The 144,179-nt window shown below is 36.9% G+C and overlaps 1 protein-coding gene and 2 pseudogenes across 2 annotated transcripts; 1 reads left to right on the forward strand and 2 right to left on the reverse strand.

Moving 5' to 3' along the window:
• Positions 1-5,910: 5,910 nt before the first annotated feature.
• Positions 5,911-6,019, reverse strand: LOC144252868 (small nucleolar RNA U13; annotated as a pseudogene).
• Positions 6,020-23,794: 17,775 nt separating this feature from the next.
• LOC144252848 (semaphorin-4C-like) lies at positions 23,795-60,229 on the reverse strand (annotated as a pseudogene).
• A 15,296-nt stretch (positions 60,230-75,525) lies between these two features.
• On the forward strand, positions 75,526-99,927 carry LOC144252860 (leucine-rich repeat protein SHOC-2-like). Of its 2 annotated transcripts, XM_077794937.1 has the most exons (8): positions 75,526-76,228; positions 79,552-79,689; positions 87,165-87,295; positions 93,268-93,456; positions 96,402-96,524; positions 97,896-98,033; positions 98,344-98,461; positions 99,719-99,927. In XM_077794937.1, the coding sequence occupies exons 1-8, from the start codon at positions 75,526-75,528 to the stop codon at positions 99,925-99,927; spliced, it is 1,749 nt and encodes a 582-aa protein (XP_077651063.1). The 2 variants fall into 2 exon arrangements, with proteins under 2 accessions (XP_077651063.1, XP_077651064.1); XM_077794938.1 differs by lacking the exon at positions 79,552-79,689.
• The last annotated feature ends 44,252 nt before the right edge of the window (positions 99,928-144,179 follow it).

Raw genomic sequence — 144,179 nt, forward strand, 5'->3', positions numbered from 1 at the left:
ATCTCATTGTTAGAGACAAAATGAAAATATAAAAAAATTAAATTTGAATTAACATTCTAAGAATTCATCACTTTTCAAATGTATTTCCTTGTTTTGCCTAAAGAAAGGGCTTAGAAGCAATGTTGTCCTAAATTTTGAGATCCTAAATGCCAAGAAGCAAGAACACAGGTATTTGTAGTCATATTATATCTACTTTTCCAATTATTTAAACAATTTTATAACAAAAAATGTAAAAAAAGAACATTGGTGGGCTGGGGAGGTGGCTCAAGTGGTAGCGCTCTCCCCTGGCATGCACAGGGTGCTGGGTTCGATCCTCAGCACCACATTAAAAAAAAAAAAATAAAGATTTTATGTCCACCAAAATCTAAAAATAAATATTAAAAAATTCTCTCAATTATCTCTCTCTTTCTCTCTCTAAAAAAAAAGAACATTGGTCTTTCTCATTCTAGTAATGATATCTGCAGGTAACAATTGCAATCCCTGGAGCGGGGGTAATGGTCTGAAGTCACTGAAGTGGTGCTCAAAGCAGACAGGTCCTAAAAGACATTTGGTTCCTCAAAGAAGGAAACCTCAGGAAAATCCAGGTTTTCGTAGCTTTTCCCAAAGGACCTCCCACTGCCCCACTCCTTCTCTTAATGTTGGAGTGGTGGAAAGGCTCTTTTTTCTCTTTATCCCCATCTCCTGCTGGCTCACAATTGCCTCAGAGTCCATGAATAAGCTTTTCCTTTACTAGGATATTAGTTTCTGTCAGCCCACCTCCAACGTGTAATGAACATATAGCCCTATGTGATCCCCAGTCTTAAATAGGATCTTCTGAGTGAGACATTTCCTGACTTCCCAAACTTTATCGGGTTCTGTTAAGATAAAGAAAGCTTATTACAGAAATAAGGAAAACGATTGTAACACACGCTTCCCATACTACTGTTTACTTCCTCCTATTGTCTGGTGATAAAGGGATATACCAATTAATTTTAGGAGGGGAATATCTAACAAAATGGTCAATAAAATGTTTAATTAAACTTAGTTACATTAAGATAAGGGGGTATCATTATCCTATGATTTGAATTTTCCCACCTACTTTTGAGAAAATGGAATAGACTCTCTGCTATACAAGAGTATAGAATATATGGATTGCATTTGCCTTGAAATGTGGTTACTGCTTGCTACATTGAAGTGTGATGCTTAACATGATGTGTCAACTTGGCTTGAATAAGTCCTGAAATTTTGGTGAAATTCCCATACAGAGGTTGCTATGAAGATTTCTTTAGATTCAATTGATATTTAAATAGACTTTCAGTAAGACAAAATACCTGTCATAATTTGATCCAATCATCTGAAGGCTTTATGAGAAAAGACTGAGTTATTCTAAAGAAGCATGATTCTGCTGCTAGACTTCCTTTAGGCTGAAACTACATCATCATCTCTTCTCTAGCCCACAGGATTTCTCTGCAGACTTTAGAATTATCAGTTTCAGCAGATGCCTAAAACTAAACTAAAGCTGTATCCCCACTCCTCCCCCTCCCCTCCCCTTCCTCCTCCTCCTCCTGCTCCTCCTTTTATTTCTTCTCCTCCTCCTCCTCCTCCTCCTCCTCCTCTTCCTCCTCCTCCTCCTCCTCCTCCTCCTCCTCTTCTTCTTCTTCTTCTTCTTCTTCTTCTTCTTCTTCTTCTTCTTCTTCTTCTTTTCTCTCTCTCTCTCTCTCTCTCTCTCTCTCTCTCTCTCTCTCTCATACACACACACACACTCATATGCAAACAATCTATTGATTCTGTTTTTCTAATGAACCTTGACTAATACAGAGAGAATAGAGGGAAGTAAGAAAACTAATTTACCAAGTTCAAGAATCACTCTTTCTACTAGTTATTTTAATTGCCCAAGAAACCCTTGAAAGTAAGTTTAATTATTATTATAATTTAAGAGGAGAAAAACTGAGTCCCAGAGAAGATAAGAGGTACTTTCCTGTGTAATGGGAAGCCATGCAAAGAACCTAGCATGACAGTGTTCATGCCTTCTGCCATTTTAGATTACCTGTCCGTGAGAGGCACTGGCCAGGGAAACTTGTATTAGCCAGAGACAGCACTATGCTCCAAAAATGAGAGAGACTCTTTGGATTAGAGAAGGGCAAAAATAAACCTCAGAGTTTTTGTTAGTAAGCTGTGATTGTTGCTGTGGTTTTATTAAGCAATATTTTTTCTGACATTGTGCTTGTTTTCAGAGATTATGAGATAGCCCCCCATTTTAAAAACAAAACACTAAAAGTTATTTCTTCATTCCATTAGTGAACTAAGAATGGTTTTTATTTTCTTTCAATTTTTTTGCCCAATTTTCTTGATGCAGCCCACACATTTTTTAAAGAGAGAGAGAGAGAGAGAGAGAGAGAGAGAGAGAGTTTTTTTAATATTTATTTTTTTAGTTTTTTGGTGGACACAACATCTTTGTTTGTATGTGGTGCTGAGGATCTAACCCGGGCTGCATGCATGCCAGGCGAGCGCACTACCGCTTGAGCCACATCCCCAGCTTGCAGCCCCCACATTTGTAAGTTTCACTGAGGCTAGACTAGGACAAACCTTTGTCCTCCAAATGTAGCATGTGTTTCTATTTCAAAGTCTGTGGCCTACGTGTACCTTGGGTAAGAACAATGAATGGAAGAGTTGCCAAAATTATAGTATCCTAGGGGAAAAGCAATGTAGACTAATTGTACTCTCTAAATAGTAAAATAAGGAATAGCCTTCTTTTCTCAAAGCCAAAATTATTTCTACATATCTCTAGTATTTAAAAGTTCCCAAGAAAGCATCCCAAATTTATTCTTAGGACTATCGAATATGATGGCCTTAAGGCACCACACTAGAGATAGAAATGAGTTTGAGTGGATGACATCTTATTAAATAGAAAGAGTTTTCTGATGTTAATATAAATGTACACTTTGATTGATTTTTTTTGGAGACCTGTCAAAATATTTTAGATGAAAACATGAGTTAGTTAAAATATGATAATAAAATCAAATCTTTTGTACATATTTATGTTACTATATTTTTATTTTGGAACTGGTTTTAAGACTGAACTTACATTTTATAGCAATGAGTTATCAATTTATTAATTCTGCTGTTTTTTTCTCTTTTGTATTGATCACCAGCAAAACACAAGCTTGCAAGAGGAAGTGTCAATATTTCAGACTAAGCAGAATGGAGGCTACCCCTAACTTTTCTGACCTTAAATTCAGAGAAATATATTTGATAGGAGATATAGAAATCAAAAGAAAATTAGCACAACTGGGCTTAAAATCTGAAAGTAGTATTTAGAGATAAGAAATAAATTTGAGTGAAATGCATCTTAGAATAAAAGAGAAACCAAAATTCCAGTGAAGAAACCAAACCATATATGAAAGATGGAGAGAGTAAAACAATTCACTGGAAAAGCTAAAATTCTAGTAGAAATGAGATTAGAAAGAAAAAGAAGATGCAAAATGGATGGAAATGAAAAGAGAATGTCTGTGAGATCTGAATGCTGTGAGAGTTTCATTTGGCAGGGCAGAGGCTCCTCCATTGCCTTCAGGTTGGATGAGTCCCCAGGCCTTTCTAACGAAAGAGCAGGACATGACCATGTCGCCTATTGTGATTTCCTCATTTCTCTCTAATGATGACGCTTTCCAAAAGTTCTTCCTTAGCTCTGTTATTTGGAACTTTTTCCCAGTCACCAAAACTCAAAATAAGTATTAATTGGAGAAACTGTTTGGTTTTTTTTTTAATGAAAACAAATGCTGCTCTTTGATGATTTTCTCTATTCACATTAGTTTCAATGTTTTTACAACTTATTGCTATCTTTCTCCTTACTAAACATGACTATTTTGTTTTAATTAATTTTAGCATTTACATGAAAGAATACTTTGTATAGTTTTATTTATTCAGTGTTTTGACTTTAATAACACTCTCTGGGAATAAAGTTATTTTCCATTATTTTGTTATTGTTGTTGTTTTTCTAAATGAAATTATGCTCTTTTTTATGCATGGTATTATATTTGAAGAATGCTAATGCAATAATGAAGCCATAATAAAGCTAATTCATAGCCAAAAAATGTTGTTTAAGCACCCACCAATATTGTGACTCTCTTTTAAGCTACATTTTTATGCACTTATTTTTGTTTGCTTCTATTTATAGGGTCTTGAATTTCCAACTAGACTATAAAATCCTCCATGATAGGGAGAGTATTTTAATGCTTTTATGACCTCCATTGGTATTGGTATAGTGCTCAGTAAAATGTGCATTTGAATGAGTGTGTGTTGAATTGATACAGTTCTTAAACATGCACATAATTGAGGCATGTGACATCTCTGAGTTGCCAAGTTTTTGAGTTAAACGATACTTAAATTAAAGTGGCTAGCTTCCTTAAAAATGATAAGATTCTTCTAAAATATGATCATTCCTAATTCAATTTGTTAAAAAAGATACAGTATTTCAAAAGCCAACAATTTTAGAATATCACTTATTCAATTGCATTTTTGTTATTTTATTTTAGAAATCTTAAATAAATCTAATTTATTATAATCTTTTCTTTTTGGCAAAGAATATACATAAAGAGTAAGAATTACATACATTTTATTTTGGGCAAGAATTCTTACTATATTGGCAAGGTTCAGTTGTTTCTCTTAAGATATTTGTATTTCTTAAAAGCTTCACAACAAACAATAACAATATGTGAATTATGTGAAACTGAAGTTCATTCTGTATGTTGTGTATAGATTTATCTGCTCATATACTAAAATATTTGCTGTCCTCAGCACATTTGTACTGGCTCTGCTGCAATGTAAACCTTTGGTATCTCTCAGTTTTCCTAAACATTTTTAAGTGTTTTTTTTTTTTTTGTTCTAGCTCAGAATTCTCTTTTTGTGTGTCAAAGATCTTGACTTAGAATTTAAAAAATGTGTAAGAATTATAAAAACTTTCAGAACCATGTTGTTTTAGAGATTTATTGGTTAAAAAATTAACTTTTTAGTACTCAAAGCTACTCTTTTTTTAATATTTACTTTTTAGGTGTAGATTGACAGAACACAATAGTGCTGAGGATCAAACCCAGGTCCCACCCGCACTAGGCAAGCGAATCTCAGCCCTCAAAGCTACTTTTTATGTGAAGTTGCCTGTGTGCTTCTCTCCTTCTCTCCTTCCCTCACTGAATCTTGATTTCTATGTTATCTATTTGTCAAAGCCATCAGACTTTCATCTATTTAATAAAAATAGTGTAAATGAAATGTTAGTTTTGGTATAATTAGTTGGTACCTTAATAATTTTAAAGAATTTTTTTATCAATTTCTTTTGGTATTTATGCTTGTAAAAAATAACATTGACTTTCATACAAATACTATTAACATTGTGAAAATGATGAATCCACATAATGAAAAATTTTGTGTTCACTTTCATGTGCAAAATACAATAATTAAACATTTTAGGGTAGTTTGTCAGGTCTAGTCTGTAAATTTTCACCCAGGAGATGAGGCCTGAACATATTTTGAAGCAAATGTGTTCAGGGAAGTGAAAATATAATATACTGGAATTATGTGTAGAGTGTAAAGAGATCAAGAAAGTTCAGATCTGTCATTGTTTAGAGTTAGACTTTATCTTTTAGTTGGTATAGAATTGCAAAAAAAAATTAAAGGACAAAAAATTGAAAATTGAACAAGACAGTACAGTATGGAAATTGAAAATTGAACAGGACAGTATGTGATGCATATTGGAAGGTAATAAGAAAGATGATTCTTTTTGTTCTTTTTAGACAATTTCTAGGGTGGCTCATGGGCCCCAGGAGGAGAGATCAGAGTAAGGTGGAATTATATCATTTATTAAAAAGAAATAAGAACTCAAGAGAGAAAGAAGGAGTTTAAATTGACCTAGTAAAATACCTTCCTTAGCCTTTTTTTTGACAACAGATAAATAATGTGCAGATGTAGTGACAAGGTGTAGAGCAAGGCACATCTCCCACACCAGCCACATGAACACCCAATAATCATCACACTTATGAACCAAAAGGACCTTTATTCTATTTTTATAAGTTATAATAAAGATTGTTGTCATGATGAAATAAATGATTAAAATTTAATTCATTTTATATAGATCATAAAATCCATGCAGTCAATTATATCTTGGTTAGTATAACAGATTGAATCATATCATAACTTTATCATAATCATATCATAAATTCATGATATATAAAGAAATTTGATGTCAGGAAAATATCTAAAAGAATGGCCTGAATACTTCTTTTCTGGTATTTTTTTCCATTTTTCTGAACCTTTCATTCTGTTATAATTCAGTTATCAATTTCATTTATCAATGGACATGTATGCAGTTCTAACATATATTTCAAACTAAATGTATTTGAGAAGTTCACTTGAAGTATGCACTTTAGCGTAAAACAGGAAGTTGTATAAACTTATCTATGTCCTTCTCGATTCTGACCATCCTTATGGCTATTCTCCTTTCAGTACTCAGAATCAAACTAAATATCTCTGCTTAATCTTTGTCAGTGCCAGGTTTAGTATTTGTGCCATTTAGTATTTGTGCTCTATCAAGTTTCTTAACCTTTTTGAGGCCATAGATTCCTTCTGTGAATTTTGCTTAAAAATATTTACATCATAAAGTAGTTTTGAGACTTAGATAAAATAAAAAATTATTTAGAATATATAGTGCCTCAAAGAGATGCAAAGTCTATATGTCAATAATATCTTGGTGTATCTTTAATATTACTTTTTTGAATTTTAAATCCTATCAGAAATATGTTTTAAAATTTATTTTTATAAAAGAGAAAAAATCTAGCAGTGACAAAGATTGAGCATAGATGAATTTTAATACATTTGAAATTTTTAATAAAAAATTTATGTGTTATCATCATAGGTTGTTTTCTCTGTATGGTTTACCTTGTCAAATTAAACAGCTAAAATTGATATTCCTAAATATGAAATAATAGCCAACTGTGTCTCTACAGTGATCTTTAAAGAATGTTATAATGAATGATGTTCTTATTAAGATAGTATGTCCAGACATCTATGCTAATTTTCTATTTTGAAAGCCAAGATGAAGAGCATATGCATTAAATTTGACATTAGGATAGGATACTTTTTCCTCAGTTTGCCCTTGTTTTAAATAAACTATTCCCCTCCCACTGTGGCAAAAGATGTGTAGAATTTATTCATACTTTTCTCTTCAAAAAGTTCTTAAGAGTAAAGGAACTGACACTTAATATTTTATGACATATTAGTTGTGAACTATGTGAATTCTCCTTTAACATATAGATGAATTTTCCCTCTCCCTGCATCTCCTTAATATGTGGAAGAGCTAAATAAGGTGTGGAGCATTACAGAGTGTTTTATGGATTGCTGCAATTAAGTGCATATCTCCAAGCAACATAGAGCCATTATGCAAAACCATTGTGAACAGATGATACATTAAGAAGCACAGCTCTGCTGTGTAACTAGTTCTTAATACTAAGAAATACTGCAGTTGAGATGGAATATGCAAATAGAACACCCTTTGTTGGTTTCAAAATGAGAAATCCATTTCTACTGCACAGTCAAGTTAAAATAGAAAAAGAAATCAGTCAAAGAAAATTCAGATATTTCTCCTCCTTTTTGCTTCTTTGTAAAATAATTCCTTGATTTTTGCCATTAGAGATAAATAGGAGAATTATTTGCACTGTGTATTATTCCTCTGGAATGATTTTATACTTTTATTTCCTAACATTTTTCCTCTTGTATTTACTCTAATGAGAGAAAATGGTGATAAACCATTACTCAAGAAGTCATTTATGCTTTTCCACTCTCTGAGTTACCTTGACAACTTAAGTACAACAATAATAATAAACAAATAAATTTATATACTTTATTTTACTGACAGGATAAAATGGTTAATAAATGGTGAAATGATTTTATTTAGGTAAATAAATTTGTAGTTGTTTCTCTTTTGTGTTCATCTCAGGTGCACAGGGGTCATCTCATGATATTCTGCATTTTGTCTCACACTGTTCTCCTAACTCACCTTTTTCTTATTCTTCATCTCTAATCCCCACTTCTCTGTTTTTGCAGATTTCTAATGAGTTTTATGTATGTACTTGGATAAATACTTATGATATAAAGTATGTCTCACTAAATAAGTCATCTGTGCTTAATTCATATAGCTATAATTCAATTTTATACATTTGAAATTGTACAAATCCAGTATAATTATCTTAACATGTCTCCAACTTCTCCTGATTCTCTCTAATTCTGGCACTTCTGTGAACAATGCCAAAATAAAGCAATCATGTCTATGTTTTTTCCAAACTTTTTCAAGAATTGCTCTAAACTTAAATCTATGAGTGAAATAACTGGATCAAAGGATATATTACATTTCACTTCATTTATAGCCAGATTTAATTCAATGATCTAAATTTTCATTTAAGTATTAATGTTTGTATGCAAAAATTTAGAGTATTTATATATTTAAAGGTTTTATGAGCATGATGTAGATACTATTTATTTTATGTCTCCAGATATACAGATCTCTCTTTTTTCAATTTAAGAGAAAAATTGAGGGAAGTTACAGAGATTTTTTTATATACTCCTTGCCCCACATGAGCAGAGCTACCTCAAGTTAACATCCTGTGCCACTAATAATATATTACTATTTGTAATGAGTGTGTGTGTGTTATAGTCCTTGAAATTATACTGATATAATCAATACCCAAAATAGATAGTTTTTTTGAAAAGACAAAACTCTGAACATAGTAAAAAGATCAGAGATTACCATCTATCAGTGAGAAAGGAGTAAGCAAAGAAAAGAGGATTTGGTTGGGGGGGAGGGTGGGTATGGCGTATTGAACTCAGGGGCTCCCAATCTCTGAACCATATCCCCAGGCCTATTTTGTATTTTTTATTTAGAGACAGACTCTCACTGAGTTGCGTAGCACCTCAACGTTGTTGAGGCTGGCTTTGAAATTCTGGTCCTCTTGTTATAGCCTTCCAAGCTTCTGGGATTCCGGCATGCACCACAACATCTGGCTGAGAAACAAGGATTTTGGGGGAATTGTAACTATTCTGTATGATATTCCCATGGTGGAACAATAGATTAATTCAAATTATAGTATTAGCTTTAAAATAATAATGGCTAGACAGAGCTTTTAATAAATAAATATTTTACCAAAACTGATATTGGAATGGTAAGAAACATACAAAAACATGCTGTCATTTGGCATTAGGAAAGTAAAAATTGAAAGCACAAATCGATAATGCAGGAATGGCTATCATCAAATGACATATAATACTGATTGTTGTCCTGAATGTGAAGAAACTGTATCACTTACACATTGCTAGTGGAAGGCAAAGTACTTCCAAAGCTTGGGGAAACCTTGATTGACTACAGCAAAAGCTGTGCCCTCTAAACCTGGCTGCAGCCAAATAAAACTGTTTCCTGCTGTCTTCAGTGCCTTACCTCTTCTGTACCTACAACAGTCATAGTTTAAGATTCATATATTAGTCTGAAAACGATCAATAAATAATTAGAAAACTTGCATTTTCCACTTTATGCTAAAATGTACTGGGCATTTATTACATGCCAGACACTCTTCTAAGCCTTTAGCAACATTTTCTCATTTAATTTCCCTAAGTTATAAGTTTACCATTGAGAAAATTATGGCACATAAAGATTATAAATTTGCATCAGTTATAAGTGGTGGAAGCAGAGTTTGAATCCAGGCTATATGACTTCAGAGTTCAGGCATTTTTTTAAAAAAAATCCTTATTTTGCTTATTTATTTTTATGTAGTGCTGAGGATCAAACCCAGTGCTTCACATGTGTGAGGCATGTGCTCTGCCACTGAGCCACAACCCCAGCCCCAGAATTCATGCATTTAACTAATCTGCCTTACCTTTTGATAAGCCCAGGACATTTATGACCCATAAGACATTGTTTAATGGCCTTACAAATTACAGTGTCATAAATACCTGGGCTTCTTTAGTTCTCACATATGAAAATTGCTGAGACATTGTAAGTCATTTTTCATGTACACTCCCTAGCTTGTAAGGGATCAGCCTAACTCCCTGCAAGGTCTAATTGTAAGATTAAAATATTTTTGAAAAATGGTGCCCTCTTCACCAATTCTCCCTACTTGCCTGTCTTCCTTTCTGCCTTCCTCCCTCTTTCCCTTCCTTTATGCATTTATTTTTTGATGTGGATACCAGGGATTGAACTCAGGGATACTCAACCACTCAGCCACATTCCAGCTATATTTTGTATTTTATTTAGAGACATGCTCTCACTGAGCTGCTTAGTGCCCCGCCTTTGCTGAGGATGGCTTTGAACTTTCATCCTCCTGCGATGGCCTCCCTAAACAAACCACTGGGATGTCAGGCAAACACTACCACTCAGGCCATGTATTTATTTTTATTCTGACTTTTAATATCTCAAATGATAAGACTTCAATGCATATACAAGGCACGCATAACACCAATTGTAGGAGGGACATAACACAATGGTGCCAGTTAAATATTTCACAAAGCATAAACAATCTTAAGTTAGTGTGGACCTAATTAAACCTCTTCAAAATACAGATGTGAAAACCAGACAGAATTAAAATGAAAAATGGACAAATCAGTTATGGTACGCAGATGAGAACTTTCATTCAGGCCCCTGACAGTCATCAGTGTGGATGCGCTGGGTGGATGCGGGGGAAGGGGCTCTTGGGAACTGGGTTGGAGCCAGGAGGCGCCAGCCAGGCACAAGCACTCACAGACTGCAGTCGCCTTAGGACCCCAGCCCCCACAGCCCACCCGGAGACTCCAGCACTGAACGGCTTCGGGATCCAGATCCCACCAGTCTACAAGACCTGGAAATCAGGGAGAGTCGCGCCCTCCGCACATCCCGCAGGAAGGAAGCATCCTCCAGATTAAAGAGAGCAGAGTGGGAAAAGCGCTTAGTCTCCAGCTGGGAGGCAGGGATGCGAGCTGCTCTGTGTCCACCAAGCGGGGCATGATCTACCAGAACCCAGACCTCGGGTTTGACTTGCTGCAGACTTGCTTCTCTCCAGACGAAGATGAATTCTACTTCAGTGGCCCTGACTCGACCTCCCAGGGGAGGACATCTGGAAGAAGTTTGAGCTGCTGCCTAGCCTTCTCCTGTCGCCCAGGTGCGCATTCCAGGAGCGCGGTCCAGAGCTCTCCTACCAGGCCACTGACATGCTGCAGCCTGAGGCCGAACTGTGTGGCACCCGCGCCGAGGAGGACGAAGCCTTCGGCCTGTGGGCACTTGGCGGCTGACACCCACCCGCTCATCCTCCAGGACTGCAGGTGGGGCCGCTTCTCAGTTGGCGAGAAGCTGGTGCAGGCGTTGAACACGAAGCTGCAACCTGGCCGCGGTTCGCCAGCCGCGAGTCCTGCTGCCTTGGGCCCGGGCCCGCGAGCTGGAGCTGGCAGCCCTGGGAGCCCTGGGTGAGGCAGGACGGCCAGAGCCTGCCGCGCTGTAGCCGCCTTTCCTGCGGAGCTCCTGGACCCCGACCTGGCCTTCCCCTTCCTGGTGAACAAGCGGGATCCCGCACCTGTGTCCATCGCCCAAGCTGGTGCCCTGCCTTGGGTGGTGCTGTGGTTGCTGGAGCAGCCCCAGCTGGTGCGGTGGTGACCTCCCCTCTGCACTTAGGCGGCCTCCCTGCCAAAGGTGGTGACCACAGGACCCCCGGAGAGGATGTCTTGAGCGACTCGGGTAAAGCCTTTTGTGGTCTGTCTGCCTCCCTGGAGCCATGGAGCTGAGGGTCCCGGTCCCTTTGTTACCTTTGGTGTTTTGACTCTGGGGAGCAGGAGCTGTTGGTGGTGCTGCCAGCGTCCTCCTGGTTAAAGATAGGCCTCCCTGAAGTTGTTTCCACCTTCTTTGGGGACCTTAATCTGAGCTGTGTCTATCCTCACCCTGATCCCTCATCTTCATTTCAAGGGAAAAGTTGTGGCCAACCCGTGGGGGGGTTAAAAGGCTGCTGCGGGCTTTCCTGGGCAGAAACCTGTGAGTGCCAAAGTGGAAAGGGACTCAGGCCCTGGTTATAGGAAGTGAAAGACTCCCCCAAAAGACACAACATCTGTGCAAGATCCCACTCAGGGCACAAGAAGTTAGAAGGAAACTGTACAGATGGTGGCCACTGACTTTCTTCCTCACTAGAGGCAGTTTTTCCTCCTCGCCATAATACCTGGCTGACTTTGAGATCCCAGTTGTGTTTTGTAACCCAGTGCTCTTGAAGATGAGGGTGAGCACTTGGGACCCCTCCAGAAATGCCAACATCCTGGTAGGACTCAGAGATGATTTCTTTGTATTTGCATCTTAAATGGATGGGAAGGGTTAAAAAACAACAGCCAGCTTTTACCTGGAGCTCTGAGAGTTCAGAACTCCACCCAAATACTAGAATAGCCCTTGTCCTTGGAGCCTGAGGCTGGGCCTCCTTGGGACTTGAGAACCACTGTTTCCACATTGCACATGGATAAAAAGTGTGAGTTTCCTTCAGGGCTGGGAATCTATTCTTCTAAGACTCCTGGAAGGGAACGTGGTGCTAAGCCTGCAGTTTGAAAGGGTTCTATCCCTTGAATATCTGTGCTTGGGCAGGTTTCAGTGAGGAAGCATTTCCTTCCAACAGCTGTATTCTTGGAAGAAAATCAAAACCCAGGCTTAAGGGGACCCACAAGACTGGAACAGCCTCCCATTTCAGTTTTAGAACAAATCCCACAGATTTTCAGCTTTCCATTCCCATCAGATCAAGCCTAAGTTGTGTTTTGATTTTCATGCTTTCATTTTAAACAATAATTTTCTGTCCTAGTGTGGTAGTAAAAGAGGAGAGGAGGGGAAACCCACACAAGCTGCTACACGTTTTTTGTTGCTGTTCTTGTTGGTGACTTAGGAGCTGCTCCCACCAAGGAGTGTGTAGCTGCTGTGAGTGATGGCTCTGTACTTCAGATTGGACCTTTGCTTGGTGAAAAACTGCCTACTGTATGAAACTCATCTTTGTGAAACTAAAGTTATTTTTCTTCATCAGTTAATTAAAGTGTTCCTTGAATTTAAGTAGTGAAAATCAAACTCAGCAATGAGTTTCGATAAAGGAGACTCCTGAAATGCAAAGATGGAAAGGTCCATGAGTCCATGGGGGCAGATTGCCTGGAAATTATGCTAAAAGCTCCCATTACTGAATATCTGTCTCCTAAGCCCATCTCTGGGCTAAGTTTATATGATATATACTGGAATAGTTCTCTGTAACAATAATCTTTGTGTAAAAGCAAATAGTTTTTCAATAACAGTCTTTGGATTAATAGGAAGGCTAACTGAAGGTAAATGTGTGCACACCAAAACTGCATACTGAGAGTCAGAAACAATATTAAGAGGAACATTTGAAAAATCTAATAAAGCTAAGGTAATATCCCATAATTCAGCAGGCTGAACAGAGGAAAACTCATGAGGATATACTTTAGAAGCTATAGGAGTCTAATATCCTGCTGAAGTTTTGTTAGCATCAGTAAAAACAGTAATACTGGAAAGAGGAATCGAAGAAATAGGGTTTACTAATATCATAGAATGTTTTCTAAAAAATTCAAAGACTTTAGATTTAGGATACTGAATAGTTAGAGCTCCAGAATAACCAGCTAAAGCAATTTACCAATTATCATTTAATTGTAAATTGTAAGAAATTTGTTGCTGAGTTATTTGAGTAATAATTTGATTTGGCTCTCTACCACTCAATTGTAACAATCTAGATCTACCTTTAATTATTAAAAAGGCTAGTTTATCCATATATGTAGTTAATCGTTTATTATACTTATTAGGTAAAGAAAAATCCATTCTATTTTATGATCATTTTGAGTTAGTACTCCAGACGGGGAGTGAGGAGTATGGAAAAGAATTAGTTGTACAGATTTTTCTAAGTCTATATAAGACAAATATCCTTCATTTAGACGTTGTTCAACTAAAGTTAACTCTTGTAATGCTTGTTTAGTTAAAGTTCTAGGACTATGTAGTTCAGAATTACCTTCTAAAGTAGCAAATAAATGCTGCAGTTGATAAGTAGGGATTCCTATAGTTGAACAAATCCAATTGATATTTCCCAGTAATTTTTGAAAGTCATTAAGAGTCTTTAAATTATCTTTTCTTATTTGAACCTTTTGAGGCTTAAATTTTTGTTTATCCAAAACAAATCCTAAATATGAATAAGGAAAATCAATTTGCACCTTCTCTGGAGCTATTTGTAATCCAAATTTAGATAAAGCTTTTAGAACTGCTTTATAAAAACAGTCGAGTTCAATGTTAGTAGGGGCTGCTAATAAAAGATCATCCATATAATGATATAAAATATAATGAGGGAATAGTTGTCTAGCTGGTTCTAAGGCTCTGGCAACAAATTCCTGACATAATGTAGGACTATTAATCATGCCTTGAGGTAACACAGTCCATTGAAAATGTTTAGCAGGTTGATGATTATTATATTCAGGTACTGTAAAAGCAAATTTTTCCTTATCCTTAGGTTGGAGAGGGATTGTAAAAAAACAATCTTTTAAATCAATAACAGAAATTGACCATTTATTTGGAATCATAGCAGGAGAGGGAAGTCCTAATTGTAATCCTCCCATAGGTTTAATACATTTATTAATTTCCCTTAAATCTGTCAATAAATGCCATTTTCCAGACTTTTTGTTAACAACAAATACAGGGGAATTCCAAGGTGATGTGGAATATTCAATATGTCCCGCCTGTAATTGTTCAGTAACTAATTGTTTTAATGCCTCAAGCTTTTCTTTTTTTAAAGGCCATGGCTCAATCCATTTAGGAGTACTGGTTAGCCAGGTTAATGGCATAGCTCGAGGGGACTGAACAGTGGCTACAAGTTTTTTGAAGGAATATTAACGTGTGCTCCAAGCTGAGATAAAATATCACAGCCCCAAATATTAATTGGAACATTGATTATATAAAAGGCTGTTAAAAATCCAATATTCTCTAAGGTATGACATGATAAAGGGCCAGAACTGACCCACACATCCGTTATTGCCCCTAATCCATTTAATGTTGTTTGAGATTTTTGTTTAGGCCATTCTTGTGGCCATTGTCTTATAGAGATAACTGAGACATCAGCTCCAGTATCTATTAACCCTTCAAAACATTTTCCTTGTATAATTAGAGTTAAAGAGGGTCTCTTACCAGTAATTAAGGTTTCCCAAAATATATATTTTTTGTATTATTAAATCCTTCAGTCCTTGATTGAATTTTAGAAGGAAATTGAAAAAAAGGTAACAGCAAAATCTGTGCTATTTGTTCTCCACTGATCAAAGAAAGGGTTTGAGTAGAATATGCCATGATGAAAATTCCATCTGTAAAGTCAGGATCAACAATGCCAGGAATAACATGAATGCCTCTTAAGGCGGAACTAGTACGTCCAACAATTAATCCAAAACTCTTAGAGGGAAGAGGTCCAAAACCACCAGTCTTTATTTTGTAAATTCCACCTCCAGGAGATATCAAGACATTTCATTAGTTGGTAAATCAGCAGCAGCACTTTGTTCCTTTAAGGACTGGGAGTTTCCCATGTTAGTTCTGAAAGTCCCCCTAAAGTTTCTTTCAACCCGGGGCGATGCCTTTCGATATTTTGTTAGTTCTGAAAGACCCCCTTTCGTTTTCTTAACCCGGGGTGCTTACCCTTTCGGTGCTGGATCCTGCCGACTGCGCCAAATGTTGCAGTAATTCACTTGCAGGTCAGCATGGGAAAAGAAAGAAGAAGAAGCAGAGCAAGCGAAGCAGCAGCAGAAAAAAAGTCCTTTATTGTGTACAAGCAATCTTTTTATAGTATTGTGAACAAAGAAGGCAGCCTTCCAACAGCAATAAATCAGGTCTTTCAGCTAATTAAACATAGCACACAGAAGTTTACTTTCTAATCAGAAGTGACCCGCTTCTCATGGCTAATCTACTCTCGGCCTGGGGTATGCTGAACTCTGCTCTTTGTTTAGAACAGATAAAAAAAAAATTTCTCAGCGCCCTCCAAGCCCACTTGGCAGAACATCCCGTTTGCAGGTAAGTCCTCCCAAGGACAGCAGACACCTCGTTTTCAAGCATGTCCGCTGTTGCCTTTCTATATCTCCACAGAATATCCTGTTTGCAGGCAAACTCCATCAAGGACAGTAATAGTAACGCAGTCACATCTGATTCTCTACACACCTGGAGGCCTGTGGAGGGCATGACACCCATTGCCGAGCCCCTTGGCCAGAGGCATCTGCAGAGCCTAGATTGGGTAGGCAGAGTTAATATGTCCAAACGGCCACACTTCCAAAATCCATATACTGATTCAGTGTACTTCCCATAAAACCCCAATCAGTACATGAATTCATTTGGAAGAATAAGAGACCCAGATTAACCATGTAATCGTGAGCAAGAAAACCAATGCAGGAAGCATCACAATACTAGAGAACCAAAGAAGAAAGGAATAGAAATCTATTGATTTTTGATGAATATGATTCATTATTTCTCTGTGTATTGAGGTTTAGCATCTTTTAAAGATCTGAATTGAAGCTGCTGTCCTGTAGAACACTCAGAAAGATATGAAATACAGGGAATAGTATACAACATAGAAGGGCTCCATTCCCCCAGGAGGAGAACCAAGAAAACCAGAATGAATAAAGATAATATAAGTGGGACTTGGAACAGAAGCTACACTCAGAGGTAATAAAAGGAGATAGGAGAGAATACATATAATAACCAGTCAGAAAGGATGAAAATCAGGGAAGAGCAAGTTGTACCACACTTCCCAAAGCAAATTTTTAAAAAATGCCAGTAAATGAAATGGTCAGCAATGTCATATGGTGCTGGAAGGATTTGACTATTAAAAAGACATTTATACTTAGAGGGTAAATGTCTGAAAAAGTTACAAGGTGGGCTGGGGTTGTGGCTCAGTAGAAGAGCACTCCCCTAGTATGTGTAAGACCCTGGGTTTGATCCTCAGCACCACATAAAAATAAATAAAATAAAGATATTGTGTCCAACTACAAAAAATAAATATTTAAAAAGTTACAAGGTATTGGTAGAAACCACCAGAGTAAGTCATTGTTTGTAGAAGATAGGATATGGAGAGAAGATGAAGAACATACTATTCACTTTACAAAACAGAATATATATCACATGGGAGGTTCAAGCCTGAGCCCTCTAAGAAATACTGCATCCAAAAAGTCACTCCAACAGAGGAATGAACTCATAGAAACAAGTAAGATAGCCAACAAAGAAGTTGTCACAGGTGACATGGGTACAACAGGTGAGATTAGGAGGAGGCAGGACATAACAACAGTGGACCAAAAACTCTGTAACTTTCCACACCTCTGCTAGGCAGAATGGACCCACAAAGAGGCACACGGATCTAATCCCTGGACCCTGAAAGTGAGTTCCATTATATGGCAAACTGGACTCTGCAGTTGTAGTCAACATAATGAATCTTAAATTAGATAAATTATTGGGTTTATCTGTTGAATATAATCTAATAGGAATCATTTAAAGCAAAATACTTTCAACTGAGCTAGAAGACAGGCACATCAGAAGTCAGTGAACTCATAAGTATGAGACAGATTAAATGCATCTGAAATCCAGGTGATATCTAGAAACTAATAGCACTCCCAAGCTGTTAGTCATCAAGAAAATGGAAACATCAATCCTACAACTGCAAGGAACTGGATTCTGCCCCCAACCTGAATGTACTTTGTGAATAAAAACGTTTTACTTCTTTCTTCATGATAGATGTTGCTATTTATTTACTTGTCTGTCTTATCTGAAACTCTAGTAGAATGCTGAAAAAAATTTACAGAGAATATACTAGTCCCGTCAATAATCTCATAGGGAAAATATGCAAGCTTTCATAAATAAATTTATGAAGCTATGAGGAATTCTAGAAGTTCTTCATCTCACGAAATACTTTCTAGAGACATTTCTATGTGGATATAAGACAATAAGCCACAGATTCAAAAGCATCATAAATTCTAAAAAGGAGAAATTTTAAGAAAATTAGCATAATTTTTAAAAGTCAGTGAAAATAAAACATGTAAAAGAATATTTAAATAAAACATACAATCATGAAACTTTTTATGAAAGGAACCAAAGGATTTGAGGATCATTTTAAAGGGAAATAATGTAGTCAAATGAAACATATATATTTTATATGACATAAAATATATGAGTAGAGTTTTAATGGAAGACAAAATTAAGGTTCCTTAAAAAGTTTAAAAAATAAAATAGATCCCACCACATGATTCAGCTATGCCACCTCTAGGTATATGTCCAAAGAAATAAATTTAGCAAACAAAAGAGGTTATGACATACCGATGTTTATTACAGTACTAGTCACACTAGTCAAGATGGAATCAGGATAGGTCCCTGTCAGCAGTGACTGGAGATAAACACAAACACACATACACACACACACACACACAGGCATATATTCAGAAAAAAAACCCACAGTGAAATGTATTTTGGTCATAAAGAAAAATAAAATAATGCCATTTGAAGGAAAATGTTGGAATTGGACAACATGATGGGAGAAATAAGCAAGACACAAAAGAAATATCATACATCATCTTAATATATATATATATATATATATATATATATATATACACACACACACACACACACACACACACAATTGAAAAGTCTGAAAGTAAATGGACTATTAGGGAATGTGAAGAGAACTGGGGATATGGAAAGATGAGGGAAAGACAGGATCAAAGACATGATAAATACATTATATATGCATGTATGAACTGTCACAATGAAACCCACTGATTTGTACAATTGATATGTGTTAGTAGTAAAATAAGTAATTTGTGACAAATAATATTTTAATTTCAAAAAATCCATGCTAATTTAGTCTTGTATTCAGAAATTTTTTTGCTAGCCTTACATTTAGGCAGAAGTGTCATATGGAGATAATGTACTTCAGTATCTGCCTGTCTATTGTGCCCACAAGTCTAATGTGAAACTCTTAAAACACATTTTTTAAAATTCAGATGTTTATAAACTGATTATAATATAGTGCCCATAACCACTGAATCTGGTGGTGAATCCTTTATTAAATACTAATATTCTGAAGGAAATTGTATGAATATTGACAATAAATGGGTTATATAAGAACTGTAAATTGCTTCAGGTCAATTTGGTATCACCTGAGTTTTGACACAAAGTTATGGAGTATATCTTGTTTCCAATGTTTATTTAGTATAAGTGATTTTGGATCTGTATGTACTTTTTTTGGTAAATTATTATCTCTGTACTATAGTCTCTTTGGGGGAGCAATTCTTCTATAATAAAAGAGAAAAATTATTTTTAGAGAAATCTGAGTGTCAGATTCTAGTAAATAACCCAAGCTCACAGAGCAGGTAAGTGTCAGAGTTAGAACTGCTCCCGCATTGAGTGTCTCTGGATTTCTGGTATCTTCTCTTAATTTCCAAGGTGTACTCAAGGGTACTGGACTGGACAACTCTATTTTCTATTCCATGAGGAAAATTGCTTCAAAAACAACATTGCTTATTTGCCTTTCCTCATTATGTACCATTGTTTAGTACCAAGTGATTCTGGTTTTAGGTGGCTCTTAAAAAGATATTATATATTTGTAATGAATGGCAGAAAACTCACTGTTAATACTTACCAAGAATAATTGTTTTATTTTCAAAACAACTGGATGAAAATTGTACAACTAAAAAGAATGTAAAAATAAAAAGAGTGTACTTAGGACTACACATTTGGGCAATGATATTTTAGTTCTTCTCTAACATAAAATGCCCCCAAAACAATATTTTAAAAATGTATATAGTAATATAATTACAATATGGATGATTTCATGGATTACATATTTGAGATTTTGAAATGACCCTTATTGGAATCTTATATTATTGTTATTATTATTGTTATTATTATTATTGTTATAATTATAATTATTATTATTTAAAGTTTCTGCTAGGTTTTTTAAAAATATTTATTTATTTATTTATTAGTTGTAGCTGGACACAAATGTTTATTTTATTTATTTTTATGTGGTGCTGAGGATCGAACCCAGGGCCTTACACATGCTAGACGAGTGCTCTACCACTGAGCCACAGCCCCAGCCCCTCTTATATTATTTTTAATGTTCCTTATACTCTCACAGAATTAAAATGCATTTCATATCACATTGTCTCTACCTGCTTGGTTCTACAATGCTTATATTTCTTGATGATTCTTTAAATCACTAGCTATAAAACTTCCACAAGAATGTAACGATTGTGTTTCAAATTGCATATCAAATAAAGATATTATCTCGATATTTTAGAAATAAAAATTTACAAAGAATAGGTAACTATCCCCAAGGAGTTTATTGACTAAAAATATCAACTAGTTGGCTATTTTATCTGCACATAAATAGGGGAAGTTTTAGTTGTTTCATACTGATTGGACTGAAGTAAATTTGTATATATATTTGAGATAAATACTAACTCTGATAAATTTTAAGTTATTCACTTCATAAATTATATTTTTGAAAAAAAAACCCTCATGGTACTTTTAGTTGAGGAAAGTAAATGTCTTATCTGGAGCTTGGCCCCAAACAAAGAAAGGCACCTTGAGTTATTCACTGAGTGGGCTTTGCTAGGTTTCCTTTCCATTGGTAGTGTGTCCCATCACTAGGCACAGCTAAATTCTAGAATCATACATTTCAGGAACAAGGAAACCATAAGCAAATGTGGACATGTTTAGGTAGCTTGGAGCAAAAATCATGTCGTGTGATGTAGAAGAAACAAGTGACCATATCTTTTTTTCAGGTATAGTGATTAAAATATGTTCAAACTAACAGGACTTCTGTCCCTGTAATGATATCCTATCAGATGCTGAAGATTAACCAAAAGCATAGAAACATGTGATAGGGAGACTCTCTTGATGTTATTGACCCATGGTTATAGCCTACTGTGAATCAACCAATGTTCAGGCTTAAGTCATTTTATCAGAGGGAAGATTCAACTTTCACTAACCAAGATAGCATCCAAAAACATAGCTTTTTCCTCATATATAAGTAAAAGCATATTTCGGGCATAAGGTGGAAGAAATATATCAAAGTGATAAAAAGTCCAGTGTTGCTGACAACTCTAATGGGTCTGGATAAAAGTTTATGTTCACATCTTGTCAATGGTGTTACTTCTTTCCTTGGTTGTCCAAATTGACCTTGATCAAACTCCTTATTAGCCCATAAAAAAATCTCAGCAAGTAACATTTCTTCCCATACCTTTATTCATCCACTATATAGCTATTGTAAATCAGTGAAACTATTTTGCAATAAATTCAGAAGATACGTATATCCTTTTCTAACCAGTTCTCTATCTCAATTCCTTTAGGAATAACTAGCAGCACCTATGTTCCCAATGGAACCTGGAGGAAATTGACAATAATTTTGAGGAAATAGGTCCTTCATGTTATTAGATTGGTTTTATATCCATCAATCAATTATTCAATAAATGTTTTGAACACTCACCAGCATTGTGTTCCACAGATACATGGTGATGTATCTGTGGAAAACAGACAAACATTGTTTTTTTAAAAAATATTCTTGAATTTCTTTATAAAATTTGCATTGTTGTTAGGATAAATAAACCAAGTTAATGATTGCTTAGCATAGTTATATTCTTCAGCTATTATTTTCACTATACTTAGTATCCCAAAATAATGATAGTTAATCTCATTAAATAGTGGCTAATTAACAAGATTTCAAGTTGGTGCATTTCTGGGAAGCCCCTTGGAATATAAAACAATTAACAAACAGAGGTCCAATATTCCCATTTGACAAGACATAATTATTTGCCTTAATGAAATTAATATTTTCAAAATTATTATGGGGATAAGTTTGTTAAACTGGTGCTTCAAGGAATTTCAGGTTTCTTGTAGTGCTTGTAAAATCAATTCTTTTATATTATTCAGGGTATGGAAGCAAGTGCAAATTTAGAATTTTATTTTTGTCAGGGTAACCAAATTTTGAAAAGCTAAGCTTTGTTTCTTTCTTCTGACTTATAAACTCAGAGTCATGAATTATCATCCCAAATAAGTATAAAATACCAAATTTTTACCTCCAACTCGTAGATTTGGGCAAATAATAATTTGAAAAATTAAAGAAACTTGTTTAATGCAATGAACTCAGGGGTGTGCTTCTACTGAACTACACCCTCAGCCATTTTTGTTTTGTGAGACAGGGCCTCACTGAATTGCCCAAGTTGGCCTGGAGCATGCAATCTTCCTACCTGAGACTCTGCAGTCACTGAGATTACAGGCCAGCATGATACTAATGGAGCTTACATGGAGTTTATGGAAAGGTAAGAATAATGCATATGTGTGTATCTTATACATAAATATGCTTAGTCTGAAACATATCTGTGTGCATAAACTGAGTGTGTGTATGTGTATATTATGGTGGTGCTAGGTGCTCTGAAGTCAGTGAAGGCTATAATGCAGTGGGCAGGGATGGCCTCTCTGATAAGGTAACAAATGAACAAAGATAAAAGAAGTGAGAAAAGGGACCATTTGAATAGATTTACAAAGACAATAAAAGCAGCAGAAACTCCCTCAAAAAATTAGACACCCACTTGGAGTTATAGGACTGAAATCTACATTAAACCCAGGGAGAAAAAATCCCAAGTTAAGAATATTATATACAAGATTGAGCAAATTATGGGCATCACAGATGTGGCATAATGAATCCTATGATTATGTATATTTACAATATACCAATTTTAAAAAGTTATAATCTAAGTTGAGTGTGGTGGTGCATGACTATAATCCCAATGACTCAGAGTGAGGCAGGAAGATCTGGAGATCAAAGCCTTCTTCAGCAGCTTAGTAAGGCCCTAACCAACCTAGTGAGAACCTGACTCCATATAAAAAATAAAAATTCTGGAAATGTAGCTCAGGGTTAGAGTGTCCCTGGGTTCAATGCCCAGTACCCAAAACCAAAAATAAAATAATAATAATTAAAATATAAACAAAAAGAGAACATCTAAAAGAAACCCAAAAGAACATTATGCATCAAAGACCAATAATCAGATTAACAGAAGATTTAACAACTGCTGCAGACACAAGCAGATAAAAAAGATTTCCAAAGGACTGAACAACAACAACAACCTGTCATCCTAGAGATTTATGACTAGTTAAACTATAACTAGAGTAGGGGCAGGAAAGGACAGCTTTTTCCCTGAAAAAAACTATTAAGCAGTTATTAAACAATGTCCTTCTGGACACACATTTTGGTGCATACCAGTAATCCAAGCAGCTCTGGAGGCTGATAGCAGAGGATTGCAAGTTCAAGGACAGTCTCAGCAACTTAGTGAGGCTTTAAGGAATTCAGGGAGATGCTGTCTATAAGTAAAATATAAAAAAGGGCTTGGGATGTGGCACCCCTGGATTCAGTCCCCAGTACAAAAAATAATACATATGAATAAAGCAAAATGACCCAAGAGAAAAGGTATGATTTAAAGGAGGAATGATTCACACAACACAATTGAAAAAGATCTTTATCATTGTGGAATTAGAACATAAATAAATGAAGAAACAAAATGGAGTCAGGTGACAACAATGCTCTGAGAAGAGCAAGGTGACAGGTGTGTCAGAGCAACCTGGAGGGGAAGGGCCCTGCTTTGGACAGGGCAAGTTTTCTTTCTCAACATCAGAACAACTGAACTTCTGAGCCAGAACAGTCAGTCCTTAGGGTGGGAGCTGACCTGGGCATGAAAGGATGTAGACAACACCCGCCCTTTTAACAACCAGAAGTGTCTCTAAACAATATCACAGGCCCTTAGGCCCTCTTCTGAGGGCCCTAGAAAGAGGTGCCCAAGAAGGCAGGGGCTGGCCTGGGATGCCAGGAGGTGCAGATAGGGACCCACCTCCAAGCTTGCCCCAGCGTGTCCAGGCACAATCTTGAGGGGGCCATCCAATTACAAGTATCCAACAGGATCTCAAAGTTTCTCATCTGTTTCTGGGCTGGAAAGGGGACTGATGTGATTTTTGAGCAGCTCCAGGGGGTACACCAGGTCCCTCTCTGCTGCCTTGATACCTTTTTCCAGATTTTCCTGAAGCCGCTGACACAGCGACCAAACCAGAAGAACCAGTAACACCAGGCACAGAGCCCCCAGGGCAACCACATCAGCCACATCAGCCACAGGTATTCCATGGGGGCCTGAACCTCCAGGATCACTGAGGGGCCCACTATCACAGTCACCAGGTACCCTCAATAGCCAGCCATGTCCCCTGCTCCTCTGAAAAGCAGTGATAGGCCCCAGCATGGTGATATTGGGCAGCCATCACCACCAGGGCCTGGAGACGGGCATCATAGCAGACAGAGCCTGGCTGGTCTGCAGGTAGGTCCTGGCCCTCAAAGATCCAGCGGGCATAGGCCAACTTGGAGGAGAGGCAACAGGGCAGTTCCAAGTCTGTGCCCACTACCATTGTGATGTTTTTCAGCATTTGCCTGACTGTAGCAACAGATAGGGAAGGTAGCAGAGTCAGTGCAAGAGACCAAGGGCCAGGGAGGTGTGATGTAGAAAATCCACCTGAGGATCACAGACCATCTGGAGGGGAGGGGGCCACAAAAAAGCTCACATTTCTTAGTGCCATGAAGGTCACAAATGCCTATGGTGGCTGAGATCCCCATGTTCTGAACAAGCAGAGATCTTGCAGAGGAAAGGAGTATCAGAAGCTTGGCTCCAACCACTGTATCCACCCACCTTCCTGGTCCCAGCCCTTGCAGAACCCAGCTCACCCAGAGTGGCTGGCCACAGACAAACAGTGACTAGTGTTGATGCTCCAGGCACAGTAGGAGTCCTGCGCAAGGACATAGTCTGCACAGATGTGGTACTTCATAGAGTCTGCCAGGGGCAGCTGGACCAGCTGAGAGCAGGAGCCAGCAAAGAGCAGCATCTGTGGGAGAAGAGGAGTGAAAGGGTTGGTGGGGCCACATGCATCCCAGGGCTACTCAGACTCCAAGGAGCACAAGCAGGAGAGGTGCCCACATGAGGAAGAGGCAAAGGAAGCTGCAAGGTCTCAAGAAAACAAAGGTCTCAAAAAAGCAAATTGAGAGCACACTTACAGCATCTTCAGTAAGTCTGAAGTTTGTGTGCATCTGTTGGGCTGCAGTGATGAGATGAATCCTCTTTGTTAATACATGACTTGTAACTTGAAGCCTCCCCAGTCTCTGGATTATAAAGCAGGTTGCTCTGTGGGCAGCCTTTCAGCCAGAGAACATGTGGAACAGAGCAAGGGCTAATCCTGGGAATGCAAAGAGCACACTGGAATTTTTTTTTTCCTTTCCCTTTTACTTTAGGGAATGGCTGTGTCAAAACCTGATTGATTCCATAAAGCCTTGCAAGTAAGGGCTGCTAGAAATGAGAGCACACTGAAGTATGTCAGCAGAAGAGGAACAAGGAGCTGCTCTTGTAACACGCACTTTAGTACCTTGACCCCTCTCCTAAAAAAATATAGTTTCCAGTCAGGCGTGGTTGTGCACACCTGTAATTCTAGTGGCTCTAAAGGCTGAGGCAGGAGGATTGCAAGTTCAAAGACAGCCTCAGCAAAAGCAAGGTCCTAAGCAACTCAGTGAGACCCTGTTTCTAAATAAAATATGAAAAAGGTCTGGGGATGAGGGTCAGTGCTTAAGTGTCCCTGGGTTCAATTCCCTGTAAAGGGGAGATTTTTTATGTATGCTAATTATACAGAATAGTGGGTTTTGTTGTGGTATATTTGAAAGTGCATATATGATAACTGCAGCATAGACAAAGGGGTCAGAGGAAGAGATGAAAGGATGCAACGGGAGGGTACCCTGAATGAAACTTATCAATCAGATTATCATGAATCCTATAAAGAAAGAAACTTTCAAGCCTGCCACAGAACTAAGACTCCGTCTACCACCAACAGATGGAGCTAGGGGCGGGGCTTATGTCATGTCCTTTTGGCTTGGAAACAAATATTTCATAACACCTTTTCAGAACCTAACACATAAATTGAGACTGAAATAGAAGACAGGAACTTATTATACTTGATCATGACCTGTTGGCATATTACTTAAGATCTATTGATTCCCTTCTTCTATAATTCCACAGTCATAAAGAAAATTAGAATCATTTTGTTAAAAGCTTGAATGCTAGGTAGTGCTTGCCCTGGAGAAAATGTACCAGTAGTCTGTGCCTCAGAGGAGTGGAGTGGAGTTACAGCTACAAACCTGTTTTCTCTAATATCCATTTCTAGTAAATTGTTTTCACACTATCTGAGCATCTCTTAATTAATTGGTAAAATGAATTTCTGAGCATAATTGTACTGTGGTTTGATAAGCCAGAAAAATCCCCTCCTATTCACCCCTCACAAATACTCTGGTTAGCATTTTTACAAGGATTCTCCCCTCTCTAAAGTTGAAGAATGATTGTTGTTTTTTATTTTATCAATCCACATACTTTAAACAAGTTTTTTCTGTTTTGTTTTTTTTACCTGAAATTGAACCCAATTGCATTTAACCACTGAGCTATATCCCCAGCCCTTTTTCTATTTTATTTAGAGACAGGGTCTCACTAAGTTGCGGAGGCTGGCTTTGAACTTACAATCAACTTACCTCAGCCTTCAGAGCTGCTGGGATTACAGGTGTGCACCACTGCACCCAGCTAAACATAACTTTTAATTCCACTTCTACACATGAGTGTATAAAGTCAATGTGACGTCAACTGACGTAACCTGCAGATTAGCCACAGAATGGTAAAAACAAAGAGTGGTGTCTATCTAAGCAAATGGTTAGACAGGTCATCACTTTTCACAGTTTGTCCTTGATTAGCATATACAGTTTCAGCAAGAATTTTCAGTTTCTGATGTAAGTTCTTGCCATGAATTTTTATTGGGGGGGGGACAGGGATAGGAGCTGGGATTTTCACACTAAAGCCTGCTGTCTATTTTGTAGATAATCCCCAGTTTTTTTCTTTTGCATTTGACTGTGCAGATGACAAAAACATTTTGTGAATTGGAAAGTATGATCACATTCCCCCTCAGGTTACATTGAGGCACAGATTCCTAGTGAATCTAGTTTATGCCTGCACTTTTTGGGGGAGGTGAGGTATTTTTTCTCTGAAGAATGCTGCAGCCACTTTTCAAGTGGGAAAAAAAGTCATCTCTAATACATGTGAAATTTTTCACTACCTAAGAGGAAGGGGGTTGGAAAACAGCCTTTCTTTCTTTCTTCCTTCCTTCCTTCCTTTCTTCCTTCCTTCCTTCCTTCCTTCCTTCCTTCCTTCCTTCCTTCCTTCCTTCCTTCCTTCCTTCCTTCCTTCTCTCTCTCTCTCTCTCTCTCTCTCTCTCTCTCTCTCTCTCTCTCTCTCTCTCTCTCTCTTTCTTTGTACCTGGGATTGAACTCAGTGGCACTCAACTACTGAGCCACATCCCAGCCCCGTCTCTTTTGTATTTTATTTAGAGAAAGGTTTTCCCTGACTTTCTTAGGGCCTTGCTAAGTTGTTGAGGCTGGCTTTGAACTTGCTGACTTCCTGCCTCAGGTTCCTGAGCTGCTGGGATTACAGGCATGCCCAGCTAGGGAGCAGTTTTAAGTTACAGAGGCATTTGATCCACTTATTTGTGTGACTTAGGTTCTTACTAGAGACATTTGTAAAAATATTTTTTAAGTTGTAGATGAACTCAATATCATTATCTGGTTTATGTATTTTTATGTGGTGCTGAGGATTGAACCCCAGGGCCTCACTTGTGCTAGGCTATCACTCTACCACTGAGCCACAACTCCAGCCCACAAATTAATTTATTAAAGCTCAGCTTTTCCTCCTGTCAAGTGGAATATTACCAACATACTTCACAGGGTTGCAAAGAGGAGTTAGAAAAAGTGCTTAGAAGAATAGATTCTCTATAATCCTTAGACGTTGTGATAATGTATCATGCACAATTTCAAGTAGCTTACATCAGAAGACACAGCTAAAAAGGGTGAAATGAATATCCCCCAGTGGGAGAAAGTGGTAGTAAAAGCACTTTGACACATTCTGGAGTCCTGATACATTCTTACTCAGTTGAATATCGTGAATGGGGTTCTGTGTGCCCCTCCTAGGGTCCATGATGGTTTTGCTAGGTTTGTATCTAGTAGGAACACAGGTAGAGCAGCAGATGACACAGCCCCAGGGCCAGGCTGTATTTATCCACATTATCTGGGCAGAGACCTGAGGTTCCTGGGAGAGGAAACAAACACTAGCTGATAAAGTTTTGTGGTACTAAGCATGATTCCAGAGAAAGCAATGCTCCCCAGCTAGCTGGTGACAGATTCCTGCTTGTTCTTCCTTTAAGCTAAGAGATGAGCAGAGGTTGATGGGCAGGGAGTGGGGTGAGTTTGATTCTTCCTCATGGCTTTATCTTTGTAAAATAGGTTAGGGAGATTATTATTTGGACCTTCATGATATTTCTGTACCCCATAACGAGCGAGTCTGTGCTAGATAGATTGATGGCACTCCATAAATAGAGATGGCCCCCACCTTATGATGGGTTGACTTAAAATATTTCAACTTTACAGTGATGTGAGAGCAGATATTGGCAACCACTCTGTTTTTTTCACTTTGAGTTCAATATTCAGTGAATTCCATGAGCTTCATCACACTGTATTATAAATTGAGCTCTGTGCTGGGCACAGGGGCGCAGGCCTGCACCTGTAATCCCAGCATCTTGGGATGCTGAAGCAGGAAGATCACAAGTTCGAGTCCAGTTTTACCAACTTGGTGAGGCCCTAAGGAACTCAACACAACCCTGTCTCTAAATAAAATACAAAATAGGGATGGGATGTGGCTCAGTGGTTGAGCGCCCCTGAGTTCAATCCCCAGTACCCCCTCATGACAAAAAGAGGCATGGTGTCAGTGATTTTGCTCTGCAGTAGACTCACACCACTGGAGTTTGTTTAAGGCAAGCTTGGCTGAGATTTGATATTTGGTGGGTTAAGTGCATTGAATGCATTTTCAATACAATGTATTTAACTTCCTGTGGGCATCCCTTTATTGTAGGTTGAAGAGCACGAGTATTGGTTGGTGGGTTGAGGATTGGGGGACAACCTCTAAATGTTTATGTCACCTATAGAAAAGCAAAGAATTGAAATAAACCAGTCTGTGCTTTAGTTACATATTAAAAATTCTTGATGTGCCATATGCTGGTAAACGTATAACAAACTATTACTGTAATGACTGATAACACTCAGTTTGGACATGGGGAGACATGTTAGCATATGACTCTTAGGAGCCAGTATAAACTTATAAACTCACACAACTAATTAATACCACTTGTGTGCTGGGTACTGTGCTAAGTGGTTTAGGTATATTTGTTCATTTAAACATCACTGAAACTTTTTTTTGGTACCAGGGATTGAACCCTGGGGAACTTAACCACAGAGCCACATCCCCAGCTCTTTTTTCTTATAACCACAGAGCCACATCCCCTGCTCTTTTTTTTTATAACCACAGAGCCACATCCCTAGCTCCTTTTTTATATTTTATTTAAAGACAGGGCCTTGATCAGTAAGCAGCTTAAGGCCTCACTAAGTTGCTGAGCTGGCTTTGAACTTGCAATCTTCCTTCCTCAGCCTCCAGAGCTGCTAAGATTACTGGTGTGTGCCACCATGCCTGGCATAGAACCTCTTTTGAAAGGAGAAAACTGAAGTTCATAGAGTTCAAGAAGCTAGCCCAAGGTTATATGAGTTGTAAGTGACAGAATTTCCATAGGGACCCACACAGCCTGGCTTCAGGGTTCATGCTGTGGACTCAACACTATACTGTCACCTCTCAGCAAAATTTCAACATTGCTAATTTGAAGTTTCCTTAAGTTAGAAAAAGTCACACAAGAGCACAGTCTAAATCAGAGCTAACCTTGACTAAATCCTATTGCTCTGTCCCATTTGCAAGCAGGTGCAGCTGTAGGTGGTGGAAATAGGTTCCTTCCTCCCTTTGAGAGTCCAGAATTACCCCTTAAAAGCCATACACTCCTCTTGGCTGTGTCTTCTCTCCCACAGGCATCCCTCATTCCCCAGACTGTGCCAAATATTTAAACTTTGCATAATGGTTAAAATTGTTGGATAATTCAAAGACATATTTTTCCAACTTTTATCATGTAAATGTTAAAATGTACAGAGAAGCTGAGGGAATTGTATAGTGAACAACTATAGAACTACTAAAAATGTGGATTGGGTTGCCATGCTGCTGCTTGCAGGCCCAGCCAGCGTGGAAATGAAGCCTCTGTTTGGAAATGAACTTCTTCTGGAACAAGCCCTGCCCCTTATTTCATGTATTTTTTCTGCCTGCTGTCTTACCACTCAATCAGGGCTGAGTAGTTTCTACAGAGAAGTTTAGGCTCTGCTCCTCCACACAGTAGCAATGTGTGGTTGGTTCAGAAGCACAGAGAGCCCACATTTGGATCCCTAGTTTTAGCAGGTGTTGACATTTAAGTGTCTTAAGTGCACATTTATGTCTCCTTCCCAATCTTACCCTGTCACATCCTACTCCCAGTCTTCTGCTTATTTTATGGTTTTCTCCTTTCATTCACCTTTTGGTTTATTCTGTTCCAACTTCTTTCCTAAATTTATTAGAATTTTTGGTATTTTTTTGTCTTTGTGTGTGTATGTGGGAGTGTATTATGGGTTTTTGTTTTATTTATTTGTTTTATTTTGGTGGCAATAAAAAGATATCCAGAAACAATCACAATAATAGTAAAACAGGAATACTTATGAGTACCAGATGCAAGGCATAGTGAACTATGCCTTACATCAGAGTGAATCTGTCACCCCCTATTTTTTTGTTTATACACTTCAGTGAAGGAAATAGAGATATGTTTGATGTCTTCGATTACATTTTTACCTTCCAGAAAGTAAGATCATTATGGTATTAAAAGAATTTCTTATAAAATCCAGGACATAGAAATGCAAGATTTCTCCTATTCATATTTAAAGCTTGAAAAACATTAAGTGTGCTGTATAACAGAAAGGAAGTTTCAACAGGGTGTTTTTAACCATTTAATTTTTTTTCTTTCTATAATGTATATTGTGGGAAGGGACACTTCAATAATTGCTTTCTAGTCACACATAAAACAATTCTAGCTGTCTTCTATGAGGGAAAATATGTTATATCAAAGGATTTCTTGCCACATTTATAAGGACTTTTCTTGCCCTAAGAATTCCTGCCAAGTATTTCTTGTGGAACAATAAAAACTGTTATCACCTGTTAGGTTTATTTGTTAAGAAGCTAATTATGATGAAATGTTGAAGATAGTTGTGTCTTAAGTGTAGTTTTAAGTTAATTTTTTTTGTAACAGGCATTGAACCCAGGGGCACTTAGGCACTGAACCACATCACATATTCAGCCCATTTTCTACTTTTTATTTGGAGACACGGTCTTGCTAAGTTGCTCAGAGCCTCAATAAGATGCTGAACATGGCTTTGAACTTGCAATAGTCCTGCCTCACCCCAGAATTATTGCAATTTCAGACATGAACCATTGTGCCTGACTGAAATTAATTTTGATGAATCCTTAGGTCTTTTGGAGATCAGAAAGCTAATATATCTTGTCTAGTAAGTCTCTCAATGATCCCTGAGAAAACAATACTCTTTGTTTTAAGATAGCTTTAGAAAATGGAACAGCAATGTTTATTCTTAAATTGCAGTTTTCACAAATGTACCGGGTGAAACAACACAAGTAAAATATCTAGTAATTTTCATAAAGATCCTGAGTTATATTAAAATGCTATATCCACTTTCTCAATAATTAGGAAAAAATTGAGTAAGATGGAATATATTGGTTTTGTATTTTTTTTAGAGAGAGGGTCTCACTGAGTTTCTTAGCGCCTCACTTTTGCTGAGTCTGGCTTTGAACTTTCGATCCTCCTGTCTCAGCCTCTGAAGCTGCTGGGATTACAGGCATGCACCACCATGCTGAGACAGAATATACTGTTTTAAATGAGTTTTAGAACTTCATTTTTTTTTCTTATTAGTGTAAGCATGTGAATCAAAGAGAACACTAGCAACATGGGAATAACAAGTCTGTAGCTGCATTAAACAAATTTTACATTTTAGCAAATTTTTCACTGTAGGCAAATTTCTTTAAATATTCCAAAAATGTTAGACTACAATAGTTTTTGCTGATAGGTGATGAGCCAAGTTTCAGGGTCTTGGTAATATTATGAGTATTTGTCTCCAATTCCTTTCTGGAAAACATCTGATAAGAATCTAACTATTAACCAAATATAGGTATCTATACACATGGCTCATTTGTTTTTCTTGGTCTTATCAAAAATTTTTCTTGAAGATTTTTAAAATTTTGAATATAAATGTTTATTTTGAATATTTTAATTAATGTTCTAACATTTGATATGTTTTTCTCCTCACTTTTCTAATTTATCAGAAATTGTTTCATACTGCTTATGGATATTTTCCCCAGCTTGATAAAATTTTATATATTTGTGGAGCATATTCACCACAATGTAGTAAATTGAATAACTTGATATTTTTATTTCTTTCAAGAATGTATTCTCACCAAACCCTAGAATATTCAGTGGAGCATGGAATAAATTATTTATCACTACCCAATAAAGAGGGAAGGTATAAAAACTATGAGAATGAAAACTTACTTTTTAAGAAGGAATGGAAATTTTTTGGAGAGAGAAAAGGTAAAAAATTTGTCTTAATGAACATAACAAATGAATGATTATTATTTAAAATAAAATCAGGTTATGTTTTTGAATAGTATCTCAGAAGACTCCTCAACTTATGCCATTCCCATTTTGGGGGGTAATACTTTTAATTATATAATTACAATTTTACTATTCAGCATTTTGTATTAAACCAGTAATAATATACCATATTTTCAAATCAAGAATATGTATCAACCTACATATATATGCAAAGTTTACAGGCCATTGTAAAGCTATCTTCAAAATACTTTCAAGAAAATCAACATTCAATCAGTTCTGTCAGCTTTAAAAGTATGATAAACATTTAAACAACAGCAACAAAAAATCAAAACAAGGATCAAAGACTGATTAACCATTTATTTTTTAAAATTAATAATCTCTACATGAATGCAGATTAGATAAAAGTCTGCAAATTATTAATATAATACTGCATTACTCTTCTCTGACAGTTCTTCCATGTGATAAGGAGGTAATTTCCTTCAGAGTATGGGCAAATTGTCCCATGTTTTCAACACACCCCACAGTAATTACACATAGAGACATTGTTCATTCAAATTAAGAAGAAATGGAAGAGCGGCAGTGAGCTTCACTAGAACATTTAAGTTGACAAGAACTATTCATTAATTTTTTTTGGTGGAAGTTTAGGAATCATTGCTTTTTAAATGCTATAAAAATAAGAAAAAGAAAAGTAGCAACTAGTTCCTTCTAGAAAGCACCAATTAAGCGCACTGCTCGTCTGTCATGGATGGCAATTCAATAAAAGCCAAGACTCAAGGTACTCTTGGCACAAGGTTTCCAGAAAATGTATAGTCTGTGTTTCCTGCATGTCTGCATCAAGCCCCCAAAGCAGACAATAGGACTTCATGGGAACACTGGGAATGTTTCTGAGACTAGTCTGCACAAAAGCTAAGTGGAAAACAACCCTTAGTAAGCAGTAGCAAGGTGAGTTTGGGGCAAATGGGGGAGTTGAAAGGCTCAAGCTTATAACTGGAAAATTCTACAGAAAATTAAAGCCACCACACAGCACAGGCAAGGGTGCCTATGAATGAAGTATGGCTTATCATCAACCTTCTCTAATGTTGATAACAGTGTTCTAGTCTGTCTTTTATACACCATGAGTTTCTCTATGCAAGAGGAGCATAATTTTTAGACATTCAGCTCTGGGACTCTTTCTGATGGTTGTTGATTTGAGTGAAAGGCACCTATGAATATTCATTTCTAATTTTAATTCTAGTGGAAGTGGTTTTGGTGTATATTTTAAGGTATTTCAGGCCCATAAGTTAACAGAATCATTCTACCAGAAATGTACTCCTTCATTTTCTATTGAAGGAAGGTCTTCAACTGGACTCCAAGTTAGAATCCTTGAAGATTTGTGTATTTTGTGGTTTCCTGTTGAATGGAGTTTTCTCTTGTTTGTTGCAGAAGGACCTTTCCATGTATCAGACCCAGAAACTTTCTGGTTCACACACATGTCCCCAGTAAGCTTAATCTTGTTGCTATACAATTCTTTTGATGTAATAGCACTAGTCCCCTGGGCATCTGAAGGAATGTGCCTTCAAAAAATCCAAAGTGTCCTCTGACTAATTTAGTGAACTAGTTACATACAGGGGTTTTTAGCAAGAGCCACAGTGACGGTGATTTTAGCTGGAAAATTTAGAAGCCAACCCTAAAAAGCAACTTAGAGAAAAGCATTGTGGTGACCAAAAGTTTTGACCAAGTCCCTAGATGGCTGTGCACTACGAGGGGCCAGAATGTGGCATGAGCCAAGGTGTAAAGAACATCTACTCATTCTGATGCAGGACATAACCATCTGCTGCAGATGGGCATGTGGATTGGCATCCACTGAGATTAATTATGGAGGTCTTGGCCTTTACAAGTTTCACCCTGAGTCACAGCAGTTAAATCCTGGGCACAGCTCAAGTGTTTAGCATTTTCTCAGCATGAAACAGCACATGGAATGGTCCTCCTTCCACCCAGCTCTTAGCCTTTTTTGCCCCAGAGACAAGAATCCACTGCTTTCCTGTGATCTAGTCTCCAGGTTTAAGAAACTGGCAAGATCCTGCCCCCTCAGAGTCTACTGCAGAAAGAATTGCACATAAAGATATGGGCATCTGACTTCTGCCTTAGTTCCCATTAATGTCATGTTTCAATCCAAGGACAATTTATCCTGTCTTGCTCCAACTTTGAAAAAAAGGCAACTCTGTGCATTCAGTCTTCCTCACACATTCAGGTTGTCTTTGAAGAAAAGCATTGCCTGGTGTTGCCTTCCAAAAGGACCTCTGTCCAGGATTCAGACTAGGAGGGGACAGCATGGTTACGATGGACGGATGGTGTTCACTTCTTAGGGAAGTAACCAATGTGGTTGCAAAATATTCTTTAATTACAGAAACCAGGTTTTTTTAGCAGCATATGAACTCTTTCTGTGATCATTGTGCATCACACACCTGGCTGTGCTCCAGGAAGGTTAAAGGAGAAGGCACCCAACAATTAAGTGTTGTCACTGCCAACAACTGTAGCTCAAAAGTAACGATTATCACTGGAATGTCCTCAGTGTGATTACACAGAAATAATAATCCAAATTGGTACAGGAAGACCCTGAAAACTATTGATATTGTAAAGCCACCATAATGTGGGATTGCTCTTTGCAGGGGCAAAGCCCAACAGTGAGTGTGTATGTGTGTGTGTGTGTGTGTGTGTGTGTGTGTGTGTTTTCATACATGGAAGAAAACAAAATTTTACTGACTGGGATACCCAGTAATGCATAGCCTTCTGACACTTTGTTCCCTAAGTAATATCAAAAAGGAAGTTCCTTGGCACAAGCTTCCAGAAAATTTATAGTCTGTATGGCCTGCATGTCTGCATCAGGCCCCCAAAGCAGACAATAGGGCTTCATGGGAACACTGGCAATGCTTCTGAGACTAGTCTGCACAAAAACTAAGTGGAAAACAACCCTGAGTAAGAAGTAGCAATCGTCTTCCAACTTAGAAACCAGTTCTGCCTCCTAAGTTTTCTAAAGTATTCATAAAAGTTCCCTGGCAAGTTTATAGTGCCCAATGTACTACTTGGTGTTACAATATGAAACAGTGTTTAAATGTCATTTTCAAAAGTTCTCTCTTGTAAAGCAGACTTTTGTGGAAGGCAATCAGTTGAGTACTTCACATAGTGAAATTCACAACAATATTTCAAAGAGAAAAGGCAGAATGGTTGAATGGAATAGTATCTCATTTGTAAAGATCCATGGCAGGAGCATCTGCTGAGGTCACAGTGTAAATAAAAAACAAGCACATCAAAATCCCTCATTAGTTACACTTCTGAGGGCCAGCAGTGAATATGATTATCAGCAGAAGGACAAAATGCACCACACAGACTGGCCAACACTCTGGATGGTGAGATGTGTGCAACTTTCACCTGAAAGTAAGTTGATAACAGTGTTTTTGTGGTTTAACTCAGACAAAAGCGAGTCAGGCCCTTCATGTCACTGCTCAAACCTCAGACTCTGGGTTACTGAAACTCTAGTGGATCTTTTCTTGTTCAGATAAATTTCTAAGGGGGAAAGCATCTAAAGCATCTGAAATTTTGTTTTGTTCTGAAAGAAATTTTTATATATCTCGTCAGAGTTTTCTATTCCCAGATTCTTTCTTCATTTCTGATCACAACTTTTTATTTAATGCAACAATATTTGTCCTTGTTATAGAGGGACTCTTAAAACTGCTTTTCCTCAAAGCAGATTATTTGGTTGTTTAAGTTACATTCAGATGTTTTAAAACTGTGAAGTGTGTGATAAAGGATTACTATGGGTGATATAATGTTAGATTTTTACCATATTCAGCTTTTCAAGGCCCCAATTCTATCACCTTGTGGCACTCGATTTATTATGTCCCCATCACTACCTTGTTCAGGTTTCTGATTGTCTTGATTTTTCACACTGCTTATTGAAATCCCACCTAGAGAAGTCTGGTGAAGATTGATGCTGCTTGTTGTGCTCCATTCTTCTGCCTCCTTAACTTTTGCTGAATATGGTCCCTGTCCAGCCAGACACTGGTTTGTTTCATGATCAAAACCTTCTGATGAGGCCTGATCTCTGAGCTGGGTCTACAGATTTGGACCCAGGAAGTAGTCTCAGCTGCTCTCCTCCCATAATGCTTTATGATGTGGTCTCTTTGAGTGGACATTAGATCAGGGCAGACTTTACAGTGCATGGAAATGGCACCTTTCACATTTTCATACATACCCAGAAATTATTTTACAATGCCATCCATTGGGGTTCTATCATTCACAAGGAAAAAACCATGGTGATCAAAGAGTTTAGCCACATATATCCTTTTATTCAGAAAAATACCTATAGTAACATTTTGAGTCTTACTATCAGGAGAATGTTGTGTATCTTGCATAAATTCTGCAGAAGTTGGTCTGATATTTTCCAGTTTAAATCTCCATTTTTTGCTATTTCATAGTGTTTGTATTAATCAATGTCAAATGTGTTGAAATTTAAGAAGCCATAATGTGCTGCCTTCTTCATTATATGAGAACAGTCAAGAAAGTAATATAAAAGTTGAAACTTCCATAGTGATATAAAAGTTGAAAGGATTAGAGGATGTATTTCCGTAGATTAATATTCTATGTGCATTTTCTGGACTTCTCTCAAATATAGAACCATATCCCATATGACAAAGAAAGCAGCAGTAGCTTTTTTCTGATCAGAGCTAGTAAAATGAATAATTCTCCTCCTTATTCTTATAATGCAGTTGAATTTCTTATTTTTGTTTCAAGATTATCTGTAAACCATTTCTGGATTGAATAGTTTGAAATCTGCATAGAAGTCCTCATGTTCAAGTTTATTGCCTATGAGGAAAATATGTCTATTTGATGCACTTTTTTGGTCTGCTGTAGAAAATGGCAAAGTGATGGCAATTAGTAATGTCCAGGTGTATATCATTGTGAAGGTAATGCACGTTCTGCAATATGGAGCCATGGCTGTTACTCTTCTTCACACTCAGGAATTTCAATCAACAGTGCCACGAACAGGGGCATGCAGTGGCCCAACTCATTTGCCTATCCATCCTCCACTTCATGGACTTATCCATGGCCCCAAATAGAGTAACAGCCATGGACCCATGTGTATGCATGCCCAGGAGGCCTATACCAGCCACAAGCGGGTGCTATTGGGCGAGTGTGAGATGCTTCTGTGGGGACATGGGTTGCCAGCTGAGCCCAGGGAAGCAGCTCAATGTATGCCAGTCCCTTTTGAGGACATATCTTTGTTGTTAAATATATCTCCAAAATATTTTTGGAATTATGCATTTCCTCTAAATAAATGAGAGTATTTGGTATTGAGCCTAGTCCATGCTTCAGATAGTTACTGGAATAATTGGAAATGTATCATGAAGTAAATATTCACTTAAATATTTCCCTAGACAAGTGAAAAAAATGAAAAGAACATTTTTGACTGTGATCAATCTGATTCTTATTGACAAAAGTGCTGCAATAATCAAACACTTTCTACTTGTGCCAAAGCAAGGGATTGTAATGAAAGTGGGAAGATTTGTACTTACTTACTATTACTTAATCTCAATTTAGTTATAGATACATGGAAAGACCTCTACATTTACGATAAATGTTCAAGTTCTTTGGACACATCTCTACATTAACTAATTATATTTATTTTTGTGTAAAACAATAAATTATTTGAAATGCATGAAATTTAATTCTTTTTTTAAATACTAGAAAACATCATTGTTATCACTTTAAAAAGGAGGTTTCTGAAAATTATAAAAATGTTAAAGTATTTAATGAATGCTCATTATTCACCCATCCAAGAATTTGTGTTCAAGGAAATAGTTACCAATGTATGGAATATGAATGCAGGCAGCAACAGGACGATTCACTTGAAAATAAGCCAATTTCAAATTAGAGGGAAAACAATGTTAAAGGAATTAAGTTAGTCAGATGTGTGAAGGACAAATTTCAGCATATGTAGTCACCTCTAAAAAAAAAAAAAAAAACCTCAACAAACATGTTAAGTTCCTGAACCAACCTTTTATGTAACATGGACTGTATGAAATATCTTGCTCACATCCCTGTTGTATCCACTAGGTAGAAAAACTATTGACGGAAGAACTTGTCGTATTCCTTTCTACAATCCTACTACTTATTATGGTATAATCTACTAGGTAATTATTTCATATATGTCTCACCAATTAATAAATTAATAATAATAAATATCATTTGTGGAACACACAATTCATATTTGATGGATTTTAACCTATATATGGCTGATTTTAACACATAATTCTCCAACCTAATCAAGTTAACAAAAGGATTTCAAAACAAAGATGAAATACTTTGGAATGTGGATGAAGGTGAATGAAGTTTGAAGGGGTTAGTGGGGAAAGAACAAAAGAAATCATACTTTGGTTCGTTAAGGTTAGAGATATAATAACAACAATAATAATAATATATTGTGTCTGAATTATTCAACCATTTTTCACCATGATGAAAGAGAAAATAAAGAGGAAAAAAAAATAATCATTTCTTTCTTGGAATGAGGACACTAAGACTGAGAGGATAGGTGAGTAAGAGAGTCCCAGAGACTAAATGTCATAGATGTAAGAGCCATGATTTGTACAAGCTTTATGAAAAAAATTACTTAAAATGGATGTGAATATAGCATTTATATAATAGTTTTGATGTATATTATTTTATATTACTTTCATATATTGACAAATGGTTCCTGAAGCATAAAATATTTACATTTTAAAATATATGTTGTTTCTATTTATATCATATATGTCAGCTTATTTCATGCAAATTCATAAGTAGCCAAGTTATAAGTACTCTATATACTACTAAATATGTAGTGGTAGTGAATAAATGCAATGGGTTAACCCTGTTTAGATGTCATGTGAGGAATTAGTATAAAAATTCCAAACAAAATACAAGATAGAATGAAGGAGAATAATCGTAATGTAATAGTAATGTAAACTCTGTGAAGCCCCTCAAATAAGAACATTATCTAATATAAGAACTTATCAATGAATCTCTTGAACTAATGAAAAAATGGATGTCCTCAAAGAGTTATTTGATTTCGAGACTTTAAGTTGACATGATATAGCAGAAAATCAGGGGAAAAAATGAAAATCATGTAACCATTTTTTTTAAAGAATAAGAACTGATCTAGAAAGGTTTTTACATAGCTTGTATTCTTGGAAGTATTTATTTCAAGGACAAAGTCAGCATGTGTATTGTAGCCAAGCGGCTTGGTTGCTTGGGCCCTCAGTGGCAGTAGTTGCTGCAGAATTGGGTTACAGCCTTAACCTAATCAGTGAATTATTTATTCCTTGATGGGGTTGTCTGAGTGGTTGCTGGAGGTAGGTGGGGTTTGGGTTGAGGAAGTGTTTTTTTTTTTTTTTTTTAAAGAGAGAGGGAGAGAGGGAGAGAGAGAGAGAGAGAGAGAGAGAGAGAGAGAGAGAGAGAGAGAATTTTTAATATTTATTTAGTTATGGGTGGACACAACATCTTTGTATGTGGTGCTGAGGATCGAACTCGGGCCGCACGCATGCCAGGTGAGCGTGCTACCACTTGAGCCACATCCCCAGCCCGGAAGTGGTTTGTTGAGGACCTGGCTGTGGGGTCTATATTTTGTATCTGAAGAGTGGAGTTTCTCTCTCTCTGATGATTTCTCATCATGTGAGCTGGTTCACTCTTCCACACTCTTCTGCTATGATGTCCTGCATTAACTTGAATCCCAATGAATGGAGCCTGCTATCTGTGGACTGACACCTCTGAAACTGTTAGCCAGTAAATAACCTTTTGTTCCCTAAAATTGTTCTAGACAGATTGTTTAGTTACAGTAGTGAGAAATTGACTAAAACATGCCTCTAATTCCAGTGGCTCAGGAGGCTGAGGCAGGAGTATTGCAAGTCCGAAGCCAGCTTCACAAACTAGTGAGGTCCAAAGCAAGCTAGTATAGAAACAGTTTCAAATAAAAAATAAAAAGGGCTAGGTATGTGGTTCAGCACCTGAGTTCAATCCCTGGTACACATCCCCCATCCAAAAAAACAAAGAGTATGTCAGATTTGATCATTTCTCTACTCAGAATCTTGCAATGTTGCAATAACTCCTCATGTTACTTACTCATTGTTTAAAGTAGCTATAGAATTTGTAATTCTGTGATGTATTGTTCACTTACTGTTTCTCATTTGTTTTCTGCCAAATTAGCTTCCTTATCGTAAATGAATCAAATTCTTCTGCTTTTCTAACATCATCTGTCACCATGTCTTAGCACTGAATGTGTTCCAATGAGTTCTCTTGTCCTACACCAAAAATAAATGAGGCACCTTCCACCATTCAATAGGCTATACATTTTACTTATTGTGTTTATCTACCTACTTCTATTAAGCATAAACTATTCATCATGTGGACAGTGATTTGTTTTCTGTTAAGTTTACTTCTGTTAAGTTTACCTATCACCTTAGAATAGCATCTTACACAGAGTAGGCACTTGGTAAATTAGCATATATGAATGGATATTTAAAACTCACCTATATTCATGTACACGTACGAGGAGTAATATTTAATCCTTTTAATGTGTCAGGGACTATTTGTTTTACAATTTTAAATCAGATTGCTACTTCTATTTCTTGTACATTAAAAACAGATAATATTTTTGTTAAAGGCATTAACACAAAAATGGTTAATTAGATATCTGCTCTCTTTCCTGCTGCTTTCAACAAGTTTTAATGTGCTACATATATTCAGATTTATATTCTAGATAACATTTATCTTTTAGGGAGACATAATAAATCAAGTTTTCTTCCCCTCAATAGTTGATCTATAAACATATATCTGTACACAACTGAACCAATTAGTTTTCCTTATATTGTGTGATCATAAATACCAATTACTGCAGAGTGCAGTGCTATCATCATTTCTTTCTTTAAGTTGCTAATTTTTTTTCACTATTAAATTTGTTGCAAGCTGCAATTCAGTGTTTGGAGACAGTTTTTAAGACCAGCTCACGAGATACATATCTAGCAGTTTCACAACCTTTGACAGAAATGTTCACAAATTCCTTCTGTAAGGTATGTTTCCATTGATTTCTCCTTAGTAACTGGTGTAAGTGTGATTATAATTTGTTGTGGGATTGTTTATTATTGAGGCACCAAGTCTATAAGTAATGAACTGATAGTTTATATGGATAGAATGTGGGATTTAAAACATAACAAATTTAATATGGTTTAGATTTTGTTATATTAGTAGCTATTCACAGGAATTGATAAAAATCTTGGTAAATACATATCTACCCACCAGCAGATGCCTTGGTTTCCATCCAAAACTCACTACTTTTAGTTGATACTGATTGTTTCTGTCTTCCTATGCATGAGTTCTTCCTAGCCGGGGAGTTCAATGTACATACCGTTTGTGTGAAAGGTAAGAAGAGCTTTGCCATCCATCCTATGTTTTTCCTGTGGACTATTAATCATAAGACTGTCTTATGAAAATAGTACTAAGGATTTCAGGGTGTACCTGCTCCACTATTAAAAGAAATATTTTTATGCAGCAGAGGATGAGAGCAGCAGACCACTGGTTCTTCACTGATACACTCTCTCTATTGCCCATTCTCTCGTCTATAAAGCCAAGCATAGGATAGATGCACTCCACAGGGTGCTCCTGGAACACATTTTTCCAATTTTTCCATCTGAACAGAAAGTATTTCTTTCCAGGTCCATTTCAATGCCATCAGGATTCTGATTGGTCCTGTCTGTTATGTGCCCAGCCCTACGGCTACAGAAAAAGGGAGAAGAGAGTTACATGGGTCCTCCTCCATTTCCACATACTCTTGGAGCTCCTCTGTGTGATCTCTCCAGGAGTGCAGTTGGACATCTTTGTTAGCATAAGGCTTCTAGAGAGTAAGTTCTCTTAAAGTTACACCTAGAGTTAGCACAGTGCTTCTTCTTATATATCCCAGAGACCAAATCACTCAAAGGCCAATGCATTCAGGGAAAGGTGATACATCTTCCTGTTCTTTTTTTTAATATTTAGTTTTTAGTTGTCATTGGACACATTACTATTATTTATTTTTATATGATGCTGAGGATCGAACCCAGGGCCTCGCACATGCTAGGCGAGCATTCTACCACTGAGCTACAACCCCAGTGCCATACTCCAGTTCGTGATGAGAGATATATTTGAAAAATTGTACCCATTTTGGATTTATTATACCTACTCATACTAGAACTAGGAATTTATTTTTCCAGGATTCACTGGAGACTATCTGAGTCCAGACAACATCCGCTTAGGTGTATTGTTTCCAGACTGGCACAGACACGTGGTAGTATGGCCTGGGAGGACAATCAACAGAACTGCTTCCTTTACTCATGTATTGTAGCCATGCAGAGGCAGCTTTTGGATTTCTCTTTCAAGGAGGTTTGCTGCCTAGTACTAAGGAGTGCAGATGGCAGCCTCTAGCTGTCAGCACCATCAGCCTCTGCCTCAGTTGTAGAGAGCTTTTCCCCCAGCATCATGCTTTTTCTGGGCAGCCCACATCCAGTGGTGAGGGAGGCAGGAAGATGATGGCCTGGACACTTTGGTCCAGCCATTTCCATCTAAGTAAGATAATACTTACTAGTGACACTTATTCCAGAACTCTCTACTGGCTTATACAGGCTCTGTCAAGTTATGTTGAAATTTCACTTCTTCTACTGCCAAATACAAATTCTTTTCTCTTCCTTTCATGAGTACAGATCCCCAATGAACAGGTTATACACAGACAGTCACAGACTGTGCTTCCAGAATATGTGGCCCGTGACACACTTCAGCAACTATTTACCCATACCTAGGTAAGCACACATGTATGTGTATATAAACACACACATGTGCATACACACTCAAGGCATGCAATTATACATGTATACATACACACATATAAAATGCATAGCACTTATACACATATATAAAACACTCACAGACATTGGTACACGGGAATATATATATATATATATATATATATATATATATATATATATATATATATATATATATATATATATATAATATATATATATATAGTGTGTGTGTTTGTGTTTATACACATGTGTATATACATATATGCTTGTATGTATTCATGCATACATACATACACACATACACACACACACTCACACATACACACACACACACACACATATTCTCTCTTACTCTTCACAAGAACACTACAAAGTAGATATCATATTACAAAGGCTTTAAGATTCAAAGAAAGTAACCTCCTCAGAGGTAGGTGTGTCACAATTGATTAGACTAAGATAGGTTTCCGAAGTCCCTGACAAATTCTCAATACCATGAAGCCTTAGGGAGTACTACATGTGTTTACATGTGTATGTGTTTACAGGTCTGTGTCTTAGGATTGGGTTATACTACTTAGGAGTAAGTATCTTGCCATACTCACCAGGATTTCCTCCTCCTATGCTAAATATACATTAATTAGTAAGAAATATGAAAGTTATAACCAAAATGAAGTACACATTTAACAAACTTGTGTTCTCTAGAAGTTTGTAATAGACATTAAGTGAGAGAAACCATGCAAATGTAAAAAATGTGGCAAAGTTTTTAATGTTAGGCAAACCCTTATTTTGCCTCAGAGAACTCACACTGGAGAGAAACCATACAAATGTAAAAACTGTGGCAAAGCTTTTAATCAAAGCTCACACCTTACTTAACACCAAAGAATTCATAGTGGAAAGACCCATAGAAATGTAAGGAATGTAGCAAAGCTTTTAATGTTACAGCAACCCCTATTGGATAACAGAGAATTTACACTGGAGAGAAATCATACTAATGCAAAGAATGTGGCAAAACATTCACCATTCAGAAAAGCCTTGTTGTGAAACAGAGAACTCACACTGGAGAAAAGCCATACAAATGTAAAGAATCTGGCAAACATTTTAATCAAATCTCAAACTATATAATTCACCAGAGAATTCATACTGCAGAAAAGCCATACAAATATAAATATTGTGGAAAAATTTTTACTCAGAGACAATATCTTGGTTGACACCAACAAATTCACACTGAAGATTAGTGATACAAATGTAAAGAATGTGGCAAAGCTTTTAATCACAGAACATGGCTTAGTAAACACCAGAGAATTCATACTGGAGAGAACCCATACAAATGTAAAAAATATGGCAAAGGTTTTAATCAAATATAACATTTTACTCAACATCAGAGAATACATACTGGAGAGAAACCATAGAAATATAAAGAATGTGGCATAGATTTTAATGTTAGGCACACAGGTATTGTGCACCAGAGAACTCACATGGGAGAGAAGCCATAGAATGTAAAGAATGCAGCAAAGCATTTACTGTTCAGAACAGCTTTTATGTGCACCAGAGAACTTACACTGGAGAGAAACCATACAAATATAAAGAATGTAGTAAAGCTTTTAGTGTAAGGCAAAGCCTTGTTCTGCACAATAGAATGTATAATGGAGAGAAACCATACAAATGTAAAGAATGTGACAAAGCTTTTAATGAAATATCATACCTTAGTATACATCAGAGAATTCATACTGGAGAAAAACCATACAAATGTAAAGAATGTGGCAAAGCTTTTAATCAAAGATCACATCTTAGTAGACACCAGAGAATTCATACTGGAAAGAACCAATACAAATGTAAAGAAAATTTCAAGGCTTTTATTTGAAGAGTAGGCCTTACCTGACACCAGGGAATTCAAACTGGAAAGGTTATACAACTGTAAAGAATGTGGCAAAGTATTTAGGTACAATTCAAGGGTTATCAAGCATGAGAGAATTCATACTTGAGAGAATCTTTACAAATCTAAAGAATGTAAAATATCATTTATTGTGCTTTCATGACTTATTAATTACTAGTAAATTCATACTTGGAAGAATAGTTTAAATTGCCAAAAAAGTGGCAAAGTTTTAATCAAAGCCCAACATTTAAAAAATGCCAAGAATATTACAGTAGTGATTAAACCCTACAAATGTAAAGAATGTGACATAGTTTTTAATGAAAGATCACACTTTACAAATTTCCCCCAATTTAAAATTCAAGAGAAGTTTTGGACTTGCCAAAAAAATGTCAGAATGATGTTCAAATTTAAAAATTCATACTCTATCTATTCCTAATGCAAATACTATCTGTTATGGAAAATTGAATAAAATACGCCTTTTATCTTAGCAATGACTTGCTTGTTATATACAAAAAGCATCATCTCTCTTTTCATTTTTAGAAAAGCAGTATGTACATTTATTAATTATTTTATGTCTGTGGTAAAATACTTATATTAGCCTTGTTTTTTCTATAACACGTACTTTTATAACAATGTATCTCAGAATCCTATTTTTCCTTTCATTTTTCAGAAATATATTTTATTTTAAAGAGCCAAAAACAAAATATCACATATATATTTATTTTTCTTACTATAATATCAAGTCTGAGATAGTATAATCACATAATTTATACTATGTGCCTTTTAAAGTTATTTTAATACCACATTAAAATTGTAAATAATATTTGGATCCATTGTTTGACATATTTATACATGCACATAGTATAATTTGGTCAATTTTATTCCCAAGTTCCTCTCTTTTCCCTTCCTTGCTTCCTATCACAGATTGCTTTCCTCTACCCTATAGTTCACATTAAATTTTAATGAGATCCCCATTTTTCCATTCTTCTGTCTAGTTTCCACATATAAGAGAACACATAGGATCCTTGGCTAAGACTGGCTTGTTTTGCTTAACATGATGTTCTCCATCTCCATCTATTTTCCTGGGAATTATATGTTTTTTTTTATGGCTGAATAAAACTACATTATATACCACATTTTCTGTGTTTGGTCTGTTGGCCAATATCTAGGTTGTTTCCATAATTTGGTAGTTGTGAACTAGGGATGCTTGTGTTGCTAAAGTATGCTGATTTTAATTCTTTCATATAAGGAGTGGTATAGCTTAATCATACACTGGCTCCATTCCTAGTCTTTTAAAGAACTCACATATTGACTTCCATAGACATTGCACTTATTTAAAAATGTTACCAATATTACATTAGTTTTAGTCCCCTAGGATTCTCACCAGAATTTATTATTATTTAAATTCTTCATAGCAATTCTGACCTATATGTTGGAATTTTACTTCTGTATTTTCTTCTATGGAATGCATAATTTCTGGTCTCATTAGCAGGTATTTTATTGACTTTGAGTTGATTGAATTTTATTTGATTGACATTGACTTTTGTACAAGGTTATAAAAATGGATCTAAGATAATTCTTCCATATGTCCAATTTTCCTAGTAGCATTTGTTAAAAAGACTGTTATTTCTTCAATGTATGTTTTGGCACTTTTGTCAAAGATCACATGACTGTATATGTAGGTTTGTCTCTGAGTCTTCTTTTCCATTGATCTACATGTCTGTTTTTAATATTGCTACCATGCTATTTTATAGCCCTTCATTTTAAATTGAAATCAGTTATCGTGATGGCTTCAGCATTGTTTGTTTGGTTTTTTTTCCTCCCAGTATTATCTTGGTTACTCTGGTTATTTTATTTTTGCATACAAATTTTAGAACTCTTCTTCTAGGTTCTGGGGGAAATACCAATATTATTTTAATAGGGATTGCATTGGATTTGTAAATCACTTTTGATACATAAATGATTTAGCAATATCAATTGGGCATATCCATGAACATATCCATCTGTTATTATCCTTTTTTTCAAATTCTTGCTTCAACAGTCTATAATTTTTATTGTAGACATATTTTGTTTCACCTCCTTGGTTAGATTTATTTCCAGCTACTTTTAAAATTGTATTGTAAATGGAATGTTTTCTTGATTTTTTTTCCCAGTGGATTGATTATTGGTGTGTTTAGACTTTGTATCTTGCTACTTTGCTGAATTACTTTTATGGATCATTGAGTTCTTCTGCTGGAAATTTTTAAATTTCTAGGTAAAGAATCATATCATCTGCAAAAAGTGATAATTTGACTTGTTTCTTTACTAATTGTATATCTCATATTTCTTTTTTCTTGGGTAATTGTTCTGGTTAAAATTTCAAGTACTACATTGAATAGCAATGATGAGAGTAGACATCCTTGTTTTATTTCTGATATTAAAAAATACTATCAGTTCTTTCCTATCCAGTAGGATATGGTTTTTTAATTTGTTGTATACAAATATAATGTTGAAGTGAGTTCCTTATATACCTGGATTCTTCAGTGTTTTACCATGAATGGGTCCTAGATTTTGTCAAAATCTCTTTCTATTCATTTTGAGATAATCATTTTATTTTTAAATCTTAATAATGTTTATGTGGTGAATTACAATTTTTGATTTGAATATGTTGAACCATACTTTCATTCATGGTATGAAACCAACTTGATCATGATGTACAATCTTCTTAATTTATTCTGTAAATGATTTGCTAAAATTTTAATAAGAATTTGTGGGGGTTAGGGTTGTGGTTCAATGGTAGAGTGCTTGCTTAGCACACGTGAGGCACTGGGTTTGATCCTCAGAACCACATTAAAAAATAAGTAAATAAAATAAGGATATTGTGTCCATCTACAACTAAAAACATATTTAAAAATATATTTTTTTAATCTGTGCTCATAAAATATATTGGTCTATAGTACCCTGATCTTCCTGATATGTCCTTAGGTATTTGGCTTATAGCAGCTTCCTAGAATGATTTTGGAAATATCTATGCTCCACACACTTTTTCCATTTCATTGAGTGATTTGAGAACTATCAGTAGTAACTCCTTAAAATTCTGGTGGAATTCAGCTGACACTCTGGTGTTTTGTTTGTTGGGAGGCCTTGTATTACCAATTCAATCTCATTTTTTTTATATGGTTTAGATTTTCTATGTGTTTTTGATTCGATTTTGGTAGGTTGTATGTTTATAGAAATGTATCATTTTTAAAAGATTTTCCAAATTATTGAAACATATTTTCAAAATAGTCCCTAATGATCCTCTGCATTTCAGTGATGTGTTCTGTTACCTGGTTTTCCATCTCCAATTTTAAAAATATTGTGTTTATCTTCTCTCTGTTTTGGTTAATTTGGCTAAGTGTTTATTAGTCTTATTTATCTTTTCAAACAAACAACTCTTTTTCACATTAATTATTTATATTGCTTTATTATTCTCTTCATTAATTTTAGACCTGATATTATTTCCTTTCTTCTGCTGTTTTTTTTTATTTGATTGGTTCTTGCTTTCCTAGGGCCTTAGATTGTTTATTTGATATGTCTCTATTTTGTTTGTTTCATGTTGTTTTTATGTAGTTTACTCACAGAAGTAAACTCTTCCCTTATAAAACTGTTGTGATTTAGGTAGGCAATGAGGTCCAAAAGCTCATTTATGATACAATGTAGTAAAGTTTATATGTGAAATAACTGAGTTATGAGAAATTTAATTTAATCAATGCATTAAACCCCTGATAGGGATTAACTGAGTGGTAACTATAGGCTGGTAGAATGAGGCTGGAAGAAGTGGTTCTTTAAAGTCATGCCTTTAAAATATACATTTTTCCACATTATTAGGGGATCCCAAGTTTGCCTGCCTCTCAATTCTTTTTCCTTTCTGTTTCCTTCTTCAGGGCTGCTTTCATCCACCATACTCTTCTGACATGTCTTTCAATTTCACCTGAGTAATTAAGTGGGTAATTTTTTAATTAAGACCTCTGAAACTATGAGCACAAAAATAGATGTTTTCCTTTAAAATTGTCCATATCAGTTACTGTGGTCACAATGTTGAAAAAGATGACTGAAAACAAAATTGGTACCAGAAGTGGGGTCACTGTTGTGACCAATGTGACCATGTAATTCAGAAGATTTAGAAGATTTGGGGGATTTGTTCAAGGAATTTTTAAAAAGTTTAGAGATGCAAACTGAAAAAAAAAGTTGTTATTGTTTTATGTGGACCTTAATGGGCAATTCTAGTCAGAGATCAGAAGAGCAAAATGATGATAGAATGGTAAAAAAATACCTTTATGATGTTTCAGAGGAGAAGGGAGACTCTTGGAAATTGGACTAAATGTCATTCATTTTATATTTTGGGCAAGAAGTTTTTAATATTTTACCCATTTCCTGACAATTTTTGTGAGGCTGAATTTAAAGAGATGAATTTGTTAATTTAGTGGAAGAAATTTCAAGGCAGCATTTTATTCAGGTGTTGACATGGGTGTTGCTATCAGCTTTAAGCTAAGATTATTGTGATAATCATGAACAGAAAGGAGAACAGGAAGATTTTAAAAACTTGAAGTTTGGCCAGAAAACAGAGTAAAATTGGGGCTAAAAATATGGGTGGTCTTGGGGATGGGGATGTGGCTCAAGTGGTAGCACACTCACCTGGAATGGGCGCAGCACTGGGTTCAATCCTCAGCACCACATACAAATAAGATGTTGTGTCCACAGAAAACTAAAAAATAATATTAAAAAAATTCTCTCTCTTTCTCTCTCTATCTCTCTCAAAAAAAATATGGATGGTCATTAAAAACCTTATAGCTACCAAAGAGACACTATTAAGTACCTTACCTAGAAATAATAAGAAAGATGGCTTGAGGGCATCTCAGTGGATTGACCACACCCGTCCCAGGGATTAAATCCCTCTGTAGGGATTAAAAGTAATAATTCTTTTGAGAAGAAACCCTAGGTCACCCTTTTTGTGCTGGGAAGCCTTGGGAGTTTTTTCACAATGCTCAGTCACCTAAGCACTCAGAGGCCATTATAGCCATGATACCTAGAGACTTATCTACTGCTTGAGAGGGCAGGATTGCAAAATGCTGGATTTAGAATGTCATAGATTCTTCCACAGATATTTCAAAAGAAGTCCTAGGCAAAGTGCAATAGGTTTATATTCTCTATAGGCAGTTCCTGAGAAGACAATGCATTAAAAATATAAGTAGTAAACTAAAGTTCATTAAGAGACCAGATTTGAAAGTACAATGAAGTCTCCCAGCTGGTATTTCATTTGCAATCCTCTGAACTCAATTTCCCAAGTTGCTAGGGTTACAGCTATGTATTAAAGTACTCTAAAATAGTTCTTTGTTGTTGGTAAATTTGTGTGATACTCATATAGATGGTGTCAGGGGTCTTCTTTATGACCAGGTTCTTATTTCTCTGGGTTTATTCTGTTTATTAGTTAATACCCTGTGACCTCTTCTCAAACAACTCACATGGTTTGTTCTTCATAAACAGAAGGATATGAGCCAGGTGTAATGGTGCTTGCCTTTCATACAAGAAGCATGGGGAGATGAGGCAGGAAGATTGCAAATTCAAAGCTATACTTAGCAAATTATTGAGGCCATAAGCAATTTTTATAGATGGTGGTTCAAAATCAAAATCAAAACAAATAAATAAATGAATATATCTGAATATGTGGATCAGTGGTTAAATATATATATAAACTTGAGGATTGTCTCTTGCAGTCTTAATGTATCAGGTTATTTTTCCACATACTGGTATATGTCCTATATATCAGAAAGAGAGAAAGATGAAGATGGATTTTTTAGTTGTTTCAGCAAAATCTTGTATCTATGTCCTCTAGTCTCAGATCCGTGATCTATGTACTAGTGCAAATAAGAGTGGTTTCCAACAATAAATTGCATACAAAGCAGGAGTGACAACTAAGGCCTTGTGAAATTGATCACACAAATCAACAGGTAAATCAAGTTTAGATTCCAGGTGAAATAAATGGGCAATAAATAAAATCACATGTGCTAAAAAAAAGTACAAGGACTGGTTGATTGTGTCAAATTTCATTCACTTAAGAAAACAATGAGGTGTTGAGTGACGGTTCAGTTGAAGAGAGATTGCCCAGCATGTGTGACGCACTGTGTTTGTTTCTCAACACCACATATAAATAAATAAAAGTAAAGTTCTATCAACAACTAAAAAAACAAAAGGTTTTTAAAAAAGAAAATGAAGGCAGCAGGACGGAGGCTTCAAGGAGATTGACCAGCTGCTGCTGGAGTGCAGCCCAGAGAGAAGTGCATTGTCACTTATCACTGTATATATGGTTAAAGTAATGTGTGAATAAATATGTCTATATTTTTATTTATGGAAATGATATCACAATTACGTTAAAATTATTTAACTTTTCTGTTCTCTGGTCTTATAAAAAAAACAGCCTGAGATTTAAACTCATTAGCAATTCCCTGAGTCAGCTATGTTCCCATATTCCTCCCCTCAAAAAAAGTGACAAAATAAGTATAATTTTAAAGTTTCTACTATTCACATTAAAAATGAGAAACAAAAGTCAGGCACAGTGGAATGCCCCTGACTTCAATCCCTTGTTTCCTTCCTTCAAATGGGTCTGGAGGTATAGCTCAGCTTGTACAATGCCTGCCTTCTAAGCATTCTATGGGTCATTTAAATAAAATGGTCTTACATATGAAAAAAAAAAAAAGACTAAATTGTGGACCGATTACAGTTAGTCTCCAGTGTCTGCCAAAATAAATCCTCCTATGGAGCAGTTAATTTCTAAGTTTCCTCTGGGAAATAAAGTGGGAAATATATCAGCTGAAATTTTGGAAATTCTGTTCTCTCCATTCATGATATCTTCAATCATGGCCCGAAGCCCATGTGCATAGCTTTGTTCTGGCAACCTGGCATTTCCCCAAATTGTATGCTAATGATTGCTGTGATTATCAGGAGAGAATCCCAAATCCAAGTGTGATTTTGTTTCTTTGCATAAGGTTTGCTGGTATATAGGTGATTGAATTGCTTTTTCTTCCTGAAATTTCTGAGAAGCAGAAACTCAAATTCAGAATGCTGGAACTAACCTTTAGCTTTATATTCATATCTCAGAATATATCCTATATTTTCATCTTCTTGTTCACATTCCTGATGCTATCTTTATTACTCCACAGTATAATAAACAGTTTCTCCTATTATATTTCAGACACAATATTGTGTAACTATTTTTCTCCAACACTAGACGGCACTGTTTATGGGATTGTTCTCTGTTGTATTTTATATGAGAGGAAAAAAAAAAAGAGAAGATCACTTGGCTCTTTTTGTAAAACAATGCTCATTTCTGCCCCTATTTATCTTCCATAGATACAGATACCTTATTGGAAAGTCTTTGAGTGGGGATTCCCCATTGTAGACTTGACAGGATGATGTGTCCTCATGTCACTTTCATACCTTCTCTTGGCTCAGGGGTGTCTGAGGTATCCACAGCTCTCATGTCTATATACTTTGGAGTGTCTAGCTAATTTGAGTCTCAGTGTCCTCTGTTGACAAGAGAAAATGGTCTGAAATATGGTGTGAGGGTTAACAGGAGAGTAGTTAGATGCCCTGCAGTTAAAGTAATCTCCTGGTACACCTTTCATTTGAAGAAATTTTTATTTCTTCTTCTTTTTTTTTAACTACTGACAATTCTGCTACATAAAAATTGGTATACATTTGTTTCTTTAATTTCCTCATTCTAATACCTTGAAATTACACCCAGAATCAATTTAACTATGCTATATGTTAGTTGTGTTTTAAATGGTTCAGAGTTTTCACTATTTTCAAAAATGACTTTTTAAAATTTACATTCTCACCAACAGTGTACAAGGGCTTTCTTTTTCCCATATCCGTAGTTTCTTGAGTCTTGGTTATTATTAAATTATTGACAAAATCTGTTCTCTCTCTTTTTGGGGGAAGGCTATTGGGAAATAAACTCAGGGACACTCAAACACTGAGCCACATTCCAAGGTCTATTTTGTATTTTCTTTAGAGACATGGTCTCACTTAGTTGCTTAGTTCCTCACTGTTGCTGAGGCTGGGTTGGAATTCTCAATTCTCCTGCCTCAGCCTTCTGAACTGCTGGGATTATAGGCATGCACCACCATGCCTGGTTATAAAAACTATTCTAACAGTGGTGTTTGTATACAATTGTCCACTGTTTGACTTGTGCATCAAATCCCTGATGAAATATTGTAGAGTTCAGTCTGTCATGTAGCCAACGAGAGTTTGGTGTTGCAAACCTTTGGGGGGATTAATAGGCACGTGTTGTTTTTAACACCTTCTCTGCACTATTGCTTGGGATTTTAGCAGCCCATTGAGAAACTTGTACAGCAACGAGAAATGATTGGATTGTGATCTAGGGGAGATTTGCAAGCATTCAGTAAGCTTTACTCCCAGCCCTTGAGGATTTAAAATGGCTTTATATTTGGGGTCCTTCAGCCTAAGCCTCTCACCATTCTTTTGCCAAGTGTTTTGTTTTATGTGAGACAATTAGTTTCTTTCATTGAACGGAAGCTATTATTATTCAGTGATGAAAAATTTTCCTTCTGGAAATAATTGTCAGTCTTGTGATTTTTACAGGGGAAAACCCAAGATTGGAGCTCTTTGTTTGCTGAACACTCATAAAGGCAGAAGCCAAGTTCTTTTAGATTTAACTTCTCTCTCCTGATCCCAGGAGTTAAAGCCCATGGAGGTCCTTGCTGAACATAGACAACTCTCACTTTTTCTCTGATCTTAGCACTTATGAATGTGTAGATCCTTTCACAGCACAATGTAAATTAAAATAGAAAGCACAGAAAACTGTTTAGTTAGGGTGTCATATATATGGTCCCAATCTTGCTCTTCTCAGGGTGACACTGGCTGTTGATGTTTCTGTTTCAATTATGCAGCATACTGTCTAAGGCTGGACTAAGGCCTAAGTCTACCCTAGCTTTTTTAAATCATCAAGTGGCAGATATGTCCCCAGCTGTGCACAGATATAAATCTCTCAACAAATAAACACACACACAAAAAAAAAAAAAACGATGAAAGTAGATTAAGAACAAAGATTTGCTTTACCAAATCTATCTCCCAACAAACCGATTAGCCAAGAAGCAAAGAATGCACTGAGAGGAGGAGTGACCGGTGGTGGTGGCAGCTCTAAGGCAGATTTGTTGGTGCGGTGGGTCTCTTACAGGAGTACTCCTGGTTGGATGGGAAGGCTCAAGCTTATGCTTTTTCCTCTTTCCGCTTTCCTCTCTCTACCTCCTCCCACCCACCCCCCACAAGTACTGAGGGACAGAGGGTGACTAAGGAGAGGAGGGAAAATATCTTTGGCTGGTGATATCAGAAAGCTGTTTGAATTCCCAGGGAGGAGGGAGGAAAGAGAGGGAGAGAGACAGTAAAGCTCAGTCTCCAGTGTGTGCGGTGGCGCCGCGCTCCATCTTCCCTGGGCACGCGCTAGAGAGGTGCCGGTCCCCGAGCTGGCGCCCGCAAGACGACCCCCTGCGCACCCACTGCCAGCACTCCCGCTGTGCGCAGGACAGCTGGCCCGAGGCTCCTCGTGTGCCCCGCGGTCGGGTGTGTGCAAGAGCAAGTGAGGAGAGCAGCTGGGTGGGAGAAGAGGGTGGGCCCTTAAATTAAAATATAAAGCACGGAGACAGAGAGAGGGGTGGGGAGAGAGAGAGAGAGAGAGAGAGAGAGAGAGAGAGAGAGAGAGGCGGAGTGTGGGGGAGAAAGAGAGGGGCAGGCAGAGAAAGGGAGGGAGGGGTGGGCAAATAGAGAGGGGGGGCGGAGGGTGGGGGAGAGAGAGAGGGGCAGGCAAAGAGAGGGAGGGAGGGGTGGGCAAAGAGAGAGAGGGGCGGGCGGAGTGTGGGGGAGAGAGAGAGGGGCAGGCAGAGAGAGGGAGGGAGGGGTGGGCAAAGAGAGAGAGGGGCGGGCGGAGGGTGGGGGAGAGAGGGGGTGGGGAGGAGGGGGGTGGGGGGCGGGAGAGAGAGGGAGGGGCGGGCAGAGAGAGAGAGAGAAGCGGGCGGGGGGTGGGGGAAGAGGGAGGGGCGGGCGGGAGGGAGAGAGGCGGGCAAAGAGAGAGGGGTGGGTGGAAGGGAGAGAGAGAGAGGGGCGAGAGAGAGAGAGAGAGAGAGGCGCGGGAGAGAGAGAGAGAGAGAGAGAGAGAGAGAGAGAGGCAAAGAAAGAGAGGAGGGCGGGAGAGAGGGAGCGTGCGGGAGGGGTGCGCCCTGGAGGTCCAGCCAGGGCCGCGGTGTGCCTGCAGGTCACCACTACTCAAACCCAGGCAGGTGCCAAAAGCGGTGGTTTCTGTGTCTGTGAGGGTTTTGGTCCTCGGTTCCTACCGCTGGTGCTGGCGGCTACAAACTGTAAGAGAAACTCTGTGAGGCAGGGTGGGGTTTGGTGGGGGGGCGTATGGCGAAGGGGAAGGCGACTCTGAGGGTGAGAAGTAAACGCTGGACTTGACCGTCTTTCTCTTCGTGTCTTTCAGCATGAGGGGGGCATATCTCAGCTTCCATTGCTGTGGGTCTCGGCCTGGAACCCTAGTAGTTTTTCTCAGCAAGTGTGCAATTAACATCTTGTTTGTTCAGGTTCGGTACAGGCTTTGCAGGGACTGTGGTGAAGTGACCTAGGTTGGGAATCTTGCATTGATTTTTGCATAGAAATGGGATCATGGTTGTGACATCAAAACTTTTGTTTTGTGGTCTTAATGTATCTTTTTCTTTTTCAAGTTTCCCTAGTAACAAGCTTGAGGAACGAGTGGGAAGAAACCCGGGAAAACCAAGAGAAGGACCTGATTCTCCATGTAAGAGGGAAGGAAAAGATAAATTTCCGAGGCCCCCCCCATATTTTATTATTTATTTATTTAGCCTCCTAAACTGTAGGCTCTTGAAGTATTTGCTGAACTAGCTTCAAATATATGGGCTGCAAAAATATCATTGGACTCCTTACTATGTCTCTACTTGTAGACTCAGTTGGTGGTTTGCAAAACAAATGCTAAAACAGTGCAGTGATGTGTGGGAGGAGACCACAAAGGGTAATTCATTTCAAGTGTGGAGTCTTCCTAAGGGTGAGTTGCTTGAGCCACAGATAAAGTTGAATAAAGCCATTTCCCATCATTTTGTCTCTTCGCTCTTCTGCATTTTTATTCCTCTTTTATTCCTCTCCCCTGGGGCGATTATGTAGCCAAGAACAAGATATTTTATTAAAATGTTAGAGTAAAAACAGCTGAGTGAAAACAACAGAGTGGTTTGAAATATTAAAATTGGCCCTTGACTTCTTAATACATGTTAATAGAATGACCCTCTTCAAGGCTTTCTCTTCTAGGATAAGTGTTTAAAGAAAAACCCTGTAAGGGAAACGTTAATCATTCCCCAGTTGGCTTTAAGAGTATTTGCAGGAACAAATCACCAGTGAGAGAAACTTGGGTGGCATCTTTGTTTTGTGTCATTTTTGGTTCATTAAAACAATTTTTTATTTATTAAAACAAATGTGCAAAGAAAATATTGTTTATATGTTCAAGGAAAAATCCAAACTCTGTAAAACAAACACATTTTTCTTCAAAAACAAAGAACATTCAGCAATACAAAGAAGAAACACATTTTATTTATTTCAACTTCCAGAGATTGGAATCATGGTATCTCCAAAACATTTTGGTCAGTTCTGTTATTTTATCCAGAGAAAAATACAGACTAATGATAGATGTGTAATAAAAATTGAGAGAAAATGCTTTGCACAGTTTGTACTTTAAAAAAAGGAAAGAAAAGTAAGGTTTAAATATGCTTCTATTTTACGTTTAGTGTTTTCTCACATTATCCTTTAACATAGTGATTTTGATGTTTCTTATAAATTCTTAAATGTCAAAACTCAGTGATGTAAGAATAACATCCAAAGGGAATTTTAAAAGGCTTAATTCTAAATGCTAAAGAGCACTCATTCTCTGGATCATTTCTATTCAAGTAGAGTGCAGGGCTGGGTCAGAAAAGAAAGCTACCCTTAAGTGCTTCAGCCTTCACACTGTTTCCTGTAACCTTCATAAATCACAGGTTCCTGAGCTAGCCTGATGAGGAGCCTGCTGAGGTATATTTATAGCAGATGATTTGTAGATGATAAATATGCCAAGCAAGACATCATCTCCAGTAACCCCAGGCTCCACTGAGTTCCTCAGGGGTTCATAATTAAGACTCATAAAATAACCCTGGATGTGGAGAATCTGTTCTCTTAACCCTGACAATAGTACAGTCCAAAGGCAAACCAAGGAGTAATCACTTTGTTTCATGTTTGCACTATGTTCCACATGAAAGCTTTGCCTACATATTGACTCAACAACCAAAGAGAATAGTAGTTTGCATACCCTAGACTCTGTATTTTCCTTCCTATCGACGTAAGTCCCTTTATGCTTTAAAGTATTTTAAAATCACCATTTCAAATTATAAGCTGCTTAACCTCTTAAGTCCCAGTGCATGTCCATGACATCTGTATGTGTACAAACACATATTTCACACACATATATAATGCACATATATCCTTCTATTGGAATACATACATATATAAATATACATGCATGTTTTCCAGTTGGAACACGTTTTTGAGGATGTTTCACTACATTGCTTTGTGTATCTCTGCTAACCAAATGAATTTTACCCCCAAATTGCCAAATTAATGGTGTAAACTAATTTTGTTTCCTTTTTGACTTTCAACAGAACCATTGAGAAATCAGTTTAACACATCAAAATATGGACTGACATTGCATTTTAAATTAGCCCAGGTATTTAGGGTTAAAGTCCATCAAAGTTATCTCTCCTATTTAATATCCATTTGGCTAAGATTTCTTTAGAAAAATGACATTTCTAAGTGTATTTTTATATATTTTCCTCTTTTTTGTTAATTCTTCTATATTTGAGAATAACATTATTCTCCAAGATTCCTGCTTAAAATTCAGTGTCACCTGCAAAATTCTTCTACTCAAAAATATGTTTCTCACACTGGTTTAATCAGTTTTAGAAAGTTTTTTCTTCCTTTGTTCCTCCCATATCTTGGACACATTGAAATTTTCTAAATTGTTAGTTTCAATAAGGCTTTAGAGAGGAGAAATAGGTTTGTAGATTATTCCTTGTTCAAAATCTTATGATATATCTGTCTTTATTGTCTCCAATATGCACAGAAATGGCTTCTGGAAATAATTTCTATAATTAAGAAGAGAATTACCAGTCAACACATGAAGTTTCCTACCTTGTCCCCCAAGAGTCTTAAGGTGCATAGTTTAATAAAGGTATTGTGAAGAGTTGGGGGAAAAGAAAGTTTTAAGTTTGTTGAAAGAGGTTTTTCCCAAGATTTTGGCCATGGAACAATCCCTACCCCATTTTTCCATGATATCTGTTAAATTTCTGCAAAATTTGTGTTCTTTGGAAAAATACCTTGGGGACTATTGACCTAACCCCATTTCTGAATGTTACTGGTGCAGAAACAGACACCTGAGAGGGGCTGAAGTTATTAGAGAATGTTAGAGGGGAAGTTGAAACTAGAACCCCATCTCCTGACTATTTGGCCTAAATGGTCATTTGTACCCTAAGATGGGTCCTAGGATGCCAGGCATCATGAGTAGTGCTGTGAACCTCTTACACCCTTATGAGTTCTTCTTGGGTTCATTTGCTAAAACAGAGTTTTTTTGGATGTTCTTTTAAAAATGGTATCTATATCCTATTCTTATATAATAAATCTTAGGATATCCGCCCAACACAGCATGGCTATGACACTGGTACTTAGTAAATATGCTAAATGAGCATGGAAGTGAAAGCTCCTAAAAGGGCTTTAAGAGGAGGTTGATCACAGGAAGGAAGAAGGAAAGGGTCAAGAAATGAAATCAAGTAAGAAGGAAAAACATGAAAAAAAGAGGGTTGGGGAATAAAAGAGCCCCTCGATGGAAATGGGACTGAGAAGAGAAAGGATGGTTGCAGATGATGAAAAAATCATAAAACTGAGTGGGAAGCTGTGATCTTAACATGTAAACATGACCCATGAGGCTAATTCAGACGCCCTTGTCTAAATGATGGGGAAGACTACCAGCTGCTGAGAACCTTTATGAACTCGTACCAAGATGTATTCATTGCATGGGTGCATTAAGTTGATGAGGCAATTTCTTAGGCCCCACAACAGTAATGAGTGAGACAAATCTTGTCTTCATCAAGATTACATTCCTGTTAGGGGGAAGAGTCCAGACAGGGACTCTTATGAAATAACGCTAGGTAAAATTTGATGAGGGCCTCTGGGACTGGGAGAAATCAGGGAACAGGAAAACAGACCATGGAAATTATGAGGCAAAATAAAGACTAAGTGGGTGCGGCATGAGGCATGGATAGGACTGCACCAGGTAGAAATGGAGTAGGACAGACGCATTTCCAGGTGATACGATGAAGAAATGGGGAAGCATATGTAGCTGTGTTTGATGCCAGTGGGTTGGAGTCAAGGTGCGTATGTACTGGAAAGAGCATAGAGACATGGCCAGAAAGCCTTCAACCACACTGGGGTTCTTGAAAGTGTAGCTGAGGTTCTGACACTCCAGAAATTGATGAGAAACTAGCGAAGGGTGTTTTATTTTGTGCAGAGAAATAGTAATACAAGAGGTGATACGTAGGCATAGTGAGGTTTGAAGACAGGAGAAAGAGCTAGCTGGTAGGGGAGGAGGCGGTTAGTTTTGGAGAGACCAACACACCACTCAAATATTGCTATTCAGACAGCTTGTGAGGAAAAGTCGCAGAGACCAGCCACAGGAGACTGTTTCAATAGAAAACCCACCTTCATGGTTGAGAACCACAGCCTTGAAATTCCGTATGTGTGCATTTGAATTCCAGCAACCTGCCTAGTTTGCAAAGGGACTTCAAAGCTTGTTTTAGTCTCTTTTTCTGTGAAATGGGAACTATTTCTATATCAAACGGTTGCGGATATTCACAAAGAGACACTTAGCACGGGAACTTCACACAGCCAAGGAGTGAGCATGGGCCATTGAGAGAAGGAACTGGAGAGTGGGGGTTATGCCCCAAGGCGGTCTGGAACAATCAGGGCCCTCAGGAAGCCCAAAGCCCTGGCTTCAGCCGAGTCTGGTGAAGGCCTTCTGGAGAGAATGGGTGAGCTGGGGCAAGGCGGCCTGGTCCTAGCTCCCATCCCAGGTTCTGCCACGTTTCATCCAGGCAAGTGCCCCAACAACTCGGAGCTGCCGGACTCCCAGTGCCTCCACCGCCAGGAGCCCAAGGCGCAGGCGCCCCGCTGTGCCCCTCCCCCCAATTCCCAGGAGCCTTCTAGCTTGCAGCTCTGATTGGCCAGAGGACCTCTAGGTCTGGGCCAATCAACGCCGCTGTGTGCAGGGCTTTTACTGGGTAGAATACAAAAGCTGTGAGAGGGGCCGGGTGGCCCGAGGCGGCAGCCAAGGCTGAGGACCTGGGACCTGGGTGAGTGGCGGCCAGGCTGAAGGGTCAGTGCGGTGGGCCCGGCTGGTAGCTCAGGAAGACCCTGCCCGCTCCCCCGGTCCCGGCCCCTCCTCGGAGGCCACAGCACCTGGGGAGGGGGCGGGGCCTGGCCTGGCGGTGGACGGGGAGGTCGGCCCCTCCGAACCCGCCGGCCAGGGCGAGTGGCGGTGGGACTTCGGGTTTGTCATGTTGGGCCTGGCTGGCAGGCCCGGGAAGACCGTGCCCTCTGACCCCGGCCGGCCCCTCCTCGGAGGCCACAGCACCTGGGGAGGGGGCGGGGCCTGGCCTGGCGGTGGACAGGGAGGTCGGCCCCTCCGAACCCGCCGGCCAGGGCGAGTGGCGGTGGGACTTCAGGGTTACTCGTGTTGGGCCTGGCTGGCAGGCCCGGGAAGACCGTGCCCTCTGACCCCGTCCAGGCCCCTCCTCGAGGACACCGCGCGTGGGGAGGGGAAACGGGCGTGTCCTGGCGGCAGGGTGCGCCACCGGATCCCAGGGCCCGGTGCTGCCGGGGGCTGGTGGTTCCCCTTCCCCCCAGCCCCCTCCCCAGGCGCTGGTGGGCGCGGGCGCGTTGTCGGGGAGGGAGTTTTAATTTTGGAGAAGGATCGAAGTGTGTTTCCGCGAGGCCGAAATTCTGGGAGGGTGGTCGACACCGTCCCCACCTTTCTGCTTCCCCAGGAGAAGCCCAGGCACCTCCCGGGAGCCTCGGGGCTGGGGTCCTGGGGAGTCCGGGACCCGCGGCTGCAGGGCAGCAGGTACAGGGGGAGTCAGACACGCGCCCACCACACAGGCCTGCTCTGATTGTGCTGTGTCCCTCCACTGGAAAAGGGTCTCCATACATTAAATGTCATCTCAAAGAAACAGGACGGCAGGGTCCTTGTTGTGCCGCCTGTGTCAGTCTGCTGTAGGAGGCACGAGCTTAGAGCGCTCTGCCGTCCGCGGTGTCTCCCTTCTCCCCCAGGCCCTGGGGCCAACCGGCTGCAGGAGCAGCATCCATAGGATCTACAGGTGACTAAAAATGCAGCTCCGTGTGCGTCAGGATGGTCAGGATGAAACGTTGCCACCTGTTTTTAACTTTAAATTGTGACTGTTGTTTTCCAGAAATTTAGTGTTTTCGTTAAAGGGGTACTATTTGGGATGCCGCCCTATACATTTTTAAAAAGTGACCACAGCAGATATGTTCTAAATTTAACTATTATTATGCATGCCTTTAATGTCACTTCATTATAGGTTAATTTAATTCCTAAGAATCTCAGTAGGTGTCTTTTAATATACTTTGTTCTTATGTAGTAGTAAATGTCAAGGGAAAATAGGAATTCAAAAATAAGTGCTACTTGGATAATTTCTATAACACAATCTTTTGCGTTACACTCCTAGAGTGTTTCTGGGTAATTTTATGTTGCTAATAAGGATGATTGGAGCCAGGGAATGCAAAAAAGTAATTTTCTATTTTAAAAAAGAAGTAATTTTCTATTTTAAAAAAATGACTTCCAAAATGGCAGAGTAATTTATCCGATAAATTTCAGGAAGAACATTGGAGAAAAAAATATTCAATTTCAGCCTTAATATTTTCCAACTTAATGTTTTCCATCTCTGGTTTCCTCATTGAAAATTAACTTTTATTGATTAGTATGAAAGAACTAGGGTTTAGGTTTTTTTTCCCCTACACATTTTCTTAATTTGAAGCTGAGAATATTTTAAGATTGTTAAATAGAAAAAAAAAATCTACTTTGAAGAGTGGAAATGTGGGATTTTTTTATCCTTTCTTTTTTATTTATTTTTACTTTTTTATTTAAAAATGTTTTAATCTTTATCTTTTCAACTACTTTGCTGTACCAAATATGTGGCTGAATTCTTGATTTCTTCATAAGGTTATCATTGTCTAAAGATACTACTTTTTGTGATTACTTAATAAAAACAAATTTAGTAAGTTATAGATAATAAGCAAAACCTGATAATTTTATTTGTCTAACTCAATGCCTTCTGTATAATATTTTAAAATAATTTTATTGTTCAATAAGCAGTACTTAAAATTTTGATTTAACAATAGAAGTCTATGCTTTAATAAGCTTCTCTCTATTAACCCTAAAAAGAATTTTCATGTAGAATATTATAAAATGTTTTACTTCATTTATTAGGTCTGAATTCTAACCTTGGTTATTCCATTGAGCAGCTGTCTCTCCTTGGCCTGATAACCTACCTTCTCTCAATCTGTTGAACTGTGTGCAAAGCATAATAAACTACCTCAAAATTGTCCTGTGAGGTGCATAAAATGAAGAATGTAAAATGATTTTGAAATATAAACGCTTTATGAGCTTGGGTTATAATCATTTTCTTTCTAAGGTTCTGTAGGAAAAACTCTCATAGATTATATTTGCATCAAGAGTGAAACACTTTAAAATATAACTTTAGTTTAAAAAAACTCAACATATATTATATGACAAATGTAACACATTATCCCTTTCCTATAATATACTGAAATTAAACAGTGTGTGGCATTCTTAGACATGGAAAGGGCTAAATGTTTTGGTTTACAAATTATTTTTATTCATATGTGTTTGAATCACTGTACATGCATTTTTAAAAAATATTTTTAGTTGTTGCCGGACACAATACCTTTATTTATTTTTCTACGGTGCTGAATATGGAACCTAGTGCCTCACATGTGCTAGGTAAGCACTCTGAGCTACGACCACAGCCCTCTTATGCATATTATAAGATTCATTTTTTTCCTAAATCCAGAGTTGGTTGGAATTATAATGCAAAGTGATTATATAGAATCACATATGCCAGTTTATTCTGAATAGACTTAGATAATGATATTTCTGTTTTCTTAATTTCTGAATCTATATGATAGCATCTTACACTAAGGATTACCATATGTTTATAACTTTAGCATACTCTGTATTTGTGTTGCTTTCACAATTTCATAGCCTCTTATTTTGAGAAAAGAGCTATGGACTTAAGTAAGAAGTATTGAGGAATTCAAAAGTCAGCTCATCTTTGTGTTCCTAAAGGCATCATATATCATTTTATCCTAAAATGACATCTAACAGCAAGTCATTGTATATGAAAAAAAAATTTTTCTGAAGTTAGTTTTTCAATAATTTTGCATTTTATTTTGAAAGATAAGCACACTGCAACTGTAATCAATGTAAATTACTGGAAGAACTTATATCCAGAATTTATGACTTAAACAGTATACAACACTTATGTACTTTAAACTACTTTATAAAAAAATAATCCAGAGATTCTGAAATCTTACTTCACTTTTGACATCTGGCAATATATTTTAAAATACATTCTCAAGAAACAAAATTTTAAAGTCTTTCTTTAAAATAATGAGTAGTTCTTATAAGTAATTGGTAGAGAGCTTGCCCATATTTATATGTGTGTGTGTATGTAAACATCAGATTTGGGGGCTTGGTATCCTTAAAAGATTTGGGATATGTGTATGTCTTTAACTTGAAATATATACTACAGAAAATGTATGTTTTAATTCCAAGTTTAAAGGGTGCCACATACTGAAATCTTGTGGTATTTCATATAGTTAAACTTGTCAAGAAAATTTGAATCAAATGTTAATTAACTTATTCCTGCTTTGTTGGAATATAAATTGAACTCTTAAAAATAGAACTGAGCCTGTCACAGTGGTGTATGCCTGTAATCCCAGTGGCTCAGGAAGCTTAGGCAGGAAGACCACAAGCTCAAAACCAGCCTCAGGCAAAGAAAGGCACTAAGCAACTCAGTGAGGCCATGCCTCTAAAAAAACAATACAAAATATGGCTGAAGATGTGGTTCAGTGGTTGAGTACCCCTGAATTCAATCATCAGTGATCCCCCAAAATAGAATTATGTAATTTTTTTACCATGTTCTTAAATATGATGGGTTTACATAGGTTTTATCAGTTTAGAAAATGTTAAAATTTTGTGTTTTAAAAAATAGATTCTAAAAGAAGTCTTCTATTTGGTAATTTGTTTAATCAGTGCAAGTGAAATGAAAAAACAGTATAAAATGAATGTAGAAAATGAGCAGATACTGCGTGTAAATACAATAGGTGAGTAGAGATTTATGACAAGTGCAGGCCATTCGATAGTAAAACCCTAAAGTCATGATCATGATTACTCAGTACTTTTATTTACACACACACACACACACACACACACGTGTGTGTGTGTGTGTCTATGTGTGTGTGTGTGTGTGTGTGTTTGTATCTGTGGAAAATAGATAAAAATGGTACTGGTTTCCCAGGAATAAAACTAAGCAGAATTTATTTCAAAATGGAAGAGAGATTTTTTTTTTTTTTTACAATATCTGCTGAACATTGCAGTAGAGGTATGTATTGACAAAATATTAGTACTTAAACCACCTTTTTATCATTTATTGCCTCAGTAACAGCATTTTCTTCATCATTAGAAAATAGAAAGGCACTGAATTTATCAGGACCTTTAAGAGCAAAAAGGACATTTAAAAAATAAGTATTTTAAGCATCCACTGGCCTACCAGGTGATATCCCAAATTTAATTAGGGTGACTCTCATGAAATTACCATTTCTAACTGTTAATATAGCAGTTACAAACTGGAAATGTCTCAATCTAATAATTGACAACTGAATCAGATTACATTTCCCATTATCAAGAAAGGTAAACTAACACACTGATTTTAATGAACAAGGTTTCCTTAAAATATGCTATCTGATGTTTAGATCACAACATCTATGTTAATATCAACATCATAAAATCGTTATACATTTGGGAGCAAAAATAATTAAGCAATTAAAAATATTAAAATGAAGAATCTTGAAAAAAGGAGATAAATTCATGTTTCCGGAAAGTCTATTGTTTATTAAGCATTGCACTCTATACTGTGTCATTTACCCACAAGACTGGCAGGTAATTATTTTACCATAAGTAAACTAAGTTTCAGAGTGTTTAAATGACTTGCCAAACATGTTGAAGTACAGTTACCCTGTTAGGGTTAGGAAATATAAGTAACTCAAAAGAGCATGAAACACATTTGGCCAACAGATGATCAGATGTGATTAATGAGCTCAACTGTTGAGGGTCCACTGCCTTCAAGATAAGGCTTACTTTCAAGTCCATCATCTAAAAACTCTAATAATCTCCCCAAATTTGACACATATTATTACACTTTCCATACTCAAGAAACTTTCCAGCCTAAGGACAATATAATCTAAAAGAGAGCAACAAATTTGGAGTTCTTTATGGTCTCCCTATTAATATCATCCTTGCTCTTTCAGTTATCCAAATCTTTTAGGATATACCTCAATTCGACTCCCTCCATGAAGACTTTTTGTAACAACTCTAGAGTAATAGCTACACTAAGATCATGTACTGTTCATTTAACACATCTTGAAAATAAGTTTGTTATTTCTTTTTGAAGCAGCCTTGCTTTTCCAAATGGCCGTTTCCAAATGACTGTGATTACTGTGTACCAACACCTGGCAAATCATTCTTCATTCTGGCAACTCAGAAGTTCATGGAAATCACATGGAGACATTTGATCTTTGCTCTGAAAACTTTTTAAATCAGAAAAGCTATTTTATCACTATGTTGGTTTTATTCATCAATGGTTATCTCAAGTCAGAGCTCAAAAAGTTTTTTTTCTTATGCAGTAGTAGGGACTGAACCCAGAACCACACGAATGTGAGGCAAGTACTCTGCCATTGAGCTACATCCACCATCCATTTTATTTTATTTCATTTTGAGAGTGGGTCCCATTCAGTTTCAAGGCTGGCCCTTAAATTACAGTCCTCTTACCCTGGCCTCCCATAGTAGCTGGGATTACAGATGTGCACCACTATTTCAAGATCTTAAATGTTTTTAAATATGCCTACTTATAACTACCATGCATCAGATCTATGTGCATGGGCTATAATATATTTTAAGTTGAAGAAACAAATGTTAAATCAAGCTCTAAAAAGGTTAACACTTAAAATTCCTGACATAAAGTATAAAAGTTAATAACAAACATCATTGTAACTTAAAAAAAGCATGACAGGTATGGTGGCATATGCCTGTAATTCCAGTGCCTTGGGAGGCTGAGACAGGAGGATCATGAATGAGTTCAACACTAGCCCTACTGTATTATTTTGATTGTATCAATTTGTGATCATGAAGCCTTGTATTAGAAAATATTAAGAATGATACTAGAGAATATAGTCAGGCACTATTATTAGATTGGTTTTTAGTTCTTTAGTATGTCTTACTGTTGATTCCTTTTTTAACTCAATCTGAAAATTTAACTTTGATGTTTTAGATTCTGCCACTCAAATAATTTTACTTTAAGACCCTGGATATAATAACAGTAGTTATACAATATATTTTTTTCTGAATGACATTTTGTTTTCAAAGGAAAATGCCAATTATTTTTCTCACTTAATGATACTTTTAAAATAAATATTTAAAATCCTTATGCTCTCTGATTTGGATATATTCATTTGACTCAGTTCCATTCTCCCTGTCATTTTGGATTTGCAAGAGCAGTATAGCAGTTGGGAGGAGATCAGTGTTTTTCCCCTTAATTTTTCCTAGGCAATGACAAGTTTACTTTCTTAGTTCCAAATTAAAAATATATCTGACAGGGCTGGGGTTGTGGCTCAGTGGTAGAGTGCTTGCCTACCATGAGCAAGGCACTGGGTTTGATTCCTTAGCACCACATAAAAAGTAAATAAATGAATAAAATAAAGATATTAAAAATGACATCATGTTTGATTCCTTAGCAGCACATAAAAAGTAAATAAATGAAGAAAATAAATGTATTAAAAATGACATCATGTTTACAAACAAAGTACATCTGACATCATCACAGAATTTTTAATATTTGGTAGATTATTGGAAATTTTAATCTCAACTCTTTATCATTCCAGTTACTGGTAACTTTATACTTTTAAAATCTCAAAATTTTAATGGTTTTAAAAATATATATATATATATATATATCAATGTGCTAGTTTGTTTCATAAATGACCCATGTTTTCTAGGAAATGGAACTGTGAATGCTTAAAATATTATGAGGTTAATAGATATTCCTGAGAAAATGTTTTGTTATCCTCATAAATTTGAGAATTTTTGTGTATAATGTAATGATGACCCCATGAAAAATATAAAGAACACAAATAATTTCTTCTGAAAAGGCAATCAACATTGATGTTAGAAACACATTTTATCCCAAATCTCTTTGACCATTGAAACTAGAGGATATTGAAATACATTTTGGGGAGATGTTGAGAATGTATTACAGAATATTTTCAGATTAACATATTGTTAGGATACTCATAAATATATGTTTGGAGACAATCATGGTTACCTAAGGCCATAGAGACCTAATATACTTTTAAATATTAAAATATCTCAGTGTGTAAATATACTCAGAACAATTAATAATGTTAGTGTCTTGTATTGGCAAGGGTATATTTCTATAATCCTAAGAATTTTATTAGAATTGATTTTCAACATTATGTATTAAACTTTTGTTTTTTTGGAACTACATTCTATTAAGACTTAGTAGTAGAAATTTTGGTGTTTTAAGGAACCTATGAAATCATTTAATGTACCCTCAAAACTTACTTTTCTTATAAAACAATTGAAGCCCAGAAATATATTTTTTGCTCAAATCATATTGCAGTTCATCAAGGGATTGAGAACCAAAACCCCAGTTCCAGATCTTTTGTTGTCTTTTTTTTCTTTTTACTGCATTTTCATTTATGTATTATTCTTTTGAGGACATTCCTTCTGAGATGGAAATTAGTTAAATGATATCTCCATTTAACAAGAGAATTGAGGGAAAGGGTTGTTTGTACAATATGAGGTGAGTCATATTTAATGAGAAACTAAGTAAGCCACTAGAGACACAGTTCTCTCCTCAATATTCTAAATTATTTTTCTCTTCTCTTTATCTCTCATCCACCTTTGGTTGCCACCCAAACATAAATTACTAGTTTTAAAATAAGCATGTATCTTTACTGGTTATACTACTAAGCGAATTATCAGGGCTAGGTATTAAGACCAGGGAAATGGGCCAAAGATAGATGAATTCAATTCTTTTCTGAATTGAGCTGCATCATCACTTCCTAGTGGTTGGTTATGGAAATATTTATCTATATCATCTAATATTATTAGACAAGTACACTTAAATGATTAGAGTTAATATCTACATTTTGAATTTAAATGTATTTATAAAAACTATTTTGGCACACTTTTTGCATAGAGATATTTAGTACAATTGGACTTTATGAATTATGCATTTGATATAAGTGTATTATTGAAAGACATTTTTTTTAAGTTCCAGAATGATCAGTAAATTACTAGTGCGGTTGTAGGATCAGGACTGAATTGAGGGGGAAAATAATTTCTAAAAAAATAGATATTTGAGTTTTTTGTATTCAGTTGGCAATTTTTCCCTTAAACCATAGAATGTAATCCTATCTTTAGAAATCTTTTTCTGTCAAATATTTTTCTTGGTTCATATGTCCAATTCAAATTATTTACATGATTATTTATATTTACTTATTATATTCTGAAATACAAGAGGCATATATTATTATAGGTGATCATCTTATGACTGTCAAAAATATCTTCTTGGATAGGTCATTTAATTTCTTTAAGCTAGCATTTCCTTATCTATAAATGGGCCTTAATCTGCCTCAGAATTATTTTAGAAACTTAATGAACTGATTGATAAAAGCACTTAGCACAGTGCTTGGCATATACCAATTGCTCAATAATTATTTTTTGCTGCTGCAAATACTGTTGTCAGATTCAAATCATACTATGTGGCAAATCATTTCACTAGACCTTGGTTATCTGTTAAATGGGAATGCTGCTACCTGGGATGCTTGTTTTTTTAATAATTGTTTTGGAAATCAAATGTAATAGTTGGTAAACTCTCCTGTCTGAGCTGAAGTAGCAAATTTTATACTATTAGAACCAAGTGGGGTGGGATGGGGGGTAAAAACATAGAGTAGATATCTGCTTTTAGGGAAAGAGTTTAAAGGCTCTAAAATAGATTTTCCTTTGCTGAGTTCTGCTAGACTGAGACACATGGGGATATACATCTTCCTTCTAGGCCAGCCAGACAAATAGAGACTCCTTTGTTGATTGTCATTTAGAGATACATCATCCCTTGCAAATTGAAAATTATCAATCAAGATATTAATTTCATTGGTGTTATTGATATATAGCACCCATGAATCCTAGAAAAGGAATCTGTGGCAGGGTATAGACTCTTTTAACGGAGTATCCATAGCCTTTTAGAATCTGGCCTCAAATTTTTTACCTTGTTCAACTTTATGCCCTCACTCTGCCCCCTCCCCTGCCTCATCATCTCAACTCCCACATCTTTTCCTGGGAGAGTTTAAGCAGGTACGTTAGGTGTATATTTTTTTTTTAGTTCTTCTGTGCTCTTATATAGATGTGTAACTCTCACATAAATTTATACTTTTTTATTTTAAAAAGATAAAAAATTACTCTTTATGAGGAAGACACATTTTTGGAATTTACATCCCGATACCAGCACATATGATAACAACAGTCTATAATTACAAAATCTCCTTCAAACTTCTATAAATGCTTATAAAGTATACTACGTGTAACTTTGGAAGATATTACATATGATTTAGCATATACAGTATATGTAAATATAGTGATTTATATAGTTGTATAATTTTATAGAGATGGTTAGTGCATTATTTAGGTATTGCTTATGTATTATAAGAAAAATTATTAACATTCAAATTTACAGATTCTTGCTTCTTGTCACCTTTTGTTCCTGTGGGTTTTAGCAGTTATTAGTTAATTATGTTTTTCGGTTGCCTTTTCTGTGACCAATTTAGAGACCATTACCTCCACTCATTCTGGTCTCTTGAGTGATTGGCAAAAAAGGGGGTGTTGAAATCCTCAATTATAGATGAAGATCTATGAGTTTTCTTTTTAGTTTTATCATGGTCATCTTGAGACTTATGAAATAATTATTTAAAATTTGAAACAGTGACAGGATAAGGCTTGTTAAACTATGGACCAGTGGCCAAACGTAGGTTGAGGCCTGGTTTGCTATAAAATTTTGTTGAAACTCATCGACTCCTGTTTGTTGTGTGTTGTCTTCTTCTGCTCTCATACTGAAATATCAGAATTCATGTTCCTGCCACACAGACTTAATTTGGTCTGCAAAGCCTATGTCCCTCTACAGAAAAAGTTTTTGACCTCAAAGTTTCATGTATTGAAGGCCTGGGCCCCACCTTATGGCCCATTTGGGAGGTAGAATTTAGTGGAAGGAATTTAGGTCTTCAGAGGCACACCCTTAATGGGAATATTGAGACTCTGGGATGTCTTTCCCATTTTGCTGCTTGGCAAGCATGTCAAGAGCAGTCTTGCTCCTCGTGTATCCCTGCCATGATGTACTGCCTCACAATAGGCCCAAAGGTCACAGGACCAAGCAACCATAGCCCAAAACCTCTGTAATATGAACCAAAACAATCCTTACTTCCTTAAAGTTGTTTATCTGATATTTTGTCACAGTGACAGAAAGCTTCATGACAGAACCCTGACTTAGAAGATACTGGAAGTCTAAATTAATCGACATCCATATGCAATCAAGATATGGATACTTATCTTTGTAATTGAGCATGTTATAAGGCAAAGGATACACATGGAATTTAAAATCCGGCATCCTTTTTTAAAAATTTTTCCACTTATTAGATGTGTCATTGTTCTTGTTTATACATAGGGAATAGAGTTGCTTTTCAACTTAGAAATTCAAAATTGTTTTCATAATTTGTAACTTTTTTTTTTGCTCATGAAAGTTACCTCAACCTAAACCTTTGCAAGAGGGCGGGGGGAATCAGTGCCATTTTCTGGTTTGATGCCATTTTGGATTAATAGTAAAATGGATTTAAGAGAGTTAACTTGGTTATAAGAATGGGATTTGTTTAACATCTTCCTTAGGATCTGGTTGTGAGACTTTGAAATAAGATATATTAAAACCTCATATAAAGTGCTCTCTTTACAGTAGTTATTAGATGGTTGGAAATAAGAGTTACCAGGAGTGGTGAGTATCTCAGTATAAAAACACATTGCTGGCATCAGTTTAATTATTGATACAATTTTAGGATTTCTTCCTCAACTGGATTTGAAGCATTTGAGACTGAGTACTATGTATACTACTGCATGAATGAGTATAAAATTCTCAATTTTTGTAAATGTAGCTGTCCCTCCAGACATTATACAATTAAAGTAATTACATAAAGCCCAGACTCTTGAATATCATATTTTCAAGCAACAACAAAGATTACCCTGAGTACATTTTCCCTTAAAAAGTTTGGCAGTTTCAATTGATTCAGAAATAGATTGAGAATTTACTATTGGACTGTCAAGTCAGTTCGCCTGAACAAAATATATTTTACTAGATGTCAATTTTTTAGTTAATAGTCCAGCCTGGTTATTTAATTAAAGAATAAAAGCATGGTGAACTGTGAGTAAACTGTGTAGTAGCAAATCTCATGAGGTAAAGGAGCTGCAGGATGGGTATGTGACTCAGCTCAGATCCATCACGGCTAGAGTAAAATCATTGAAATAGCTCAAGTATTGGTAGTCTGAATTTCAAATATAGTGGATGATGTTAATAAACTAAGAGAACTCTTTTAGACTTCAGGAGGACCCTAAAATTATGAGTAATGTTTTTTTTTTCATTAATGTATTTATTTCACGAACTGTCCTTGGCCTTCAACCTTCATTGTTTTAGAATGATACTTGAGAATACATTTACTGGTTTTCAGATCCCACTTTTGGTCAGATCAAATGTTTCCCAAACTTGATAAGCTTTTATGCAGACACTTTATTTTAGGTTTTAGATTTCCTGGACTTTCTTCCATAAAGGTTCTGATTGAGTAGCTTGAGATGGAGCCTCAGCTTTTGCACTTTTAAATATTATTTATTTTACACAGGAACATTGGAGTTTTCCTTCTAAATTGTGTGTGTGTATCTAAATAAAAACTGAATTTTCAGAAACTTAGTATGATGGCCTTTGTTTCAATGCTTTTTGTTTGTTTGATTTTAGTACCAGAAATTGGACCCAGGGGTGCTTATCCAATGAGCCACCTCCTTGGCTTTTTTATATTATTATTATTTTATTGTGAGATAGGATCTTGCAAAGTTGCTTAAGGCCTCACTAAATTTCTGAGGCTGGCTTTTAACTTGTGATGCTCCTACCTCAGCCTCTGGGGAACTACTAGAATTTATAGGCATGTGACTCCATGCTTGGCTCATGATGACATTTTAAGTACATGTAAGCAATACTGTATCCCTGAAATGATGCATATTTTCCATTATTAATTGTATTGTTTAAGTAAAAGCACTTCATTGGTTTGAAGGGGCCATAGTGGTGAATGGCATGAGCCAGAGCTTTCCTGGTATGCTAGCAAATAATAGCACATTTATTTAATTGTATTTACCAGTGTAAGTTCATACTTTGCAGGTTCAAATTATAGATCCTTCATTTCCTAGCCAACTGCTTTTATCATTGCAAGTCTCCTGTTTGATCAAATTCCTACCTTTTCACTATCATATGCAGAGTAAGCCCATTCATTCTTATTTTAGGCAAAATGTCCCACCTCTCCTTGTTTGAACTCTACTCCATTAATAATGGGCGGGTTAGCCTAAGTTCATCTCAGCTGTTTTCACTGATAATGATTGTCCCAAATGTTCTATAGCTTGTGTCACTCATATGAGGAATTAATATACTACACTACCTAGTTACTTAGTTATTTTGGGTGTTCTGACAGTCTAACCTGTAAACTTGTGTGGGTGAGGGGCCATAGCCTACAATTTTTCTGGTTCCTGGGATCAAAGCCAGAGTCCTTATTCATACCAAGCAATGTGTATCATCAGTTAAAGCTAACAAGAGTTTAAAACAAGAATTGTGTATTTTAAATTTAAAAGTTTGGGAGAACTGATGCCTTCCACAAAAGTTTTCCATACCATTTCTTCACCAGTGAAATTTTTATACTTCTCCTGTGCTATTAATCTTTCACTTTTCCAAGAATATAGACATCATTAGAGATTGCTGTGTCATGGATTCTCAAGGGTGATCCCTCTGATTAACCTGTATGAGAATCAAATAGAGTGCTTACAAAGTGCACAGTTAAATACTGTTTTCCCTTATTTTAAATTTTTTTCCATCTATATAATTTTGTTCCTTTTGTTATTTTGCCACACTGCTGATCCATTCTTTTATCAACTTTATAACCCTTCCTGTTTTCTAAAGCTATAATTAGTTTCAGGTAGAGCAGTTTTAGGGTGCTGGTTAGGAATATAGCCTGTAGATATATGCTGATTTAAAATGTTGGCTGTTTTTCACTTCCACGATAACAAAGCTAATTATCTAAAAGTACTTCTGTGTTTCAGTGTCCCTTTGTAGAAAATATGGATAATAGTTCATCTCATAGTGCTGTTATATATATCCATGTAAAATATATAAATATTTGTAAATTCTTCAGTGTTTGTATTAGCACTTAATAAATGTTAGCTGCTGTTGTGATTTCTCTCACTTTAACTTCCATAAAGTTTTACAACAGAGTGATTTGTAATCATATACCTCTATCAGATTCCAAATTCCTTGATGGGAGGGCTTGCCTTATTTTTTAAATTTTCAGTTCATTAAATTTCAGTAAATACTGTATCAAGTAATAGGAAGATGGCAAAATCCTGTAACCAATGTAGCCAAACTAGCAGGTTCTGGCGAGGGGCAAAGAGGGATAAGAAAAAAAGACTCACATACAGACAGATGTTTTTGAAGGTAAAGCTAGAGTTGGTGCAGTGCTGTTCTCTGAAGAAGATGATCTAATGAGTTATGCCACTATTCTTCATTTATATATGCCTCATTTTCAGGTTAAAGCCTCTAGAAGCATTATTCTTTGTACTCAGATGTTTATAGGGCTAGCAACATCATGCACTATTCCACAATCCACGGTTGCAGTGTGGAACATTAGGAGCTTTGTGTAACTCTCAAAGTTTATTGTCTGAACTTACTGTTAGGTGGGCAGGTTCAGGAGAGGCGGAACTGGTGGAACACTGTGGTATTCTAGCAAGAGATTTCCTCCATTCCCAGGAGCTGTGTGTCTGATTTGAGGCTGATAAAACTAGCACAGAGTCTTCTCATGGAGGGCATTACAACAGCAGGTAGGCATTCTGCACCTCTGCAAAGAAACATTCTTGTCTACCAGGTGTGCCCCAGCCATGAGGTCATGTAAGACACTAGTCCCAGACAGTGTTATCCCATTCTCTGTGACCACTCTTCACAGCAAAGTTCACAGAAAGACTGTTTTTCTGAGACTGTTTACTTCATATTAGTTATAACATCAGGTAATTTAATACTCTATTATATTTCAGGAATTCTAATGAATCATTGATTGACCAGCACCATTTTACCAGTTTGAACGAGTTTTCAGAAATGGACAGAGTACTTTTGGATCCAACATGTGACAGATGGGTGTAACTCCATGCTAATTACCTTTTCAAGCCAACACTTGTTTGATTGTGTAAGATGTTTTGAGGTTCAATGTTGAATTTTATTGCTAGAAAATAAAATAAAAGTTAATGTATTTTTTTTCAAGCTTGAGTCACAATGAGTGGTAATTTAGGGAAAGAAAAAGACTCTAAAGAGAAAGATCTGAATGTGCCATCAGTCAAAGAAAGAGAAAAGACGTCAAAGGCCTCTGGAGATTTGGGGACAGAAAGCCATGAAAAAGAACCTAAAACCAAAGGGAAAGATGCCAAAGATGGAAAAAGGGTCTCCAGTGCTGCCCAGCCAGGGGTGGCTTTTTTAGTTGACAATACGATCAAGCGGCCAAGTCCTGCAGTTGGGACTGGGAAAAAATCCAGTAATGCAGAAGTAATTAAAGAGCTCAACAAATGCCTGGAAGAGAATGCAGTGCGTTTGGACCTATCCAAGAGGTCTATGCACATATTGCCATCATCAATCCAACACTTGACTCAATTAACCGAACTGTATTTATACAGTAACAAACTGCAGTCCCTCCCAGCAGAGGTGGGCTGTCTAGTAAATCTCATGATACTGGCTCTAAGTGAAAATTCACTTACCAGTTTGCCTGACTCTCTTGATAACATGAAGAAGCTGCAGTTGCTTGATTTACGGCATAATAAACTGAAAGACATTCCTTCAGTGGTGTATAGGTTAGATTCTCTCACCACTCTCTACCTTCGCTTTAATCGCATAACTACTGTGGAAAAGGACATAAAAAACCTGTCAAAACTCAGAACGCTTAGCATTCGGGAGAACAAAATCAAACAACTACCTGCTGAAATTGGTAAGAACATTTGGGTTATTACTATTGATTTTACTATTTGTTATGATTAATAATTCTGTTGAGTGCTTTTCCATATCAGAAAATTCCTAATATTTGTTTCTAAGCAATTAGACCTTTATTACAAACACAGTCAACTCTGATTTTGATTGGAAAAAATTTGAATTTGAAAGATGTTTGCTTAATTGTTAAGTTGTCATCTGTTTTCAAAGCATAGATATATTAAGGCTCTGCGTGCCCATTCCTAACTTTCCTTTTTTATCTGAAGGCTTTAAATTCACATCACTTTCTACTTAGTGTATTTCTAAAGATCTTCATATTATACGTTTGTGAAACTGAAGTGCCATAGGAAAATAGAAAAACTTTTTTTTAAAATTTTGGTAGTACCTACATTTTTATTTAAAACTCTAATATTACTATACTAGAGTGAATCTCATCATCATGTATGTCCACAAGACATTAATTGAAAAAAAAAAAACAACTAATGTACTTAAATAGCAGAAAGATCAATAAAGGAAAGGGAAGAGGATCTGAGGGGGGTGGATAAAGGCCATTATTTTATACTGAATTTGAGCAAATCATACTCTATGCATTTATAATTGCATCAAAACAGATCCTAATCTATCACTAATATGATGCAATTAAAAAATAGAAAAAAAATCGAACATAGTAGCTGTGCAGGGTGCCACATACCTATAATCCCAGCTACTTGGGTGGCTGTGGCATGGAAGGTGGCTTGAGCCCAAGATTTCCAGATATGCCTGGGCAACATATTGTATCAAAAATGAAATCAAAACACCAAACAAAAAAAAATCCAGGGCAGAAAAGTAGAAGAAGAGAGATCTGTTGTAAACCAACACTTAGCATTTCTATACCACTCATTCTTGTCTTTTATAGTAAACTGAATAGTAAGAAAATAAAGGAAATGTTTTAAGAGAATGGTAGTAGGAAAAAAGTAATGAATATATATGTGTAATGTCAGTAAAAAAAGAAATGAATTATCTTTATTTTTAATTATGGGAAAACTTCTGAACTATTTTGAATATAGAAATTTATTGGCATCAATTTTGTGAAATTAAAGTTACAGTTTTGTGGGTTTTTGTAAGAGTTTTAAAAAATCAAAATACAAAGTATATTTTTATTTTTAAAGGGAAGCTTTTATTTTGTAAAAGGTTTATTCAAAATACACAAAGATGAATTAAATATATTCTTGATTCAGTATAGATCTTGTTAGTGATAAAGAAAATTTTCTGATTTTAGGCTCTGGAGCTTTTCAGGGAGAAGATGTCCTGTGTTTTAAAATGCAGTTAAACTTTTAGATAACATGTTTTGTTAGATTTAAGACTAGACACTTAAATATTAATTTGAACTTCAGATTACTCAAGACTATCTGTTATAGACTTTCTCAAGTAATACATGGTATGTATGAAGTAAGTATAGTTTGCTCAAGAGGTATTAAAATATTCCCAGGAATTTCTATGTGGAAATGATTTATTATATATGGTCCCATAGAATTGAGATTGTAGAATGACTGCTGTTAGTATCATATTGTCAAAATTTGACCTGCATTTATGGCTTATTGTTGGATACAAGTATAGACTTGGAAAAACAAACACTGAATATTTTGTTATTGTACCGAGGAATTGAACTCAGGGACACATGACCAGTGAGATACACCCACCCCACATTTTGAATTTAATTTAGACACAGGTTCTCACTGAATTGCATTATGCCACACCCTTGCTGATGCTGGCTTTGAACTCATTGTTCTCTGGTCTCAGCCTCCTTGATACTGGTATTACAGGCATGTGCCATCATGCTCAGCCAACTGCTGAATTTTTGTATGGAAATGTGAGATATTATTGCTTTTCTTTGTTATTGTTGTTTTGTGTTTGTGATATACTCGGTCCTAAAAAAATTGACTTAAATTCACAAGTCACTCTGTAAGGGTTTCTTTCTATAGCATTGCTATCAAATTACCTAGACATTAATATACTATTGTTGAATGAGGAATTATTTAACAGGATTTTAAATTTAACTTCAGTTTGTTCTTGAGAGTATACATGCAGCAATTTTACTGAAAATTGAACATACTTTAAAATTTTTTTAAAATATTTCTTTTTTAAATGTAGATGGACACAACACAATACCTTTATTTTTATGTGGTGCTGAGGATAGAACCTGGACCTAGCCCGTGCTAGGCGAGAGCTCTACTGCTGAGCCACAATCCCAGCCCCTGAACCTAACTTTTTAAATTGGCATATTTTATGTCATTAAATGATTCATATTTGCAGCTACCTAACTTTTGTCTTTTATTCCTAAATTTCTAATTCTAAAAAAAATCATGGAATTGAAACAACTTAAGGTATTATGTCTTTGAAAAGATGATGACAGATCTTAAGTTTTATTCTGAAGTGAAGAGTAGAAGTATCCAAAATTTCCTTAATTATCTTTATTCTTTCAATTAATATAATGCTTTTTACTAAGCACCAAACAGACACAGTGAAGATGAGGAAGTACTTATGCTCTAAGGATTGTTATGTCTTAGGATTATTCTGTTCATTTATTATTATGTAATGTTTTTTATATTCCAGATGATTTTCCTTGCTTTGAAGTTTGCTTTGTCTGAAATTATAGCCATACCAGCTTTGTCTTCATTGTCTATTGTTTTAAATTTCTATTAAATTGAGAAGTTATTTTTATTTATTAAAAAATGTATTTATGTAACATCAGATTATATGCCTGTATTAAGCATGTATAATAAGCATGTATATTTTGAGGTGTAAGGCATGTCTCCATCTGAACTCAACATGTATTTGATATAATTGTGCTAAATTTGTCAGCTTTTTAAATCTGGACTATGTCATCCAGCATTTGTGGTTAAATTTGCTACTTGAATATATGACATGGAGCCCTGGATGTAGCTAGTGGTAAAATATGTTCTTAGTAGGTGTGAGACCCTGAGTTCAATCATTAGGACAAAAGAAGAAAACCCCACATGACACAGATTAGTAAAGTAATCTTTTATAAGCAATATTTTCATGTTATTAGATGTCATTTTGAAATAATAGATTCAAATTTTGAGTTCAATTTTAATATTTTTCAGAAAGAATGTAAATATGTTGGGGAAAACCAGGTTTTTAACTTACAATTCAAGTATATTCTTTGATTTTTTTTCCCATTTTCAAAAAAAAAAGTTGTCTATGTAATAATATTATATTTCTAGTTATGTTTCAAAATCATAAAAATTACTCCCTTGCATCCTAGTATCACCTGAGATATTATTTAATAATGCTTATTAAATCACTATGTTGGTCAATTTACAGGTGAATTATGTAACCTCATTATGCTGGATGTAGCTCATAATCAACTTGAACACCTTCCAAAGGAGATTGGAAACTGCATACAAATAACCAACCTTGACTTGCAACACAATGAACTGCTAGACCTCCCAGATACTATAGGTATGAAAGGAGAAAGAAGAGATTGATGATTATTTATAGCAACCTAGATATTTAAAGGGTTATTTTTGATCCATTTTGGTAACACAAATTAAAGAAATTATCAAAGTACTATATAAGTAATCAGAATTTTAAGACAGTGTTTGAAAACTTTTCCTATTTCAGGAAAATAAAATTAAATTTTAGGAAATTAACCCAGTTGGTTTAAAAGAATGTTAAGTTTCATGTATATACTCTATTATTTATAGCTGATTATAAAATGATGGATTTTTGGTATTGTTATTTCAGCATATTACATGGAGGAGGTCCATTTTTGCTAAAGTAGGCAATATTAAAAAATAAAGCCTTTGCTGTTTAGTTTTCTGAACATGGCCAGTATAGTTTAAATGTTGCTCATTTGTAATGTTGAGGGAGTAGTAAGAAAAGACATGTGTTAAAGACTTCATACATCACACTGCAAAAAGTTTGAGCTTACCAAGATAATGTTCTATATTTATGTAGATTTTTTTCCCAAAGCCCAAACATTTCTACAAACACAAAAGGTAATTTTAAAAACATAATGCTTTTTAGTTATTAGTGCAATATAAGAATACTATAGTGCTTATTTGGCAAAATATTCATATAATTTCATTAAAAATATTTCAGAAATGCTGTTGTATTTTTTGAGATGTAGGTTTGTCTTATCTTTCTCTAGAAAGATTTTTGATTGCCTGTGGCAGGTACCTAATGGAATCACTATAATCAATCCATATTCATAGCTGGATATTTTTGTGGTCCATTAGGTAATACAAAGTTTGTTACAGATTATTTAGAGGACTGTTTTATCTCTAATTCACCTATATTATTGGTTGTAGTCATGATTGATCCCACTCTGCTCAGGCCCTAGATTTGACTCTTGCCAGAATGACAGTCTTGGAGCTGCAGGTTAGGAAAGTGCTCTCAAACTCTTCAGCCTTTTGTTTATTTATGGTCTATTATTTAGTTCTTTTTTTATTTTGGAAGATGGTTTTTAGAGTTTTTTAAGGGTATGGTTTGAATTAACTCCCAAGGAAATTGTTAAAGAATTTTAAAATCCAGTTATTTGGCTCAACTCTATACAGAAAAGCTTACTGAGACTTAGTTATAGTTACTGTCCATTGAACACATGCTTTCCTGAATTCTTGTCATGGGTCTTTATATCATATTCTTATTTGAAGTGGTAATGGGTTAAAAGTATTTTCTAAATGTTTTTTTTTCCTGAAAGGCAAAATCATCTGTAACACACAATGAATTGTTCTTATAGCCATAGTGAATATTTTATATAAATTTTCTATATGAGATTTATATTCATGGTTCAATATAGTAGGAAACAAGAACAACTATTTCCTAATTTTTCTTTCTTTAAAATCTATTGAAGGGGCTGGAGTTTGGGCTTAGTAGTAGAATGCTCATCTAGCATGTGTGAGGCACTGGGTTTGATCCTCAGCACCACATAAAACTAAATAAATAAAATAAAGGTATTGTGTCCAACTACAACTTAAAATTAAAAAAATAAAATCAACTGAAATGGCAATGATGATCAAAGAGAAATGATCCTGGAAGAAAAAAGCATAGAAAATATGTATTGTATAGAAAGCATAATCAGACTAACTAAAAAAGGAAACATGAATAAAATATGTCTTCCCAAATCAAACTCAGTAGAAAATGCTATATACTATAGTGAACACAAACACCAAAAATAGTGATCTATAGGATAATGTATAATTTCCTTCCATATCTAGAACAAAAAGAAGGGAATGTATGTAAATCCTGTGAAAAATTATATTATGAGAAATAAAGCTAGAAGTACTAGATAGAGCTGTAACCCAATCTCTTTTTTATTTTGAGGTGGGGTTTGAATAAATCAGTGAGGCTCACCAAGAACTTGTGAATTTCTTGTCTCAGCCTCTGGAGTCAGTTGGGTTACAAGCATTCTATTCTGTACCTGCCCATGACTGCCATGAGATCAAGTCTCAGTGTAGTTTTGTATTGCATTCCCTAGTTTTAAAAGGTGTTCAACATTTTTTGTTCATGCATGCACTTTGTTAGCCATTTGTACTTCTTCTTTTGAGAAGTATCTATTTACCTACTTATTAGTGGGGTTATTTGGGGTTATTTTGTTAAGTTTTTGGAGTTCTTATCTATTAACACTATTTCAGGAAAAGAGCAGTGATTCTCTCTCAGGTGTGTTCTTTCTCTCATTACATTCCTAATTGTTGCCTTTGCTGATCAGAAGCTTTTTAATTTGATGTTGTCCCATTTATTAACTCTTTGCACTATTTCCTAAGGCTGTTGGGTTCTATTGAGAAAGTTATTGACTATTCTAAAAGCTGGAGTGTTGACCCTGTATTTTCTTCCAGGAGTTGCAGTTTCTGGTCTAATTCTTAGGATTTTGATTCATTTTGAGTTTCTTTTTGGCAGGATGAGACATAAGAGTCTAGTTTCATTCTTCCCACCACCAAGTGTTAAAAAGGTTATTTTTTTCTCTACTATATGTTTTAGCACCTTATTGAAGTATCAGATGACTGTGGGTTTGTCTCTGTGTCTTCTATTCTGTACCATTGATCTATGTTTCTTTTTATGCCACTACTATGTAGTTTTATTTATTTATTTATTGTTGGTTGTTCAAAACATTACATAGTTCTTGACATATCATATTTCACACTTTGATTCAAGTGGGTTATGAACTCCCATTTTTACCCCGTATACAGATTGCAGAATCACATCAGTTACACCTCCATTGATTTACATATTGCCATACTAGTGTCTGTTGTATTCTGTTGCCTTTCCTATCCTCTACTATCCCCCCTCCCCCCATCCCCTCTTCTCTCTCTACCCCCTCTGCTGTAATTCATTTCTCCCCCTTGAATTATTTTTCCCTTTCCCGTCACTTCCTCTTGTATGTAATTTTGTATAACCATGCGGGTCTCCTTCCATTTCCATGCAATTTCCCTTCTCTCTCGCTTTCCCTCCCACCTCTTATCCCTGTTTAATGTTACTCTTCTTCTCATGCTCTTCGTCCCTACTCTGTTCTTAGTTACTCTCCTTATATCAAAGAAGACATTTGGCATTTGTTTTTTAGGGATTGGCTGGCTTCACTTAGCATAATCTGCTCTAATGCCATCCATTTCCCTCCAAATTCTATGATTTTGTCATTTTTTAATGCAGAGTAATACTCCATTGTGTATAAATGCCACATTTTTTAATCCATTCATCTATTGAAGGGCATCTAGGTTGGTTCCACAGTCTTGCTATTGTGAATTGTGCTGCTATGAACATCAATGTGGCAGCATCCCTGTACCATGCTCTTTTTAGGTCTTTAGGGAATAGACCGAGAAGGGGAATATCTGGGTCAAATGGTGGTTCCATTCCCAGCTTTTCAAGAAATCTCCATACTGCTTTCCAAATTGGTTGCACCAATTTGCAGTCCCTCCAACAATGAACAAGTGTACCCTTTTCCCCACATCCTCGCCAGCACTTGTTGTTGTTTGACTTCCTAATGGCTGCCAATCTTACTGGAGTGAGATGGTATCTTAGGGTGGTTTTGATTTGCATTTCTCTGACTGCTAGCAATGTTGAGCATTTTTTCATGTACTTGTTGATTGATTGTATGTCCTCCTCTGAGAAGTGTCTGTTCAGGTCCTTGGCCCATTTGTTGATTGGGTTATTTGTTGTCTTATTGTCTAATTTTTTGAGTTCTTTGTATACTCTGGATATTAGGGCTCTATCTGAAGTGTGAGGAGTAAAGATTTGTTCCCAGGATGTAGGCTCCCTATCTACCTCTCTTATTGTTTCTTTTGCTGAGAAAAAACTTTTTAGTTTGAGTAAGTCCCATTTGTTGATTCTAGTTATTAACTCTTGTGCTATGGGTGTCCTATTGTGGAATTTGGAGCCCGACCCCACAGTATGTAGATCGTAGCCAACTTTTTCTTCTATCAGACGCTGTGTCTCTGATTTGATATTAAGCTCCTTGATCCATTTTGAGTTAACTTTTGTGCATGGTGAGAGAAAGGGATTCAGTTTCATATTGATGCATATGGATTTCTAGTTTTCCCAGCACTATTTGTTGAAGATGCTATCCTTCCTCCATTGCATGCTTTTAGCCCCTTTATCAAATATAAGATAGTTGTAGTTTTGTGGATTGGTTTCTGTGTCCTCTATTCTGTACCATTGGTCCACCCGCCTGTTTTGGTACCAGTACCATGCTGTTTTTGTTACTATTGCTCTATAGTATAGTTTGAAGTCTGGTATCGCTATACCGCCTGATTCACACTTCCTGCTTAGCATTGTTTTTGCTATTCTGGGTCTTTTATTTTTCCATATGAATTTCATGATTGCTTTATCTATTTCTACAAGAAATGCCGTTGGAATTTTGATTGGCATTGCATTAAACCTATAGAGAACTTTTGGTATTATCACCATTTTGATGATGTTAGTTCTGCCTATCCATGAACAGAGTATATTTTTCCATCTTCTAAGATCTTCTATTTCTCTCATTAGGGTTCTGTAGTTTTTTTGATACTGTCGTTCTGTAGTACAATTTGAAGTCATTTATTGCGATGCCTAAAGCATTGCTTTGTTGGCTAAGCATTGCTTTACCTATTCTTGGTCTTCTATTCTTCCAAATGAATTTTAGGAATTTTTTTTCTAGTTCTATGAGTAATGTTATTGGTATTTTGTTGGGCGTTGTATTGAACCTATATTCTGCTTGTTGGAGTAGGATCATTTTAATAATATTTTGTCTATCCATGAACATAGGAGGTCTTTCCATCTTCTGGGGTCTTCAATTTCTTCAATATTCTAAAATTTTCATTGTAGAGGTTAGATTTATTCCTAGGTTGGTCAGTTGGTGGTTTTTTGTTGTTTTTTGTTTTAAAGTCTATTGTGAGTGAGATTGTTTTTTTTCTCTGTGGATTCATTGTTGGTATATAGGAAAGACATTGATTTTTGTATGTTGGATTTGTATCCTACTAATTCGTCAAATTTGTTTGTTAGCTCTAGCAATCTTTTGGTGGAATTTTAGGATTTTCTAATTATTGACACTGTATAATTCTTGGAATATTGTGGATGCTATACACCATTGGTACTTGAGCTTATCAAACAAATTCTAGCCTCAGGGTCTTTATATTTATTGTATCTCTGCTTAGGCCTCCTTTCTCCTAAACATTGATATTATTTTCTTATTCATACAGTTCATCAAATGGATACATGGGGCTTGGTCAGCAATCGACCCTATCCATTCTAACATTTTAACTATATTTTCTTGTTTTGTATTTTTGAGCATGTATTTGTATACTTATTGACTAGTAATCCGTGGGTGATGCAATCAGAGCACTAAAAGAAAGGTTTTGGCCCACAGAGAGAGTGTAGATGGGGCTAGATGGTAAAATCTCCCAGAAAGTAGGACGAGGGTCCTTTGGGTTCACTTCCTTTGACACAAAGTAACTTCCTTATGTATCCTTCTGTGTCTTGGTTTCCTTAATCATTCTATGTTTCATTTTTTATTAGAAGTGATTCTTCTGATTTTAATTTATATTATGAATATGAAAACATTTATCTTCATTATAAATATCTTGTAATTCAGATGACATATCAAAAACACATGGTTTCATGTATAACATTTTCTTCAAGGTCAGGTAATATTTTAAAGATCAATAAAATCTAAGAATAATGTTGCCATTATTTTATATGATTTGCTAGTGGTCAGCAAATATAGTACCATTCCTATTTTGAGTAAAGGTAGTTAATAAGTACTATGTTTTCAAAATTTTATGAATCACAGTTATTTCTCATTTGCAGTAAAATAATTTTTCTCTTTTTTTTCATCATTCATATCTCCTGTATCATGTAGCAGAAGCCTGAGTTTTGGTGAAAATTTGAACATTTGAATCATGATCTGTTATACATATCAGCAGTCTTAATTGACTTTTGAGATTCTCCCTGTCATCTCTTGGAGAAGAATGATATACCTGTAACAGTATTCACAAACTTAACAGAAATGTATCTTTTGATTCTGTTCCTTTCCCCTTTCTGCTAGCTTAGCACTTCAAAAGTGTAACTTATTATGAAAATAATAAATACCCAACTGCTGTCTTGAAGTAAATATTTTGCTTGTATTACTAACCACTAAGTTCCCTGGAGCTTTGAAAAGTCACCCAAGCCCTCCATTCCCTTCTCCCCTTCAAAATGGATGCAGTTTACCAGAGTGTCATCAAAAGGATTCTAGTGGATTTCCTTAGTTAATTAAGAAGATACATTAAAGACAAAACACACTTAATATTTCCTAAATGGTAATTTTTAATCTTGATTTTTGTATACTATTTTATTCCTGTTGGAATATTACTTAATTGGAACCAGAATACTTTTGGGCTCAGTTTACCAACTCTGTTGAAGGAAAGTGATGTGCATGAGCCTAACAATAGTTATACTAGGAAGAACTGAGATGATTGCTGCTTTTCTGCATTACAGTTGACTAGATTTATAGTATAGACTCATGAGATTTTTTTATTACTGCCAGTGACTAATTTTTATAAATGTAGAAAGTAAAACTGTACCAATTAATCATTTTCATGTAACTTCCTTCAGCAAGAGGGAAAGAAACCAATGAATCAGTGAAAGAAGGTTATGAAGCATAATGACTGTCCTCTTAAGTTCCAACGCTTAATTTATGCCATCAACTTAATGTATGCTATCATCCATTTATGCAAGCATTATAAACATCAAAAAGAAGGTTTATCATACAACAATTTTTAAAAATGATCAAACCAAAAAGAAAGAAATGGACAGATACTAGAAGGTTCTGAAAATTGAAAGCCCACAAGTATTTGTCACTAAAGACATAAGTGTAACCTAGAGACCAGACAATCATTTCTATGTCTTCTAACATTGAAAAGGAAAATTTAAAAGTAAAGGCAACATCTGACATTTTAACCTACACTATGTAATAATGTCACAGCAACAGTTATATCAAAGAAACTTTTTTTCTTATATATGTTATTTGGTAAGTTTAATTTGATTTGAATCTTTTATGATAGTAGATGTCATTATATCCCTCTTTGTAGCTCATGTGTATTCTCATACTGACAATAAAACTAGAAAATGCCTGGAAAATAAAATGCTATTTTTAATGTACTCATTAGTGGCTAATATGTTCTTAAGCAGGATTTGCTTAGATTTCATTAATGTAGATGTATTTTTGTGTGGTGCTCAGAAAGTTATTGATCTTGGAGCACTTTAGATTTTCACACTAGAGATGCCCAGTCTGTGTAACTTCTTGTCACAAGTTGGTTCTAAAGATTAAGTTGTTAAAAGATGACAATAATTTTCAGTAGGACACTTAACAAAGTATAGCTGCATATTTGATTATTTTTCTTATACAAGTTCCTTGGTTCTAGAAGATAAGAATCTTGTAATCCAGTGGATAGCCTGTGACAGTAAAGAGGTTCATTTTATATTTCCAGGCAACCTGTCGCATTTATATCGTCTTGGTCTGAGATACAATAGACTGTCAGCAATACCCAGATCACTAGCAAACTGCAGTGCACTTGAAGACTTAAATTTGGAGAACAATAACATTTCTGCTTTACCAGAGGTAAGAATTGTATGAGAGAAAACATGACTGGATTGAAATAAGCCTTCAAGATAATTTAGGGAAAACTAACCAATCTTTATAGCTGGGGACATAATTTGGTGACTGAAATTGTTTAAATAACAAGCATCCTATATAGCTACCACTAAAATAGAATTCAAAAGAGGAAAGAAAGGATACAGGGAAGCTTTTTTAATATAAATAAGGTAAAAATCAGAAGGAAAATTAGTGTGCTATAGTTCCCTTAGCACTGTGTAAATCATTCTTATGTCATTTTGGGCAATGGCAGTAAAAATATTAAGAAAAAGCTGTATGGCTGGTTTTAAATCTCATCTATCCTGCTCAGTTCCTTATAAAAATGTACTGTAGAAAGATGATAAATGGCAAGAACTACCTTGATAGAACATACTACTTGTTATTAAAATTAATGTTAGCTGCAACTCTAATGTGACACAGATTATTACCCTTATCAATGCAGTAATATTAAAAGTATTTAGTACATTAGAGTCACCAAAATCTTTCATTTTTAAACATTACTTTTTAATTTTTGAAAAAAAATTAAATTAGTTTTCCATAACAGTAGAATGCATTTGTGCACTTTTATATACATAGGTAGGTATAATTTATCATTTTACTGATTTTTCCATGTGACTGACACAGTACTTTCATATTTATTTATTTATTTTCTGTAGTGCTGAGGATTGAACCCAGTGCCTCACATGTGCCAGGCAAGTGCTCTACCACTGAGCTACAGCCAAAGTCCTGATTTTACATGTTATAGAATCACATCAGTAATACAGACATATATGTGCATAAGGCAATAATGTTGGTGTCATCCTTCCTATCTCCCTAACCCCTCCCCTCCTCTCTCTTTACTCCCATCTACCTAATCTAAGGTAAACTAAAGTACTTTTCCTAGTGCCCCCTCCTTATTTTGAATTACCATCAGCATATCAGAGAAAACATTTGGCCTTTGGTGTTTGGGGATTGGCTTATTTTGCTTATCATGATGTTCTAAAGCTCCATTCATTTATTGGAAAATGCCATAATTTAATTTTTTCTTTAGGGCTGAGTAATATTCCATTGTACATTTGATTTAGCCATTCATCTATTGAAAGACACCTAGATTGGTTCCAAAGTTTAGCTATTGTGAATTGAACTGCTATAAGCATTGACATGGCTATGTCACTGTAGTATGCTAATATTAAATCCTTTTTAGTATAAACCAAAGAGTTTGATAGCTGGGTCAAATGGTGGTTCTATTTCAAGTTTTCTTAGGAATCTCCATCTGCTTTCCATAGTAGTTGCACCAATTTACAGTCCCTCCAGCAATGTGTGAGTGTTCATTTTTCACTATCTCTTTGCCATATCTTCTTGCCTTTATTCTTGATCATTGTCAATCTGACTGGAGTGAAATGAAATCTTAAAGTAGTTTTGATTTGCCTTTCTATAATTGTTAGAGATGTTGAACATTTTGTCATATTTTTTTTATTGTATTTCTTTTGAGAAGTGTCTGTTCATTACCTTAGTCCTTTTATTGATTGGGTTATTTTTGTGTGTGTAAGTTTTTTGACATTAATGATTTTTTGTACATGCATGCAGTAAAGATATTCTCCCAATCGCTAGGGTCTCTCTTTATATTATTAATTGTTTCTTTTGCTGAGAAGACATGTTTTAGTTTGAGTCTATCTCATTCATTGATTCTTGGTTTTACTGCTTGCACTTTAGGGGTCTTGTTAAGGAAGTCAGATCCTTGGTCAACATGGTGAAGACTAGGGCCTTGTTTTTCTTCTAGTAAGATGAGGGTCTCTATTCTAATGCCTAAGTTTTTGATCCACTTTGATTTGAGTTTTGTACAGAGGGGGAGAGAGAGGTTTAATTTCATTTTGTACAGAGGGAGACAGGTTTAATTTCGTTTTGTTACATAAATGTTACTTTTAACTTGGCTTGTTTGTATATATTAAATCATTTTTTATTTATTTTGTGTTGGTAGTAATTGGGTATAATATAACACTCTTTTAAACTGTGTTTCTCAACAATAAAAGGGAATTTTACTCATAAATGTTTGCTTATGTTTATTCAAGCATAATATTCTAAGAAAAGAATGTAGACTTAAGAATTGATAGATCTTTTGCAAATTTTTTTCTTCCCTAATGATTAAAAATGTAGATACACAAACACACACACACACACACACACACACACACACACAGAGTAAATTTGTGTATCTGAATTTTCATGAAACAGCTTGGCCAGGGTTGAAAGATGAATTTCAACCAGGCAAAGTGGTGCTTGTTTTTAACTACTCCCGAGACTGAGGCAGGAAGATTGCATGCCTAAGGCCAGCATGGGCAATTTAATGATACCTTATCTCAAAATTAAAAAAATAAAAGGGCTGAGATTTTAGCTCAGTGGTAAGTGTGCCCCTGGATTCAATCTGTAGTATTGGTGGGTGGAGAGGAAATGAGTTTCCCACACTTGCAGTTTCTAGACTGCATCAGTTCATTAAGACTACTAGGACAGTATCTTACCTATGACAAAAGAGTACTTCTGCTGGCAGCAGGTTGAATGGGATAAGGAGTAAATCCACAGATACAAGATACAGTTCTGAGAACCAGAATATCTGGATTTTTGTCTTTGATCATAGTAATTTACACATGATCAAAATGTATGAGGTTCTTTTTTTTAATGTCACCCCTCGTGCTAATGAATGACTTGTATCCATAAGAGGGTAAGTAATTAGCACATTGACTACTTCTTTTTGAGATTATATTTGGACATGGTTTGTGAGCTTAATTAAGAGTGACTGGTTTTAATATATATCCACATACATAAGTATAAATACTGGGTCTATATCAAAATTCAAAAAGTGGAAATTCAATTTAAATGTGTGTGTATATATTGCCCCATTTTTATTGTCAGTGAGGGGAAGCTTATATGTGTGTGTGTGTGTGTGTGTGTGTGTGTGTGTGTGTGTGTACGCGCGCGCATTGCCCCATTACAATTAAATGCTGTACTTGGGTTACTTTTGACAAACTCATACATGCATGTAATTCAATTTTAGTTCAGGCTCCTCCCCTTTACTTCCCATGCCCCTTCCCCCATTTTCCTTCCTGTTTGCTAGTGATTTTCTTTTGCTCATGTACTTGTTCACTTTTGAGTGGTTCTTTCTACTTATACATAAAATTGAAATAGCTTATGTTATGTTTATATATGTATATAGCATGACTTTAAAATTGCTTTGCATACCCCTATCCCTTCCCTCCATTCACCCTCTCAATCTCCTTCTAGTCTACTGATCTTTCCTTTATTTTATGAAACTAATCTTCTCTTCCTTCATTTCCTTATTTTGCTTTAGCTTCCTCATATGAGAGAGAAAACATTAGACCCTTTAATTTTTGAGACTGGCATATTTCACTTAGCAAGATTAAATACACATAAGGAAATGAAACTATAACTTTAAGCACATATGCTCAAGACATGAAGCTAGGGGCTCTACATGTATTATTTTATATTCAGTATCTTCCTAGGATTTGTTGGGAATATTCTTATTGAATAGATAGGGGGAAAAGACAAATAGTTTTATTTTAGTCAGATTTGTTACCGTAAACATTTTTTTGAAAATATGGGAGAGATATTATCTAATCAGTTTACCAAAGTTGGCAAAATTGATGAGTAGAAGACCTAAGATAGGAATCCAGATATATGAGACTATAAAGGAAAGATAAACACCTATGTTTCACAGTGTGATCTAAGTAATGCATGGAAGAGGGTTGGGGCTGTAGCTCAGTGGAAGAGCACTTGCCTCCTATCATGTGTGAGACATTGGGTTCAATCCTAAGTACTATATAAAAATAAAATAATTAAAATAAAGGCATTCTATCCATCTACAACTACAAAATTTTTTAAAAAAATATGTTGAAGAGAAGTCTTCTTGTACTCTTAGTGTAATAAAATATCAATATTTTGTCATAGAAGAATATCAGTTCAGCAGTTTGTCAGTTTTAAGAATAACATTTTTGCAATGAGTCTCAATAAAACTTGTTTGTGATAAAGCAGATAAAAGACATTTTTCTTGAATTGTCATATAAGGTTTTCTTAAGCACTGTTCTTGTGCTCACATTTTGTCTGTGTGCAAAAATAGATGCTAAGGATAGATTTTTAATGTTTAGTGTGAAAATCAAATATTTATTAAATAGAGAATTCACTTTCAATTCTATAGTTATTTTCTCCCTTCCTTTTATATTGCCATAACTGACATCTCAGGTACCAAGCCTTCATGGAGGACCAACAGCTGCATTTTGAATGCTATTTTAAACCCACATACTCTCAGTGGGCTTTGTTTCTTTTTGCTTATATTTTTATTTAATCTAGATTGTTTTTTTCCTGTTCTGAATTCTGATTTCTTTTTTGATCTTTCAAAATTTCATTGCAGTCTATTTTCTGCATTTCTAAGTATTCTAGTATTTCTTCTTTACTTTGGAATTAAATAGGGGTTCTAAAATTCTAGCAGTTATTATATGTTAGGTAAGGTAAAACTGTTGCCTTACTACAACCCATAAAGTAAGGCATTATCATTTCAAAAGTGAATAAACCAAGTATTAATACAACAGTTTACCCAAACAGGAGTAGTGGTGCACACATGCAATCCCAGCTACTCGGAAGGCTGAAGTAGGATCACAAGTTCAAGGCTAGCCTGGGCAACTTAGTGAAACTCTAAGATAATTTCAAAGAAAAATGCCACGGATATAGTTCATAGGTGGAGGAACCCTGTGTTCAATCCCCAGTACCAGTAAATAAAGAAAGAGAGAAAAGAAGAAAGAAAAATAGTTTGTTCCAAATCACAAGCTATTAAATGATAAAGCAAGACTGATTCAAAACTATTTGAATAACCAATAACAAACAGTATTTCTTAAATATTGGTATGCAAATCAACAGAGAAGTTTGTTGTAATGCATATTAATTCTGTGGGAGTCAGCCTAGAATCTCCATTTCTAACACACTTCCAGGGGCTACTAATGTTGCTCTTCCTTGATCCAGCCTAAATAATGAGTACCTATTCTGTGTAATTTATTATTGATGATATACCAATTGTGCATTATTTTCTAAGTGCTTGCTATCTGTGCTTTATATTTCTAAAAATGTTTAATGTTCTTAAAGGCAGAGATTTCTTTATATTTACACACTTAGCAGTTTCTTTATATAGTGGGAAACTCAAGTAGGAACATATGAGTTTATGTGTTTAGTAAGTATTTGCTTAATAGGTACTTGTATTCCTTCAAATTTTACCATATAAAAAGGAATGTGTTATAGTACATCAAGAAGTATAATCAGCTTCTGAATTTAGTATTTCTAAAGAACCATTAAATTATTGAATAATGATTTATACTGTGACAGGAATTATGTTAATTTTTTACTATTTATTTTTATTTATTTTTACGTGCTGCTGAGGATCAAACTCAAGGTCTTACGTGTGCAAGGCAAGTATTCTACTACTGAGCTAAAACTCCAGCTTACTCTTAATATTAATGTTAATCTTAATACTAATTTAGATAATTATATAACTAAAACCTATATAGGGTTTGTTACAGTAAGTGGCATAGCACTCTCAAACTAGCCACCTTGAGATACTTCTCAGTCATAATGTGTACTTTATATTATAGAGTGATTTAAATAAACTAAAGCCAAATAATTCAAAAAAAGGGGAAAAATTCCTGATTTCTTGTGAAATCTGAAAAATCTGAGTGCACTGATTTCACTATTTCCATGAGGCAAGACAACAGCTTGCTGGAATTGAGTATTAACTATCTGGAGGAAGTGTCACAGAACCAGCCTAACCTGTTTCTGTAGATCCTTTCCTGCAAGGCCTTGAGGCATTTGTGTTTAGAATTTGCTGTTCTATTCAAATGAAGTTTTTTTCAGTTCTAATTTAGATTTATGCGCATGTTTTTTTTTTTTTTTTTTTTTTTTAACAGAGCCTTTTATGCAGTCTTGTGAAACTGAACAGTTTGAACTTGGCTAGAAATTACTTCCAGTCATATCCAGTGGGTGGTCCAGCTCAGTTTTTCACCATCTGTTCCCTCAACATGGAACACAATCAAATCAATAAAATCCCATATGGAATTTTCTCTAGAGCAAAAGCATTAAGAAAACTAAATATGAAGGTAAACTTTTTGTATCAGGAGTAATGGAGGAATTTCTAATGCATTGATATTCTATTGTCTCTAATGATGTGGGTTATGTGTCATTTTACTTTGTTGACGAAGTCTACTTAGGGGATACACACACACACACACACACACACACACAGAGTAGGGGGAGATATTTAGTTGTCAGTGGGCCTTTATTTTATATATTTATATGTGGTGCTGATAATCAATCTCAGTGACTCACATATGCTAGGCAAACACTCTACAACTGAGCCACAACCCCAGCCCCTTGCGGGCAGTGTTTATCAGATAAAAAGTATTTTAGATTTGTGTATAATACCCTAGGAATTTGTCCTTAAGAATTAATCATGAGGGCTGGGGATGTGGCTCAAGCTGTAGTGCGCTCGCCTGGCATGCGTGCGGCCTGGGTTCGATCCTCAGCACCACATACAAAACAAAGATGTTGTGTCTGACGATAACTAAAAAATAAATGTTAAAATTCTCTCTCTCTCTCTCCCTCTCCCTCTCTCACTCTCTCTTTAAAAAAAAAGAATTAATCATAAGGTTTTATTAAAGTATATTTGTAGGTATATTTATTGCAGAACAGTTTTAAAGGTACTAAATTATTATTACTCTTAGGGATTTAAATTTTTATAGTGGAATACTGAAGAGCCACCAAAATTGATGCTCAGATATAGAATATTAAATACCAGTTACAATATTCTTAGTTTATTAAGAATTAGGAAGTCACAGCATATAAAAAATTCTTTGTATACATACAGTTTAAAGCTGTTTGGAGTATGATTAAATACAGTAAATACTTAGGTATTTATGTGTACATATATAGTCAGTGTTTTCTAAAATGTATCTCTTTAAAGACCACCCATAAGTAATTCTGATCTGCAGTTCTTTTTATTTCTTATCTCTATACTGTCAGTGAAAGGATCTCACGTTTGTAACAGTTTATTGTGAAAGAGGTGAAGACATGGTGATTTATCTAGCCCAGTGATTTAATGTTTAGTAAACTTTCTACACAGAGAAAACAGTCTATTTGGCCATACAGCTGTGTCATGGCTGAGACAGGAACTCAGCTTCCTAGATTTTTTAAATCTAGGTAGAGGGTTCTTTATATTATATCATTCAATATCTTTTTGTCTTTGATGAACCAGTCACACAATTGTTGTTCTTTATAATTTAAATTTACAATTTCTTGACTCTGTCTATACTTTGTCATAAATATAGTATATATCTTTTATGGTAATTTGGAAGAACATAATTACTGAAGTAGTATAAATACAAAATCCTATTACAAATAAAATCTTTAATATAGTTACATAATTAATATATGCAGTAACAGTAATGTAGTGGTAAATAACATTAATTCTGTGTTTTCATTTTGTAATAATAGATTTAGAACATAGTGGTCCCAATATTAATTAGTTTTTATATTTGATTATACACTTTTATGAATTTGACATTATTACAGTATGTTAGCTTGGAAAGGATTGTTGTTTTTAGTAAAACAACAAAACACTTTATAGCACTTTTCCTAAATTTCTATTCAAACTTGATAAAGGTTACACAAAACTTTCTCTTGAAAAAAATCAAAATGAAACTTGTTGTATTCTTCCTCATATAAGCACCTATAGTAAGTATTTCTTAATAAAAATACTTTATCATACTGTACCTATTGGTAGTCTGGGCATGGATAGATAATATTAAATATTTTTAATAAATAATAAATTTCAATTTAGAAATAAACTGGATTTTTAAATATATATTCACTGATTGGGATTTCTTATATTGATGATTTTGTGTAAAAAGACACAAGGATCCATGAATGTTGCAGAAAAAAATTAGAAATATACACCTACAAAAGAACATAAAAGATGGGACTGAGTTTGTGGCCCAATGTTAGAGTGCTTGCCTAATGTGGGAGGCACTGGGTTTGGTTCTCAGCACCACATATAAACAAATTAAATAACAAAGGTCCATTAACAACTAAAATATTTATTAAAAAATGTAAAAGAAATCCACGACCAATTGGTTAACATATTGGCACATTGATACCCAACTGAGACAAAGGTGATATCACCCTCTTCCATTACCATTGTAATAGTTTATTTAGGGTTGAATTTGATGGGCATGGTAGCACACACCTGTAATTCTAGCAGGTTAGGGGGCTGATATAGGAAGATTGACCAACTTACTGAGGCCCTAAGCAATGCAGTGAGACCTGTCTCTAAAATTAAAAAAAAAAGAAAATAGCTGGGGATGTGGATTAGTAGTTAAGTGCCCCTGGATTCAATCCAAAATATAAAAAAGTGAACATGTAAAAGCAGGAAAAAGGTAATTTCAAATGCTTAATTAATATCATAGCACTCCATCATGTTTTTATTATTTAGTGATGAATGTATTATGTCTTCCTCTTTTGTGAGGGTGTGTGTGTGCTAGGGATCACACCCAGGGGCTTGTGCATGGCAGGCAAGCAATCTACCAACTGAGTTATATCCCCATCCCTTCCCTCATTTTTCTGCTCAGCATCTCTTCCATTCCTGAGCTCACCTGGGTTTCCTTTTTGGCCTTGTATCTTCTTTCATGGTGTTCATATCTCAATTTGAATAGTCACATTTTCTCCAATGGTTTCTAAACATTATTGTGAAATAAAACATCAAATTTATGACTATTATCTTTGAACTTTGAAGTGGTTTCTCATTGTAGTACTTTTATATTTCCATTACTCATATTCACATAGGAAATAAACTTCCTTTTTAACTTCAAAGCAAAAGCTCAGTACTATGCAACAATCTTGGAAAATTGATGCTTTAGTTGCTGGTTGTAAATCCCTGATTTAGATATCAAGAAGGGGAATAAGGTTTAAAATTTTTTTCCAAAAGACTGTACACATGGAGCTTTGTTTTAATGGTTCCACATGAAATGCTGCATTTTGTCTTTGCCAGGACAATCAGTTGACATTACTTCCATTGGACTTTGGAACTTGGACCATCATGATAGAATTGAATTTAGCCAATAATCAGCTAAGAATGATCCCTGAGGATTTATCTGGTCTTGTTTCTCTTCAGGTGAGTGTATTAGTGAGCATTTTAAATTTCTCAGTCTCTTTCTCAATTATCTACTTATATAAAATAAGTGATTTCTCTTTGAAGATCTTAATTAAAAGTGATGATAATAAGAACTCTTTTAAACATATGACCTTGTTAGGATGATGCAGGATTGGATCAATTAGTCTAGACTCAATACTTCTGAATACTAATCATTAATATTTAATACTACTGAATATGAGTTAGTCTAGGTTCAATATTACCATTGCCCACGAAAAGGTGGTAGGTTTGAATGCTCTAATATAACTTTGAAGGAAGGGGTATTAAAATTTAGCATCTTAAGGCCATTTTTCTGAATTCTTTTTAAAAACCATATCTTGTTTACCATAATAATTATGGATAACTGAGACAGGCATTTAGAACCTTTTACTGTATGATATTGACCTAATTTCCATCCTAAATCACTCACCTGCTATTTGTTGGAAATCTAGCATGTTTTCAGGTCTGTATGTTTATTCCAGTTGTTTCCAGCATCTAACTCTTCTCATCCTCTTTTTTCTTTAAAAATTCATCCACATGAATAAAGATCCATCTTATTTTCACCTTCTTAGTCAGGGATAATCACTTTTACCTGAGTCCCTAAAGTTTTCATCTTTATGATGAGTAAAGCTTACCAATAGTACTTCAACTTTTAAAAAATTTTACTATATCATGTTTTTAAAAATCTTGTTTATTTAATTTGGTAAGATGAAATAGTATTGTGTGATTGAAAGCATGGGTGAAATAAGAAGATATAAAATTAGCTAGAAGTCTCTGAACACCTTTCTTCTTAGTGCTTGTTTCAAAACCCCATTGCATTACTGACTCCTACTCCTCTGGTAGTTTATAATTTATTAGAAAACAAGGACATCTTCCTCCCTCCCCCAATTTTATTTTTTTTAGAATGCCTGAAATGTAGTAAATACCACAAATTATAAATACTGTGGATTGTCAGTTGTGACCTTCCTTAAGTGATTGTTTACAACAGGTGGTTTCATAGACATTTGCAACTTTTCAGTTACAGATAGATTAACTATATGATATTCATGAAAAATTCAATGTCTTTAAATTTTTTATCATTTAGTTATAGTCAAATTTTTAGTTTAATTTTGACATTAGAAATTATTTCCAATAACTCTACTGGGTTTGAAAGATTTAGAGTGGTAAATTAAATATTTTATGTAATTTAATCAAATGTTACCTATCCTAATACTTACTATTTGGAAAATTATCATTGCTTATAAATTTTTAAGCCACACAGTTGTCATATATATGTCTGATATAAAAATGAAATACATATATATATAAAATTCCATATCATGTTTTATCAAACTGTCAATTATTTCTCTGTAGGTTCTAATATTATCAAACAATCTTCTAAAGAAGCTTCCCCAAGGTCTTGGAAACCTTAAGAAGTTAAGAGAGTTGGATATAGAGGAGAACAAATTAGAATCCTTGCCAAATGAAATTGGTTATCTTCAAGATTTACAGGTAAATCACGTCAGGGGCTTTATAAGTATATGATTGGAGTTTTTGGAATTCATCTTTCTAACTCTTCACCATTTTTTAATTCTTGGACCAGGTAGATTTTTTCTATTATAGGATTAGGGTGAGTTTTAAGTTCACATAATCTCCTTTTATATTTCTAGCAAATGATAATTTTTGAAAGAAGATCCTGTAACTTACTAAGTCTCATCTGATTTAATTTCCCTGTTATTTTATTTTTGTGGAAGTATTATTTTAAATTTATATAGTTGTAGGAAATGTGTATATAACTTTTTAATTGTTATTTTTTTTTTAGAATTTAGTCTTGACAAACAACCAGTTGACCATTCTCCCCAAAAGCATTGGTTACCTTACCAATCTCACACATCTAAGCCTTGGAGATAACCTGCTGAATCATCTTCCTAAGGAAATTGGTAAGAACCCTATGTATCATTAACTCTACTAGTAACTACCTGTTGTAATTTCATACAGTATTTCAGATAAATCTGTTTTTGTAAGCTGAGGTTATATTAGCCTTGTGAGTTTTATTATGGAGTACAGATACTTAATGTTACTGGGTGCTTTGATTGTTTCCCCATGGAGTATTGTGATTAATATTGTATTTTTGAATATAGTATGGTATATTTATATTTCCAATAAGGTATGTTTTATGAAATCTTAATTTAAAAGAATTATTTTCTGTTTTTGCTAAATTTGAAAAATCACACAGACTTGAAACAAATTATTATTATTGGGATTTAGGCTCAATAATAATATTTGATTAATATTAATATTTGGGTGCATTTTAGAATTTTGCCAAATCTTTTTATATCCATTATCTCATATAATTATGACCACCTTTAATTTTATAAGTAAAGGTTGTAATACTATTTTACACAGATTTAGTTAAGGTCACATAGTAAATAACTGTGAGTTCTTAAGTTAATAATTCTATGAATACTGTTCTTTCATCTATAATATGCTTAAAACAATATTGGATTAATAATTAAGAATATTTTGGGGGAGCTGGGATTGTGGCTCAGTGGCAGAGCACTTGCCTAGCATGTGTCAGGCACTGGGTTTGATCCTCAGAACCACATATAAATATATAAAAAACAAAGGTTCAACAACAAAAAAACAATGGTTTTGGAGATTGTTAGCAATTTAAAATCTGAATCTCTCACTTTTTAGTTTTATGTCTTTGAATAATCTACACAAACTCTTGCTGGAAAACTGGAACTTCTTATATGTAAAATAAGCATAATCATGTAAGGAAACTTTTTGTAAGACTACATGAATTTATTTTCGTTTACCTACCAAATATGTGGTAACTTTCTTCATGAAAGATCTATATCAAACACACACACACACACACACACACACACACACCAACACACATATGAATGCCAAACTGTCTCAAAAAGATCTCTAGAGTTGGAGCATTTTCTAAAAACCAAGCATAAAAGAAGAGGTTCTGAATAAATTGTTATGGAGTGTGACCTGGTCATCAGGGTTTTAGAAAATCTCCCCAGATAAGTTGTATATGTAGTGAAGTTTGAGATTGATGGTTCTGAGTGTTTTAACATGGAGAGAAGAGTGGGAAATATGTATTATATATTAATTCCCACTTGCACCTTTGTATAGTAACTAATGGGGTTTTTTTGAATTATTGATTTTAAAAAATAAAACAGGTACACTGGAAAACCTTGAAGAACTGTATTTGAATGACAACCCTAACCTACATAGCCTTCCTTTTGAGCTGGCTCTCTGCAGCAAGCTTACAATCATGAGTATTGAGAACTGTCCACTCAGTCACCTTCCACCTCAGATTGTTGCTAGGGGACCTTCTTTCATCATTCAGTTCTTAAAAACGCAGGGTACATATAATGCCATGGTCTGATAAAGCTCTGCTGGTCCCACACACTGTTCAAATCATTTGCCATTAATGTGTCATATCTATATCTGTATATATTTATGTAGATATTGATACACATGGCAGATTTATAAAGATTCCATTATGTGTTTCTGCAAATAGAGGAATTATAGCCATTTAGATCTTTATAAGTCTTTTGTAGAAAAGACTTATAATTTTTCTTTGCTGAAATTGATTGATATTTTTCTGTTTTGTATTCTGATGTGTCAGTTTGCTTAAAAAATTGCCAAAAAATTATGAAGTTATTAAATTTAAGTAACAGAATAGTTATATATGATTCTCTTAGGAAAAATAATGGGTAAACTATTTTTTGTGAATTATTAATACATTTTCCTATGACTAATTGTTATATCAGGTAGAATTTTTCTTTAACTTCTTTTGCAATTTGAGATTTAATTTTTTATATATTGTTTACAGTGCTGAAATAGCAATAGGACTCATGTGCATGTATACAAACTCTATTGAAGAAATTATGTTTAGTCTCTGATGCTTAGTAAATGAGAGGGTCAGAGAATTGTAAAACTGTTGATCTCATGTTGCTCATTGTTAATCTGTAGCAGTAAAACAGAAATAGTGATATCAAATAGCCCTCCTTTGTGTGAAGTTAGTACTTTTTAAATCCCAGATTTTTATTTCATGCATAAAGAAGGGGGAGATATTAAATAATTTATGGACTTCAAGGATTCTCATGAAAACATTAGATGATAGAAAGTGCCAGAGGTGGGGCTGGGGATGTGGCGCAAGCTGTAGCTCACTCGCCTGGTGTGCGTGGGGCACTGGGTTCAATCCTCAGCACCACATAAAAATAAATAATAAAGATGCTGTGTCCACCGAAAACTAAAAAATAAATGTTAAATCTCTCTCTCTCTCTCTCTCTCTCTCTCTCTCTCTCTCTCTCTCTCTCTCTCTTTCTCTCTCTCTCAAAAAAAAAAAGAAAAGAAACTTCCAGAGGTGAAAAATGCACCAGATGTTAATTTGTTACATATATTAAAAGGTGCTCTAAAATTAATATTGCACATTTTTTATTTATCTTATAGAATGTATCATTTAAAAAAGTGAATTCTTCTGTGTCCATTAATCTTGTTCTTCTGTGACAATTTTTGTTCTGATCTTTTGTTTTACATCTAAGTTATTTCTAAGCCATTAGACCTGTCTCAGCAAAGTCATGATATATGGTTACTCTTATATTAGATGAAACAATTTATCGTAATTCAAAGGAAATATAATTAATTCCTAATATCTACCAATATTAAATATAATGAATAACACTTGAGCAAAGGTCTCCTTCTGCCTGCACCACAAGAAAGATAGCATACTAAATATATTAAATAAACCTTTATTGTGATTTAATTTTATTGACTTGTTTAGCTTCACAAATCATTCAGACAGTTGGAAAAAGAATGACAATCTAATTTGTGAGAATTTAAATATGTTAGAGTATTTATATTAAAGTGGGTACCATAAATGTTGATTAGAAAATATGAGAATGTTTTATAAAGTAGATATCAGTACTGTTATTAAATAAAATGCCTTCTGGTAACACTAATTCTCAGGAAACATTTCTGGGTTTATTCTTAACTTTGAAAATAACATTAAAAAAGGGCCATTTTAGCTTTAATTTTATAAATTGGAATTGGTTTTATGACCTTAAATATTTCCTTTTTGTATACACTTGGTAAATGTTCCACTGACATTTATACATTGTAGATATAAACTGCCTTGAGTGTAAATACTTATCTGTGATCAAGACTTTAGTTAGATAGTAGTTTACTTCAGACTAGGACCATTCTCAAGTTTGGTGGGAAAAAGTATCCACAGTTTCAGTAGTTGGGACTGAGCAGTCATGTCAGAGGTTCTGTAGTTTTTGCATTGTATACGAACATGATATATTGGGGAAAATGTTCATTCTTAGATTTGTATATTATGATAGTATGTAAGTAGATATTAGTAAAATTCCTTGTTCTAACAAAATCAGTGTGTAACATCAAATTTCTGACTGAGGGAAGGAGTGAGTCTTGAGAACCAAGTCAACAACACACACACACACACACACACACACACACACACACACAGTCTTACACAATGGTGCTGTTTTCACAAGAGTAGAGACTCAGTCTTTGTGCAAATTAAAAACTCTGGTAGCTGTTTGAATAAGCCTATCTACAAATTCAGCGTAAGGTTCATTAGCTCCCTGTATTACCTTAGATAATTGACCTTGTAAATCTCCATGTCCTTGTAAAGTCTTCCATGCCCTAACTGCATCTGCAGAAATTTGTGCATATATAGCAGGATCATATTCAATTTGTTGCCGTTGACCCTCATAAGGTCCTTTTCCTAACAACATATTTAGATTTCTTTGAGGGTAACCAGCTGCTGCATTTTGCCTAGCTGTCCCCGTGCAAAATTCCTCATTGGTAACTTTCCATAACAAATATTGTCCTCCATTTAGCACAGATTTACACATGCTAGCCCAATCTGCTGGCGTCATGTCCAAGTTGGTAATGGATTCGACCATGTTTACAGTGAAGGGTGCTTGAGGACCATAGGTTGTTACAGCCTCCTTTAACTGCTTCACTATTTTGAAATCTAAAGCACGGTGAATTTGCTGCCCTCCTGCCTGCTCAAGTACAGGGCATGCTAATCTTTCAGGTCCTGTCTCAGGATCCCATCTATCAACTATGGGGGTTGAGGGCCACTCAGCTGTCTCTATAGGTGGAGCTGTTGGTTGAATTATGCCCTCTGGTGATAGAACAGTGTCAGTAGCAGTCTCCTGTTGTAGCTTTTTCCCTCCTGATGGCCCTTCTTCCTTTAAATTTTTTTCTTCTGTCTGACTAGCTCGAGAGACCTTGTCTTTTGCTTGATCTAACATGTTTTCTACCATAGTTTGAACCTCTAACAATTTATTTAACACTCTTTCAGTTTGTTTTTTACTAATTTCTAATCTACTATAAAGATAATGCAACCCAACAAAATAACACAGAACAAAACCGAAACAGAATGAAACAAAAATGGAACAAAAAATCGTTGTATGAATTTTCCTATTTTCTTGACATGTGCATTTGTGGTCTATTTCTATCTCTTCCTCAGGGTCGAAAAACTTCAAACCTTGAGCCAACCATTTTTCCCAGTTTGCCTGAGGAAGTTCTAGGGATAGGCAGCTTGAAACAAAAACAAAACAAAACAAGAACACATTGTGTTTTGAAATGGTCACCCATTCTCTCGCCTTCCCTCAGGGGCGAGCAATTTCACTTACCTCCAAGCTTCAGGCGTTCCCCGTACGGGCCACTGAATGCCACAGTCTGGCTGGACACAAACTTTATTTCTGAATTCCACCAGCACGCTCCACACACGCTCCCCGGGAATTCTCCCAAACGTCCAGGAACCAGCAACCAGAAATATCCCACCTCCGGCACTTCCCCACCCAATGGGAACTCTCTGGGAATCCCCGCGAGAGCTCAACTGGAACTCAACAGGAACTCTGTGAAAACTCGCTGGCGTTACCTCTCAACCAGTACTTCTGGCAAAAATACCATGTGTCATCCCGACTCAGCTGTGGCCGTCAAAAGTGTTGCTTATTTACTTGTTTTGTCTTTATTGTTATTATGAGGACCTTAAGTTCCATGACCTGCAGAATAGTATTTGGCCTAGAACTACTCACTTCTTGGATGAGCACCTAAGCATGAGTTGAATGCTTGCTTGAGAAAGTGAGCAAAAGACATCAAAGTGGTGCCTTGATTTCAGGGAAGGTGGATGATTTATTGAAGAACAGAACTTACCTATGAAAACAAATATATCCACTAGATATAACGATGTGCCAACAATTATGGCTCCAGGTGTGCTGGTCAGAACCTGCCGGGAGAAGGGACAGGTGAGAATGGGTTTCACCACAAATCCTCCAAACACTGAAGGTCACATAGATTTGAACTTGAAAACAAAAAACATAGCACTGAGAATGTCATTCTTAACCCTCTTTCAAAACTTTCTACATGAAATTGTATAGCCTGGGCAGGGGGCACAATTGCTATTTTAACAACTACTGAATCTTCTGGTAATTTGATGATGTAAATGCAGCAATTTTGCATGATTTTGTTTCTTTAAAAGAAAAAAGAACAAAATCCCATATCCCTACAGCGACTAGAAGGCAGAGGTGAAGCAGGCAAAGGGGAGGCCAGGCCACTTGATTTTCTTAGCCACCTGTTCTTAAATCCCATTTTTTTTTAAATAAACACCCCAGTCAGGTTGTATTTTAATGATTGCAACTACACATTCACGAGGTGACAAGACTGCTCTAAGCTTATATGTTTATTTCTGGACATGTGGCCTGAGGAAGGCTCCTAATCCAGAGTTCTCCTCCTGATTGTTCTGCAATTGGGGGTTCAGAGCCTCACCTGCAGTCACCTGATTCTGTGTGTACCAGTCTTCTTGCATTATTTCATGTGGCAAAGTCAATTTAAGAGTTAATAACTTCCCAATATACAAATAAAAGTATGTCACCTTAAATTTTTGGCAGTGAGCTGGCATTTTATCATTTAGTCATTTCACGTCATTACACTGCAATATGGAATGTAATGACATGACACACATAAATGACACACACGTGGTCTCTCTTGTATGAAAAGAAATAAAGTAATAGAAAACAATTATATCTTAAAGGTTGCCCGTTGTACTTCCACAACTTGAGGTTAGGACGCTGATCAAATGCAAGGTGTAGAAAAGGATATTTTCCCCTACAGATGTCCTGTGTGGGACCCAGTATGGTAAGTGGATTGTCTCCATCCACAAGAAGATATTCCTGATGTCATGAATGTCCTCTCTTTCCAGGGATCCATGAGATTGAGTGAGGAGGGAGATTGTGGCAGACAATTTCTTCTTTTTTTTAAACATAATTTTCTGCTGTCATATGTTAAAATATCAAGCCCCTGCCTAATTATTGCCTAATTATTCAAGTTCCACATTTGGTACTAATGGAAGTTCTGTGCAATGACCCTCACTCACCAATTCTAGTCTTGGGAAAGCATCTCCCTACTGAAAACCAGGTCTTTTTTCCTGTAAAATCTTAAATGCATTTTGGATTCAGCAGGCTGACAATAGAGCTGACAGCTCTTTAGCATGACCTTGTTTTGTTCTCAGAATTTATCCCCTGAATGAAAAAAAGAAATTAATAATTAGTATGAAAAAAATATCATTTACTTGTTTGAGAATAAACAAACAAATCAAAAGCAAAATTATCAGAAAAGCGTAAAGGACAAAAATATAAAAGCTAAATAGCACAGGTAGAAATATACTTCATGTAAACTTGATTAATTTCTAATTTCCAACTGGTCAAATGTTGACAATTTCATCTGGTTCAATATAATTTGAAATAAATTATAGAAATAGCATCTGGTGAATTTTTTTCCATTGTAGGGTGCCTTGCTCAATTTTCCAATGGCAGTACCATTCAAAGGGGCTGTGGATAGTGCCTCAGTTTTTGCCTGATAAATAGGAAGAGCAAGAAAGAGAGAGAAAAGCATGGGCAGAGATGCCAAACCTCTTGCCTGGGGAAGGAATCAGCTCCTATATCTCAACCAAGTGTGTGGTCAGGTAAGCTGGGATCAAAGTCAATGCATAAATGAGTTTCCAAGAGTCCATTCTTTGGATCTGAGTAAGGCAACAACCAGAACAGTGAGCACTAAAAGCTTAACACAGACAATCCAATAATTGAACTTCACAGAATTGATTTTACAGCTGCTATTGTGTTGCTTTGTCATGTCTCCAGTGACCCCTAAGCAAGGAAATAATATTCCAAATATTCAACAGGAGTCACCCAGGTAATAATCAGGTTACTAAGTCATACCCTGCACACATGGTGAGAGAGCATGGGGTCCTTTAATAAACGTGAGTTTCATTACTCCTTCCAGAATGAGCTCTCTTGCAGACCAGGGCAATGAGCCAGGGATTTTAGAATGAACAGGCCTACATAATAATGGATGCAAAAACATCTAGGCAGCACAATCTTGCAATCAGTTACTCAGATCTTTTGGTATCTGTTACCTGAGAAGTCATCAAGTTGGGTGTCCACCAGGGTAGTCTTGTCAATCTCAAGAAAAGAGAAAGCATGAACAATCAAATAGTCAGAATGTTACCCTGTGTCCTTGCTTTCAGAAGGAGTTCGCAGTGATACCTTAGAGCCAAAAGCCAGGGTCCTACAGACTGAAATTTCAGTGTCAGGAGGTTAAAAAATCCCCAATGCAGAAGTGACCTCCCTCAGTCTATTTGCATCTAAGCAGCCCAAAGAAGTCAGGAGGTCTGAATGCAAGGACCCTTCACATCCACCTGCCTTGGCCCCCACCCTCAGCATGAGTGACACTGCCTGAGTCCTCTTCAACTGCTAACAGAATGAGAGAATCTGCCACCACAACAGGTCCAGCCCATAAGACAGACTCACTGAAAGAATGACTCCTGTAGCCTTTCCTCTCCCCCACCTCAAATTTCCTGAGCACGTGGGTCTCTTCTAGAAACCAGTCAAGTCAATTATTTTTGACTAGAGGGAGAGGCAACAAAACCTCTGCTGTGAGTAGGGGCAGTGTTCAGATGTATTGCACCAGTGATGGTGTGCCCCACCTCTAAATATTCAAAATATTTGGAAAGGTGAGATGGACACAAGCCTCATCTGACAAGAGAAAAGGTTGGGAGCAACATGCTATGGCTGTTTTCAGCTGTCTGCAGAGCACCAATTCACAGGAGTTTGAGCTTCCAAAAGACCTAAAATACTGATGGTTCTGGTCTCCTGAACAATAAATCAAAACTTATTAGGACTAAAATGTTTTGTGTATGTGGCTTTCAAAATTGTCATTTGGAGATTCTTTGAAAGTGTATCCATACCTGGGCCCATTGCATGCCAATCTCCAGCATGGGGGCCCAGACCTCTGTGTTTTGTGGCACAGGGCAGATTGAGAAGCTCTGCTCTTGTAATGTAATTCCAACACTTCAGGTTCATTATCACTTCCTTCTTTGCTCAGAGCCCTTGCCCCATTGGTCTCTTTTTGGTTCCTGGAATATTTCAGGCTCATCTCAAAATCATGGCATTTGCTCTTCCTGGTTCTATGCTTCCAGAGTCTTTTTTTCTGACTGCAATTGGCTCATTAGCCAATATGTTCCGGTTTTGTTTCTTTTATTTTAGCAAGAGAATTGCATAGAGATAATATGTTGTAAGCGGAGGTTCAGTCATTACCATGTATGCATTATACTGTAATAGGAAATGTTCTGCCCCTCTTAGCTTGATGACAACTTGTGCAAGAGCCCTAGACTTCTTCAGGTAGTAGCCACCTCCTTGATTTATAATCCAATGGTGGTGGAAGAGATTAGCTGTGTAATTTAAATAACTAGCTTTCACTAATGAACTGGGGCCAGGGAGAAAGCACTTTACATTGAAAAGGCTCCATTTCATATTCTGTGAGTCTCACATACTTTGTCTCTTAATGTTTACATTATATATATGGAAAATGGTTTTCTGCCAGAAAACTGAGTGATCAAAGAGTCTTCGAAGATACAGTTTCTTCTACAAGTGGCTACAAATCAGACTGCCACTCTCTGGTTAACAAGAATAGGGTTACCAGAGATAGCCAGAAAAAATACAGGATGCCAGCTAAAACTGGATATCAGAAAAACAGCAAATAATGCAATATTTGTGGCATAGTTATAGTAAATACTTTTGTTTCTTATCAAACATTTAAATATAACTGGGCATCTGGAATCCTAAGCTAAGAGGAAGGTGGAAAAGTGGCATTCTTAACCCAGGGAGGGCCTTTGTGTACACTCTGGAAAGCTTGGCGTAACCTTGCAGTAAAATGTCTGGCCTCTCTGATTCTCACTGGAGCAGTTTAACTCAGAAGATTGCTACAGGCTTCACTGAGTTTGGAAATAAATTGTTGGTCACTTTTTTCCCACGTGGATATTCAAGTTTTAAGTGATGTTTTCTTCATATTAACCCCAAAACATTTTTCTACTGTTATATTTTTTATAAAGAAAATATTCAGTGGTTCAAACCTGAGAATTCTTAGAACCACCTACCATCACCACAACAAATACCAAATCTCTCCCTGGGTCTCCACAGATGTAGTTTTACAAACACAGACCATGAATATACCCACGTCACTGAAGACAGCTGCACAGGCAAGTACTTGCAGATGCGAATCCAGAGTAGCACCATTGGAAATAACCAAAAGGCTGCAAGACAACCCTGAGGGCCATGGTAGAGACAGTCTAGTGGATGAATAGATAATTAAGTTGCTGTCTATACCTGGGATGGAGTTTCTTCCCCCACAAAAAAGAAGAAAATACTGATACACGCTACAATGTGCATGAACTTGAAAACTGCTGAGGGAAAGAAGCAAGACACAAAAAGTAAAAAGTTGTGTGGTTTTCTTTGCACAAGACATATCCAAATAAGTCCATCTATAGAAATTTGGAATAGATGAGTGGTGGTCAGGAAGCTGGCTGGGAGGAGTAGGTGGGGAGGTGACTACTAAAGAGAACAGCTTCTCTTTGGGTGAGGAATTTTCTGGAAGTAGACAAAGGTGGTAATGGCATAGCAGTGTCGGTGTATAAATGTCACTGAACTCTTCACTTAAAAATGGCTTATTTTATATTCTGTGAATGTCAACTCTATAAAAATTAACCAGTCAATCAATTGTTGATTTTTATTTGACCATTGGATCCATTAGTCTATCTTGATCTGGTTTTGAACTCTGTACCAGCTGCATACACACAGTTGACAGCTGCTTGTCAACTGACAGCATCTCAAGTTAAGATACTACCTCAAGCAGTACAGGTGGAGCATCTGGAAGTCCTGGGGAGCAATGCAATTAGAATATACCCCCAGTCCCTGTCTCCGAGGGACAGCTCCTTGCAGACTGTTCACAGCTAGTGCTTATTTGTATTAAATTCTCTCTCCCTTCTTTCTCAATTAGGCTGGAAGAGTGCATTTAATTATATTGAAAACCACTTGTATCAGCCCCTGCTTGCAAAACAAATAGGGTTACCAGATAGAGCCAGCAAAAATACACAATGTATTTTTGGCCTAGGAGGTGATGAGTCCTGAAGGGTTCACAAGGTACTTCAATGGAGTGGCTCGATGTGCACTTGTGACAGACCACAAGGACCCTCAGTGGCAGTGTGACACAGGAAATTCCTTAAATCTTGGGAACCAGTTTTCTTATCTCTAATACAAGGATATGGGTTGAAAATCCCTTATTTCAAATGCTTGGGACCAGTTGTTTCTGATTTCCAGTATTTTAGAATTTTGGATCTTTTGTTATCTGTTACCTGAGAAGTAATCAACCTGCGGTGTGTTGGGAATTAAATCTGAGTCTAAACAAGAAATTTATTTAAGTTTTCCAAGTACCTCCTCTGCACAGCTGGAAGGTAAGCATTTACATACTTAAAATAATTTTTTGCATGAGACAAAGTTTTATAGTATTAGATTCTCTACTGTGGCAGTATCAATGCTCAATGCTCAAAAGTTTTGAAGTTTGGAGCCTTTTGAATTTCAGATATTTGGATTAAGGCTCCTTAGTTTGTGATTACACTTACCTCCAAGGGTCATTAGGGGATTGAGTCGGTTCTTTTAAAGCATCGAGAACAGTATTAACGATTGGCAAAACTGAGCCCTATTGGCACTGAAGAACCACTGGATCTTTTCCATGTTTCTCTCTGTTGGGAATGTACACACCAGAGTGTCTCTACCATGGAAATTTGTGTAGCAGCTTTTTGTTATTTTTGTTTTGTTTTGTTTTTTGGTTCTGGGGATTGAACTGAGGGTTCTCTTACCATTGATCTATATTCCCAGCCCTATTTATTCATTTATTTTTTATATTTTGAGACAGGTTTTCACTAAGTTGTTGATACTTTTCTTGACCTTGTGGTCCTCCTGCCTCGTGGTCCTCCTAAATCACTGGAATTACAGGTGTGTACCACTGCACCCTGCTTAGCAGTTCCTTAGAGTTAAAATCTGTCTACCTTACCAGTTAGTACTTTCATTCTCAAATCTTTAACTCTAAGAAATAAAAATCTGTGTTTATAAAAAGACTTCTGTAAGAGTGTTCACAATAGCTTTATTCCTACTAGAAGAAAATCAATGGAAAGAACCTAAGTGCCTGTCACCACTAGCATGGATACACTGTTCACAGAATGGAATAATACTCAGCCATAAAGAATGAATCACCAATACACACAGAGATTTCTCAAACTCTATGCTTCATGCAACAGTGCAGCCCCTGAAGAACACAAGCTGCATGAGTCCATTTTTATGAACTTCAAGACAGGTAAACTAATCAATGGAAATAGAAATCAGATTCCCAGGTGCCTCTGGCAGGCAGAACATGAGGAAACATTCTAGGGTGGTGGCTGCGTCCAATAGTGCTTGGAACAGTTTTCCTGTAAAATTCCAGAGAGCAAATGTTTTAGACTCTGAGGGAAGCATTGGTTTTTCTTCAATATTCTTTATGGCTTCATTTAAAATAACCCTGTAAGAAAAGCCTCCTTCTCCTACAGACTACACAGAAATACTCCCCAGCTAGATGTAGGCACAGTTAGCAGTCACCAGCTTCTGCTCTGCTCCACCATCCAGCATCAGGTACCTGGACACACACACCTTTGTCAGAACTCATTGAACAATATTCTTAGGACCCATGACTTTTACATGATATTTTTTAGTAAAATGTGGGATAGTTCATAGTAATTGATTTAGTTCTAAATAAACATTAGCTAGATAATGTTATTTTGATTTGACATGAATAATATACCTATTTATTTTTAATTATAACAAAGAAATTATCATTCTTCCACATTGTAAAACAAATTCAATCAATATGTTTTCAGTTTCCATTATAATTACCTCATTTCCCTCCCACTATCTACATGATATTTTCAGTCCTTTTCCACAAGAGAAATCTGATTTATTAGGGCAGTATCTCCAACTCGGGAACACTCTTGTCTAAAGAAAACATTCTTAGACCTCTAGGAAGCCATGAGCCATAGTCAGAGGAAATGCTCATCTTCAGTGGGTCAAGCTTACCTGAGGGCTGTGTAAGAACCTGGCCCCTTTACACAAGGCCCTCATGCCTTTGGTTAGTGAGCCTGAGACCTTTCTTGGGAATTGGAATTCCTTCTTATGTTAACACTGATGGGAGAATGTTCTTGGAGGAAAGTGCACTTAAGATCAAGCCAGACAACAATCAGAAACAATTCCAAAGGCTAAGACACTGCTTTGAGTAAACGTCCATACCTACCTCTTCTGATGTTCACACCAGCCTCACTTTCCACTTAAGCCCAGGAGCCCTGTCTAGGAAACCAGCATTTCACAACTGCACAGCAAAGCAGGGTGAGGCAGTACCAGGAGAAGGGTCCATGTGGAGGGGAGAAGTTCTCATCTCTCTACAGCTATGGGAGCCCTCCCTGTGATGGAGATAGGAAATAAAATGCACTCTGATGATTAAAGCACAGAAGCCACTGGAGCAAGCCTATACACACCCAGGTTTCCTTAAAATTTCCACCTGAATCTTGAAGTGGAGAGACTGGGGTGAGTAGACTTTTCACAGCTAGGGATTATTTGCATTAAATTCTCTCTCCCTCCTTTCTCGATTGGGATGGAAGAGTGCATTTAATTATATTGGAAAACACTTCTATCAGTTTGTATGCTTACTGTTGCCACATACTATCTGGAAAGCAGGGACATAACAGAGAGGGACTAGCTACTGTTCTTGGTAGGGGGGCTACAATCCTACTGGGCACCTCCACCCCATTGTGGTAACAGGCATGATACCTGGCTTGAGCTAAATGCTGATTCTGACCCTGACTCAACCATCACCTGGGGAACAGATACTGGGTTTTGTGCACATTTAACAATCTAACTACTGAAGCTATTTGAGTAACCTAGCCAAGATCCCACCACAAACAGAAAGCAGCTGTATTAGAATGCAGCTCCACCCAGTCTTCTTTACTGTGTTCCCAAACACAGTTGAAAATATCAGGAATGGTAAGCAAAGCAGGACACCCAGGTTAACCTCCAATATGAATGAGGACCAGAATGGAAAAATTACAAATGAAATAAGACTTTAGCTGAAACTCAAAACCAGGAGCAATTTCTGAGTATAAAATGATGGGAGAGGATGGCACTTCATAAGGAAATCTCAAGTTATCTGGGATGGATTCCTGGAATTGTCAATTCAAAACAATTTGACTTGAGGAGGGGGGCGCTGGGGTTGTGGCTCAGTGGTAGAATGCTCACCTAGCATGTGTGAGGCCCTGGGTTCCATCCTCAGCACCATATAAAAATAAATAAATAAAGGTATTGTGTCCAACTACAACTTAAAAAAAAAAACACATTGATTTCTCACAAGAAGACTTCATTCCAAATAAAACAGCTTCAATATATTTGCTCTCAATCATTTTCTTTTCACAGATACCCTGATCTGTTAAAATTGATTGGAACATGATGAATATTTCAAAAAATCTCTCCTCCCAACAAAGGGAAGAACGATCAGTTATAGAATTTGGGCCACTACTCCTATTAGTGGTACTGTGTAGCAAGCTAGAAATTTGCCTAGTAAATAGAGTTAGGTACCATAACTCAAGCCACTGTATATTTTATTTTTTAATTAATTTATTTATTCTAATTTGTTATATATGACAGCAGAATGTATTTCAACTCATAGTAAACATATAGATCACGATTATTTATGTCTCTAGTTGTACACAAAGTAGAATCACACCATTCGTGTCTACACACATGTACTTGAGGAAATGATGTCCATCTCATTCCATCATCTTTCCTAACCTCCTGCATCCTCTCTTCTCCTCTCTCCCCATGTGCTATCTAAAATTTCTCCATTCCTCCCACACTCCTCTCTCAATCCCCATTATGGATCAATATCCTCATATCATAGAAAACATTTCATCTTTGGCTTTTTGGGATTGACTTACTTCATTTAGCATTATATTCTCCAACTCCATCCATTTACTTGCAAATGTCATGATATTATTCTCTTTAAATGCTGAGTAATATTCTATTGTGTGTACGTATGTGTGTGGAGGTGTGTGTATATATATATATATATATATATATATATATATATATATATATATATATATAATACCCTGCATTATTATAGTATGCTATTTTTAAGTCCTTTGGGTATAAACTGAGGAGTGGGATAGCTGGGTCAAATGGTGGTTTTATTCCAAGTTTTCCAAGGAACCTCCATACTGCTTTCCATATTGGTTGCACCAATTTGCAGTCCCACCAGCAATGTATGAGTTTATCTTTCTCCCCACATCCTGGCCAACACTTATTATTGCTTGTCTTCTTAATAGCAGTAATTCTGACTGGAGATAGCAGCCATTCTGACAGTAGATGAATGGATAATGAAACCGTGTATATATACACAATGGAATATTACTCAGTATTAAAATAGAATAACATCATGTAATTTGTAGGTAAAAGAATGGAGTTGAAGAATATAATGCTAAATGAAGTAAGACAATCCCAAAAAATCAAATTTCAAATGTTTTCTATGTTATGAGGATGCTGATCCATAATTGGGATTGGGAGAGAAGCATGGGAGGAATGGAGGAACTTTAGATAGGGTAATGGGAAAGGAGTGGGGAGAGGGGACAGAGGGTTATGAAAGACAGTGGAATGAGATGGATATCATTGTCCAAAGTGCATGTAAGAAGACATGAATTGTGTGACTCTACTTTGTGTACAACCAGAGACATAAAAATCATGCTCTATATGTGTACTATGAATTAAAATTTATTCTACTATCATTCATAAAAAATTATAGTAAATGAATAATTTTTTTAAAAAAAGGATATGTGAAAAGTAATTAAATAGTAGACATGTTGAATATAAGATAAACTGATCTCCAATATTTTTAAATCTGGACATTACCAGAGGTAGAAAATAACTGATAATCAAATGACAGAAGTTTTAAAACTAAATAAAATGCCTTCCCTGTTCAATCAATAAATGTGTTAGAATAAAAAATAATTCTACAAAATCTGTTTATTGATCATTCTTTCCATGTGTTTTTATAAGTGGTGATGCTCTCATTCAAGTAATTCAATAATTCAGAGGTAAGATGATTAGATCATGAGAGTTGGAACCTCATTGTGGATCAATGCATTTGATGAATGAAGAATTTAAAAGGACTCCTGGGTTGGGTGCAACTATAGGCAAGTAGGGTGTGGCTAGAAGAGGTGGGTCACTGAACACGTGGGGAATACATCTTGTGCCCCTGGCTCCTAGCTCTCCTGCCCTCTGCTTCCTGGCTGCTATAATCTTAGCAGTATTCCTTCATCACACACTTCTGCCATAATATTCTACCTCACCTCTGGCCCAGAGCAATGGAATCAACCAACCAGGACTGAACCAATCAATCTGTGAGCCAAATAAACCTTGCCTCCTATAAGTTGTTCTCACCAGGTGTTTTGATCACAGTGATGAAAAGCTATCACAATGTGCCTTGAACCACCAGATGGCTGTGGCTACTTTCACGCCCAGGCACAACTTGAAATGTATATAGACATGGCTCCGGATCCCTGATCTGGGCAAGTGAAGAGCAAAGTTATCTTCAGTTAAAAACCATGGCGCTCCAATCAGGTAGACCTCACTTTAATTTATACATTCTCTATTAAACTGTAAAGTTGGGATGAACATCAGCCACCTCACAGAGCTTTGGGAAATGTTTACTGGATAAGCAGTGTAAACCATGAGCATTTGTTTGGATATAGTAATGACTCTGAACCCTCCCCATCCTTGTTATTATGGTTTACTGATCATGGCCAAGGCATATAATTCCATACTCCAAATATTAATTTTAAAACAGTTTAGAAAAGGCAATATTTCTCCAGATGCTCTGTTGAGGAAAGCATTTATTTCTTTACAAGTGGGCTCAGGGTCCCTGGATTCTCTTAACCTCACACTACAGATAACTTGGGTGTTCCAGAAAGCTTCTGATATCCCACCACTTTTTATTTTTTTTTTAAGGACAGCTCATTTTCCCTCATCTTCAAGTCAGTTTTCAAATGAAGCAGAAGAATGTCATGCATACCAATTATCTCATTGTGAAACTGATATTCACTTATGACATCCATGTTTTTGACACAAATAGCCATTAAGTGCTGAATTTTTAGTATGAAGGTTACACTGATGGCAAACTGTCAGATACCAAATGCTAAATGCTAAAGAGGTTTTAGCCTAAGAGAATTACACACGCATCTTTAGTGGAGGGAAAACCATTTCTGGTCAATTAAAAAAAAAAAGCCTGTCCTCAGTGTTGGCCATTGGCACTACATAATCTTTAACCTGTGTGTTAGAATCAGTGATCTCATGGAAGACATGAAAGGGGTACAGCAAAGAATTATTTACTTTCTTCTATGGCTCATATATTCCATTCAGACTTGGTTTGTTTTCAAATTGATAAAAATGTGAATAAAAGAGTATCAATGGGTCTTTAGCTTCTGAACAACCTTTTCTCTTCTTTCTGAACTTGCAGCTAAATTTCCCTTAACAACAAATGGAAACATAGGCAGGTAAACAGCATTTTCACTTGAACAGTTAGGCATATGGAGATCCTAATATGTACACCAAAGCACTGCATTCTTTTGTTAAGGTGGAAGAATATTAGACTTTTTCCTAGAAAGGGCAAAATAGTAACTACTTTAGATATTTGGGCTGTGTGGATGCTCTGTTGCAACTACTCAGCTTGGTGGCCATAGCATACAGGAGCCACAAATAACAGTAGGCATCACTGAGTTCCAATAAAACTTTATTTACAAAAAGAGATAGCTGACTGTACTTGGTTCAAAGGCCCTAGCTTTCTAAATCCCATTTGAGGTAATATCCCAAGTAACGGCTTATTCTCAGCATCACTTATCTGGGTTGCATGCACCAGTCCTTTCAGGGCATCTATGACCCTTCTTCTTCAAACATCCACAAGGAAATGATAAATACACAGAGGCCTTTTCATTTTCCTGTCTCGATAGAATGATTGAGAAAGTTACTCACTTTAACAAAATTATTTCTATGTTTTTGCAGGCAAAATAAGCCTAGTATGGAGCAGCACATTTAATTTTTCTCTCTCAAAAGTAAAAAGCAGTCCTATTAAGAAATCCCATCACTCAACACCAATAGAAAGATCCTTCAAGTCTTTAGTACTGTCGTAATTATTGACAAAGAACCCTTGAAGAGGGGCTTGGATTGTGGCTCAGTGGTAGAGTGCTCGCCCACCATGCAGGAGGCACTGGGTTTGATCCTCAGCACGTGTGTGTGTGTGTGTGTGTGTGTGTGTGTGTGTGTGAGTGGTCCTTGAGAAGTGGAAAATGCACCCAAGGAACTAATGAAATCAGTTGGTGTTGGGTGGATATCTCTAACTGTAAAGCAGGGAAGAGAGGACATAGTTGGCTGCAGCCTGCACCCAGCTCACAAGCAAAGTCAGAGGGATGATTCCAGGGGGTTCTTGGGAATGAGGGGCCTTGGCAGCACAAGGGGACTGACTTTTTTTATTATGATATTATAACTCCTCTGAGGACATTCATCTCTCTGAGTGAGAAGAGCAGGGTTTTCCAATGACTTGATGATGCCCTTAGTTTCAAGGCCACACTTAGACTGTCAGATCAAAGGTGTTGCATTTCAAGAGCAATGCCCATTTATCCTTTAATACCCCTGTTCATCCTAACATATCAACTGATTTTCAAAATCCAGATTTTATGAAACTACTAGTTTGATTTGAGATAGCAAAGAGTAGTTTAGAACACAGGCTGCAATTCAGAGATGTTTCTTCATCTTAGTTCTACACTCACCCATCTCTGTCTGTGATATTGAGTGTTTTACCCAAACTCTCAGACTCCTAGCTTCCTAGCAGAATGGGGATGACTAGGCTGATTGTGCGGGGCTGTTGTAGGGATAGATAGCACACAGACACAGAGTAGGCACTCAGTAAGAATTAGCTCTTCTCCTATGTGGGGACAAATGCATGGAGTACTGCATACATGGCATACATTAAGGGAGTCTGAGTGGCAAACCACTCCCTGTGCTAGGCATGTAAGCAGCAAACCGCTTACCCCTTAGGCAAAGCCCTTGGCATGAGGCTGCATGTTACAGTTCCTGCCCTTGTTCCATGGCCTGCTCCTCAATTGGTCACTGCAAGTACAGTTGGCCAAAAATTGTATTGGTGTCTGCCTATAATCTGCTTAGCTATTGCCTAAGTATATATACATGGTAACTGGGCAATACAGTCAGACCTGCTTCCTGCTTGGTTTCCAGAGGTAACTTTTAAAAAATATATATTTAGTTTTTATTTATTTTTATGTGGTGCTGAACATTGAGCCCAAGGCTTCACATGTGTGAGGCAACCGCTCTACCACTGAGCCACAACCCCAGCCTCTCCAGAGGTCTTGATCAGTGACTCCAAAGCCATGCTCTCCTCTACTTTGTTCCAAAGACCTCCTCACTGGACAAGAGAGAGCCCACGTAGCTGGTGCCCAAACAGGGACCTGAGGTAAGTCTAAAGACAGGGTGGTCCCTCAAAGAGCAATGAGGAAGGTGAAAAGGGGAACCTACCAAGTTTCACCAAAGACACAGCTGCAAGTGTTGTGCACTCTCTTAGATACTAGAGGTTTAACTCTGAATAAAAGAGAAGCCCAGACGTTCTGGAATGTTGTGATTGATATCAGTCCATGGATAAATGTTGCTGATTTTTTTTTATTCTAGAATATAGGACAACATAATAGAAAATGTGTGGCAAGCTAAAGTGAGACTTTACCACCATATGTTTTTTCCCATGTGACACGCATTCAGCAAAGTTTAGGGGGTCCTAAAACATACCCTTATCATATAATGATGACCCTGAGGGAAGACAAGGCTGTGAAAGACAGACAAGGGAAAAAAGGCATGGATGACAATCTATCTATCTCGAAGCCAGTAACTGCAGCAGGTGCAGGAGGGAGAGACAGAAAAAGTACCACTAGCCATCATGGCGCAGGAAGAGGTGACCACAAATGGTGCAAGTGTACCTTCTACTAAGAGGCAAAGATTATATCCTTCCTTTGCCTATCAGGAAGTCAATGGCAACTGCCTTCTTATGAGGCAACACCAAAGTCAGCAAGGGACTATGACAGCTTAGAAATGACCAGACCGCCAGACATCCCCAAGACATGGTCTCCCAGGAACCCATTCAAGGAGGCCATAGATCCTTTTGAAGATCTATGTAAGATAAGAGATGGAAAGTGGGGTAAGGAAGTACAAGCCTTTCCAGTCAATATGCCCCATCACCACCACAGTGCCCTGCCACTTGGTATCCACATGCATTGGGTATCCTGAAGAAGTTAAATAAAGTATGAAACAGGATGTGCCCAGGGAGCCATTTGCAGAGCAAATGCTTGAATCACTCAATCTGGAACTTAATTGCCCTCAAGATTGGAAAGACCTAGCCAAAGTGGCTCTTGAGCCTGCAACATTTTGAAGTGGAAGACATTCTCCTATGATAAATGGGAACATCAGGGGGATCATAACCACACCACAAATGTTAATGTCTATTACAGATAAACCCAGTAGAAGTTCCACTGACTTTACAACAGAGCTTTATCCCAACCCATTCTTATTTTTTATTTTGAGACAGGGTCCAACAAAGTTGGCCTCAAACTTGAGATCCTCCTGCTTCTCAAATCACACAGTGCATTTCTGGGGATCTCCACATTCCCTAGAATCTACACACCCTGTATCATCCCACCTCTTCATCACCCTGTATCATCCCCACCCTGAGAAACCCTCATAGCAACATGTCTCACTCTAGTTTCCCTTTTCTCTGCCACCCTCCTGGCACCTATGTCCCCCACAACCACTCTCCCTCCTTAGACACCCTGGATTCCCCTCTAATGTGGATTTTCTTATATTGGGCCTTTCTACTATGTATCAGAGATTCTTGCAGAACAAAATAGGCAGATATCTAATCAGACCTTTAACCAGCCTCGCCCCAGGGATTTCCAGCTACCTGCCCCCTTGGAGGACACCTGTCCCTTATGTGAAGGCCTCAACAATGGCTGACGGAACTTCGCCATCGTGGATATGGAGCTACAAAATGGAAACACTACTGGGAACATCACTAGCCTGTTACCCAGGTTTCTAGGCCCACTCGCTCTCCTGTGCCTCCTCCTTACTGCTGGTCTGTTCTCAGCCAGCCCCTTTCACTGGACCTCTGGCCAAAAGCTAATGTGGTGTCTCCTCTTCCTTCTGCTCCTTGCCTTTGGGTTATCTTTGGTGTTCTTAGGCTCATTATGTGGCACACCGGGTTCATGGAGCTCGTGGAGGCCCTCCAACAGGACAGCTGGCTGAATGCTCCTTTTTGCAAGGACAAGTATTGGACAGAAACTAGTCATGACCCAGGGCTTCCAGGAACATTCATCAACTTCAGCCCCAAGGAAATTCACATCTTCAGCGCCCTGGCCTTTATAGCCATGCTTCTCTTATCCCTGCATCCTGCCATCCCTCCCTTCCTTCACACTTGTTGTTTCTCTCCAGCAGGAAGGAGCCAGAGGATTTTGTCACCCTGCTCCCAACACAAAAACAAAAAAGGAGAAACATTGGGTGTGAGGGAGACTCACTGCTGAAGTTCAGGTTCTCTCTCTTTTCGGGAGAACACAGAATCCCTTACTCTCCTGCTCTTCTCAAAAGGGTGCCAAGCCAAATAGCACTAAATCCAAAAATTTTTTTGACTAATTCCCACAGGACACAGTGTCTGATCGCTGTTCCTGAATCACCCTGCCAATCAGCACCTGCCACATCACCTCTGCAACTCTTCTTAGGCCCAAGCTTGCAAGCTCACACCCTCTCTGTCCTCTTCCTCCTCTCTCTGCCCTCCTCCCCTCTTCGTCTCTCCCTTCTTCCTCTTCTTTCTCTGCTCTCTTTCTCTTTCTCTCTGCTCTCTTCCTCTCTCTCTCTGGCTTTCTCCTCTTCTCCTCTCAGGTAACTCTGAGCATGGAAGCAGGAAACACCACAGATTGAAATTGAATAAACATATTATAAGACATAAGATTAAAGTTTTATGAGCCTTAGATAGTTTGTGAATTTTTTTTTACTTTACAGTACTAGGGATTGAAAACAGAGGCAGGCTACCACTGAGCTACATCCCTCAGCCCCTGCCTTTTGGGGGCAGGGAGTGTCAAGATCCTGCTAATTTGCTGATGGGGGCATCCAACTTGCAATTCTCCTGCTTCAGCCTCTGGAGTAGCTGGAATCACAGGTATGCACCTCAGTGCTCACTTAATTCATCTTGTGCTTCATACAGTCCTCTGATAGAACAGAAATCTCCATTTCACCAAGAAACTGCATGCCTTTGAATTTTCTTCCCATATCTGGGACCTTTGACTCTCCAAATAGTGTGAGAGAAGGTAATAATACTTGGAAGGTTTTTTTAACCTTCATGTGAAGAAAATGCAACCAATGCTTAATAGTTTCTCTCCTTCCTGAATCAGAGAATCTGCATGTTCTTCTTTCTATTGGTTTTTGTTGTTGTTACTGGGGGTTAAAACTACAAATGTATGAAGGCTAATTCTGCAGCTGTAACAGATTTTTTCCTTCATTATCTCCTTGTTGCACTATGGGGATATACATTATTATACAAATAGAGTCCTGAAGCTCAGAGAGATTAGCTAAACTCTGAGAAGACTGAATACAATGATGTAAAGCAGGTGAAATTGAGGTTTGGGGTGGGGTTGTGTAATCCCAGAGGTTTGGGAGGCTGAGGCAAGAGGATCAGGAGTTGAAAGCTAACCACAATAACTCAGTGAGGCCCTAAGCAACTCAGCAAGACTCTGTCTCTAAATAAATTATTAAAAAGGGGCTGGGGATGTGGTAGAGTGGTTTAGTGGCCTGAATTCAATCCCCAGTACCAAAACATAAACATAAGGTTTTAATTGGGCAACTTCATGGCAGCCAGCAGTGTAGAAGTTAAATTAACATAAAAAAAACCTAGATGGACATGGTGGAACACAGCTGTAATCCCAGCTGCTCTAGAAGTTGAGACAGGGGAATCATGAGTTCAAAGCCTTAGCAAAGTGAAGCACAAAGCAACTCAGTGAGACACTGTCTCTAAAATATAAATTAGGAATGGGGATGGAACTCAGTGATCTAGTGCCCCTGAGTTCAATCCCTAGTGGAAGAAGAAGAAGAAGGAGGAGGAGGAGGAGGAGGAGGAGGAGGAGGAGGAGGAGGAGGAGGAATCCAGTTTTCTAACTTGATTCCAGGATATATAGTTCCTCTGTAACCAAAAATATAGAAAGCAGAAGGAACACATTGATGGGCAGTTAAATTCACGGAGGCTTGTTTATGGGCTGGTAGCAGATGGGTCTTATGTTGTGTGCTGAGGACAACCTGTCAGTGGAAGCAGTCATTTGTGTGCTTTGGAGTACATGGGGGAATATTTGGGGTCTCAGAAGTGTTGGAGGACATTGGAACTGAGAATGTAGAGCAAACCAAAATTGGGTGGAGCCTCCAGCTGCTTCCAAAGCCATTTGCTTTGTTCCAGGATCCTACCCGCCCCTAGCCACAGCCCCATCTGCTGATGCCTTCTTTACCCCATGACTCTGGCAGGTCTGGTTCCAAAGTCCAGATCTCAAGCCTCATTTTGGAACACTCTGCATGGGATCTCAACTTATCTACCATGTGATAGGTGGCATGTATACCAGCTCTCAGGTCCCCAACAAGGGCATCATGAGAAAAGGGAAATTGTGGAGAGTCAGATTAGAAGAGCCCCTGCTAAATAAAATGCTAAAGAGGATGATGGTTTTAGAAGGTCAAGCAGACACATATGGAGATAAACAAGGGTAAGGTGATGGTGAGGAAGGGGATGGAAATGAAAGGAAGATGCTGGGGTAGCTATGGCAAAGGGCAACAAAAATGATATGGCAACGTTGGTACCAATGAGGATGCCAAGACAGCAAGGAAAGGAAAAATAAGCCAAGCATGGCCTGTAATCCCAGAGACATGGGAGTCTGAGGCAGGAGGAACATAATTTGGAGACTCAGCCTCAGCATTTTAGTAAGACCTAGCAATATATTGAGACCATGTCTCAAAATTAAAAATGAAAAGGAACAGGAATGTAGCTCAGTGGTAAAACACCACTGAGTCAGCTCCCCAGCACTGAGAGAGAGAGAGAGAGAGAGAGAGAGAGAGAGAGAGAGAGAGAGAGATATTAAGAAAAGTTTTTAAAAATCTTAAAAGTCACATATACGTGGTCATCCTTCACATGCTGTCTTAATCTAAAGGTGGTCACTTCCTTGAAGAGAGACCCACCCACCCACATTAGTCAGCACCACAACCAGATGTAATGTGCTCTGCCACTGCTCAACCAAAACCAAAATGTGAATTTGCAATACAGAGCGGTCTTACTTTTTTTTTCAAATTAACTTAAAAAGGAAATTTTGCATTTTGTATTTACATTTTATATTTTTTACACTTCCATAGGGTCAGGCATTGTTAATGATCACAGATAACCAAGCCAGCCTTCAAAGAGTTCTGATTTTATTGTGGTGACACCATGCTCATTATAATCTCAAAGGAGGGGAAAAATGAAAAGAGTGGCTGCAGTGGCCAAAACCTATAACCCCAGCAATTCCCATGGCTGAGGAAGAGCATCCAAAGTACTCCTGGGCCATATGGTCTGACCTTGTCTCAGAGTAAAAATAAAAATCAAATCTTAGAACGTTATTCAGAGTTAGTGTCCCCTGGTCCACTCCTCAGGAGCAGAGGGACAGGGAGTAACTTATTCCCAGCATTTCATTAACTATAGTGTCTCTGTACTGAGCTGGACTATAATTAGATGGTTTATATAAGGTATTCTTAAATGTCAAATATAAAAGGTTTTTCCCCTTTTATTGTTTATAAAATTGCTATTTTTTTAAAATTTGTTGGTGAATTGGTGTGGAAACATGTTGTTCAATATTATACCAGAATTTTATTTTGATGAGGTGTTCTAAAAGTCAAATAAAAAGTTGACCTTAGATTGATTTCTCTGTCTTTTACTTTTTCCCCAATAATTCAACATTCCCATCAGCTTTGTTTTCTTCTTTTCTCAATAGCCTGAATTCACGCCAAGAAATAACTTTTGTCCCCCTCTCCATCAAGCTGCTTCCAAAAACTACCTGGACACACAACCCCACACCCCACCCTACTCCACCCCACCACACTGCCTTGTTCTCATTTGTTTCTCCCCTCCAGTCAGGCTCTCCTCAGAGCCCACTCCATGATTTACACCAAGGAATCAGCTCCAAGTGGCCCAATCTCATGGGTAATTTTCCTAAGTCATCAAACATATTGGCCAATCTCTTTTTTGTTTTCCTAGTTCACATTCTTTATATGAAGCTTGACTTCAGAGCATGTGATCTGAGTCCTTCATCCTTGCTACAGATGCCCATGTTTGTAAGAGCCCAGCACACACCAGGTCCTGCAGATGGAGCCATGTGATGATGGAGCTGTGAACAGCCAAGCACAGGCCCAGAAACATCAACAAGCAGGTGAACTTTCAAAAATACATAATCCCTGCATGGCATGGTAGTGCAAATCTGGAATCACAGCTACTCAGGAGGCTGAAGATGGAGAACTGCAAAGTTCAAAGCCAGTCTGGAACTTAGACCCTAAGCAACTAAGCAAGACCTGTATCAAAATTCAAAAATAAAATTAAAAGAACTGGGGATGTGGCTCAATGGTAAAGTGTCCTTGGTTTTTATATTAAAAAAATGTAAAATTTCTTTTCTCCATGACAAAAAGTAAACATGTTCAATAAGAATATTTAACATTCCTGTTGAAGTCTCAAAACCACATCCCATAAATTGGGTGAATTTGGCAAACTGATGACTCAGCAAATTGGCTTTTGGGATTTGGGTTTTGTGGAGATGAATTGATATCAATTGCCCATTCACTGAGTTTTTTCTTATTTATTTATTTAGTTCTTGGGCTTGAAGCCAGGGTGCTTTGCCATTAAGCTACATTCCCAGTCCTTCTTGTTTTTATTATCATTATTATTATTCTGAGGCAGGGTCTCACTAAACTGCTGTGACTGGCCTAGGGCTCGCAATCCTGTGGCAGCCTCCCAAGTCCCTGGGATTTGGGGTGAAATTTGAAGATTGTTGATCAGGAAAATATCCTCTGGTGCCCCCTTTGCACCACAAAGTCTCCACACCTTACTGATTATCCCTACCTCCTTTGTTCTTTACTTAATCCAATGTCCTGAGGACATTTCTGGTCACAATCCCTGAATACAGGATCAATGCAACATAGACACTTGTCTCTAGTAAATCCCTATTACAGATTTTCCTGTCAGCTGACCTACATTGTACCCAACCTGAGAGCCCCCAGGCTGCATATGTCTTTTTCACTGTTTTATCTCTGGGATGAAACATTACCCTTGCACGAAATGGACCTCCAGAAATATTTGAGGTAATGATGAAATCTCCTCCATTCCCATCATGTAGAGCTTTGTTAATCTTTCTTTTTTCCTGCTTCCAACTTTACTTGCATCCACTGTACAACAGACATTTTCAATTCCCTGATGTAAAACTATCAAACAAAAACCCTTCCTAACTTGCCTTGGCTGTAGGATCATAACAGGCTGATACCCAGTGCCATTCATGATCAGAACCCTTCCTGCTTTCCCATGCTCATCTTCCTTCACTGAATTTCACATTTATTTCCACAAGAAAAAAAAATATCAAAACATACTTCTCCTGATTGTCTGGAAATATAATGTTTTTTATTTTTTAAAAAAATATTTACATTGCCCCCCAATTATGATCCTGAATAACTGTGGAGGAAAAAGTTTGCTACATCTTGACATATGCCCATTCTACTCTCTAGCCATCTTATCAGAACACCCCTGCAGGGACTATATATCTGAATACCCAGTGATACTGCACTGAGAATTTGTGTTTGAGGATGGGAGTGAAATTTAAAATATTTTTTCCCTAAAAATTAACTAGGTTAGACATGGTGGGTGCATGCCTATAATCACTGACCTCAGGGAGCTGAGGCAGAAGGATCACAAATTCAAGGTCCACTTCAGCAAATTAGTGAGACCCAAATAGTAAACTGATTGCCCCACAATAATTTAGCTGATTGCCTATTTTTCTCCTTAATTTGAAGGGTTACCATTATCATAAAATAAGTGCTTGGATATATGAGCTTTATTAGTGGGTATTATTTCCCATTGATCTATTTATTGGTTTTAGCCTGTCAAATACCAAATATTTTTATTATTACAGTCAGTAATAATGTGTCTTCATACCTCATAGGACTATATTATGTGGAAAATAAAACAATTCTTGTTTTCAATGTTTAGGTCATCAAACCATCCTGAAAGGAGAAGTGTCCAGGTGTAAGAAAGTCCTCTGCCAGCCCAGAGGGGACAACAATGTAGGATGCCTTGAGGTTACCCAATTCAAGTTCCCTGTTCCTTCTGAAAGCCAAGTTGAGATGAAATCTACAAATATAATCTACATAATTCTTGAACAAGGCAAATAGAAAAAAAAGCCTGGTGTAATCAGTTATGGTAGCTCATCTTGGATGCCTCCAAAAAGTAACTTTATTTTGGTTAACTTAGCTGGAGTTGCATTCAGTCACACTGGATATGAGACAAAATCATGTTTGCCATACACTTCTAATCAGAATGCTGGCAAGAACTGCAAAACACTCCCCTCAAAACACACACACACAAACACACACACACACACACACACACACACACACACACACCTACCTTATTTTCCACTGGGAGAAACTAAGGAAAATAAACACCAATATCTCACAGTCAATTGGGTGACAGACCTGAGTCCCTAATGTTTTGCTGTTCTGCAAAAGTACCTATCAGCAGTACTGGATAAAGCATTCAAAGTAACATTCAGCAGCATGCCTCTTCTCCCAAATATTTTGTAAATCTCATCCAAGAATGATGCCTTAAGGGAAAATAGTCTCTGTCACTCTTAGCTGTTTTAAAGCACTGAGTCCCATTTACATTATTTGTGGTTGACATTGATACTGTATCCATGGTAATGCTCAAATAAATCAAACACCTTGCTGACCTGGAGAACTTCTTGCCCTCAGTTAAAGGCAGCAATAATGTTTGGCACATGTACAAAGGATGGGGGTATTTATAACATTTGTGAAGTTTTGTCATCTGCACAACCAGAGTTTATGGGTTTATGTTCTAGGTATTAGAGTATTTGCTAGAAAACTGAAAATAAATGCATTATAAAATTCCAAAGCTCACTGTGTCACTACTGTTATCCTGGATCCTGTAATGCCTATAGCAAACACAGTTTGATCAGAGGAGGGATTTTTTTTTTCTTTTGAAGAGGAAGGATTCTTTACGTCATCCCATGGTTTCCTTTGCATCTGCAGGAAACCCACAGAACAGTTTTAATGTTAATAATAATAGGGAAAAACATCAACTGAATTCTCATTGTGGGCAGGCATTGTTCGAAGAGCCTAGATTGCATTCTTTAATCTAATCCTCAGTAAATGGACATTGACATCCAGGGGTTGTGAACCAGAGATGGAGCTTCTTCAAGCAGATCCAAGGTGGATGTTAAGAGGCTTTTGAAATTGGAGGGGGTAGGGCAATCAAAGGGATGTGGCCAAGATTGAGGGCAGGGTTGCCTTGCAGAACCTAGCCTTCATCAGTGAACTTGACCTTCACCATTTATAAGTCTTCAAACAGAGGATTTAATCCTGGGGTCCATAAATGGTCATCAAACATTTATTTTGGTTTGTCTGTTGAAATGCTTTACACTCTTCAAACATATTGAGGATATGAAGGAGATTTTATATATTATTGATAGTTATGTTTACTATATTAGAAATAGAAACAGAATTTTTTGAATGATTTTTCTGATGGTTCACTTAAAAATAGCAACAATGAGTGAATTGCAATGAATACACTCCACATAAATTAGTTTCAACCTCAGGAGCCCTTGAAATTAGTCCTAGGGCTGGGTGTGGTAGGACCCACCTATAATCCCTGTGGCTCTGGAGGCTGAGGAAGGAGGATCATGAATTCAAAGCCAGCTTCAGCAACCTAGAAGAATAAGAAAGCAAAATGGCCTGACCTTTGCAGTGTGCCATGATACCCCATGATTGTGCCTGAGCATCATCGAATTGTTTGTGGTTCACTCCCAGAGGCTGACTGTGCAATCTTCTATCAAAGACTTGTTGAAAGTGATGTGTTGTTTTCAAAGATCTGCATGCAGAAAAGACCAGGTGCTGCACAATGGCTCTACTTCCAGTTCAGTGAAGCCTCTTTAATGAGCACGGGCTGACACTCCTCTCATGGCTTGTGTGCAAGAGCAGTCTAGTTCATAATGTTGTCTTGTGGATTATGAGTTCCTGCTCTCCTTTTCCGCATCAAGAAAAATTTTATCTAGTGATTTGGTACAAAAACATGGCATTCCCCATTCCCTAAATGAATGTGTGAATGAGTTGGGAACATATTACTCTTTAATATGGTCCATGGTCTTTCTTTTATGAAGATCAGCCTATGTTTTGGTCCTCTAAAAGGTGAAACATTAGACAAGGTTAATTTGAAATGAGTTTATTTAAGAAACAAACAAAAATGATTTGCAAATCATGCTGCCCTCAGAATCAGAACAAGTTCTGAGAACTGTGGGCAATAACATACTTAGGCATCATTTATAGGACATTGAAATTAGGTATAGAGTAAATTTAATTGGTTAGAGCTTAAGTGGTTTAGAAGTTTCCCACATCAACTAAAACTTACTCTTAGGTTTCCATTGTTTGAGAAAACACCAGAGTTAAGCAAATTCAAAGAGTTTCTGAGGTTTCAGTCCATAATCTCTTGATCTCATCAATTTGGCCCTGTAGAAAGACTGAAAATCACAGTGGAGAGCATGGGGTGGAACAAAACTTTTATATCCTGTTAGCCATTAATCAAAAAGAGACCAGAGAAGAAAGGTCAGGATCCCAACATTGCCTTCAAGAACATGATCCGAAAGACCTAATGTCCTCCACTGAGTTTCTACTTCAAGTTCCACCTAACATTACCTCCTAAAGTTTCTTCCACCTTCCAGTAGTACCACAGGCTGTCAACCCAACCTGCAACACATGATCTGTAGGGCCATTTGAGATCCATAGCACTTAGCTACTTTGATGCAACTCCATGTTGATTTGGTCTGTTGAATCTATTCCAGAGCTGAAGAAAAAATCAATGGCTTCCCACATGTTTTATTTAACAATCAGTTTGTGTACATGATGTAAGCACCCGAGCAAATGCCTATTCATGATACAGGATGTGGTGTGGATCTTGGGTTCTATCTCTTCATTTTTGAGCCAGTGAGGAGAACAAGCCTCTTGGAACCTTTCAGTTAGAAAATTATAATAAATGTATTTCTGGAATTTCAAGAAATACTTGCAAAGACTCAATTGTATGATACAGCTTTATAATGTTACACAAGTTTTGTAGATCTGAATTTTTGTCTAAATAATGTCATGGTAATAAATAACTGCAAACATTACATTAGATTCATAAATGCAATTTGATTGTTATTTGTAAATTAAAAAAGAAAAGAAATATCCCTAACAGAAGATAACTTTTTCTCATTATGATACACAATATAATCTACTTATATTTCATTGGTTGATGAAAGTCACAAGACAATACTTGAATTCAAAGCTCTAAAATTTACTATTATTAGAAGACAAATCCTGACCAGGCTGGTCATCTGACCATAAGACTGAAACATGTTGCCCTTAGTAAAGAGACCATGGTCCATCTCTTTAGTCAGGATTATTAGTTTCATCCCTGTGTCTGTCAGCTTTCTGTTACTATAACAAATACCTGTGATAATCAAGCCATAAAGAGAAAGGGTTCTTTGGCTCTCAGTTTTGGAGATTTCACTCCACAGTCAGTTTGGCCCACTGCTTTTGGGCCTGGAGAAAGGCAGCACTTCATGGTGAGAGCATGTGTGGAAAGAAAATCACTCACCTGAGGCCTGGGGTTGTGGATCTGTAGATTGCTTGCCTAATGTGTTCATGAAGCACTGGTTTTACTCACAGCACCTCATGTAAATAAATGAATAAAATTAAAACAAAATCACTCTCCTTTAAGAGCACACCCCCAATGACATAATGGTTTCTCTCTAGACCCCACCTCTGAGTTTTTTATCCTCTCCCAATGGCACCACACAGGGGACCAATCCTTGAACACCTGGGCTTATGGGGGACTTTGAAGATCCAAACTATGGCATTCCTTTAATTTCAAAGGATAATCTTCTACTTCTTTGTACAAAAAAAGTAAAAAAGGCTTTCTAAATAGTTGGGGCTCTACTATACATAACATTTTCAAGCTTCTGACAGATTCACATAAATCTTCTTTTCTAGTAGACATCTAGGAACAAAATTATCAGTTATACACACTAGCATTATATAGAAGGAACAGGAAATGGATGACCAAAATAAAAATTATCATTTATGATATAAAAGGAAGGGAAAGATATAGCAAATATAATATGAAACTGTTTCTGGGGAGAAGCTTTGGTATCCTTTTTGCTTGAGAGGTGTTTCCCCTTATTAGGTTAATTTATGCTCCCTGAATGAGTAACCCAGTCTACATCATTGTTTTCCTGTTTCCTTTCATGGTCTTATTTGTAGGGGTATTGGAGCTCATGTTTCTTTTGATATTGTGTCATCTAGATAGTGTCAGGAGCCTTCCATGGGCTGTGTGTGTGAGCTATGCACATTGGAGCTATATGAGGGGACAGATCTGGCATTGCAGGCTGATTAGGCTATGAAATTCACATGCACCTCTTCCCACCCTGAGCCTGTGATCCCACACAGCACCTGAGTTGGGTGACTTGCCAAGATTTCAATCAATCTGCTGACCACAAGATAGCAAGAAGCAAGACTCCACGTTTGAAATCTTATTCCCTGCCTTAGTTGGTGAAGAACATTCCATTGAATCTCCATTGTGGGTTCCCCTATAAAACTAAAGAGATTCCAGATGCCTGGTCTCTTTCTCATCTGACTCTGAAGGTCACAGAGCCATTTTATCCTAGATCTGAGAAACCCCTGTCCATGTGTTGAATGATTTATTCAACATTTTCTTATCTTAAGGTTGCATCAGGTCTTATGAACCCGGTTAATCTTGTCAGCATGGGCAGCTGGCAAAAGTGTATAATTCTGTTAGTCCAGACAGTGTTGTTTTTCTATCCAAAAAATATGTTTTCTTTTAGTTCAATCCTGTTCCCCACCCTCCCTGGTACTAACACACCTGGACCATACACAGACATATGTAACATAGTCAATAAAGGCTAATTAATGTAGCTAATTATGTTTAGCTGAAGATCACATTAGTCATCCCTCAAAAAACAATCTAATTTTCTCTGTCATCTTAAAGGTCTAAAACTTATCATTTGTATAAAAACTTTATACTGTTTCCCTTGTAGCATTATAGACAATTGAAATCATTTTTCAGTAGATGTTTCAGAATAATAATTGATTTAAACCTAAGGTGTGACAGGCATGTCAACCTGGCATCCATACAAATCTTCTAAAGCCATCCTGAAAATGACCACAAGTTCTTCAAATAAGAAAAATAACAAAGTGATAACTCTACCTAAATTTGTATAACTACTAGGCCTATATGTTCATGTTTGGTGTGGTCATATTTGTCTTGTTTTGATTTTGTTCCCTGTAGTTTTAGTGTCAATCCCGGAGACCATAAATAAATCCAATGTCATTAAGTGATCATTTCTTACAGGATTTTTAGATTTGTGCCTTCATTTAAGTCTTTCCTCCTGGTGTTTAATCCAGAGGGCAGGTAAATAGAGTTGTAGACATACTTGTTTCTTGGTATTGAAGGAGAGAGTCTCTTGTTCATGTCTGTCTGTCTTTTGTGGGTTCATGTCTGCCTCTGACTGTTCCTGACACTGTCATCTGACTATTCAGCCAGCAACTACTTTCCTTTAATTTGGCAGATTGGACTCATCAGGGACCCAATGAACCACCATCCTCTAACGTGAGTCATGCTCAGCATCTTACCAAATTTTTGATTTTCTTCTTACTTTTCTTTCTTTGTATTGTTTTAATTGTAAGCTTTGTCATGGGAAACCTTAATCCTAACCTGGCCTGATTACCATCACTAGCGGTGGAGGGATGGTCAAAAATCCCTAGGAGCCTTACTAAAGCTTGCACAGGAATATACATGACTGCCAACAGCCTCGCAGGGGACTAATTTGAAACTATAGGCTTAAAATATGTTCATTTAACTTCTGCCAGGTTGAGACTGAAAAAAATCAAAATGATTCCAGGGCCCTCTGACTCTTTTTCTAGCTCTCTCATGTTGCTTTACACTAAAATTTGCAGGCATAAGTACCTCCAGGCCAGTGGAGGTTGCCCAGAACATTTTTACCAACCATGACAGCCCAGGTGATAATGTTGCAAACTCCCAGGCTCCAATATTGGTGTCCACTATCCAAGAGACCAGAAAAACTGCTTTAGAAACAGATTTAAAAAAAAATAACAGAGATGCTTCTCAGCCCCCGTGAGCCTATGGTAATAACCAAGATAGGGGGCCAAGGTGTCAATCTTGTAGTAGATACCAGAGCAGAATATTCTGTCCTCACCTTTCCATTGTGTCCCACAGTCCTCAGGGAAAATGTGCCATACAGGATGCAATGGGAATCCAAACTAACAGAGACCACTCTCCCCAAAGTTAAACAGTTTAACTGATGGAAGCAGGCTCCCTTGCTACCTCTTTTGGAAGTTCTTTCAGGAAGGGATATGGCTATGGTGTTTGTCTATATTCCTTACAATTAAATCAAAGTCCTTCTTTGTCTGAGTGCCCACAGGCTCTCATTTCTTTTCTTGAACTCTCTTTATATTTGAGGATTCATTAGGCCAGAGGCCAGGAAGACTTTTAAATTGCATTTTTTTTGAGCTCATAATTTTGATCTGTACTGCCTACATTCATGTGTTTTTCTGATCAATTCTATTTTATTCAACTATAGAATTTTTGTTTTTACACTTATTGCTTGGTTCAGAGGCCAATTTACAAGGGTTAGCTCTCAATCTAATTGGTTTTTAAAAGCTACAAGACCTTTGTTTGTTTGTTTGTTTTGTGTATACATGCACACCAGTGTATCTTTATGTCTACATGTGTTAATAAGTAAAAAGGTTTTAAAATTGCTTTCTTTCATCACTGAAAAAAAGTGTACTGAGTTAAAAGTCCCAACAGGTATATGTAAATTTCAAAAAGGGGACACCAAAGTGCTTTCCCCAGCCATATCATTTCATTGCCCATTTTCTTACAGCAGTAAGGAATATCTAAAATAAGAGGGGGAACATAAAACAAAAATTAAAGACCATTAGAGTAGATTGGTAATTGGGTTGCTTCACAAAAATGGAGACCAGTTTGGATGCATAAATTGGGAGGACACCTCTGGTGGATTAGAATGTTAATGCTTCCAGGGCCCTTCATCCTCCCTTAACAGATAAACTGCTTTTACTCCAACCTTTTGCTAAGTTTCTCCAACAGGCTCAAATTAAAGCTCATAATTTTTTTTTGAGAAAATGCTGACTTCCAACCCATTCCAGCCCAGAGACTAGGACTGTGTTCCCAAAAGAAAAACTAAAAGCACTAAGAAGGGACCTATTTTATTATGTCTCAATCAAAACAGTAAATGTGTCCTCTAAAAAAGAATGGACAGCCTTCAAAGTCCAAAACCTTCTCTAAAGAAAAAACTGAAACAAAGTTAATCACGTTTTGTTTTTTCCTCTTGCTAGGAGTATAGGGTCCAGGATTCAAATAAATAAATAAACAAATGAAAGGAAATAAAATAAAAATCTTATCAGTCAAGTTAATGTATATGCATGGCCATGAGAAACCCTTGTAACATTCAAGAGATGTCACAGGTTTGATTATTTCCATAAAAGCTGGGAATGTTATGGGCCAAACTATATTTGCCTTGACCACACAAACTTCATTTTACCCTAGCCCTCCATTTCATCTAAAAAAAATAGTTCTCCCAACAGAAGTTCCTGCTTCTGTCATTCTGCTTAGCACTCCCTGTTTAGCAACACATAGCCATTGAAAATGTTTCTCTTGGGTGTGTAATTGTCCCTCAATTGAGGCATTCAGACCCATTTCCTACATTATTATGGTTTTGAGCTACTGGTAGTTTGGAGTTTTCAGCTATAAAAATGTAGCCTACCTTCTACAAAGAGTTGAAGGTTGTGAAGGGGACTTGCTTGCTGCCCTCTAACCCAGAGAAGTGAATAAAGTTTCATGTCCTGCTTCAAGACTGACCGGTGATTTATTTCAAATGTGACACACCAATCATTGCCTAAAACATGGCAGAAATTTTTCTAAGGCTTGTTTAATACCAGGGCTGATCCTTCATCCCAGAGTTATAATTGTGAAGAAGAAAAATTCAGTCTGAGGGCTCTCAGGATGGTACAGTGTAGTTCAGCTGACAGGAAAATCAATAATAGGAATTTACTAGAGACACATGTCTATTTTGCATTGATCCTGTGAGATTCTTCATTCAGGGATTCTGACTAGGAATGTCTTCAGGACATTGACTAACTAATGAAGAAAGTACACAGGGATCATCAGTAGGCTGTGGAGACTTTGTGGGTGAAGAGGGCACCGGAGGATGTTTTTCCCAGTAAAAGTTTTCAAATTTCACCTAGAGTCCCAGGGACATGGGAGGCTGTGACAAGGTTGCTAGCTCTAGGTAATGACAATAATTTAGGGACACCCTGTCACAAAAGAGAGTAGCAATGACTGAAAATCTGGTTTAGTAGCAAAATATCCCTGGGTTCATGCCCAAGTAAGAAAGAAAGACAGAAAGAAAAAAATCTTCAAATAATGATGATGTGCAGAATTTTGACTTAAAGAATACTGAGATATATATCTATATAGATATATATCCCTGAAAAGAAATTAGAGGTGGATAAAAGTATCAACCAATAAATATTAGGTAGTTTTCTTAACATTATTACAGTTAACTGAACTAAATGCTGTGATGTGGGAGAATGAAGCAAGCAGCTAAAATTTAGGTGAAGAAATACAAATTCAGTAATTGGGCAGTTGATATCAAATCATCTCAACAAAACTCGATGTCCTAGAAGCCAATTTACTGAGTTGTCAGTTTGCCTAATTCACCCAATTTATAGGGTGGGGTTTTAACTTTGGTTATGAATATTAAATAACCTTATTGAACATGTTCACTTTTGGTCATGGAGAAAAGAAATGATACTTTTTTCTTTTCTTCTTTTTGTATTGAGTATAGAACCCAGAGTCACTTTACCACTGAGCCACATCCCAGTTCTTTTTAGTTTATTTATAAATTTTGAGACAGCATCCTTCTTAGTTGCTGAGGGTCTTTCTAACTTGCCAGACTGGCCTTGAACATTCAGTCCTACTGCTTCAGCCTCCTGAGTAGTTGTGATTCCAGGTGTGCACCACCATGCCCAAGAGGGAATGTCTATTTTTAAAAGTTCAGCTAAATGTTGATGTTTCTGAGCCTGCACTGGGCTGTTCACACTCCATCATCACATGGCTCCATGTGTGTGCTGGGCTCTTACTGTTAGCAACATTTTCTCTTTTTTCAGGGAGGGGTACCAAGAATTGAACTGAGGGCTACCTAACCACTAAGCCATATCCCCAGCTTTTTAAGAAATATTTTATTAAGAATCTGAGGCTGAAATGACCTTCGTGAATTTATCTGCCCATCAATGTTTCTTGTGTTTTTTCTTTATTTTTTGTTGTTGAGACACCATCTATCCTGGAATCCAGTTAGAAAATGAGATTCCTTGAGTTATTATTATTATTATTATTATTATTATTATTGTTATTATTATTTCTATTTAATTTCTGTACTACTGCCATTTACTTGCCCAGTTGAAACTTTATTTTTATTTTTACTTGTAAATGTTTTGGAACCAGAGATTGAACCCAGAGGCACTCAACCACTGAACTGCATACTGAGCCTTTTATTATATTTAATTTAGAGACAGAATATGGATGAGCTGTTAAAGGCCTTGCTGGATTACTGAGGTTAACTTTGAAATGGTGATCCTCCTGCCTCAGCCTCTCAAGCTACTGGGATTACAGATTTGCATCACCACACTCACCTCACCTTATTTTCATCTATTTATGTTGTTGTAGTCAGTCTCCTCAGAGTTTGACTTCAGGCAAATTAGTTAATTTCTCTGTGCTTGAGTAATCATCTGCAAATAATGTATATCCCTATAGGGCTGCTAGGGGATAATATTGAATAAAATCTGTTCCAGCTTCAGAATTGGCCTTCAAAAATTTGTAGGTTCAATACCCAGTACCAAAAAACAACCAAACAAACAAAAACAAATAATAACAACAAAAAACAAAGAAACAATTGTTTCAATAGAAAGAGAGATGGGTGGATTTCTCTGATTCAGAGGAATCAAAGACAACTATCAAGAATTGGCTGCATTTTCTATAGCTGAAGTACAAAAAAAAATCCAAATATTACCTACTCCCCCACATGTGGCAAAGTACAAAGTCCTAGAGTCAAAGAAAAATAAAACAAAAGCCTGCATTTTTTTCTGTGAAATAAAGATTTTTGCCCAATCACAGAATGATAAGAATAACAAGATGAATTAAGTGTGCTGCACAGAGCATAACTATAATTCCAATTTCTCCTGAGGCTGAAGTAGGAGATTTCCTCTGGGTTCAATCCCTAGTACCGAGAAAAAAAATATATATATATATATTTTTTTTTTCAAATGATCTCAAGTTCATAAAACATTACTATTATGTCTTATAATGTCCTCATTCAATTTCAGTCTGTGGTCTCTCCTATTTCAAATCTCAGTACTCCTCAATCAATACTATATTGAGTCATGTGCCTCTTTTTTCTTTTTTTTTTTTTTTTTTTTTTTTTTAGTCAAGACAATCATCCTCATAGAGTCTGTGTCCAGTGATAGTGTGATAGAGAGGAGTACAAGGTCCGGGTTCAAGTTCAGGGTCTTATTATGGCTTTAATATTTCTGTTCCCTATGTCCTCAACTCCAGGTGGGGATAAAATACTACAGACATTATCTGGGTGTTGTAGGGATTAAGTAAGATTAGTTTCAGTGGGTGTTCAATGAAGGGAAGCTATGACTGAAATATATAGGTTAGGTTAACCATTGTTAGGGGAGTCTAGAGTGGGATTCGAGCTTGGACCAGCAGAGTCCACTGCCCCTTGGACCCTGTTCCAGGCTGCTGTATTAGTTCCTCAAGGGCATATCTAGGGTCAGCTGTATTAATAGATGCTGCTCCACAGTTTCTCGCTTTACCCCTGAGCATGCCTGAGGAGTAGAGTTCCACATAGCTTCCAAAGATGAGTTTCTTTGGTGGAGGACTGAGATGTTTTTCTGTGGAGCCTGTGGACTAGGTGCACTAGGTTTGGTAGTGAGGCTATTGGAGCTTTCATCTCTTGCAGGCTCAGGTTTGGGGGCCAGCAACAGCCCCTGTCACCAATGGAACTTTTTATGGCTGCTACACAATGCAATTGGGGACCAGTGTCTATATATTCATGCCACCTTAGTGAAAACAAGAATAAAAGGTGTTTTTTTTAAAACAATGATCTAAGTTGCATAAAATATTAGTCTATGTCTTATAATATTTTTATTCAATTCTAGTGCATGGTCTCCCTAGTTCTAAGCTCAATACTGCTTAAGCAATACTATATCAAGTGAGGTGTCTCCTCTTTGAGTCAGACTGTCAGAACTCATAGAATGTGTGGGCTGTGACAGTGTGATGAGAGGAGGTTTGAGGTCAGTGGCTCAGGAAGGCCTAAACAGCTCTGTTCCTGGTACCCTCAAGTCCAAGTGGGCATAAAGATGTACCGACATTATATGGGTGTTGTAGAGATTAAATAAGCTTATTTTCAGTGGGTGCTCAATGAAGGGAAGCTAGGATTGGAAGAAGTAGGTTATGTTAAAAGTCATCAGAGGAGTCTAGGCTGTGCTGTGGGCTAGGGCGGGGCTGAGTTGGCTGCCCCAGGGACCTTGTCTGGGCCTGGGGCAGGGGGCATGGTATGGATATTGGTGTCATCACTCGGGGGCAGAGCCATCTGTGGGCATGTCTAGGTTGGGTATATTATAGGATGCTGCTCCAGAGTTCCTTAGTTTATCATGGAGAATGCCTGAGGAGTAGAAGTGCAACATGGCTTCTTCCAAAGGTGAGGTTCTTTGGTGGAGGACTGAGATATGATATTTTGTGGCAGGGTGTGGTCTGCGTGCAAGAGATTTCTTATAATATTTAGAGATATTTGGAAATATTTCCAAGCCAAACCATATATCTGGTAGTCCCACTTAAAAAACAAAAATGAAGTGGCATGCCTAGAAGATGTGCAGCATGGTTGAGTGGATCAAATAAGATTGGCCAGGTACTGCTCTGGGTTGAAGTCCAGGGATAAGTTTTTTGGGTTCTTGTTGTCTTTTTCTTTTCTTGTAAGATGAAGAGATAGCCAGGCATGGTGTGTGTGCCTATCATCCCAGCTATGTGGGTAGCTGAGGTGGGAGGATCCTGACTTCATGGCCAGTCTAGGACTTTTAGATATTAATGGGGATAGAGGTGGTAAAGGGCCCAGAGCAAGGAGAAAACTAAATACAAATCAACAGGATAGGCTGGGGTGTGGCTCAGTAGCAGAGTGCTTGTCTCGCAGGCAGGAGCCTACATGCATGAGGCCCTAGACTAATATTCTTCTCTACCATGCAGATCATAGTCTCATGTTTTCCTCATATTTTAAGGATCAGCAGTTAATCCATTTTTGGTGTTATTAATATGAATAAGTTGTGAGGCAGAGCTCTGCATTGTAAAAATCTTGGAGAACAAATAGTACTATTTTCGTCTGGAAGTTACTGGCAACCCTCAATCTTTTTCTTTCTGTTTTTGTACTTTCAGAATCTTCAGTTGAAGGTAGTTCAATGGAAGTAGGAGAAACAAAACAGGAAAGAGGAATAGGAAAGCCGCAGCACACATTTACAAAACATGATGTGGAGATTCTTAGTCAATCATTTGAACAGAATTCCTATCCAGATTTTGGGATTCGGGAAGAGATGGCCAAACAAATAAATTGCCCCATAAGTGCAATCAATGTAAGTCAAAATTTGGAAAACTTGCATGAACATATCTTTTAGTATGTGATACAGGAAATACAAAAATTGTTTGAAAATATTTTATCTCAGGTCTTCATATAGGATATTGTTGATCCTTGTCACATATTCATTTCAGTGTGGGTGTGAATTTATTATATTAATTTTATGAAAAAATTAACAACTGTGAAGCAACTTTGGGAGTAGGCACCCATTAACATGCTCAATGAGTATTTAGAATAGAAACTGTGCCAGTTTTTGATCATGCTGCTGGCTATGGAATGATGGAGAACTGGGAAGATTGGATATTTTAAAGGTGGGGCAAGGAGTTTGCAGAGATTTTGAATATTCAGTGAGAGGAGTTAAGGATGGCACTTCAATTTGTTCTGATTTGTTTCATTGCAGAGATATTAGAGGTTTTTACTTGAGATCTGTTAAGTATGGTATGCCAATCTAACTGCCAAGAGGTGATCACCCAAGGTGCAGGATAAAGGACTTGGTTCAATTATGTCCCACATGAGGTACCTCACAGCATTAGTAGGTACGTTGTAGCCATTTGGTACATGAGCTAATATTTTGTTTTGGGAATTTCTGACATGATATTTTTTTGAATTATTGTTTAAGCTGCACAAAGTTTTGCTGTATTGGGATTGCCCTATTACACAGTAAATCGGGTTTGCATATATATCTCTTCCATCGTTATCCATTGGTTATTGAAAATATTTGTTGCTTGAGACAAGGAGAACATGTTCTTAGAGAAAATAAGAAAGGGAATGTAATAACAGTGTTGCAAAATAAAAGAATAGCAAATTCTCTGTAAGCTATGAAGGTATTGTATTACAAAAGTTCCGTGAACTGGAAACATTTCAAACATGCTGTAAATCAATGATGCTATACAAATAAGTAGAGAATCTTAACAAGATAATGACAGGGAGGGGAATTTGTTTGAAAAGCAGTGCAACTGTTTAGAATTGGCCCATTTGTTCTCTAAGAAACTATGGTCAGGGAGAGGATCCTAGGAGGTCTGGATATGAGAAAGAGAGCACCTGCCTTTTGGTCTCATCATTTTTACCAATTCACTAACTGTTGACAAATTATGGATGCTCACATCTTATTTTCTTTGTGTTTATTTATATTTGAAGAGAAAATGAGACCATGTGTTTTGAGATACCAGTTTTGTTATGTAGAATTACAATTGTAAACAGCCAAAGTGTGGATCAAAGATTCTTCTAGATGTTAATCTAAACTCATGTTGATTTGGAGATAGGTTTCAGGAGTGACAAATCCAAAAGGCTTCTAGACACTATTGACTGTGACTCCCTACAACCCTAGACAATTAAGTTATGTAGTCTGAAAAGCATTTTGTCATTGTTAAACACATACCTCAAAGCTTTGTGGACATGTCTGGCATTGCAATTATCCTCAATTGGTGCAGAAAGAAAAACATAGACTAGTGTTGTTCTATTCAATTCTTATTATCACATCTGTAATGCACTGTCCAGCTTTGAGAAACTTTTGTTTGTTCTGTTTATGGCTTTTAAATACAACAAATTTATGAATAACCTTACAGTACATGGAGTCATGAATGGGTGTTGATGGGGCAGGTTGAGAAAAATTAAGAGGCTGTGGGAAAGTGTGTAGGACACCTGGGGGTCTCCTATGTTGTAAAGAGATTGCTGGGAGACTTTGAAAATCCTGTGTTAATATGGACAGAAGTGTGTGTGCAGATTCTGGGAAGAGTTGGGAGTTTGGAATTGTGTACTCTTTATAACCTGCACAATAACCTCCATGATTCAGCCCAGAATGGATTTTTTTGGGGGGTGTACTCCAGATCAAGAAGCAAATCAGTGATAATGCTGAATCTAAGCTTTAGTATGAAATATTTGTCTGAAAATATGTATATTTTTTTTTAGATTTGGTATCAAAATAAAAGATCCAGATTATGACTTAGAGAGAAACAAAGAGTGTTTGTCAGGAGGAGACAACATCAGTTCCAGGTCCAAGGGCATCATCCTGTTTTAGAAAACCAGGAGGCCGAGATGCAGTATGACAGCAACTCCACCGCACAGTCTTCTTGCCTCCAACAGGCTCCTCAGGGAAAAGCTGGCTTCTTTCCTGTGGAGACATGGTGACATCCCAGTGAAGAGAATGGCTCATGTGATGCTGTGTTCACAGGGATTAGAATAGAACCAAATTGTCCTTCAGTGGTTCAAGGGGCCAGAGGAAGTGGACCTTCTCCCAGCTTCAGTCAAACCATCTATAGTCATTCTGCTTCATCTGTGCAGAATTTTGAAAAGGCCATGATCACGACAGAAAATAGCCATCAGAGCATGCACTTGCCTTTGCCCTATGTCAATAGTGTGCAGGGAAAGATGCACCAGCAGGAACAGCAGCCCTCTGGTCTGTGTGAAGTACAGGGGCAGAGTGACTGGGTTTATGATAATCCACAGCTGCAACAGAAACAGAGTTACCAACAGAAGCTGCCAGTTCAGGGCCCACTTCAAATGTATCAGAAGCATGAGGACTTAGGGAAGCATTTGCCATCCCTTCAACAAGAGCAGGATACCAGTTGGCAAAAGAATGAAGACTCCAGTTCTCAGATTCAGTGCACATCTCCTCCACAAAAGGAGATGTGTTTTGTTCCAGAGTCTTTTTATTAGATGAACAGCAAGTTGCTAGAGAGCAGGCCAGATCTCCAACCCAACAGGCCTGGGGTGAGGGGTATGAAGAATTTGATGAATGGGCGGAAATGATAAATGCAGTACTTGGCTTTTAGTTAGAGAGCTATCGGCATAAGTCATCCTATAATCTGACTCAGGGTCAGAGTGAGGACTCTCTTGAATCTTCACATAAAGTTCCTCAGTTCAGAAAACTTCCATGAAAAATATATAGGAACAAAAAAACCCCACAAATGCCCACAAAAATTTTAAAAAATTAAAAAACAAATAAATAATAAATAACAACTCCCCCAATCTTTCATACAGCCTTCTTTATCCCAACTAACAGCCCGCTCCTCACAGCTTCCTGAACTCTCAGTGTCTTCTGGAGGGGTAGCAGTATCCACCAGTGGTAGATCCCTGACTGTGCCTCTTGTAGTGGTCTGGAGAAAGTTGGACTCATGCAGCCACTACCACAGCAACAGGCACAAAGAAAGCACTTTCCAAATTCAAACCAATGTGTGCTTTAGGTAGATCCATCTTGCACAGCCCTGTCTCACAAATGATCTCCACCTTGGAGATAAGATCCTCTAAATTGCCTTTGTATGGATGGGTCTGCAGGTTCCTGCTCTCTTCTCTGAACCAGAACAACATCTTCAAGATGTTGTAGCCTGCCAGGACAGCCTGTCCCCTCAGAAATTTGACAGTGTCATTGGAATCACAATGGATTTTCATGTGTGTCCACCCTCACAAACAAACAAACAAAAACCAAGCCTGGATATTATGAAGAAAACATCTCAGCCAGAATGGCTTGACAAGAACTCACAAGAGTCTGATGAAATTTCACCTTTTAGAAAAGACTTCTGCTGGTATGTGTGTCTAGAAACTGTCTGTTTAAGTTTGGACTCACATCTCCCTGGTTCTTTACCACAGTTGCCAAGACTTATTGTTGGGAAATGTGTTGTGGTTCTTTTTACTTTTGCCTTTAAAATTTTCCCCAGCTTTCAACTCTCCCATTGTGCTCACAGTGAATGTACCTGGGGTGTTCTGTGGCAGGCATGTGCCTACTGCTGTGTCATTCCATTTCCAATTCACATTCCTGCCAGAATCTTTCTCTGAACATAATTTATTTGGATACCGCCATCCTCCTAAATGGGCTCCCCGAGTTTTGGCACTGAAAGCAGAACTTGTACTGAAGCCACAGCTTCAGCTATTGCAACTTCCAGGACTCCTTGAGGCTCCAGCACTGAGATGAGAGCCCCTGTTCATGAATCTATAGTGTTCTGACAGTCACCTGGGCATGCAGGTAAATGATATGTGAAGGTGCCCAGGGGAGCCTTTGGATATTGTTGATCTGAGTTTTTGAGACAAACCTCGAAGACAGCTGTATCATGGAACTTTCCACTTGGAACGAGTTTCACAATTTGGGATTCTAGGACATAGAACACCTTGAAGTCTTGCACCAGAGAGTTTCCTGTCTCTCCAACAGCTCCTGTGGACAGAGCTCTGCAGTTACATCCCTCAGATCACTATGGGGCACCATTCACACAGTGCACCTGGAGATGCTCTTCCTGAATATCCTGTTGACCCCTGAGGTGTTTTGTGTGGAAGCAGGCCAAGGCTAGAGAATTTTTTGTCAGTCCTTTTCACTTTGCTATCATAATGTTTTATTATAAAACCGTGTATACTCATTATTGTCATTTTACCAACACCAAGAGTAGTGAAGAAATCTTACATTTATGGTTGTTGTCCTTTGCCCACCCTCTTGGAACCATTGTGAAGAGTTTCAGATGCTATGTTTGTTGTGTGTCTCACATTCATTTAAGTGAGAAATTCTGAAATGATATTAAATGAATTAATAAAACGTGTTTTGCATGCATTTACAAGACGTGTAACATACAAATCTTTATTTTGTAAACATTTTCCTCCATATAGTGAAGGAAGATGTTTGGATTAGAAATAAAGTGCAGGTGTACTTTAAGCTTAAAGGTTAATGATAGGTTAAGAGACTTAGAGTATGATTAGGTAGTTTGGCATTAGTTAATAAGAAAATAATATATCTTGGGAAAAATAGTACATCTTTGGAAAATCTGAATAATGCAAATTAGTGATGCATTTTATTAATGATTCTGTACCCTTAATAATTGAAAACTAAAGATCAAATCCTGAAAAAATGTAAATTGATCTTACATTTTTCTATACCCCTAATTATCATTAAGGAAATGTCATGTTTTGACAAAGTTTTGAAATTTTATAATTAATGACATATTCTGAATCCATATGATGAGAAAATGTGCAATAAAAGACAACCCAGAGAAACCTGCATTTGAGCTCTCCCTCTGGAGATCGCTCCAATGGAAAGACTCCTGTCTCCTCCTTTTCACTGATGCCACTCATCCCTCAGGACTCTCTGGACCCCACTAGGGCAGGACCCCAGCAGGTTAGCTAGCCTTGGGGTTAAAAAATACTAAGTTAGAATGTAGTCACAGTGGGGCTGGGGATGTGGCTCAAGTGGTAGCGCGCTCGCCTGGCATGTGTGCAGCCCGGGTTCGATCCTCAGCACCACATACAAAGATGTTGTGTCCGCCGATAAAAATAAATATTAAAAAATCTCTCTCTCTCTCTCTCTCTCTCTCTCTCTCTCTCTCTCTCTCTCTCTCTCTCCCTCTCTCTCTCTCCCTCTCTCTTAAAAAGAAAAAAAAAAGAATGTAGTCACAGTAATGGGGGCTATGTAATTTTGGGAATAATAAATGCAGCTATGGAGAGATGTGGCCACATTTTCTTCTTTCCTCTGTGCTGTGTGTGTGTGTCTCTCTCTCTCTCTTCTGTTTGCATTTTTAGAGTTTTCTTTCAAGCATATTTCTTACATGAGATGAAGCCTTCGCAGGAAGGAGCTGGCACCTTATGGTTTCTGGAGACCAAATCAGGCTTTAGCAAAGTGAGGTGCAATGAGGCATCATTTGCCAGCTCTCAGGGGGTATTTTCTGCACTGAAGAGCAAGGTCAGAGTGAAGTTTCTGGCTGGAGTGGGGGCCTGAATCCTCAGGGGTGCAGTTGAAAATGGTCAGAGGCCCATAGTCAGGTGTTTGTGTCTGGTCATAAACAAATGATGCTGACCTTGCCAGGTGTATCTGAAGGACTGTTTCCAGCTCCAGCAGTACTAAGATCCCCAGGAAATAGTAGGATCCGGCATATGCAATACATAGGTAGCCTGACAAGGTAGCTCAGCTATTTCTAGTAACAAAATGATATCTACTTAAAGTACTCTGAGTACTCCAGGTGAGCAGGAATTATTCTAAAACCTCTCATGTTTATTGGGACCTACATATGCATAAGTTTTAGGTGAATGAAGGATTCAGTCATTTGAAAATTGTGTCATTATTTGGCTCATAT

The sequence above is a fragment of the Urocitellus parryii genome, unplaced genomic scaffold, assembly GCF_045843805.1.
Source record: "Urocitellus parryii isolate mUroPar1 unplaced genomic scaffold, mUroPar1.hap1 Scaffold_61, whole genome shotgun sequence".
In the NCBI taxonomy this organism is placed as follows: domain Eukaryota; kingdom Metazoa; phylum Chordata; class Mammalia; order Rodentia; family Sciuridae; genus Urocitellus; species Urocitellus parryii.

What these genes read in the sequence shown, in the direction of transcription:
- LOC144252860 (XM_077794937.1), top strand. Translation starts at nt 75,526, where the DNA reads ATGAGTGGTAATTTAGGGAAAGAAAAAGACTCTAAAGAGAAAGATCTG. An exon ending in TAAGAAAACTAAATATGAAG is followed by an intron (nt 93,457 to 96,401) that starts GTAAACTTTTTG and finishes TGTCTTTGCCAG; the next exon opens with GACAATCAGTTGACATTACT. An exon ending in CTGGTCTTGTTTCTCTTCAG is followed by an intron (nt 96,525 to 97,895) that starts GTGAGTGTATTA and finishes ATTTCTCTGTAG; the next exon opens with GTTCTAATATTATCAAACAA.